The following is a 127,212-nucleotide window of genomic DNA, read 5'->3' as shown; positions in this document are numbered from 1 at the left end:
GAATTATTTCATGTGAAAAGATATCAATTTTTTGTCCAAAGCATGCATATAGGATTAAGTTTACTTATCCCAAGTAATCGTTCAACTTTGTAACCTCGCTGTGCCTAATTCTTGAGAAGATGGTTAACGATGAGAATCATTGATTCCCAAAAACTGAAAGACAAACTAGCATGAAGGATAAAGAAAATTGTCCAGAATGAGAGGTAATATCCCGAGAAGCATTGCTTATGTGCGATCCATATTGACGTTCGACAGGCGAGCAGTTTACTGTTCGGTAAAGCGCAACGAGCTCCGGGAACAGGGAGACAGAAATCTGTCAAAAAGGGACATCAACGGTCTGCAAGCTTGGACAAGCCATCGAAGAGTTTTTCTTTTTTCTTCCTAGCTTCTACGACAGCCAATCAGCATTTCCCAGGCGGATGATAGTAGAGAAGCAAGAAGCAAGACCAGGTGACGGACGACAGGCATTGTCAACAACGGTCAAACCGTCGATGGTTGTATATCGAGCTGAAAGGCGATAGCAAGCCGACATTGAAACGATGCGTGTTCATCTGGCTGACCAGTGACCAGTAGACGGAAGTGATCTGGCTCCGAGAGGCACGTAGCTGGTAAACCGAAGATTCCTTCCCTGCACGGACGGCATGGAGGAGATCCTGTTATAACGATGACGTCCGCGACCCTTTAGGACGTGCCAGTCGAGTGTTAGTAAGCTGCAGCATACAAGCCACAGCCTTGCCGAACAAAGAAAGTGAACGAGGATGACATATCAGGCTGCCTTCAAACGAATGTTCAGCGCAGGCATCCCAGTCGATGACGCTGGTATGTCTTATACGCTTGTCGTGGCTGCTACTCCTCTCGCGATAATTCAGATTCAGATGCAGGCTGCAAACGAAGAACAAGAACACAGATAAACAAGAAACCCCTTTTGATGATGACAGTTAGAATCAACGATGGCGACCCGGACCTTCCAGAAGAACGTGCCACTGTGCCAGACAAACCAAACGTCTCCTTTGTCTCCAGCAAATTTGACAAGTTATAATGACGGCAACGTGTCGAAAGTGAGAGTTTCTACTTCGGACACAATTTCCTGCTTTTTTGTAGAGCAATCCACACAAGTCTATTGTATGAATATTACTTATACTACTGATAAATTCTTCGTTGCTAGCTAAGTCTGTGTCCCTCATACATAGCTATTCTAACTTGCACGGCCGCTGTTGCAACCGTAAAATACTTAGTCGGATATGGTACCGTTGGCTACCCTGCACATTGCCCCAACTATACTCAACTTAAAACCTGAAAGCCTTCTAGCTGCCTCTCAGGCGTCCATTCCTCGCTTGCTTTGCTCGTTTGCAACACCTGAGTGGAATCTCATTGATAAGATTTAAATGATCGCACTGTAGAAGATCTCGCTTGTTTATAAGGACGTAGCTGCTTCCTCTCGGCCCACCACAACGCTTCAATTTGGAACGGTAAACAATAAATCGTGCAACTGAGCTCAGTTCGTGCAGGTCACGAATCGTAGACGTCAAGGTCTTCTCCAAATATGACCACGTAAACTGAAGATGGTTAAGTGGACAATTATACCACAGCGGTTCGAGTTCACTTGACTGTGGAGCGAGTGCTTGTGGGGAAGGTTCTAAGCCTAATATTTATTTATATTTGGTGCAACATGAAAATACAACTCCAATCCTGTGGTTGCCTCGTGTAGCAAAAAAAGAATGGATGTATCCCACAGATTATCCGAAATGTCGTTGCGTCGGATTCTGTCCAAGACCATCAAACCCGAAGTGATATCCGCTTTCCCCGTTTGACGCTTTCATACGCTCCACAAGTCTCTTTTGTCATTCTTTTTATCTGTCCACAAGGTTGCTTATAATTCCAACATAATGTTGGAAAAAACAAAAATATTTTCTGAGCATTTTTCGACCTCGGTCCTGTCAATAGCATCCTCTTCCCTGAAGAACGCTTCATTGCGAATTGAGTGTCTTTCCGTAGAATGAGATCTTGACATAACTGTTGGATTCTTCGAAATTGCGATTCACGATCTCTTCGACACCTGTGATCTAGTTTCATTCCTGATACAATAATAATGCCCTCAAAGAAATCGTCTAGTTTTTCTCGGAGTCTCTAAGGATTATTTCTAAACGTTCTTATAGTACGTTGCTCTTATTTTTGTTAAGGTAGTTTAAAATGCCGTGCACACACAATCGAACCCAGAAAAGCAATATCTATCTAACGTAGGCCAATAAATGTGGAGCTCGGCCCTAATGGGGGGCTGTTCCGGACTAGTTCTGTCAAAGTCTTATCATGTCTATATCTAGAAGGAACGACAGGCGACAAATGACTATTATATTCCTTATCACAATCAGTGCTCTGTTGTTTGAGCAGTTTGTGTGAAAAATATAATTGCAACTAAAGTTTAGCGATCGTCTCGGTATTATCCAACACGGCTGTATAACGTCGCTCCAAAAGCACTCAACTCTAATATAGTCTGTCGAGACTGGGTCCATCGGTTTGGGTAAACCTTCCGATCGCGTTTATTTCGATCCGAAGAAAGTTGTTGACGGAGTAGATCACAAGCAGCTATTTGAAACGGTAAGATATTTGGGTAAACATAATTACACTTCAAAATACCTAAAGTTTTGCATAAGCAATCAGACGTTGCAAATGAAGATTGGTACTGGTACCGTATGCTGTATTTGTCATAAATATACATAAATATATTTTGACGTAAACATACATGGATATATCATTAACGATCTAAAGAAAGCGGTAAATCTTCTGACTTGCTGGAGAAGGTATTGACCGGCAGCGTGATAGGGACGATACGCTGCTGTTGAAGCGAACATGTTGTCCTAAAAGTGATGCGTCAGACTGGAGTTATATTATTGTCGGTTCCTGTCTCTTATTATTATTATATATTATACGTTATTTGGGTATGCGGGTGGCGGCAGCTCAACTCAATTCCCATCACCACGTTATGCAGCTAGTTACAACCTGTACTACCTTAGTAAAAGCCATTCTAAAGTACTTTGCCATAGAAATAAACATATGTTCGTCCACGACAATTCCTGATTTTATACTGTCTTATGGCATCCCAGATTGATCGATAACGTCAAAAAACGTTTCGCAGAAGAATGCATTGGAGGTATTTATTTGAAAATTTTGACTCCTCTATCGTTGCATCATTGTAGTCTTTATACAAAAAAAAAAATCGAACCTTGTTAATTAATTCTGCGGCTTCAAACAATTTATGCAGCCCTTGTTTAGCCCACCCCCAAAGCTGTTGAGGCCTAGTGGACTTTTTTTTATCAATGCAGGCAAATGAAAGCAGTATAAATTTCCGATCTTTGTCTAATCTAAAATCTAAAAATGACATAATGTAAAGCGCATAATCTGTGAATAATATTTTCCTGTCATATGCTCATCATTTGGCCTGCGTTGTTAGCCTTTATGAACTATTCCTTGGCAGAAAAAAGGCGCTTTTAATAATTGAACCTCGAGTCTATTCGCGCCGTGAATATATATATATATATATATATATACAAACGCAAGTATTTCTTCAACTTTCTCGATACGTGAAATTAAGACCTTGTTACATCTTGACTAAACTAATACAGAGATAGGAAGATAGTGTAAGGTTTAATAAGGGTACAATAAACTCATAAGATTAGCCTGTACACTCATGTGTTTTTTAGTGTACCACTTTCAATCTCCCATTTGCGGTCCGGGGCCTGAAACGCATGTTGTTTATTCTCTCTTACTCGATTGCTAACTGTAGGGTGATGCCTGGCTTCTATGAAGATATGTAGCTATGTGTGATGAAGGAAGGGGGTTATGAAGACGAAAAGCGGGTAATCTGGCATCTCGGCTGTGCCTTTCTTCCTGTATCTGGCAAGCGTTTGCAGGACTGAGTCCATCTGCGTTTCGCGTCTACATCTATGTACAGGGCCTTCATCCGACTACTTACACAGTTTCCTATGAAAGCTGGCTAGCTCCCTAGCTTTCGTTGCTATCACCGTATGGTATCGCCATGCGTGCAGATATAGAACGACCGTAACGGCTTGTGCAAGCCGTGGGCAAAACAGAGGGTGTCAGCGGGTCGGACCGTGCGGACGTTCGACTGTATAGGTTTCACTACGATTTTGCTATGTAGCTATATCCACCTACAAGCTTGAGGGTGTGTGCAGACGGGACGAACGAGTGGGAGACGGTAAATCTATACGGTTGTCTGCATGTGTGTGCAGATCCGTCGACGTGGCGGGAGACGGCGGAAGTCATTAATTAGCCAGAGACTCAGTCACGTCCGTGTGTGGGAGCATCCTTAGACACTACCTACCCTGCTCCATTTCTTACTGGCCCTCGTTCAACAGCCTTGGGGACGATACCGCTCCAGGCCGACGCTGGTCTTCCACACCGCTTTCTTTCTCCCGCCCTGCGTGGTTGTCTTTCTGTCGTTGGCCGACAGCTGGCAAAACTATCCGCTAACTGTGATTCACTTTTCACTGTCTAGCCATTTTCGTATAAGAAGCACTGTAACGAATGGGGCAATGAATGAGGATGCCCCTCAGACAGGAAGATGTAATGATAGCGATGCGACGATTAGAACGAGAATGCGAGTTACCTTATTGCAAAAATAGTAGATACTGGTGGGCGTGTTTGCATTATCAACACAATAAATTAAGATGTCCTTTCAATAGCAGGTGTCAGTTCCTTGGCACTATATTATTCACAAAAGTTATCTTAGTCGTAACTTCGTTCAGTGTCGGCTAAAAAAATAAATATGCCTACTTGGTTTAACAAAGAAAGTCTTTCTGATTTTTTTTAAGATGTGAGCAACCACCGACATATGTATCTTCATTTTAACAATACATCTATATATACGATTATAGATTTCATATTTGAAGATCAGAGAAAGCGGCGACAGCGTGCTAAACGTGATTGAACGATGATACAGCATTATCGAATTATATTTTCGAGGATTGTCACTTTTCAGAGGTTTATATCGCATATTTTATATCATAGTGAACCTTGTTAAAGTCTATGTTTGTACTATGTGACTGAGTCAATAAATCAGTATCGCTGCCTAGAGGGAATAAATTCTATAAAGCTGAATGATTAGAAAACTTGCTATCCTTCGCCAGTTTTCATATCTCCATAGGGCTTTATATATTAGTTAGCAAAGTAAATTGCAATACGAAAGTAGAATCAAGTATAAACTGAGTCATTTGCAAGATTAAAAACGAATTCACATATGCATTGTCTATATGGTAAAACCAAAGCATGACAACCGAAAATTCACAGCGCATTTGTGTTATTCTTTAGGGCTTGGTGTCTCAAACTTTTGAAGAGTAATAGCATTATCGTATTCAGCTTGGAAACAGTATTTCCGTGTCCACGTCCTGCTGTTTTTCATTTTCCTTTTGGTTGGTGTGGTTGGGGCACCGGAAAAGGGAGGAGCTACTGGCCTTACCAATTAACCTCTTTAGACTTAAAAATACACAAAGTATCCGCGTCACGCCAAACATTCTATCGAATCACTTCGTTTAAACGCCTGCAACAAATTTGATTTATCATTCAGTAGCTTATAAACGGATCCCATGCGCTTAAAGGGTTCTTTATATAAAGAAGATATTTAATGGCGGCATCTCTGCAGATGCTGCGACAGGTTACTAATGCATGCGTGCCCATTATTTTTCCAGAACAATGTAACAAATCATCCACTAAAGACCGACTTGTCTAATTTTCTTTTGAGTATGGTCAACATCGATCAAATGTCTGCGCCTACTTATAGGAGCTATTAGCGATGCTCGAAAAAGGCTTTATATATTGTACATACATTAAGGTCAAAGTTGAAAGTACTTTTAGCTATGCGAGTTTAGCAAATTTTCAATCATCAGTCATAACTTAATAGTGCGGTGCATTAATGCGCGAGTTAATATATTTTCAGCACTTATATATAATGTTTGCGTCATGCTATATATCTAGAAATATAGGAAGTATAGAAGCATCCTTGATTTCAGCTTACTGTAGCCAGGAAAATGAAAAAGCGGCACCAACTTTGCACATAAGACACGTAGAAAAACTTTTATTCGAATTGTACCCTTCAGCATGAACGTATGATTTATGATTGCAGCCTTATGCCCTCTGAAAAAAGATCCAATGACTTTGTTCACACATAACAATACAATGGGATTCCACAGGTATGTTTCATTTACACGATGCTAACATTTGTATCATTATTTCGCCTTCTAGTATGTCCTATTCGAAATACATCCAACGTCTCCGATGTGTCGTTTTTTCCCGTATTGTTCTAATTATGGTTTGCCGATAGCTGACTCTCATGGTAAACAGTAAAAACGTGATAGAAAATGGATTTGATAATTCTATAATAGCAGATTAGTAAATAAGTACTGACCGGAAACTCAGTGGAAATCTGGGTATCTACTAAAATCGCGTCGCAATACACCGTTAAGCAGCGATTTGGAAGACTGATATAAAATGAGTCAGGACATCTAGTATCGCACAGATCAAGGACCACTAGTTTTTCGTGTTTATATTATAGAGAGAAGACTATGATAAGAGAACAGAAAGTGTGGGTCCTGCAAAGCTATTTTCCGTTAGGGGATGTTCAATTTTACCTAGGCTGGATGTAAATTTGTGGGTCGAATAATGCCTTCGCGCTGAAATGCCAGACCACGACATCGCTACGGACCAAAAGAGGTTATCTAAAAAAAAAAAACTACCACCTCTACCCAGGCGGCGATCTTTCCTTAGCCCCATTTACCCCCTATCGTACAAGATCGCGCTTTTGGCTGTTACTGCTGCTTGAGCTGTTCGGGGTTGGGTCGGATATCGATCGGCAAGTTGGGTAACCGTTTTCCATGATCTTCTGCGCTGGATATCGCCCTGTGCCATTCTGCGTAACTCGCTTCGCAATTTTGCTACCGACACAGACGACCCAACCGCTTTTTCTTCTCCGTAAAGCGTCGTGTAGCTTCTGCAATAGCGTCGCCTCTGCCTGGCAGAGCAAGCACGCGTTTAGAGGCCACGTAAATCGCTTGCTATTCCCAGCGCTTTAGTCTCCCAGCCGCAAATGTGATGGCGCAGAGGAAAAGAGAAGCGAGAGAGAGAGAGAGAGAGACGAAGGAAAGGACGAGATTTCTCATAAAGCGATGGCGTGGGTTGAGGTTATCAGCAAGCACGCCACGCAGCCATAATGCTGATGCCACTTCAACTACTTTTGAGATCGAATTTCGTTTCGCCGACAACTACAATTCGTAATAGCGAAAACCAGTAAGGACCAGCTACTATTCAACAATGAACGGAAGGATGTACGGACGGATACAGGAAAAAGACGAGAAGGAAAAGCAACGTAGGAACAAGACAACTTTAGCCACGCCAAATCGACCCTTCATTTTCTATCGGTTAAAATATTGTCCTCGGAAATCTTGGTACGTAAGCAGGAGAGCTTGTACGTCATACTAACAAGAAATGTGAGCGAAGTATTGGAAAATGGATCATCGTCGAGCCTTTGATGATAGAATTTGTGTGGATATTCGTACTGCTCAAACAGAATTTTCGTTTCGTCATTGCTTTTACCTGTACATGATACATTATCGACGACAGTTATGTTCAAGTACACCTATAACGGAAAACTGTGCGCATATCGCAAGAAAATAACTGTTAATTTGATTGAATGGAGTATAATAATTGTGATACAATAATCATGCTGCCGGACATTCTTCTCGTTTAGTTTATGCAGGCCTTCTCGTAGCGCTTCGCAGTACTACACAATTGTCGACCTGCTCTGGCCTATCGATTTTTCTAAAATGCCTTATAAGTCACCAGTTGTGCTACTGACGACGACTGCTGATCAGAATTTTCGGTTTCCTGACTTTTAGGCTTTGTGCATCCCTTTAGTCTTTCGAAATAGAAAGGAAATTAGGATATTTCTATACATAACACCAACCGTCTAAATCATTTAAACAATGACACCTGGGCTCACTCCATGTGCGATCGAACATTTTATAAGAAATCTAACAAAAAAAATCGTTTTTTGCGGCGCTTTTTTGTTAAACAGAAGAAAAGAGTATAAAATAAAATTTTATCGTCTTGTAGCATCATATAGTTGCCATGTTATCCACTTACTATGACAAGCCTTATTATTCCTTAATATGCTAGGTTTTGGCCTCATCTATAATTTAACACAGTTATTCGAAAGCTGAATTTAAAATGCCCATGAAGGTATCTGGTGCATAACAACCCCACACGCGCTAAAACCCTTCTTTTGTCGTCTCCACGCTTCAGTTTCAAGCTTCCAACAACTTGTAACACACGGAAAATACAGGGGATATTACTGTTTATAAACCGTACCGCTACCTTATTTTAAATTCATTATGCGCATCAACTTGTCCATAGTAGGAAAACTGCAATGAGAGTTTTCGTACTCGCGCGCAGTTGGTCCCGCTTATTTCGAAATCAATGCGTTAAAAATTGATTAGTTCAAGATAGATTCAACTGTGAATTTGTTAGAATTCTATCCTTTTGTACCGAAACCGACAAACAAATCTATCGGAAAATGGAACAGATTCCGATACATTTGTTGCTAAAAAGTCGATTTTATGGATAGAGTCTTTTTGTCCGATGCGTAACATCTTATATGAAAAAGTATCGCTTTAGTAGTAGTAGTAGTAGCGTATCCGCTAAGCAACCGTAACTAGTTCCGTAATTATTCCGCTACTTACATGACTGAATGTAACGAAGCTTATCTATTGCACCGTTGACTTGTAGTCCGCAAATCGAATGTTAATTTCTCGGGCATAGTCAGATAGCTCTCTTTAAGGGTTACGCGGTATATTAGACCGCCGTATAAACCTAAACCGCATCCTCTGCATCATCTCTATTTCTTAGCTTTTGGTTTCCCGTTCCCAAACCATAAAGACATTTGATTGGCTTTTCAAATAAAGGAATACCTATTCGAAGTAAAGCGGGTGCGCTGTTAGACATGATTACGTCTAATTAGCTCATCATCCATGGTATATTCGTGGTCATCTTGACAAAACACTTGTACGATACAATTCAGTGTAAAAACTACCATAGTGTCTTTAAGATATTGAGCAATAGCGGTTGATCATTCTAACATTTAATATTTTACAATAAGGGCAAAGGCCCTTAGAGATTATTTTCAAGTCCTTTCGAGGGGCACGTAGGGTGCAAACGGAGGCTGAGAAAGTGAATTCTTTGAAGATCATACTCAAATCTAGAAATCGATAATTAGTGATAATCGTTTCTGGTTTATTAGCACACTGGTGCTTTATCTTCTTACATGTACTTAAAAGTTTGTTTTTAATCTATACGCGACGTTACTAATGTACTAACAGAGTGCGTGAAACTTACATCAGTTACGGTTTTGTGGTAGTAAATGGATCAGGGCTTTTGATAAGTTCACCACATTCAAATTACCAAGAAACGATTTATTCGCTTAAAAAGCTCATCTACACTTTATGAATACTTATGAATGAAGTCAGTAACCAACTTCTTTCGCGATACCATACAGATTTTACAGATACAAGTTAGCTGAATAAAAATATCTATGCTTACCACTTATGTACGAAATAGTATATTGTATTGCAAGTACATTTTATGCGGAATGCACAGAACTATCAGACATTTCGATAAAAAATTGAATAATGGTCATTTGGGAGAGGATTAGTTCGTTGCACCATCTTTCAAGTTTGACCCAAGTTTTAAGGGTACGCCCTAATGGCAAATCGAATGGCCTGGCCTCAAAAAAATCGACTATCAGATCACAAAAAAATGTGATGATATTGCACAAAACATTGACTCATTTCCGTTGGTCACTGTATGTAGACACACAATAGCGAATAAGTACCACAAATTTTTACCTGCCAGTTTAAAAATATTGCCCCTTGTAAGATACCTTGCAAAGCCTCAGGAAAAATGCCAGATAAAAAGTAAGTAATAATTACCCAGCTTCGCTGCACGTGTCTCTATTGCTCACTTCAATAAATCCGTATGTGGGATCTGAGCTGAAATGTGCAAGTTTTTTTTACGGAAATCTAAACGGTTTGGTATTGACAGATAACCCTTTTAAATCTCTCTCTTCGTGTTGAAGGAGCCTACATAACGCGTAGCTTTTAAAAATCTTATTTAAAACTAATCTTTACAAAGTATATCACGAGAAGTGTGCATTTACAACAGTAATAACTCGGCTACATGCAGATATTAGCTATCTACAAATAAAACGAGTAGTTCGAATGTTTCGTTTGACAGATTCTCTTTCTTATACACGTTGTAAATCATAAAAAAAAACGAAAAGGAATATGTGTTATACACAAAGAGTGTACACTAGATGTTTTAAATGTAGAAAATAGCTAGATGATTATTTACTAAAATTGAAAAAAATGATTGGTTTAGTATAAAAAATAATTTTAGTTTTCTTTGATGAGGCGAAGTATTCTTAAAGCGAAAGTAACTAAAAAAATTAAGTTGGGTTTTCTGGCCAAGTTTGTAAATACCTGTTTTGCCAAACAAAACCCGCGCCTTGGCCAGTACCTTCAAAAAATTCTTAGAATAAAACTTTATATTTGGTGTACGCTCGAAAAGAAATGGTAAAATAGTTACATAATGTTATACCGGAGATATTTATACGATGGATATTTTCTGTAGTAGCCTTTTATATTGAAGCCTTTGACAAAACGTAACGCACATCAGTTCCCTGGAGCCGATCCGTTCGCTAGCCAACGGAGATGTACTGTAGGTGAATGTAAAGTACCACGGTCGTGTGTTGTTGTATATATTAAAATTAATCACACGCTTTTACTAATTCGCAGATCTAGCAAAAATTATAGCTCAGTTCAACTAATTTCTTGAGCACGCGGGTTCCAACCAAGTCTCTATCAAAAACGACTCTACTCTGAGCATAACCACATGTTATTTATACACGTATCGCATGTCAAATGGTATTTCACTTATCTTGCAAATGTCGCGTTCAACTCCGTCCACTTTTGGGTGCGACGGGAAATAATCGCACCGATCAACTTACGATCGTGCTTAGTCCCCGAGCATTCTTCTAAAATGTACGATCAATAACAACTCAACACTTTGATCTACACTTGGAACATGTAACAATCAATGTCGAAGAGGACCCGTGTATCATAATTCAACTCCCGCAAATCTCGCTAAATCACGACCCGCGAATATTCAAAAAAAGTCCACGCATGCGATAAATTGATGCCAAAACGAACGCAAGCCCTCGATATACAAGATGCGCTTTATAGGACTCGGCGGATCAATTATTATGAATACCTTTCATCACTCACTGAAGAAGGTAATCAAACGGTCTAATATGAGCTGTGTGAAGGGGATACGAGTTAAGAACACGATGCTTCGAAATCGATAGCGCGCTCAAAATGCTCTTCGTTTATGAAGTGATTCTAATAGTAATTACCGGGTGCAACATAGGCATCCGCTAAGTATAAGAGCATACAACAGAAGAACAGGTAACAGACTATTAATATCTGTTTCATCTATTAATATCTGCCTTAAATATATTAGAGGCCCCCTAAGCAGATACATTGTGCATCTTAAGTAATACAAAGCATGTTCTTCGGAAACCTGCTTAGCCCATCTACATGTCTAGAACTATTCGCAGTAAGATTTGTTGATATCTAAACTGATCCATAGAAGCAAATTTCATTTTGACTGCTCTAAAAATTATTCCGCCATTGTTAGAATCAAACAACTTTTAGTTAAGTCACACGTGGTGAGAGCAAGTTAAAGAAGTGCGAACCTTATATACCTTGCTCACCTTAATGAAGTTAATTAATATAGAGAGCTTGTAGATATCTTTTTTTAATAGAACATAAAATGCGATGAGAGCCTTATACGAATGCTCGTGCTAATATGGCAAATGGTAATAGCATCCAGTTATTACTAAGGGGCGTTTTTAATTATCTGCAATGCTAATAACAAAAAGCTATAACCAAAACCAGTTTTCAACTTATTCTTCGAAATCTACAACTGTGATTAGTAGTGAGTATGATGGTGGGCGAAATAAAAGTCGTTTTGCTAGTCATTTCTACTTAACGCGACCAAATTGCTAAGTTACTTTTTATTCGAAGTCATCTGCCAAAAGTAAAAGTAGGCTGTCTTCAACAGCTGCGTTTGTTGCCTTCGGCACTTTGGACTTTTTGATGGGCTTGGTCAACCGCCATCCACGTCACGGACAGTTGAGCCATCGAAGATCGGGTTAACAAAAGACACTCGTGTTAGGATTCTGACAACGGGCAGTACAAAAGTAGCTTGAGTAAGTTGAACTCCTTCCTCCATAAGGCAATCTGGAAGTACGCTGACACCGCCGGGGATGACGCGGGTATGAAAGGGCTCTTGCCAGGCGTAGCTAGGTCAGAGCAAAAGCGTGGCTGGTCTGTTACTTCTGCACCAGCCTTGCGGAACGTCTAAGAGAGAAACAAAGATGAGCGTCCAACGTCCGGCCTCAGTTTCGCTTCCCTCAGACAATGTCTGGTGTTATTGTGCTACAATGGGCAGCACTGGTCCACGTTTAGCTCAGCGAGCACCACTCAGTCAGTCACACTCAGCGCTGGTTCTTCGGCAAGCCGTTCGTCCGTCGTCATGTTGACACTGCTCTTGTACTCTCACACAGGGTCTGTTTGTTCGAACGTTCCCGCCTCAGCAGGCACCGGAAGCGCGTCCGGCAATTTTCCCCCATCTCATTCTCTATAATAGTAGGACCACTAGTCCTAGCTAGACCGTTCTGTCGCCCCTATTCCCAATTCTATTCTACCCGTTGCAACGCGGGAAAAACAAACAGAGCGACTTTACAGGAACAGCTACAGAAGCATTAGCGGCACAAGGGTACTACGAGTAAAAGTGGGAGCCATAGCAGCAATAGGTGCAACGATGGTGGATGGGGGTATGAGCTTACCCGGGTGGGTGTTACTCAAACATTGCCACTGCTGCTGCTGCTACTGAATAGCGCCATCAAAGACGATGAAGTAGAAGAAGTCGAGGCTTCTCTTAGTTCACTTGCACGGTTTGCCGCACGGACGAATGGCTCGTGTATCCTTCTTTTTTCTATAGCTTGTGTGCCTGTCTGTGTACGAGTATTAATACACTCATAAGAGTGCCTGCAAGTACGCACGTCCACGTTTTCGTATATGCTTCAATGGGGGTTGGACAACGTGCATATGAGACTCGCTCTCTCGCTTGACCGATCTAGATAAAACGACCACGCAGGCTGATTACACAAGATTTGGTTGGTTACATATCTATTTCCGTACATGCACTTAAATGCCCGGTTAAAATTCAAATACAGAAAGTAAAATAGCAGTCTTCAAGCGTAACGCGGCTATGGCTGAATAATTATGCCACATCAAACGTCAGATGCCAAGACTAATGTACCTTGCGTATTATTAAATGCGTATGGAAACACAGGACGAAAAATAGAGTTTATCTTAAATACAACTCACAGTATTTCGTCGTATGCACAGGCCGAATACACCATACAAGCTTGGCTTCTTCAAGCAAATGTAGATTTACCGATATAATCACCGTGAAAACCTTATCCTTTAAAATCTTATCTAATTGATGGAGAAACTACTGCGGAATTGAGGCCCAGTCTCTGATATATATAGAGATATATATGCGGAAGGACGAAAACATTATATTTAACAGGTTTGCGTTCGATTTTCAAGCTATCTTGTCATAATCTTCGTAGGAATTTGCAAATACTTCTTTAGACTATTATATGCAGAGTGGTACATATAAGTTCAGACCTTTACTTATGACGTGTCTTTAAGACTATATTTAGACAAAACGTATACTTCAAATTTGTTTGTGCTAAATATGCCATTTTTGACAATCATGCCCAGTCTATTTACCACAAGTACAACTTCAATTGAAAACCTAAACCACTAATTAATCATTATTAAAATGTTCTTTTCTAATATCCAATTAAACTTTTGTGCGTCAAGCAATGTTATTAGGTATGAACTTGATAAAGGATCGCTTAAATGCGCTACGTCCTAGCTAAAAATTCTAGCTGAATCTAATTCTGGATTGATAGTAGACCGAAAAGCCCAAAAATGAAAAAGCTCAGAAATTTGAAAGACGCAGGAAGGCGTAACAAGTTTTAGGAAAAGAGTAACCGTTGGAGTTCACATGGATGACCAAACTGACAATTGGGGTTCTTTTCTTTAAAAGCTGCTGTTGATTGCTGTGGAAAAAGAAAATTTAGGTTTATCAATAATGGCTTTTCGAGCCAGTTAATTTTCAATCGTTTTAAATCTAAACCGCCTCGGGTATATTCCGGTTTTCCTCGCGGAGGTCAACTTTGGATTAAAAAAAAAGGAAGTTTTTAATGTTGAGAAAAACACGTTTAGATTAAATAATGACTGATGTTTGTTAAAATTCCAAATTCTCCATGATGAGTTCGTTGTTTTATTGTAGGAAGGACTAGCTTTTTCCTGGTACTAAAAATAGCGGACGAACGTATGCCAGATACGACAAACAGCACACTAAAATGCCTTAGCGTTGTTTCTTCTTTTAGTCTATATATACAATAAGCAAAGGGCAGCATGGACTCAAACCTTTTTACTCCAATTCCCGCAATACACCTACATGATCAGCATTGCATGAACTAAACTGCATGAGCGGATGAACGCTTTTAATCCCTATTAGAAAAAAATCGTTTCATCTGTGATAAGCCACAGCGTCAATAGACAGGACAACGACTTGGCAAACCCCTCACGGCTTTATATGAGGGTGATGAGAAGTCAGCCACTAGAACATTTTACGAGGAGGCCTAAAGAAGGATACGTAAACTTACTATTTAGCTTAGTGTAGAATATTGTGTTTCAAGAACTTGTCAACTATATATGTGTATTAAGGATATGAAACGCATCGTATTTGGGAAATAATTTATAGCATTTGCTATAAATAAACGGAGACAGCAGGGGGAGCACGTTCTGTACTGAAAGTTTGCAACTATTAGTAGCGGAAAAATCGCCTTTCGTCGCAGGCATCAATCGGACTGAAACATGTGGCCGGTTGCGGCAGAAAGGCGTGGGGCAGTCGGTACGCTGTTAGTTTTACACAAATAACGAGGACGCGAAGCAAGTGCGAGTGGGAAAGAAGTCACTAGATGGAGAAGTTTTCGTTTAGTTCGACCATGATCAGTGGAACGGCGGTAATCTTATCGCTTCCAGACATGCGTTTTCTGGCACATGGTGCCGCGTCGAGCCATCCAAACAGCGGTCAGGTTGGCTAACGTGAGGAACCGCTTTCTCAGCCTACAATTGTTAGCTTTCTGGTAGCAAAAAAAAGAACTGGTATTTAGAGGTACCGGGTTTTGTCAATATATTGTACGCAGTAGTAGTAGTAGTAGTATAAGATTTAGCGTTTATGAAGGCATTGGAATGTGTTGCACAACGTGAAACAATGTTCAAACCTGCTGAGTCCTTCAAAGGCTTTAGGTTTCTATTTAGCAAGCCAAATTTTCAGTCGCACCTATTCGAAGTCTAATTCATCTTGGGTTCGGTGCACGAGCAGTATCATTTGTGTACAAAGCTTACTGCCCGTTTTTCTCCCAGCTGAGTCCTTGATCTGTACAGATTAACGAGTTAATTATTATGCTTTTATAGGGAAATAAAATAAGCGTATCTCTAATAGCCCTCTTACAACATTAACACATATTTTGGTTTGTACTTCCTTTCTGTACAATACCTGTATGGGTCTGAACGTATGCAGGTCGGTAGAAGCATCTTTAAATTGGACAATTGGACAGCGCCTAAATCGACTGACCGCTCTCTTTCGGCAGCAAGTACGCGCCCTATGAGGCGTAAAGGGGCAGGAGGCAACAGCAGTTGGACGCAAAATGAGCGCGCTAGTGGTAGAGCAGAACTCTCACTTCTTGCTATTGCTTCCTTATTGCAAACGGTCAAACCCCTCCGTCCCGCAAAGTCATCCCTGCTGGGTACACGAATGTGAAGCTCGGAGCATTACTAGCTATGCGAAGCCAATGAAAAGCTGGAACCAGGCTTGGGTAACGACTAGAAAGACATTATATGGAAAAACGCCGTGACAATAGCTGCTGGCCCTACGAAGAAAGCGCTGGTCGTGGTGGTATTATTAGTTTCTTGGTGGCATCAGATCAGTTTGTGGGTGGGAAAGCGTATGTGCGCGGCAAAACGGTCGCTTTCCGAGCATAGGATCAGGGCGAAGGCCAAGATATCATATGGCTTCGTCTTACCTTCGGTTGAGGTCTTCATCAGATATGGCGGAAGTGAGAATAAGCCTACGTGCATGAAAGGTTTAGTAAGATTTTGAATGAGGACTGGTCCAAAGCGATACGTTTAGCCGACTCACAAAAATGTACGCGTCAGACTTAGGCATCATTTCCAATACAGTTTTTCTGCAAGCTTTTCAGAAGTAAGATTTCTTCAATTCAGTTTAATTAATTCGATTTAATAGTTGTCATTGAAAAATCTCAATTTGAAATGTAGATACCATTTGTGCCATTCTCCCTTTAAGATTAAGATATTATCAATAAGATCTAGTATCTACGGAAAATAATTAAACAATAAAAGTTTTCTAACATTCTGATCGATAAACTGATGTAAGTACGTGTACCAGAAGGCTGAGACTTAGTAAGCGGCAGTGAATTAAACTGTTTCATTGCGGTACTTCGCTGTTAATAAAAGAGTATTACTGCCATTATAGCTTAAAACAAAAAAAAAAAAAGGATCCCGCAGATGCGATTACTTTATGCCTATGTATTTATCATTTAAAAAAACCATTAGCACAAATACCTATAGCTTGTACTAATACTAATTCGTGCGTCGCAGTCGTCCAATATTTAATTCATATTTATGTATAAGGTATATATAAAAAAAACAAATTACTGTTTTGTTTAAATGTTCCATTATCTATAGGTCTCTTTCCGTGATGTTTTAACATTTCTTAAGGTTTAATCTTGTCGCTAGGTAATGAGATTTATATGAAATTGGCTCATGTTGATGAGTTTTCAATGGATGCAAGAAAAACGAATTTGCCTTAGGTTTTATAATTCAAATAATAATTAGCGGAGAAAACTTATGTTTTTCTGCTTTAGTTTGCCATTGTGCAAAGCAGACTAGTAATTGCCTCAACGTCGAACCTCGGCGCCCCATTCGTTTTTCCGGGAACCCATGATATTGGAAAGAGCGTGTCGGACGTTTCAAGGTTCCGGCCAATGTAATTTTGGTGCGGGTGCTGCTCTGTTTTGCCGATCATGTTCTGCTGGCCTGCTGACCATCGAGGGCTACCTGACTAGCACCTCGATCTGAACCCACTGAGTGCCCCCTATACCCATTAAACGTTCGTATAGCTCATACAGAGGTCGCCACTCAGATAGCAACACACGACCCTTGCTGTAGTGGAAGGTTGAATTAGGGTTGGAAGTAAGAGGCGGCCGACAAAAATCGTAGCTGATTAGAACCTCTGGACTTTTGTATTTGTGGGGAATGTCGGCAACTCATAGATGACGTCAATTCAAACAAGACAATCTACGTAACGAACCGACGAGCTGGCGACATTGCAAACATTTATTTTATCACAACTCTTACCTCAATTGACAACATTTCAATACTGATAGGATCACCAAGGCCTTGTACCTCCTCCTTTGAATCAATATACACGAACCACTGAATAGTAAAAAAAAGATCCGGTCTAGCAAGCCTGCGAGTGTAACTTAAGGAACATTCGTTGTTCATCGTTAATGACAGCTCAGATTTTCCAGCCTTAAGGAGCAGGGTGGGCAACGTCTGTGTTCCCACGAGTTTACAGTAAAGGCATTTCCAGTGTACAGTAGCTTGGCTATTTGTTGGTACCCTCTTCCGTGTCCGCCTATGTAAATCGCACGCCTTTTGTAAAAAAGCCATCAAGTGACCGGAAGCGGTCGTTAGCACTACTCGAACGCCTGCTCCCCTGCCTGGTCCCAGGGCCTTTTCCGCCAACATGTGTTCTACCTAGTTGCCCCTAGTGTCGGAAGCAGCGTAGCCGAGCCGAGCAGGCCATTGACAGGCGAGTTTGAAAAGCGCGGAAATGAACCATCAAGCAAAGCCAAGAGCTAAGAACCAAGACCAAAGCCCACTGTTGCCCGCTGCTACCGAAAGCTGCGATGATGAAAAAGGGCAACCGGCTACTGGGCGAAACTGGATGATATGACAACGGTCGTGGGTCATATCTACCTTCATATCCCGTCCTCGTCAGCCTCTTAGCTCTGGAGCCTCCCGCTCTCCTATTAAGTGCAGTGACTTGAACTGAAGTTAGTCAACGGAACTGTCTCCCATAGCTCCCTCTTCTCGATTTGCTAGGTTCGTATAGCTTCCAAAGGTCTGACCGAGATCTCACCAAGGAGGCGCGCGGATCCACTCAAGCAAGAAGCGCTGCAAAATCTCGGGCAGAACTGGTAACTGAAGAGCAACTATGGCTTTAACTAACGTTAGCTCTCTTTTCTTGACTTCAAACCGGCCAACCGGCCATTCACTCCGCTCGACTACTCGGGCTGATGACCTATTACCAAGTTAGACGACAGACATAGTGATAGAATGAAGGACACAGATCAAATCTGCAGTGGTCTTGTTGAAAGTACAAGGGCCTCACTCACACACAAATACTAAGGCCGTGAACGCCGGGAGTAGCTAGTCAGTAACTGCTTTACTGGTACACCAACCGACAAGAGTTATATTGGGGTTATCACGCGACCCGGTGGCCTGAAAGGGGCAGCCATGATGGTTTCAGGCGCTAGGGTAAGTTCGTAGCGGAGAGATTACGCGGAGAGCAAAGGATGGAACCGTAGAAGTATGTCGGCCCGATAATGGCCGGCTCTTGTCAACAACATCAGAGCTTAATTGGACCAGCACGAACCAAACCAAGTGAAATGGGGGCCCACCTCTGTCTGAAGATTTCGGTTTAGCACCAATGTAATTCAATGGAGGTGGACCACACGAAGCCTCTGGTGGATGAACAAGAGTACACTGGCATGTATCTCTGTATCTTTTTAGTTTGTTTTTTCGTTCCTTCGGAAGAGAGTTTTACTGCAGACGACAACTTCTGTGTCCTTAGCACAAATAAGCGTCCAGTTCTCCGGCGTCCTGCCGTGAGTGCACGTCGAATCCTAAAAAAACTCATTATCTTGATAAGAGAACTCAATGAAAACGACGCAAAATAAAACTTGCCTACAAATCACGTAACAGGTAGACTTTGCCTGAAATCATAACCTGACCATTGCTACTCAAGAGACTAATAAAAAACATCCCTATAAAGTACTTTTTTCTTTACAGAACCGTGTCTTTCTATATTAATTATTTATGTTTAGAAAATCAACTAAATGGCTAAAGGAAATAAGTGTCAATTAAAGGTTATAAAATATACAAATTTGTCTTGCGCAACGGATGGGGCCGTTACCAGTCGTTAACTATATAATCATTTGTACATCAAAGAAAGAGTTCATATGCAGGTATGCAGGGCTCTAAGGGTTCGGCATTCATACTAACCGTAATAGTACGTAAGCCAGATGTGTGAGATGGATGTCCTGCAAGAATAACTATATCGTACACAGGAGCCTTATACACAGTTAGCCTATCGCTTCTAGAGCTTGCGCCCATGCTTTAGCTATTGAACTATAGTAGTATAAAGTCAACCTGCGGTATGTTTTCTCATTCCTACTATACGTATATTAAATATATTATCCTACAATTGTTGTGCAGACATAGCCCTAAAAATGGCTCATATCTAACAGTTTTTGTACCTAAACCCAAATATATAATCAATGTTTACATATTTGAATGGCTGTGTGATATCTAGTTCAATTGATTACAGTTTGCAAATAAACCTTTACCGCTACCTTAATCAAGGTCGACGGCACGCTGGATATTTGGTTGAATGTAAGTGAATTTTTCCATTGTGCTTGATCCTGTTCTAGTAATTAAGTAATACTCACGAACGAGTAATAAATAATAATAATGAAGTTTATACTGGAAGAATCAATTTATCAAATCCATTGCTATCACACACTGACAACTGAGAGTGAACCAGAAACAGGCCAATCTTATAATAGGTCACCTCTCATAGTAGCTAAGCTTTCTTTCTTTTTTTCTGCGTCGAAACAAGGTCAGATTCTCATATTGACAATATGGCAACATGTTGCTGTGCCATTACCTCCTCCATTAACGTAGCGGCTGGAGGGCTTATATTAATTAAATAGCTTTATCTTCATCGTAGGTACTCAGATGTCGTACAATGGTAATTCAATATCGAAGCCGCATGGTGCTTCAGGGCCTTTAGGCGCGAATTTATCGTGGCATCCCGGGCCAACTAGTCTCTACTTGTGTGTCTACGTAAGTATCCGTCGAAGAGAAGGGGAATTGAAGTTGCCACCACTAAAAACATTACACAGCTCCATCAACGTTAAGATGATTCGCTTAAATAAATAGCCGTATTCTTGTTACAACTTTTAATGAAACTACCGGTCACCTGACAGCCAGCTGACCTCTCAAACCTCTGAGGCTGCTCGAAATAAGGCTAGCCATATAACGACAGGACGTTACATTGCAAGCGTGCCCGATACTTGGCGTATCTTCAGAGTAATGGCCTTTGACTTCGTTCAAATGATGATATATCTTCATCTGCGGCACGCCGGTGTAAAACAAATATTCGGCATCATCAGGTCTAACGCGCTCGATATCGACGATTATTGTATGTTTTGATTATAGGAAAACTATTTTCTCGGTATTCTTACCAAGGTTAGGTTGGCATCTCCTTTGTATCTGAGCCTATATATATGCAGAATTAAACAATATTTTTCTGAAGATACCTTTTCACTTCGTTACTAAATACGTTGTAAGTTGCATTTGAAAAAATTATCGCTCTTAGTCGCCTTCTGTGTAACACATAACTTCAGTAGAAGTTGTTCGAAGGTAATTGTTAACAACTACACCGAGACTAGTAAAAATGCCAGCTGTTCGAAGTGATATCTACCCTTACATCGGTCATAACATTTTGGCTTTTTGACTCTAACTAAAGTACCGAAACTGAACATACGCTAAGGTAGAAAGGAAAAGTTGCTTATAAAGTCTTCGAGTTGTTGAAGTGTGTAGGAGAATTCTGTCGACCATCTCCAGTTGAGCATCTGCAACGCCCCAGCCTAGGTGGGAAGCGACAGTCGATTCCTCTAATATTTACGCTGGCACTCCAGCTTCTACCGTACACTGTACTAGATTCAAGAACGTTGCAAATCGTACCAACACCTCAGCGTATACTTCTAATATTGCTCACTGTTGTGCACACATACGTGCAACAACAGCTGGCTAATATCGGTTGGCAACATCCTCGTGCTGAAGCAGGAGGATGTTGCCAGGAAGGCAAAACTGCTTTTCCTTGTTGCCTTTTTCTCGCTAACGCCCACTTTTCTGCCTGTTGCTTGCGTTTGCTACGAAGATGGTGAACTCCTTTGTTGTGAGTCAGTTACTTACGATGACGTTTATGAGTGTGTGTATGGGTGGGTGGGTGGGGGGGCGGACGTTTATAAGGCAAGATCCACCCACAGATCGGTTGGTACGTCAATAGACGAGCCTGTCTGCTCTACGTACGTATGCAGTAACCGAATAGTTTCTCAACCGTAACGCAAACTAATATACAGCCGAAAAAGGAGATCACATGCTCTAATAAAGCAATAACTCCATTTATTCAAAATCCTAACCAACCGTACGTATTCCACATGACTGTACCAGAGATTCATCATGATTCACAACAAAATAGAAGTTACCAATGGATTTTTCCGACTCTATACTAAATATTTGTTGTCGCAAAGGATTTAGTCCGCGTATAGCCACTATCTTATGTTACGTTAGATTTTAAAAGTTTTTTTTTTTTTTTTGTGAGATATTCTTTCATTGTGCACTTTTGTTCAATGCCAAATCAATATTTTCTACTTGGTTTTACTATCAGCAGACTGTCTGGCGCAAGGCGCGTGTCTTATACGACCTAAAAAATAATAACGCTCTGGTGAGACATTCTTGCACAGTTTTCGATCATTGTAATTCTTTATATTAATCCTAGTTTAAAGCATCTGAATCTCCTTCAGCGTCTGCCGGTGGTATGCCTATTCAATAGGTAGCTAGGGTTCACTTAAGGAGAACGCTAGACAACAAGATCGTGTCGGTCTCAACGTTAATAAATGGAGCAGTGTTGACAGGCGACAAACAGAAGGGTATGAATATCAACTATGGTCTGTTTGTATTTTTTCATAGTTTTAAGATTTTATATTTTGTTTTTTTAGCACTATTCGAGATATCGTAATGTTTCTTAGTTACATTAGCTAAAAAGTTTCTTGATAGCTCCAATACCTCCCATATCGGCTTATTTATTAAAATACTTCTAACATTTTTATACAAATACACATATAATTGTGATTTACATCTGATCTTTCAACATACATCAAAGCTGTTTCAAAGCATACAAGGTAAAATCCAGTTGGTGTCAAAAGAATTTCCATAGGTTTACCAATCGAAAACAGTCAATATTTTTGACGAGATAGAAGTTTTACTTTGGTCGCATTTGGAGGTACACAAATCTTAGCAACTGAGTCAGCTCTGAAAACATCTGATATAGCGGCGAACGGCAAGTTACTGTTATTTAAGAAGCTTCTCCCCTGTTTATGATTGGGAAAAACACTTCGAAAAACGCCAATAAACTTGTGTACTGCTATGGAAATTGCAACGATAAAATAATAAACAAGAGAACGTGCTGGAGAGCCGACACGCGATATGAGTTTTTTCGCTTAATTTAAATACGAATTTGGTATGGAAAACTAACTTCATTCAGTAGGTAGCTCGTCCATTTTTTGTAGTGTCTTTGCTATTTGAATATTTATATTAAGGTATAGAGGCCTCCATTTCTGTATTATAGAGTTGTGCGGCTAAAATGTGTCCTGTATTCGGAAAGCGGCTCCATAATATCAAACTCATTTGTAAATTAAAACAGGTATCATTTTTTATTTACGTCTATAGTAGTAGTTGTTTTGATTATACAAGCATGCATACTTAAATCAAGTTTACGTCGGAACCTCTAGGGTGAAGGCATGTCCTAAAATTAGCTCTGTGCAGAAGTAGGCTTTTGTTTATAGGAGTTATTCTTGTTTAGTTGAATGCTTTTTCTGTGTGTCATTTACATAATCTTTTTGCAGACATTTAAGGAAAAAATTATGTCATTCAGCGCATTACTTCTGTGCCCGAACGTGTGCACTAATGTAACTTATACGTATCACTTCAAAAGGGCTATGCATTACTTGCTACGATTTACGTTTGTTAGTAGGAAAAAATAGGCACTGGTCGGTACAGCTAGGTAAAATCTGTGTACTTTGCTAAGTTGCTTCGAAGCGCCCTCTGTCTACGAAGTGGCCTCTTTGGCTGCAGGTAGAAGGGTCAGTTCCGGTCCTCCTCATACTTCGACTACCTGTCTTGCGAGGTGATAATCTGTTTATAGCCCACGTATTCGTGTCATTAATTGAACACCGATTGGAAGATATTGATAACAATTTCCGTCAAAACACTAATTCCGAGAGTCTCTATCGAATGGGTTTCTAGCTGTAAAATTGTTCATTATGCTCAATGACCGCGTGGCTCTAAGCTCTTGTTTATAACTTCCATTAGAAGTCCTTTTGGCGCAGATGTATTTTTTGAAAAAACAATATATCATTTTGTTCAGTATTTCTGTGTCATATAGCAAGTTAGACGACGGTATGTAGCCTTTTACGATTTGCCTTGTTTTTTTGATCCCTTTTCTGGACATACTTTATACCTCCGGTTTCGTGGAACAAAATGAAACGTATAAAGTGTATTTTAATAGGCTGTCTCCGTAATTACTGAACTCTACTAAACATACCATAAGGATAAGATTGTACTTAAGTGTAATTAAGTGGAAGCTGATGAAATCCGGTTCGTATCGTTAGAGCCATGCGTCTCCAGAGTAGTGGTCTTCTTATCAGTGATGCTCAAAGGTGATGCTTCCTATACTGCATATTGACGTATGTATTAATCGTATATAAAGTACACTCATTCTGGTAGCTTTGCCGCGCAATACAGATATCAAGTGATCCGTTTGAACCATCACATAGTATAAAATGTGCGGACTGAACAACAATAAAATGTTGCTACCCATGATGGCGCGCTAGAAAAAATACGTTGTAACAGCTGCGCGGCATACAGAGTAGAGTCTAGAAGAAGAATCATTAACTGAACTCGTAAATAGAAAGCCGAAGTTATACAGAGTTCCAGAAATTAATTAACATAATACCCTGATTTTCTCGTGGTTAAGTTATCAGCTACCTTTTACCACTGCCACATTAAATGTATGAATAAAGCATTTGTCGTAAATCTAAGGGCTTTAAACAGAGATGCAGTTTAAACATTTGTAGACTTCTACAAACCACTTGCTTCAAATGCAGCTCTTAAAATCCGCAGCCAAAAGGCCACTGTTCCCGCCCTTCGTACCGTTTCTGATCCATTCGTTTGTCCTGGTCAAATCATGAAAGTACAATAATCTATAACCTCCCACTGTCCTGCCTAGCACTCCATCTTCTTTTGTTTGGGGCGTAAAAAAGAGTAAAATAGTTGACAAATTCTGGATGACCCATCTATGGCTCACTAATAGTGGTCGCAACCCTATACGCAGAAACCCTGTTGCTTGACGTTTATCAAACTATAGTTCTATTGTCCTAGCTCTTTTTTTCCTTTGGATATTCTTTTTTACCTTTATTTACACACATTTCTTTTTTTTTAATCTCTTTTTTCTATCACAATTATTTAATTACATGTGTATGCCATACTATTATTTTTTACGACTTTCTTATTTCAAATCAAGGCTAATATGATTTCCAGTTAGATCTATGGCGTACAATTTATTGAACAACATATTTAACACAATCGTGAGCGTTGCTTTCGCGAAATTCAAAGCGAGCATTATAAAACAATATTCAATACAGAAATGCAAATTGGACAGGGAGTAACCGTGAAACGACTCAATTCTGGGCTCGTTAACACTGGTGCTGCGACATATGGAAGGCTGACACGCCCCATATGGTCATTGGGCACCACGCGCATCGGCATATTTGCGTTCAGTCTCGTAGAGCCTTACCAGCGATGCGAATTTCCGTAACTACAACGCCAGGGGGCTGTATGATTATATGCACTAACCCAATCAACCGCTAACTTTATCGTCAAACAGAAATTAGTAGAATGATTGGTTTGCTGTTACATCACGCACGTAATCACAATATATTTTGCTTTTAACTTAGCTCCTACGCATTCACAGACGTCGTCTCATTTTCGCACACTGTTGCGGACCCATAATAACGTCTAGAAGCGAGAGTAAACACCTCTGTAGATAAGTAGACAGGCATGGCCATTATGATATATGCGAACAGACTAGTCAATAACATTACGACAAATCTGCCCTTCATGTAAAACAAAAAAAAGTTTGCCGATATCGGTTCCCAGCTAGAAGAGTTGTTACGGTAGATACTTTCTCACCTCATTGGGCGTCGTGCACTTTTTTACTGCTAAAATACTATTAGCCCACTGACTAACTATTCTGTTTGGGCAACCTTTAATTTCGACCCCGAACACCTATAAAGACTCAAATGTATTCTGGGTCATAATCAGAATCTAAGTATGTCAGTGTTAGCCACAGCATTTAGTCCTGTCTATTCAACTTTGGCACCTAATAATGACACCATGGAGTGTTCGACATATAACTAGAAACAATTTATTAAGCTCAGAATTCTAACGAAGAAGAAAGTTACCTATTGAGCAGTGCCGCTAAAAGGCAATAGATCTAAAAAGAGACTAGAGCATTTAGTAAGATCCATGGGCTGGAGCATGGGCGTAAGTGGCTATAGGAGCGGGAGCAATAGGCTTCACAGCAACCGGGGCGGCGTGGTAGTGGGCAGCAGCAGGAGCCGAAGGAGCGGTTCCAGGCTCATTGGTCTTGATGCTGGCGCGGAAACCGAGTTTGTCGGCAACATACTCAACGTGACGGGCAATGCCGTGGGCATCACTGAACGAGTACGACCCTTTCTTGTTGTTGTCGCCATCGGAAACCTCGTGGCGGGACTGCTTGGTGCCATACTCATCAACGGACTCATAGCCAAACTGGTATGGCTGAGGGGGATAGTCGATAGCGGCCTTGGTTATAACAGGAGCGGCAGCCACCTTGGCGATGGGGGCAGCGGCTGCATAGGCCAAAGGCGCGGCGTGACCATATCCGTATGATGCAGCGGCGATATCATGTCCGCCGCCGTATCCGTAGGCGGGAGCAACTTGCCCTCCGACATGTCCAGTAGCTATAACTATCGAGGCGATAACTACCTGTAACGAGAGAAAATCACACAGCTGTAAATCGTTGTCTCGATCTGTCGTGCATTGAAAATTATTTCGTTGATATCCTTAAGAAACAGCAACACGGCATAAACGTAGGCACTGTATCCTTTGGCAAGCAAAGCAACTTCAACCGGACTCAATTATGTCTCAAAGTCTCCAGGTCACAGAGAACAGACGCAACGTAGGCTTCATTTACCTTAGCGAGCATGTTGAAACACTTCGGTGTACACTTGTCACTTGATGAGCCCACAGCGTTTTCGATCGGCTTTTATAGCTGGATTGTGTCAAGCAGAAAAAGCAGGCCCTATAGCTGCAGGGCGAGTGATCGTTGTCCACTAACCCGATCCTACAGCCATTGACTACGGCGTGGGTCCACATGCAGCTGTATTCTGGGTGCACAGAATTCACTCAAATTAGCACTGATGATTTTTACCAGTCATAACATGCCTGTAGCTTATAAGCAGGAATTGCCGGAAACAAAATAACCACTAATAGGAAGGTAGTTAATCACATCGGTCACGAGACTGCATACGTATTTACGCATTTGATTGCCTTTTTACATACCCCTTGTACCTGATCCTTATATGCCAACGCATTCTTAAATTAACTCATTTTCGTTTATTACCAGAACTTATTAAAAAGAACAGTTATTGTTGCACGTTATCATCATTATTATTATAATTATGAGGAATACATAGGTTGGCTTCCACCAAGCAGAAAAGCAATTACGTTATATTTACAGGGACATTGACTTCCAAAGGTCTGGGCCCTAGCGCGAACGTGAGCGAGTTGAGCTCTCCTAATTCGACAATAGATACAATGTAAACATACAGTACTTCGACCAGAAATTTCCACAGCCAACGCACAATTTCGAAAGAATTCGTCTACTTTAGGCGCGAAAATTAACAGCCGTCTTAGCGGTTCTAATTTAGATTATTCAGGTTTTTTTTTACTCAGATATAGTTTACATATGTAAATATAATGTTTATTAGGAAAAAATCTCTTAGATGGATACAAGGCCAGGTGCCTGTTCTTGTAAACATCCTAAACTTGTTAGCTGATACGCTGTACGCTTTTTATTATAGAAACGTGACATCGTACCATCACTTGGCCAGATGTAACACTTGTACACTAAGCACTGGCTGTTAATGAAATGATACTAGCTGATTTTGTATGTTAGAGGGGATCATTTTTGGGCACCATAACCGTCAGACTAATCAACACTTTCCTGGGCTCAAGAAGCTCCGAACGTAGCGTTGTATTGTGTTAAGTTAAAAGCCACTTCTATGGTAGAAACTTTGTTTCATTTAAAAATGGGCGTCTTTTAATGGTACGTTATGTGTGTGTAGCTAGCATTAGAGGAATATAACTGCATAAGGAACCGGCGTAAAATGTGTACATTTGGGCATCTTTATCATATTTGTTTTTATAGTTTTTATTCTCGATTGCAGTAAATATCGTTTTGCAGCTAGTGATTCTGTTCTAAGATCACTGAAATCTCTGCTGCCGATAGTATGAGAATGGTCTGGGTTGTATTTCGTTGTCCGCCTGCCAAAGTTCAAGTTTAAAGGTTATATGGCAATTTCCTTGGACCCCAAATATCGTCTAGTGTCACATTTTATTATATCAGAGTTATATCATGGGTCATTCATATCTGACTGGAACTGCCTCATGTAATCAGGTTTGACTCTATGAACAGCACAATGTTATACTTGTGTAATTATTAAGACGCCTTTCAGATTAGGCAAATCAATAGCTTAATAGCAGGTGTTAATAATGATAATAACATTAGTAATGAAAAACTTTTTTGAAATTTTCTTTAACGTATAATATTAACTTTAATTAATATTTAATATAATAACTAATGATCAGATTAATTGACTTCAAAGGGTCTCCATTTAGTAGAAAATAAATAAAGGTCACGGACGCAGATTGGTCTGTTTTTATCGACTCACTGAAATATTTTAGACTTTTTAATAAAACATATATTGTAAATGTACGAGATCTCTAATTATAAGCTAGGTATTCTACGTTCTTTTCTGCGTTACATGATCCCTATATGATAGACATATGCGTGATATAACCTATATCATATGCGTGTTACGTAAAGTCCCTAAAGGTATCTAACGACTTTTGAATACGATGGAGCCAAAAGTCACTGTTCTATCTGCAAAACTTTCCATTCTATAAAGAAGAACCTGTATATATATATGTATATATATAACAAGAGAAACAATTTATTGCATCACAGCATTCAGAACAGGAAGGAAAATAAATACAGACAGCCACCTCGCAACTTTACAGAAGATACAAACTAGAGCATCCTACAGTAATAGCTTAGTAGTGGCCGTAGGCAGGGGCATGGGCATAAGCGGCTACAGGGGCAGCAGCCACAGCTTTCACGATAGGGGCGGCAGCAACAGTCTTGACGGCGATTGGGGCAGCGTTGTAGAGGGCGGCAGCCGGAGCCGAAGGAGCAGTTCCAGGCTCGTTGGTCTTGATGGTAGCACGGAATCCGGCAGCATCAGCAACGTAGTCAACGTGACGGGCAATGCCGTGAGCATCAGTGAACGAGTACGAGCCCTTCTTATTATTGTAGGCATCTGAGACCTCGTGACGGGCCTGCTTGGTCCCGTACTCGTCGACGGACTCATAGCCGAACTGGTACGGCTGAGGGGGGTAGGCGATGGCAGCTTTAGCTACAATAGGAGCAGCAGCGACCTTGGCGATAGGGGCAGCGGCAGCATAGGCCAGAGGAGCGGCAGCGACCTTGGCGATGGGGGCAGCGGCAGCGTAGGCTAGAGGAGCAGCATGAGCCAGGGGAGCAGCATTGGCGTATCCATGGTAAGCGGGGGCAGCCAAAGCCGGAGCAGCGGCTAGGCCGTATCCATCGTAAGCGGGAGCAGCGATTGCTCCAGCGCGAACGGTGACGATGGCCACAGAAGCAATGATAACCTAAGATATAGTGATGTTGTACGTTAGAAAATTGCGCGTAAACGATAACTAAAGCAAACGAATAGAAGGTTCTTCAACGAAGTAAGGCAGATTTCGCATGTCGTTGGTGAGATATCACCGTATTCACGTTGGTGAGTCTGATCCCTTAGCGAGTAGTTGCGAAGTGGATGCAAAAATATATAATTATTTCGCTGGTTAACATCGACCTGGAAATAAAAATACTTTGAAATCACAAATATTTCGACACACAAGCATGTCGTAAGCGTGTCGAAACCATTTTTTCTGCGAATCCTATTTATCTTCGAGCTTAGTGGCTAAATGAATCCACGAGACGTTTTGTACTGTTCTCGGTAAACTCGGCGCATACTTGAAAAGCTTGAGTGCTATACCTTAGTAAACATGTTGCTGATTGGGCAGTAAGCTGTGACCCGACACAGCCGACGGGACAGCTTTATAGCGGGCGGTGGCGCAGAAAGGGCGTTTCTTCAGTGTCAAGGGAAGTCCACTACTCACCATATACAAACGCGGCGGATATAGCTACGGTCGTGTCTTCTTTACGGTGCCCCGCTGCTACAGTAGTCAACGTGTGCTGCACTATCCAGATCGCAAGCAGCACAACCAACTCTTCAAGTTGCCCCCTACCCCCCGCCCCCTTCCCGCCGATCCTCACTCTCCCTCAATCGTCTACCCTTCCCCTCGTACACTCACGCACAGGCGACGTCCACCATCATGTGCATCAACTGCCATAGCAGCTACAGCTACAGAATCGGCGACTCCTTCGCTGATCCGTGCTGGTGTCCAAATTGCCCCGTCTTTGAGGTACAGTAAATGCAAATCGTTTTTCTGACACCGAAATCGCGGCCGCGCTCTTGTAACGTTTTCCTAGCCCACCCATATAATACATAAACTTTTATTGTATCGGTTTGTTTTTCGTGATCGAAGAATGCCACTGTTTGTTTGCTTGCGTTTGTTTACACATCGCTGATTTTATATATAGAGACTCGTGGGGAAACATGCAACTATTGTTACCGAACGTAACTGGTTACGTCAGAAATTCGTCTGCTTAAGTTACGAAGGCAGCGCGATGCTATAGATTCGGTCTGGATGTTTTGACAGAAGATAGGGAGTGAAGTGAACACAAAATATCTATTCCTTTACTTTTCGAGACACCAGCGTTTTATTTTCATAGCATCAATTAACTTACAGCAATGACAGTGTGCACTGATACCTTTTAATAAATATCACTGCACTTCGAAGATGCTGATGATACGGTACATGGTAGTGCACAGCATGCTTTGAAAACACGGTTACCTCCTTGGCCTCCATCATTTTCTACAGCTTATCAACTAAGGTACTTCATAAATTAACATTAGCAGTACTATCCGTACTATATGAAATTGAATTATTTTTTTCTTGTATAATACAAAATATTGCTATCGTTGTCATTTATATGGTAACTTATGATCAATGGCCCATCATTTCGCTCCGACCTGCAGCTGTTTCTGTTCACTGTTCACCTCCAAATGGGTGTTGGTTTGGCAAACTTAGTCCACGCTGGGGCATAACTGTGCTCTTCCGTCTCAATAGTAGACGAGGACGGTGCCGTCTGGGTCTTCAGAGATTTTGTACTATTTAGGTTACGTCCTTCACGCTCAAAGGATCCGGCCTTTCGTCCATGCTGTAAATAGGAAATATAAATAAAAAGCTCGTTATTTTTCAGTTGCTAAAATAATATTGCGAAAAATTTATATCATCCATGTGTCATATGAATTCCGTTTTTGTAAACAAACGCCTCATGCTCCGCATGACATCATCCAACGAAGCGTATTTTCCCTCAGACATTTTTTGAGTATAGCTATTATCGTTACATATATGCACGAATAGGTCATACGCAGTCTGATTAACTTTCTAATTTTCGGAATTGTACCAACCTTTGCCGATAGTTCTGTCGCGTTGGCATTTACCATGGTCGTAGCATTATTACTGCTCGAGGTACTGTCAGTCTTTCCATTCTTGCCACTGATGAAGAGAGCCGTTTTGACGGTCTGTTCCTGCAAGCCTTTACGGAGGGTCAACGCCTCTGGCACCATGTTGGTCGAATTTTTACACCTCAGCTGACGATATTCCAGGTGGAAGCCACGGCCTTCTACATAGGCATCTGATTGTAGCATGATTTTAATCTCGGAATGACGGACCGATGGAAAATCGAAAATACCTCAAAAAAGATAAACGAATATTGTTATGGCTTCCCGGTATTGTTGTCCTGCCAACATATACCTATGCTCTGCGTGTCAGTTGTGTACAACGAATGAAATACGTCCATTGTTCTTGATGTCGACGTGTATCTATGTATCCATATGTAACTCAACTACGACGGGCTCTAATTGATAGAGGACTAAAGCTCAGATTTTCCTATATACGACCGTTACAAGCGACTCAACGTTACTGAATTGTATACTTAAAAGCAATTTTCATAATTTTTTCGACTTATACTTCATTCTAATGCAACATATTGAAATAAACAAGTATTTTATTAGAACGTACGCACGATTTATGCTGCCACAATGCTTCTTCGTTGCCTAAACAACACGAATAAATAGGGACGTGTGAATCTTACTTGATTTTTTCTTCAAGTCATTGGCGCAATAGTACGATCCATCAAGTGCAACCATATCTTTGTGACAAGCAGGCGAGCTTTCTAAATCGAAATCGTGCCAATATATTTCTACATGGCAATACCCATCCACTGGTTCTATTCGGTACGAACAACGCGCATTAGCTCCGTATGAACTCGGATAGTTGGGTGACGCAAACTGGCCATGCGTCTCACGTTGGCAATAATCGCACAATGGACTGGGGGGCAGTGGAGTCTCCTTTCCGACTAGAGTAGTTGGTAGAGTTTGCAACAAAAAAAAAGAAAGTGAAAGAATACAGTTTCTATATAGTAGCAAAATCTAACAAAACCTTGCACCGTTTATAGAACGTGAGAAAATACGTTTCGCCAGCACACGCATAGCAAACAACAAGATAGATAACCGACAAATAACCCAAAAGAATCACACATGTTAGTGTTAATTGTGTCCAATAAAATACCACCACAGAAGGAAATGATGAAGGAGAGCTGCTCCTATGAATGATTTTGAGGGCAAGTGATCTTGAATCGGTGCTGACAGGAAATAAAACCACCACGAACGAAACACGAACGGCTAAGCCGATGGAGTTGGATTTATCACCAGCAGACTTTGGGACTAAAGAAGTTGGGTATACAGGAAAGCGAGGGCGACGGGTTGGAGAAAAGTCAGGATGGCCTCAAGCAGTTCATAGATAGAAAAACTTACGTGAAATGTGGTCTGTCACAACGACTGACCCAGTGATGGCAACCTTGTATAGTGGAGCAGATCTGCTTGACCGATTCAAGACAGATCCGTCTAAGGTGATATTTTATTGTACATAACTAGCAAGCGGTCTGGAAACACACGCCTGCAAGGTGCTTATTAAACTTGCTGTACAACACGAACGGGAGGAGTCACCAAAAACTCGTGACCCCTAAGTGTTCAGCCTGTAATGCATTTGCTTGCGTTACGTGACCGTTAGATGTGCGCGTTTTTGCCTGAAAGCTACTTGAGGTAGACGAGTTCAGTGTAGTCACAGTACGAGTACATACACGGCCGATCCTGGACGGCGCAGTCGGTCACCTGGCGCACCCTTAACGAGAAGCCACGATTCGAAAGGGCGTTGCGATCCGCATGAAAGGTGAGAACCTTCTCATTTTGAGGTTCGTTAAAATTGATTTTCTGGATTTGGTTCACGGGCATATTACAGAAACGCTTCCCATCGATTTCCAGATATGCAGAATTACAACTGCCCGTTTGCTCTAGGTCCATGAGATCATAATACAGCTCAATTGCACACGTCGCCTTGTCGTATCGCCGAATTGTATACTTACAGTCACCACCTGGCGGCAGAAAAGTAAACCTTTTAGCAGCACACAAAGACTTTTCGCTACGAAAAGCGCCTTTAGTTCCCCATGAACTGACATTCTACGATTTAAAAAGTTAACACAAACCTGAATAAGGATTCGGAAACCCGGGTGACGTGATCTTGAACTCTAGACCCGAGAAGGTGGCATCGCAGTTGGGATGCCGCTGGCTAGGTGCATCAAGAGGCCTATTGTATGGTCGATCCTGTGGTCGATCATATGGGTGATCACCGGAGGGGCGATCTCCGGGACGGTCATATGGCCTGCCATACGGGCGGTCGTAAGGGCGGTTTTGAGGTCGGTTGTACGGCCTATCCTCGGGTCGATCATAAGGATGCTGTGCAGGACGATCGTACGGTCGTCCGGGATAATTAGGTCGCTGTGGATAGTATGGGTCTGTGCGATCCTCCGCATGACGTGTAGGAGTTCCGCCCGGCTGTTGAAATCCGGTCGAGTTTTCGTCACATGTACTTTGACGTCCGCGAATGATATAGTCACTTGCTTTAGCACCAGCCGATGAATGGAAATAGAGATAAAGGGGTCTCATAAAGTCATGAAATTTGTACTGTTTGACGGTGTTCGGGGGTATAGTTCCACATAACTGGTGATCATCGATCCTCATTTGATCAAATTCGCAATTTATTTCAAAGCGCAGGAAGAGGACCTCGAGGCACATATCGCTGTTGCGATTTTGTTGGTATATCGTGAATCTGGAAATTATTGAAAGACAAACATTTATTAAATGCTCTTTCCTTATGCTCAAACAGTCAAGTGCATTTTTTTCAAAATAGTCCCCAAACTGTATATTGGAGATCATTATCACCTCAAGAGCCACTCAATACTTGCCTACAGTCAATGTGATTGCCTACAAACTCGTTCGACTTAATCTCGAAGTATGGCTCATGCACCATTTGGTCGCACTGTCCTTTTCCGGGTGGAGTAGGGCCTGTCCCATGAGGCCCGTGAGGGCCGTGTCCAGTTGAACCGTGTTGGCCTACGCCACCCCCTTGAGGGTAGGAACCTGAGAAAGATTCAAATCTACATTTTCTGAATCGCTTTCTGCTACTCATTCAGCGCTAGATTATTTTGATATGTATTATGCCACATTTAAAAAATGAGTGTTTTTGTTGAACTGTATTATGCATCATACTACTAAATGCATTATTTGCCGTTCGTAACATGCTTCAAAAGTGATCCAGATGGTTTTACAGTACTTCTAATTTATACTTTTGATAGGCTAAATGTATTTAATGAACTGAGTATCCTAAATCTACCCTTTAAACATCGATGTACGCGATTAAGGCTAGCCCCAGAACGTACCATGAGCTTTAACCACATAACATGCTCATTAGTTTTTTTTACCTGGCTTAATTCACCAAGACTGTTTCCTGTAATCTGTTATTAGTAAAGAAATAAATTTGTTAAAACTAAATCAAGCATCAGATAGTTAAAGAGTCACAGTTCAGCTTGAAGGTTCGTTCACGCGCCACGTTCATGCATCAGCACCGATTGACTTCAACGATTAGTACTGCGGTAGCAAAACTCCAAGGCCGAATCAAACCACCCGGTATCGCTTAACTTACCGGGCCGCGTAGGCATTCCAGCCCCCGGATGATACCTGCCAGGGCTATACGATGGGCCATAGAAGTCAGTAGGCCCGCTTAGCGGTCGCATCGGCCCGTATCGTCCATAGCTACCCAAAGCTCCTCCGTACCCGCCGGAACCGGCGTAACCTCCTGATTATTTAAAGTATTACTATGTTAAATCTGTACCATTGCGGCTTAATTTTTCGTTAAAAAAAGGTGTAAAACCTACCTGATCCATGATGCACTTCGTGAGGTGGTGGGTAGGATGTACTGCCTCTATCCAGAGGTGGTAATGGGGGTCCCACATCAGTTCTTGTCAGAGTGGGTGGATCGTGCGGAAAGCTACCTCCATAAGGATGCTGAGGATACAACCCACCTCCGCCAAGTTGAGGATTACCTCCACACGGAACCTGACGGACATTTAAAATAAAACCCTGCCGACTACCTTGCGGAGCGCCCTGATTCGAATGGAACACAAATCCAGTTTGGAAATCCTTTAACGGTACCATGCGGATTGTCCCTGAAAAGGAATAGTGTCTCTGCTAATATTTCGTACCTAAATGCCTCTGTACCTGTTCATATCTATCATAGCTCGCCATGTCCACGAATATCCACGTTGAATCGAATTTCGATGGCATGACTGCATCGAACCCAATTTTTAGTCGTGGCTTTTTATTTTTGTATCTACGACAGTTTCTAACTTGAAAATAAACGTAAAACTGGACAAAAATTATTCAGTTCGAGTGATTGCTTCCCACTGCAGTAGAGGAGAGTGTTTTAGTAATTAACTACAGGATCCCGTCTGTCTACAAAAAAAAAGTAGAAATTTGTTCAGGTCCTTTATAACACTTTCACATGAATTTCCTCGTAAGGATCTCACCAGTATCGATGGCCACCAATTAACTACTTACAGTCCTACATTTTCGCTGCTTAATTAAACTTTTTCTTGCCTGTTCGAAATTTAAAGTCTATACTTGGATATTTACCTGGAGCTACATGTCCGCATATTTTCTCTCCGTCAATCTCGAGGTAATCGAAGAAGCAGCCTGGAGATTCGGCTAAGTTGAAGGTTTGGAAACTGACAGCCAACGAGCAGATGTCGGGCGATAGGCGCCGTACAAAGTATTTACAATCTAGTCCGCCTAAATACGGTCCTGGGTGTCCTGGTGATTCAACACTAAATTCTGCTAATGCGTACAGCCTGTCGCAAGATGGTTGACGCTTTTCGCCATGGTGGCCACCGCTGTCCGCCTGATGAGACCGAATGCTATCAGGTGATAGATCAGTGTGAATTACCGGTCTTCCAGGACCCGCACCAGGACCTCCTCGGCACGCCATTTGTCTATAGAATCCGAGGAAACCTTTTCCATGCGCTTCTTCATCTGTGAAAAACTTCATCTCCACGTGCGGAGGATGACCATCGAATTCCAGGGCCCCTGCAAAATTCCTCACATTATTACACTACCTCTAAAAGTGTAAAAATGTCCTCAAGACTAAAAATCGTTCAGGCCATCACTTACGAATCTGTCCTTCGAGCTGACGGTGACAGTATTTAATTCCATTTAGTTCCATGTAATCGTGATCGCATGTTTCTGATGGATGTATTGCGCCCATTTCGTCAAGTCGAAATTGTACAAAGTTCAATTCGACACTGCAGTGACCTGGCTTGGCGAATATTTTATATGTGCAGCTCATTCGATTCGGATACGGCCCAGGAAAGTTCTGCGAGTAGAACACTCCCGAGTGCTCGCTGAACTCGTATTTGCAAGGACTTGAACTGTGGTCTAGAACGTGGCTTCTGTAAGTAGTAGAGAAGGATTGGAAGGATGCCATAAGTTACCAAAAATGAAGCTGTCATTAAACAACACATTTAAGGAATTCGACCTACCCATCGCCATGATGTCCGGTACCCCTGTCAGCAGGTATGTGGGGGAAATCTGGGGTATCCTCTCGGTGGCCAGGTCGGTGATCCGTATGATCCGGTCGATTCCAATCGATTCCGTCAAAAGTCCAGTTGCTTCCTGGTCCATCGTTAGAGCCAGGCTTCCACGGCCGATTAAAATCAAAGCCGCTGCCGGTTTTGTCAGATACACTAGAAGGACATTCAACTTGCTTGACTTTTATATGAAATCCAGAACGCGTAGACACTGGATCCGTATGCAGTCGCACTATCTTCTGAGCGCTACGAAAGGGGATAACCTGTAATACCGTGCATGTTTGTGTTGTCTTAATAAACTGAATATTTGTGATCATTTTCTTTTTTCCAGTACGATAACAATTTTTCACGGAGTCGCCTTGCACGCTACCTCATTCATTAGCCCTTACGTGTCGAGTCTTCCGTCCGGTATCGTTGTTAGGCATTTTATCAGGCAGCTGGCCTTCAACACCGAATGAATTGTGTGTCTATGGCTGTATTCGTAGACTATCCAGCAAAATTGTTACACCCTAAGCGATTATGTAATCAGGCGGGATCCTGCTAATACTTTAGCCCGATCCCGCTTAACAAATTTATTCAGCATCTGACGGGAAATTGCGGATTTCGTCATTATCATCAATAAAATGTGTATCCTTTTAGATTTAAATAAAATTGAACTTTTTAATTCAAGTTTACCTTCTTAGTATCCGCAAGCAGGTTTCCGCAGAGACGTTCACCATCAATTTCAAGAAAGTCCGCTTCACAATTAGCTTCCATGTCAAAGTCAATAAATGTGAATTCAAGTCGACAGACATTGCTGTTGGCTTGGAAGATGATGTATTTACAGTCAAGATTGCCAGGGTATCCACTGGGATAGTCGACACTTCTTAAGTCGAACAGCTTCGACGTAAACACTTTATCGCACCTGCGAGGTACGACGCTGCTCACAGCCGGGGTATCTGTAAAGTCCTCTAGTCAAGAGGAGGTAACATGCGATGCAGCGACAAAATTCTAACTGAGAACCGACACCCAGAGTAGAAGCTAGAAAGTGGGCTGTTCAGCCCACAGAACGGGCTGATTGAGCCAGATAAAAGAAGTAGCGAAAAGGAAAAAGATGCTTGACTTGTAGTGTTGGTGTATATGTGCGACCCGCTCAGTGAAACCTACCAAAACCGCCTGATCCTTCCTCTTCCTGTCTACCGCAGTCGATCTGACGCATTTTGATCTGGAACCCAGGTCGTGAGTTGGCCGCATCGCTATGAAATTTAAGAGCCTTCTCAGGCTCATCGAACTCGTAGATACCACTCGTATTTTGAGTGAATACTCCGCACAGCTTCTCGGCACCAACTTGCAGGTAATCGTATTCGCAGTCGGTCGATGACTCGACATCGAACTTCTGGAAGACTAACTCAAGTCGACACACCGAAGCTGCGGCCTTTCGAATCGTGTAGCTGAAAATGATGGCACATCAACATGCCAATACGCAAACATAAAAACAAACGCGTAGATGCTCAATAATGAAATGGGACGTTGTAGATTCCGCTCGAACGCCTCAAGATTTCTGTTCCACTCGGGAAAAGCATTTGGAAAATGAGTCGAGTCTAGAAATTGGTCAGCGTCGTGACCACGGCAGTGTGTAGCCGATTCCTATAAAAATATTTATTGGAACATAAGCCAAGACAACAGATCTAGTCAGAGTCAATGAGAACTCGTAACTCACACGCAGTTGAGGTTGTTTTCATATGAGTTAGGATAGCCAACAGATGTGATGATGGCGTCGCGTGTTGCATAAACGCGGTCACATTGCACAGGTTCCCTAGTACTTGTCTTTTCGCCTGCCGCGTCCCGGGATTGGCTACACTCGACCTGCTTAATCAACAGTCGAAAGCCTCGATCGGTAGTCTTATCGTCTGAATGGAACTCAATCTTCTTGGTGTCCTCCTTCATGTCGAAAACACCTGCCGTTTACACCATGTGTAGTTATCTACGATTAACATCAACCTTCTCTGAACATCTGTGTCTAATATTTCCTTCCAGATCCAGACCGCCCGCTTGGTGCACAATGCTTCTACTATAATTTATTCAGGACACCTGTCGAAGGAGTTTCTTCATGAAGTGCGTACAGTTTACTGAAGTAAAAATATTCGATGGCAGTTCTGTTCTATGGTGCAGCACCATTCTGTTTCGATCAGGTTCATTCAAGTTTTCCCATAAACGCAATGGAGACCTTCATATTATGATATCTTTACTAAATCCACCGAACGAAAAAGTTCTACCTCCTGATACCTTTTCCAATATGCTCGGGCTTAAGTGTTTGTTGCATTGATGTGGTTTTGACATTATGACGTAGCTCAGATGGTCAGAGTTAAATCTAAGCATTTTATGGTGATGCCGAACTATGCCAGCCCTAATTAGAAGCGCATACGCAATGCATATAAAGCTAAGCAGCATTTGTACCCTAAAACTTTAATTTATTGTACCAGAAGCTATTGGGAAATGTTACTAACGATAAAATAGTTGTTTTATCGTATTTTAACTGCTATCAGCCGATTCACTCACGGATAGTGCCTGGCACGACAGCTCCGCACACGCGCAAATCGTCAACTGAGAGGTGGTCTCCCTGGCAGGTGTCAGAGGCAGGTAACGAAAAGTCCGCAAAAGTCACTTGAAGTCGGCAGACGTTTGGATTGTTTTTCTGGATAGTGAATACGCAGTCTTGAGAGTTTCCGTACGCCTCTGGATAACCGGGCGACTCAATTTCGAATGTGATCGCAATGAAGGGCGTTCCGTTGTTGCAAGCTGATCCATCAAGTTTTCGTCCTATTGGGCTTGTCCCGATACGGCGAGACCCGCATCCGAGCTGGCGGACTTGAATCGAGAACCCTTGATTTGGGCTGCCCTTATCGCCGCTGTGGAACCGAATGATCTTGCCGCCTTCGACGAAGGGTATTACATCTGCGAGGACAATAAAAAAGGATTCGGTTCTGGACAATTAAAATTGTCTGCAATCTAATTCTTGTCAATTTACAATCTAGTGCTTGTTAGCACAACAGGAGCGTCATCATCGCAACGTATCGTTCAACAGATAAAAACGGCGTATTGCTATTGGTTTATATAGTACAGCAAATTTGGATGAAATTGAATTGCACCCTTCAGCTATACAATTATTATTGCCTGCTATATTATTAAGAAAGATAATTGTTTTTATATCTAGATGTGCACTGATTTAATGCACAGGGCGCTATAATGTTGAACTAAATAAAGCTTCCTTTAAGCTCCTTATAGCGAAAACGAAAATTGCATTAACGAAATCAGCTTATACGCCGTTTACTTTATACTAATTGATCTAATACGAATGTACTGATTATTATTAAGGCGTATATTTTTCTATTGAAATGAATTAAACTACAGAAAATTACAGAGGCATTTTGTAAGGAACTAGATTCTAATCTAATGCAAAAAATACGCAAAAAATGGCACTGCATTGCTTTTATATACTGTGATACTTATAATTAAGATAAGTCGTTAATGAAAATTCACGCTTACGCATGTGGTCACTGGGCAAACTTCCGCAGTGTTTTTCTCCGCCAATTTCTAGGTAGTTTCTAGAACAGTCTATTGATTCTTCAAGATTAAACGAATCGTATGAAAGTTCCAAATAACAGATATCAGGACCGGCCCGAATCACCGTATATTTGCACTCGGAGTTGTCAGGGTGGCTTTGAGGGAATCCTACAAAGAAGATACATCCATGTTGAAATCGTTCCAAATCGGACGCAGCGCATTATGCGCTAACACGAAAATACCTTCATTTTTGATCGTGTTGTTATCTCCTGGATTCATTTCCATATCGAAGCCTACCTGGTGACTGTATGGTAAATTCCCTTGACATAAATGTCTGGGTGCACCGGTGCACTTTGGGCGTCGGTTGATTTGAGAGCGATGTGCACGCCAGCTGCTGGAAGCGTAGATGAAACCCCCTGCCAGAATTTTGCCCGTCTGAACGGAACACTAATTCGACATTGCCCTCGTTGTTATACTCGAGAACACCTAAAGACAGTATTTTTTTTACGGAACAAATGATGTTAATCGATTACCATGATCCTACTAGTATATACATCAATGGCTAGTACAGTTGACAAATCGAAATACCGCATTGAGAAATCAAGGTTTCGTAATTTAGTTTTTAGCGGAAGAGAACCAACATAACGTGGCGTGTGAAAATCGGGTACGCACGCCATTCTCGATTTTGATTCTGCTATGTAATAACGTTCTGCCCAAATAGGCGATTTTATCTCAATGAAATTTCTATCACGTTACAGGCAATAAGCCCAGTTAGTTTACTGTGGCAGAGGTGTTGATACAGAAATTGGGTCCTGATAAAAACAACAGTAGAACCGGACCGAATAGCAATCCTATCTTATTGTTACCTTCAATGTCGCCATTTAAGTATTTCGATAAAAAAGTATCATTAGCATAGTTCACATTAATTCTAAGTATAAACGTAAAATTAAGAGTTACGTCTATCGTTTAACGTAATATAGCCTACATGTATTAGGAAACAGTGGCATTAAGTTGTGCAAACTTGCGCTTACGTGATTGTCCATAAAGCTCGTTTCCACAATGGCGCTGATCTCCAATAAGTAGAAAGTCCTTGTCACACTTTAAACTTTCTTCAACATCAAAGTCCTTGAAGAACATCTTAACAGAACAAAACATGTTTGACGGCCTCGAGATCGTCACTTTACACAGCAGGTTGTTTCTGCAATTATTAAGCTCGTTAGCTTACAGGTTTTTCTGGTAATTCTTTACGGCGACATGGCATATCCTTTAGTGAACCAAGAAGATCAAACATTGTGAAATAAAAAAACCTTCAAGTGATCGAAAATTATGTTAACATGCTTGTTTTCTTCTGAGAATATATTGTCCAAACAAATCCTGACTGACGAGTGAAACTATCCTATGGAGAGCTCATCCATAAGCCATTTACCATTAAACGTTACCGTTTATTTACTACACATATAGCGTTTTAGTTAGAAGAATAAAGTTATACACATAGTATTCAAACAATATTTGAATCAATCTCAGATATTATAAAAGCTTTCACGGATTGAAATAAATCGAACAGTGCAATACCATAGACGACAAAAAGTTTATTTAGTTAGCGCTACATCACTGGGAGTATTTCATCGGCGTTAATCTTAGATGAAACAGGGAAAACTACTCACCGATAATACTGACTGACAGCATAGCCATACGAGGTGAGATCGTCAGAGATTCTTTCAGTGCAGATATCGCATAGGGGCGGTGGGGCGAGCGGGCAATCGTTGGTTTGCCGCACGCGAATTTTGCCTCGACCCGGATGCCCCTTCGTAGATAGCACCATCAAGTCACCATCAAAAGGTACCGTCTTTGAGTAACACAGTTTGTCGCGGCCGCCATCGATACTCAGATAGTCGTGGTCGCAGTTCATGCCAATATTTGCCACTCTGTAATGTAAGTAGAAATGTGTAAGGCTAAGTTTATGCTGCTAACGCAAGCTACGATGTCATTCCGCCGAAATATCGTAGCGAAGACCGATCACTTCTTTACACCGGCCAGCTAATTTTGTGCAACTTACCTAAACTGTATGCCACAGGCCCCGCTGTGAGGGGCTTTACGAATATAGTATGTGCAGTCATCGTCCGTCTGTATAGTGAACTCCTTGTTTCGGAAGACCTCTTCACACTCGTGCGGTTGAAAAGCTCTTCCGCCGGTGGCGCGACCATCGACGCACGACACTGGTTCAGCCTCAATCCAGAAACCTCGACCAGCGCCGCTGTTGTCTGTGACAAAATTAAGTCGGACCTCATCACGTTTCCAAAACTGAACTATTTCTGAAATCACAAATAGGGTTAGCGAAGCAGTGATTAATTATTGAAGCGGTGCGAAAATTGCTTCAAAACACTACATTAATTTCGCCGTAAGGAAATCAATCGATAATTGCGTTTTACTTTTACGTATCGGCCCCAGTCACGTGTGAGCTTTCAGAAGGAGAGACAGTTAGTCATATTTACTTAGAGTTCTACACGTTATATTATTACGGGGAGAACAGAGCTATCTGTGATAGATTGCAAGGTCACAGAAAATGAACAGATAGCCAACTTACTAGTATTGCCTTTCCAGGCATCGCCGCAATAGTTGACGCCGTCGACGATCAGCTTGTCTTTACGACATTGTGCAGAATGTTCGACATCGAAATCATGGAATGTAAGTCGAACCGCGCAGACATTCTTGTGTGCTTTTTTTATCCTGAATATGCAGTCATGATTGGCAGGATACTTAAGCGGATAGTTATTTGATGTCAGATTACCGCTTCCCTCCTCGAGGCAGTAGTCGCATACTCCCTGCGGAATAAACCGACTGGGCACTTCACAGAGAAACGCATCCGCGCAAAAACACAATTATACCGTTGTTTCTGTTTAACATTTTCTCGTCGAAGCTTTTATTAGATTAACGTAGTGTTCTTCGTTTTCGATTTGAGTTCAATAAAAACGTCTGTTGGCTTTGATAGCGAAAAGGGAAAATAATTCGTCGCCTCATAGTATTTCTATAGACATCGACTAGGTCCCGAATAGATCGGCGTCAACGATTCGAACGATACCATCTTGGTACGATGGTACGATTTTGTTCGGTGTGAGCACTGCGGGAGCAAATCTAGTGACTAACTGTAGCATTTTTCAGAACTTAGAAGCTAGTAATGGCAGAAACATCCACAATTCTAATTTTTACCTCTGCATTGTCGCACAATGTATGTGTATATCTAGGATGGCAAGACCATATGAAATGGGGGCTGTAGAGGCCAGTGCGATTTTTGTTCTAGCGAAAAAATGCACATTTTAAATTTTGCCCCCATTGAATTTTTCTAATTCTTTTCGATGCGCATGGAAATTCGTGTTACTGGATATTTTCATTAAATAAATTTCAAAAAGTAGGCCCATATGGAACAGCTGAGTATTTTTGCATTTGATCGAACTTTTGTTAGACGATAAAACAGCAGTTTGGTTTGCCGTCGCGATTCAGCCTGTTCTAAAATGATATTTTCTAGGGCAAACGAAAAAGTTATGTTTATTAGCAATCTATCCATTGGACCGTGGGGTGCAGGACAAGATGAAGCCATATACGTCATTACGTCTCACGCGTACTTAAAACAGAATATCGTCGATGCAAACTCGACAGAGAAATCCAACAAAGTGGCCACAGGGCTCAGCAAAAATCCGCGTACATATACAGATGATAAGTAAAATTAAGCGACCGTATCTCCGCCTTTGTTGAACTACGTATGAATGCTACGTATGAACGTACGCAACGGTATGAATGCTTTCCAACGCTGACGCCTTTATTGACATAAGGCAGCATTTGTATACTGCGAAACCATTGACATATGCACCACATTGCGCATAATCACCATCATCATGTATTAGGATTTACCATGGATAATTATTTGTATTAGGATCATACGTAACCATGATAGTTTTCCAGGCTTCAGTGGAGTTTTGCGAATGAAGCCCAGGTTGTTGCTATTTTTCTTCACTCTTCGTGTGAGTGGGGTGCGGCTCACGGCACTCATGGGCAGTATTTGGCCCATTCAAAATATGGCTTCACCCTGCGCAGAAGAACGTCATCAACAACAAATCACAATTTTCACGGCGTTATATATAGCCCCATCCTCCGATATAGGAGGCTGGAGCTATATGTTACTTTATACTACGTTTTTTAGATTAACGCAAGCACGCTATATATGCACTAACAAATCTGAACCGTCTCTTTTTGCTATAGATGAGATTAGGTGCTAAAATTAAGAAGAGTACCCACTGAGCTGATTTTTAATACACGTAACTTGGCAGTGGCCCTTTTCGCTATTTCGATATCCGCAAATCGATCAAAGCTAAGATCTCATAGTTTAACTGACGAATGGACTGCACATCTAGAGACGTCTAGCTGAGATAGAGAATTTTACATTAGACAAAATTGCTTTCAGACAAGTCAGGCCTATTAAATGAAATGCCAGACCTAAAGTCAGTGTCTCTCTATAATATTCATATACACTGTACATTGAATATAGGCTTTACTCGACGCTATTGTTGAGAACGACTGATACGGTCACGGGAGATAAAGAACATCTTAGTATGTTTGCTAAAGGAACCTAAACGGGCCCACTAGAACTGACGCATTTTCGAGAAAATACTGCTTGAACAGTCCTTCTTTGTTAGCGTCAGTACATGAAGTTATACGAGGCAAAGGTGAAGCTATACGGGTCGCTAATGATTCCGTACAAAAAGGTCAGTCATTTAACAAAGTTAAACAGAAAATGCTTTCTAGTTTTTTTTTCCGAGAAAGAGTTGTGATTATGGCTAAAAAGGACGGTGCTTCATAATCATATACTGCCAAGTTAAGGAGGTCAAAGATAATGGTTCGTCTGCCATAGGTTGAACAGCGTAGCGTGAAGCCACATCTACAAGTTGCATTGTGGAGAAGTGAAGAGGAAGAGTACCTGTCTTTTCAAGCCAGCTTCCCCACATTGAAGTTCATGGCTATGCATGATTCTGGTGTAAACAATTACTCATGGCAAATTCTGATTTATGATCGTGCTTATTTTTAATGAAATGCACATGTCAGCAGTATTGTTTTACCTGAGCGATATGTTATGCTACATAAGACCATCAAAATTTCCCTCAAAGAAAGGGGATAACGATCGCAAAGATAGGTGCGTTATTAATTCAACTTAACGTAGATCCCTATGGCCACTAAGCTAAGTTGTGGTATGAGATAACTTCGTTTTTTCAATCTCTATATAAAATTAGCATCGGCGGTATCTGATTGCAAAGGTAGCCTCTCATCATTTTGCCGCACACAGCCCCCAGCGTGCTCATGGGTGTCAATGTTTAATTTTTAAAAAATAAGCTGATTCTTATTAATTAAACTTCGATAAAGATAGCAGAAAAAAAGGTCAGTTGTAATTTCGTCAAACAAAGCCAAACATCAATACGAACTGCACCATGGAATTGGATTGTAAAAGTCAGTTATTCCTTGCTGACTTCTGTTAAGGATGCTACTAGTTGATGCGAGATGCCTGCTATCTACAATGTCCGTACTCGCTATAGTCTTGTTACGTCCCGTATGGTTCGCTATTCTACAACTGTATTAATATACGTGGCAAATTAAACTATAAGGCTAGTGATAGCGCTTGGTGAAACGTTGGGCTGCATTGGCCCACTGCGGGTTGCTGATAACTAGTCAGGATTGCCTTAACCCAGACTGGCCTGAATAACAGGTCATATATAGATGCATAGCGAAGCGTAGTACTACTACTACTACTACTACTACTACTACTACTACTACTACTACTACTACTACTACTACTACTACTACTACTACTACTACTACTACTACTACTACTACTACTACTACTACTACTACTACTACTACTACTACTACTACTACTACTACTACTACTACTACTACTACTACTACTACTACTACTACTACTACTACTACTACTACTACTACTACTACTACTACTACTACTACTACTACTACTACTACTACTACTACTACTACTACTACTACTACTACTACTACTACTACTACTACTACTACTACTACTACTACTACTACTACTACTACTACTACTACTACTACTACTACTACTACTACTACTACTACTACTACTACTACTACTACTACTACTACTACTACTACTACTACTACTACTACTACTACTACTACTACTACTACTACTACTACTACTACTACTACTACTACTACTACTACTACTACTACTACTACTACTACTACTACTACTACTACTACTACTACTACTACTACTACTACTACTACTACTACTACTACTACTACTACTACTACTACTACTACTACTACTACTACTACTACTACTACTACTACTACTACTACTACTACTACTACTACTACTACTACTACTACTACTACTACTACTACTACTACTACTACTACTACTACTACTACTACTACTACTACTACTACTACTACTACTACTACTACTACTACTACTACTACTACTACTACTACTACTACTACTACTACTACTACTACTACTACTACTACTACTACTACTACTACTACTACTACTACTACTACTACTACTACTACTACTACTACTACTACTACTACTACTACTACTACTACTACTACTACTACTACTACTACTACTACTACTACTACTACTACTACTACTACTACTACTACTACTACTACTACTACTACTACTACTACTACTACTACTACTACTACTACTACTACTATACTACTACTACTACTACTACTACTACTACTACTACTACTACTACTACTACTACTACTACTACTACTACTACTACTACTACTACTACTACTACTACTACTACTACTACTACTACTTACTACTACTACTACTACTACTACTACTACTACTACTACTACTACTACTACTACTACTACTACTACTACTACTACTACTACTACTACTACTACTACTACTACTACTACTATACTACTACTACTACTACTACTACTACTACTACTACTACTACTACTACTACTACTACTACTACTACTACTACTACTACTACTACTACTACTACTACTACTACTACTACTACTACTACTACTACTACTACTACTACTACTACTACTACTACTACTACTACTACTACTACTACTACTACTACTACTACTACTACTACTACTACTACTACTACTACTACTACTACTACTACTACTACTACTACTACTACTACTACTACTACTACTACTACTACTACTACTACTACTACTACTACTACTACTACTACTACTACTACTACTACTACTACTACTACTACTACTACTACTACTACTACTACTACTACTACTACTACTACTACTACTACTACTACTACTACTACTACTACTATACTACTACTACTACTACTACTACTACTACTACTACTACTACTACTACTACTACTACTACTACTACTACTACTACTACTACTACTACTACTACTACTACTACTACTACTACTACTACTACTACTACTACTACTACTACTACTACTACTACTACTACTACTACTACTACTACTACTACTACTACTACTACTACTACTACTACTACTACTACTACTACTACTACTACTACTACTACTACTACTACTACTACTACTACTACTACTACTACTACTACTACTACTACTACTACTACTACTACTACTACTACTACTACTACTACTACTACTACTACTACTACTACTACTATACTACTACTACTACTACTACTACTACTACTACTACTACTACTACTACTACTACTACTACTACTACTACTACTACTACTACTACTACTACTACTACTACTACTACTACTACTACTACTACTACTACTACTACTACTACTACTACTACTACTACTACTACTACTACTACTACTACTACTACTACTACTACTACTACTACTACTACTACTACTACTACTACTACTACTACTACTACTACTACTACTACTACTACTACTACTACTACTACTACTACTACTACTACTACTACTACTACTACTACTACTACTACTACTACTACTACTACTACTACTACTACTACTACTACTACTACTACTACTACTACTACTACTACTACTACTACTACTACTACTACTACTACTACTACTACTACTACTACTACTACTACTACTACTACTACTACTACTACTACTACTACTACTACTACTACTACTACTACTACTACTACTACTACTACTACTACTACTACTACTACTACTACTACTACTACTACTACTACTACTACTACTACTACTACTACTACTACTACTACTACTACTACTACTACTACTACTACTACTACTACTACTACTACTACTACTACTACTACTACTACTACTACTACTACTACTACTACTACTACTACTACTACTACTACTACTACTACTACTACTACTACTACTACTACTACTACTACTACTACTACTACTACTACTACTACTACTACTACTACTACTACTACTACTACTACTACTACTACTACTACTACTACTACTACTACTACTACTACTACTACTACTACTACTACTACTACTACTACTACTACTACTACTACTACTACTACTACTACTACTACTACTACTACTACTACTACTACTACTACTACTACTACTACTACTACTACTACTACTACTACTACTACTACTACTACTACTACTACTACTACTACTACTACTACTACTACTACTACTACTACTACTACTACTACTACTACTACTACTACTACTACTACTACTACTACTACTACTACTACTACTACTACTACTACTACTACTACTACTACTACTACTACTACTACTACTACTACTACTACTACTACTACTACTACTACTACTACTACTACTACTACTACTACTACTACTACTACGTCCGACCAGCCTACCCCTAGCGGCAAAACAAGTTCTGACACGGCTGCCAATCATCGAACCATTTCTAATTTCAACTATACCAGTACTTAGTTTTCAGGTGCCATTAAAATTAAGCAAACTCGTTTAGCTTTACGCGGTTATTCTGCGCTTATATAGCCGTAGGCATGTATCCATTCACACAACATTACATCTACGTGCTATAAACTATACAAACGAGCCAGTCTTACCTAACTTGTACATCTAATTCTGTTCATGATGTAATAGTACACAGTGCTTTGATTCGTACACAGGCAAATTGAGAAATACATAGATTAAAAACGCAATAGTATTTTTCCAAAAGAGTCAAACCTCTCACCGCCAGTATTTCCTCGGTACACGATCATACATGGCTTGTGGGGGTCACAAGCCTGCGCTAGTGATAATTTCGGCCCAAATAAAAAAAAAAATACTAGTATAGCACTTACCAAAATCAAAGACTGAATAAGAGGCAGCTAAAGCATCTTGAGAAGAAATATTTATTTCGTCCGGCTCTTTTTTTTTTTTTTTTTCACATAACTGTTAAACAAATGCATTATTTATTGAAAACAACATCTTCAAGTGTAAGATTTTGCAACTTTTTTGCCCAACTATTATAAGCAGACGAATTAGATGTCTTTGTTCTAGCAAACTTTTTCAAAAATAAGAAATCCCTTAATTTAGTTTAAGTTGCCAGAGTTCGTTCGCCACCCCATCATCTGCTGTTTAATAAATAACATAATTACATAAAAATCATCGCATTTTGCAATTTTAATGCGCCTAATTAGACAATCCTCTGTTCTCTCAGTTAAAGCGGGTTGTTGGACATTTCTACAATGCTACTGCCTTGTGATGTATAAGCGTTAAACGCAGCTCTCGTACAGAATTAGAGGAAAGCACAACGATGCCGGTCGGCATCACGTCACCGAAGCCAGGAAGCGCCGCAGCGATAAAAGAGTTCTATGTCCCGTCGACCGCCACGGTCATTCCATCCATTCTTTGATTTGTTAAGTGGCCAACTGTGGCTCGCCAGTGTTTTTTGTCGCCCTGTGGCAATGAATGCAGTCCGCTTAGCCCGCAAGAAGACAAGTAAATAAACAAACTGGAACTACATAGCGCTGACTGATAAATGTTCTATCTAAGTAATAGAAATAGTTGTTACTTTTTATTATCGTGCGTGACGCTCACAGTATACAGCATCAATGTAATTTTATAACATTAAACTGTTGCCAGCAAAGTAGACAAATTTTTACAGGACCGCTGAATGACTAAAGACTGGTGGGTCTACTTCAAAAGAAACAGGCTTAAGAAGGAAACACGTCCTTCAGTCTCGAAGAGCAAGGCTCAGTAGTTTCTTAGTAGTTCTTCGGAAATTACAGTGCTGTAGAAATCCGTCGAATAATGGTGAAAATAGGAGACAAAAAGGTTTTAAGCTGGTGCATAGCGCGTCAATGGTGCGAACGTTTCAAGAACGAAGACTGAAGTATTGAAGACCAGCGAGGGGATGGCCGAATGTTAAGATTCGAAGGACAAGAACGCACTGCTGCAATCGAAAAGGCTTTTCATGCAGAGCTTGAAGTCTAAAAACTGAAAATGTGAAACTTGTGTATAAGATGGATCCCTCGTTCATTGATCTAAGGCAGTTGCAAATGTGTCTGGTGTATTCCACGTACAATTTGCGGAACTTTAATTAGCAAACGACCTGTCTGGAGAGTACGGCCGCCATAGATCAAACAGGCTTCAATCTTTACTATCAGCCAGAGAGGTACCGGACTAGAGAAAGACGTTGCCCTGGAGAGAGATCGAGTTCGGTGGCAATATCGAGAAGGCTCGAACGTCAAGTGATGTTGGCACTCGAATTGTTAAAACATATTTGCTGAAAATTAAACAATGAAGTTCCAAGATCCACTTGGAACAGCCTTAATAATCTGAAGATATAATTGTTAATGTCTTAAAAGATTTTTGTTTATATGGCAAGATACTTTGAAGGATCGTATGGGTTAACCTCGGCCACAATGCAGATTATCTGTCTTTTGCAAATAGGTATTTTGGAATGACCTCAATGAAAACATAATAGTCTTTACAACAAACGCTAATGCTCTTCCAACAAAGTGGAATAGTTTATGCTCTTTAATCTTTATGTGCTCAGCTGGGTGAAGTCTTGCAAGTAAAAATATACTTTAAGTTCAAAATGAGCGGTAGACTGTTTATGAAGGCGCAAAAAGTTTAGTGGAATATCTATAGGTTTTTTAACATCAAACCTGTTGACTTTATTTGTATACCTATTCGTACTGTACTCGACCAGAATGATTGATCATTGAAAGAAGTTATTGTTTTTTTATGCTTAAACGTTGATCTTTGATGAGGTGATAGCTTGTATAGCCTTGTGAAGCCTTGTGTATAGCTTGTGAAGCTGTAAAAAAATTCAAACGGTGGAAAGTGACCGGTAGTAGTAGATTCAGTGTTAAATTTTTTCAGTTTAACTTCAACGAAACGTGAAATATTACAAAAGATATATATACGAGCAATATGTTTTTATAATAAATATATATCATAAAAAAATAGAAAAATAAATTAAGTGTCTGCGTGACAGGTGCCTGTTTATTAAAACATTAATTTGCGTTGTTTTAAGTTCCTCAATTAAATCTCTGGGCTTGGCAAACCTTCGAACCATTGCGGCGACAGTCACGTGCGAAATTTACATGACTAGTTTTTTTGTTGGCCTTCCTTCAACTTCCTCGTTGGCGCTTCCGGCATATATTGATTTGATGATCCTTTATCAGTGAGATAGATTACTGTTATTTAAAGCTAGGCAGTATTATATTAGCAAACAGAATACGTTTATCTAACATTTTCAAAAGTGTCCGCCTATCCTCTAACGTACGCCAAGAATTTCTTACGAAGAAATCTTGAACAACCCATTCAAGTATTCTCTGAGTCTGTCCGATCAAACAACGAGAAGGCCTGCCCTTTCTCTCTCGCGTTTTTCCGACTTGTTAGGCCGTGTCATTGCGGCTGCCGTTATTATTATTGTTGTTGTTGTTGTTGTTGTTACAAACGTAACGATAGTACACAAACCTAAATTTAAGTACAATTTCAGGTCGCGAAAGTTTTGAGCGGTGACCCGATCGTTGCACGCGCATTGTGAATGAACGCATTTCGTTTTATCTAGCTAACCAGACAGAATTGCCTTCGACGCTGGAGACATAGTTATTTACCAAACAACAATCTCTAGTTGCTCGAGTCGGCGCCCAAGGAATATTCTCTACTTCACAATATAACGATTAATTATATAGATGGATTGATTATAGAAGGATAGAAAGCAATCTTCATTTTCATTCACGGGCAAGTAAATATCGAGATCGCTCGACTGACGCTCTACGGCAGCATGTTCTTGGAGACGGCACTCGTCGTCTTCATGCCCGCAAGTCGTGGTCACATACAGCGCGACTGGTGCTTAGATAGGCCTAGAGCAAAAGGATCGCGCAGGATCCGGACCCAATAATCTAGTGATTATTTTCACTTTTGCAACAATTGTAATTATTCGAAGAATAACTTTAGGTACGTGTCGACGAGCCGAATCAGGGACACCGGCGGTTTGAGCCAGATTTCGTATGGCTTCTATTCAAGCAGTAGTATAGCTCTACAGCATTTGCTAATCTTAGTATGAGTAAATGTAACGATCTGTGGTTAATACACCTCTTCACTCCCTACCCAGAAGGTAACAAACACTAGTCGATACTTTGATCCGATACGCGTTCGTCGGTCACGCGATGACATTTCATCCTGCACAGCTTAACAGGGCCAAAACAGTCGGCCACAGCCTCGATTACACCGTTGTAGCTGATAGCATGAGATCAGCAAAAGACGAGAACGCGAGCGACCGAAAAACTAGCGCAGTATCCGTGTAAACAAACGCAGTAATTGTGTAAATCCAATGGTACTATAGAATTTTATTTTTTTTCCTAGTGCTACTATCAGTAGTTGCCGTGTCGGTAAAGGAGAAGTGAATCAGCAAGCTCAAGTTTGTTTCGCTCGTTGCGAGTTGTGTGTGTACTATACCGCGTAAACTGTACGCGTCCACCTCTGCCGCGGACCACAAAAGGATAAAAGAAGCAAAAGGCCAGAAAGCTAATAGAGATCTGAACCAATCCGATCCAACGAATTTTCGACTTTGCCCAGTTGTGTCCGGCTTTCTCACGGCGCGCTAAAATAAAGCAATGGTGACGCCGATAACAACACGTCAACTGCTGCTTGTGAGGAGCAGCGTCGCCGTGACGCGCGGTGTCATGTGTTGTCGACATTTTCTGTAAAGGTACTTTGGTAACGGCGGCAGCACTGGCGACAGGGCGCGTTCGGTACATTTGTTGGCGTTGTTGTTGGTTCGCAATGCCTTACTTATATATACATTAGTTTGTGCTAACGCTTGACCACTTCAGTAATAGCGCTTAACGCGTACGGGTGCTATTTCTAAAGTCCACTACTCCACCATCAGCGTCGCCACCTTCTTTCTAGAGAACAGAACAAAAGAGACGACAGAGCTAAATAAGATAAGAAGAATAAATGAATGAATGCTCAACGGTCATCCGACTCGAACGCTTACGATAGTTGTATAGACACATGTTCGCGTCGGGACGCAGAGGGATGGACGCGTCACGTCGAGGTGCTCTTTCCTCCATTGCTTGTGCTGTTATTGGTTGAGTGGTACAGATACAACAACAACAGACTTCAGATAAAGTAAAAGATCAACGATAGCAAACCTGTGGAAGAACGACGTCCAAAAGGTATTATATATAGATATATATGCATACGTAAAGGCTAGAGTATTAGATACGGCGAACTAATGGATAGTGCAGAAATGGCCAGCAGTAACTATGGGACAACCGCAGTAGCAGTTACTGCCGTAGCACGTTGCTTGAACTGTGCAAAACCTATAATGGTCCTTTTTAGCCAATGCGTAGCGAAAATGAGTATCATTTACATGCGACGTAGGCAAAAATGGCTAAGAAGCAAACCATTTTGAATTAGAAAGCTCGAAGCGCTGGCAGTATAACAATAATTGATTGTCTTTTCTCGAAACCGGTTGCAAAAGCAATGACGTTAAAAATCGACTAGCGAGATATAGAAATTGAGCACCGTTCAGAATTTAGTGGAGGCAACTTTTCATCAGCCGCATCGCTGTTCAGACTACTCCATAAGCCTTATACGAGAACTAACAATAACGTAAAACTTTCACAAATTGACCAGAAACCTAAGATATGATCTACGGTTGCATAGAGCTGTGCTCTCTGGTTAAGGAGATCTAACTGCTATGACAGCTACGGGAGTTACCGCAACCTTGGGGGGCGGAGGGGGCAGTAAGACATTCTTAAATGGGCCGTCGTTTGGTGGTCATTAAGGTATCGGACCATCTACCAGAAACCGATTTCATATTAAGTGACGAATAAACACGTCCATAAGCGTGCATAGGTATATACGATGTTTATATTTCGACAGAAAGCGAAGTGAATTCTGAGAAATGCTATTTAACGTACATTAGTGAACGTTAGATTCTATAGCGTTGGGCTTTGCGCGCTTACGCCTGCCCCAATTCCTTAGCTAAGTGAATGAAAATGGTTTTTTGAGCATATAAACCCATAAAGTTCAGTGGATGAATGGTTTTTTCTTTTATCTCGGGTATTCTATACGCCTGTTGACTGTTAGAGATCATTAAGACTCGGATCGTAAGGATCATTCCTCTGCTAGAGCTCGACGTGTAGCACTAAGCCCTGAAAACTTATAACAGTAGTTGATAAGTTATAGAGCAGTCATGCTATATTTTTTTTTTGAATTTCAGAATTCATTTTTGAAGCGAGAAAAATAGGGGGAGTCTAGTTGAGATTTTCCTCATCTCTGTGACTTTGTGTGCCTGTTTTCGTCACATGTCCCATACGCTTTTTATATACTGTCGACGTGTGAAGCTGTGTAATTGCCTTGTGACTATACAGGGAATTCAGATTCTGGAGCATGTTTCAACATTTGCTACACAGTGCTTTTATGCATGATTTATTTATGAGTGACAACTGTGATATCATACAAACAAGCGTTGTGATTTTTTCAGAACCTAACCCGTTTGTAACTTGATTGCATATAAAAGTTTGAATTTTGAAACATATGCATTTTGTCATACGGAGAGTAAATAAAGTTGTTTCAATCATAGTATCGTCTATTCACTTTTATTAACTGCAGTTGTAACTTGATCATAAATGCTATAATATAGTCATTGTTCACGTATCCTCTTCATTCGAACATCAGTCACAGTGATGGTTTTGCCGTCAAATGCTACCTTCGTAACACTCGCTGCTCTTTCTACAATGTCTTATCAGTATTCTTCTAACTGTATCTCTTTTAGTTTTAAAAATAGGAAAACATATTATCTTTAAGCCACGCCTTTTTCATGTTAGACTGACCCCTCGGCCCCCATAAGCTGTAACACCTTGTTGTCGCATACCCGGTTCTTCAGGTTTACAGGCATGGTTTGTAATGATAAATCTTGTCCTTGATGATCATAATCGAAAGTCCTCTTCCGGTCAAAAAAACCCTCATCAATTTGAGTGTAGTACTATATGCAAAGATTCACTCGCCACCAATGTATATAATTGTATGCCAAGACGCAACTGGCCATTTCCAAAAGGCGTTGCGTTTAAGCCTTTCACATCGTACTTTTCCGCGCTGCTAAAGAATTGCATAAGGCACACATGTATCGATCCTGAAGATTTCTGTATTGTATTTTCAAATGTTTGTTTAAAAACATTAACATAAAAACTGCAACGATCAGAAAGAACTCAATCAACTGCTTCCTAATTTAAGCGTTGGCATTCGTGTGAATGTATCATAGATCGAGGTACCCAGATACATCAATATTGGATTTACAAAGGTAGTTGAGTTAAGAATGTTATCCTTCACATATGCCGTAGCAAACATTAACATTACAGACCTGATATATATATATATATATATATATGGTTTGTTTGCTATAGTAAGTATAGTATGTAAGCGTCATATCTTATCATATATTCAGCTTGATTCTAACAGTAGTTGAATCATTTACATCAGATAAGCATTATTTGATTTCCGTCTATGTGTGAATCCCGTAAATTTGTACGACCTTTTGAATATTAGATTTTTACAGGCCTAGTACGCGACTGGGCAATTTTTACTTGTACTATTAATGAAAGCGACGTGAATTTAAAGGCGGCGTCTTTCGGGAGGCATAAATGACGATAGGGAATCATTTTTATATCACAAGTTTCTATCTATGAGTTTCCGTATCAAATCACACATACACGCACACAGAGAGGTAGTGGCTCAATGTGGTCATGAATATCTATCACGCAGAATGCTATATTTCAACCGACGCAAAATCGTCAAGGTAACAATTTATCTAACGTATTTTTTCCCGTGTTTTCTTCATTTTTTCTTTCTTCATTAAACGAAGCTCCTGAACATTCAATGAAGACATTCAAAATAATTCTGTAGGCCGATTAATGATGATATTAGGCTATATCTAACGGGTTGCGTTAGATAGCTTCATAATCGCGCGGTGGTAATAAGAAGTTTCGTCTTCTGAAGTCAGGGATACGTGAGGTAGTTTTAGTTTACAAGCTGGATATAGACGCACTCCAATTTGTGCTGGAGGCCACTCGTCTGAAGTCAATTTTTAACAGTAATACCACGCGTAGAACTTAAAAGGTTTATTATTTACAAATAATCTATCTACTGTTTTGAAACACTTAGAAATTCAAAAATAGATCTAGTTTGAAAAAACTTTGTTTATTTGAAAATTAATACCCGCTTATTTCAATAGAATAAGCAAAATTAGACGTACGGTACAATTTTAATATTTTCGCGTTTCCACTTAACTTGAAACATTAACTATTGCGGAAGTTCCTATTCTATCTACCCGCCCAAATTCATCATCGAATAATTTATAGATGCGCCTTAATCAGTATATTTGTTATAGGATGGTATTAATCCAATTATGTTGCGAGCCTAAAGGCAGATGAAATACGCTACTTCGTTTAGAAGTGTTTTTTTGTTTCATTAGGACACGCTTTACTTAGACTTCACCATAAGCTGTCTCCCCGCGCTTCGATCATTTGTAGGCCTTTATTATGTCCTCACGGCCAATATGGTGCTATCTTTGTGCAACTTACTATGGAGGGTTGCTAATAAGAAAAAAAAAAAGTTTGATTTTATAGCAGTAACTTTCGCAGCTCATTCGCTTACATGCTGACGAAAATACGTATCCAGCGGCATCCAGTTACCCATAGTATATTCATATTCTTATAGCATTTGAAATGATTGTTCTGTCCAATCTCGTTCCTGGTTCATCGTCCACATCCTAGACGTGAATGATTGAGTTACCCTACCACCGCTCTATTATCGATTACTATTATCGACACTCGCAACGTGTTTCTTTTAATGTGGAAAATCCGTAAATCAAACGATAAACGTATCCATGGGCTGTAGATAGTTTGGTAGACTGATCACCGACGAAACCTTTTTCGCAATTACGTGAGGGAAACCTCCCACGACGCTGAAAGTTAGCGGAATTGGCGCAGAATTAGAAAAGGACAAGAATTAGAAAAACCGAATAGATAAATGCTACGGAATTAAGTTTAAAAAAATAAGTAAAGATACATGAATAGCTGTTTCATGTATCTTTACATATATATATATATATATACAATATAATCCAGTGCTGAGATCGAGTAAGGGCAGCTACTCGAAACAACTCGTATTCTTTCTATTCTAGTAGAAATAGAAATGTCCAAGCTACTTTTTACTTATTTTGTTGCTTGCTAGCTTATCCAATCGTTGAAGTCCATGAAAGCGCACTTTTCCCAGTTGTACCTTATAACTAAGGTTCATTAACAAATCGTGGACTGGGAGCAGGTTGACTCGACGTGAAGAAAAGAATTCTCATAATAATGTAATTTTATATAACGTGACACATATAGAGTCAAACAACTAGTTCTAAATTACTATCGAGACTATTGTTAATTACATACATATACGGGTTGTGTAAGGATAATGGCCGTCACAATTACTCGGCTTATTTACCGATCGTTTATTCCCAATTGTTCCAAAGCGAGTGAGAGAGCTGTCTCCCGTTCCAGTCGCAATATATTCCGAGTTTCCCCCACCATCATTCTGTCAATTATGTAGCTGCCACAAGTCACTGCGTTTTCTTCCATATCTACTTGCTTTTGTATCTATTATACATGCGAGAATTAATGTTCATAGTAATGGCCAACAATTTAGATTGAGCGCAGAGATAATTGCCACTATATGCCATGAGACTAAGTTGGCATTACTTCGTCCTGTTTTTTCTTGGCTAATCGTGCCGATTGTGTAATACGAACAATGTGACCGCACTGTTTCTGGTAAAATAATTTTTGGCTGGGCAAGTGGGTGTCGTTTGACCACTTTGTATGATAAATAGAAGTATTAAACTTTACTGTGCACGCCAACAGGGGGCGCAACCGAACGGAGTGGGTGATGACACAGCCAACTGCTTGTGCCCTCATCTATGACTCTACATATACGTCAGCATTATAACTGTGCAGTAATGAATACGTTTCATATTGCGGTAAGCGAACGTACAAAAAAAACACTTTATATCAGGTTAAATACCAATTGCACCTACGTGCCTCTAAGCCTCTAAATTATTAGCGCCCAAAAACGAGCTAGCGAGTTGCATACATATTGGATTCTCTAAAGTAAATGAAGATCGTTTCAAAGCTCATTATGTGCGCGTTCATAATATAGAAATAAACTATGTTTGTTCAAACATACGGGCAAAATATTATACATGCCTAAAATTTCGTAATTGCGTTTCGTTGTTTTTTTTTTTTATGGAAATCGACGACCTTTGTAAAATAACAAAGCTTTCATTGTTTCCCTTAAATGACCGCCATATGCAACAAAGCTATTGGTTGAAAATCAGCTCTGAACTGTGAGTGGATGAGTGTACACAAATAGTAGATCAGTTTGGTACACTGATGTGGTCATTCAATATATGTACCGTTATGTCATTGCTTCTTTTTCGTCGTTTCGAACCCCCTTCTACAATGAGTTCACCTACATACCGGGCCGAAGTTCAAACATGTCTTAGTGACCAATGGCATGTGTTAATTGTTGTCAAACAATAAGAACCAAAAGGCTTCCCTAACAAATATTGAAATACGGCGCAGCACCTCATCCAGTAGGTCTTCATGTCAATGGAACCAAATACGTTCAAGACAAATAGCCCCATCAAAGCCAAAAAATATATATTTGTTTTTTTCTGCTTATTCCATTCAGGTGTGCTATGTAAATGGGGACACAAGCATATGTATGTACGTCATGATAAATAGCTTTTGACATTTTTTTAGCACTCGTTACAACAGCTGTCGGGGAATAAGAAGTTGCCGTCATTCGTAAGCAGCGGTAATCTTGTAATAGTGCAGCATTGACGTGAACGGTACTTGAACGGTACGCCGATGTCAATTCGATGCCTCTGCCAACCTAGCGTACGACGGATAGACACGCCACACGTTCGTACCGTTTCTCGCTGTTTTGGAGGGCAGCTGTGGGCGTTGGATAGCGACACCGACCGACAAGCCAGACAACAAAATAGACAAGTTCAGAACGCACGCAGTGCCAGACAACAACGGCTACAGGTAGCAGCAGCAGACGCTAGAGAGTCAGAGAGACGACGGACCGCAGATCGATGATGAGTTAGCAGCTGCCGCCAGCGCAATCTAACTAATCATCTAGTCGTGTCGTGACTGCTGTGAATAAGCACAGGGCAAAGGATAATGCCACCAAGGCTATCCCGCTAAAGGGCCATCCCGACGCCGGCGATGATCGCGGTCATTGTTGATAAACGGGTCCCTGTTACCGCTGGCAGTCATACGAATGATTGTTGTCCTGCTACATGGGACAGGGGCAGTAGCGGTCGTTAGTTGAGAGGGGGCATCGTGAAAACGACAGTAGTCAAAAGTCTATCGCCGTGCCTGTCTCTACCCCTCCTCAGCATGTCAAAACGGATTGGTCGCGGTCAGTACCTGGACGGCAGCGACACGAGCTAGCCGCCGATCAGAACAGCGGCGATAGACGCTACTAATTTGTATTTGGTCTACCGTGCCATCGCTTCGCTTTCGGCAGATGTTTCTGCGTTCACCTTTAGAGCGAATCGATAGACAACGATAGAGGAGCGTATCCTTGTTTCGATATAAAGAAACATTTTATTTCGGCGAATTGTTTCAGGGTCTAAAAATAAAATATTTAGAAAATAAGTGCCAATCAAAAAAGATACTGGCCAAACTCACTGAAACGGGATGTGTGAAGCGTATCACCATATCTGCGCCGTGTTTTGCTCACCTTCGGACAGTGCGTCGTTTTAGCTACTGCCGTAGGGGTATAACGGTAGCAGAGTAGGCACATTCTCTCCCTGAGCTTAAATGAACGGTAGAGGAGACTCACATAAACACCGAGTCGATAAGACGGTTTCGTCAGTTAGTCAAGTATTGCATCCTTAGACCGTAACAAGTTGTATCTGGACACTTTCTGTTTCATGTCTCTGGTTTACTTTTAGGCCGATATTCAATCCTGGGAAGTATTTGCGTATCAATTGGGAAGTATTTGCGTAAAGGTACTACAAGACACCTCGATACAAGCGATATAAGCATATAACGTAAGGTATTATATCACGCTTTTATCCTATTCCTCTCAGGACAGGGAATAGGCGGAATCACAGCGTAATCTGGGAAAAAGTTCTAGCCTCGCGTATGGCTATAGAAACCATGGACCTCAATAACGGTGGTTTGATTTTTAGCTGGAAGAGCTGCAATCACGGCAAATATATAATGGGCTCTTGATCGGGACAGACACACCTTGATGGAACGTAATTCAAGTTGTCTATTCATTGCAGTCGAAAAACAATAAGTGATAAATGCTAAAGGATAGGAAAGTTCTGACCCTGCTATTGGAAACTGACCCCAAAAATTCGCTAAATTTCTGATCAGCATTATTTTTATTCGCACAGTCTTTGAGACGTTCCTACGATCTGCGCTATTAACAACCTTGATGTTATAAATATATTCATAGAACAAAGGAAATGTATTCTGTCGCTTACCTTAATCAGATTAGCGGCTTCAAGAACACGGAGGAGGACCCACAATGCATTTCGACGTGAAAGCGGTATCGTCATGACCAGGGACTAAGTTGTTTCCTAAACGCGAGCCATAATGATGACACCCACCTGGCTGTATGATAATGACAGCCAAACCATCGGCTCAAAGTGGGTTTTCAAAAAAGTCAAGGCTTTTCCACTTTAGGGATGCTTAAATTGAGCCTGGTCATTTGGACTTAGTCACCAGTCACACCTGGCATGCTATTAAATGTCTATAGTGTATTTATAGTCTGCTAATATCATCTAAGAGCAAGATAGAAACCTACAATTTGGTAGACTATTAGCTATGAAGCAACCTCGGTCAGGTTTTTGGCTGACACATGTTTCACTAACAGATTCAAGAGAATTTTTAGTTAATCAAACGAAACGATATAGGAAGAAATAGGATGAATGTTGTCTCTAGTTATTTTAAAAGTTCTTTTAGCCCGTTTAGGTTTTACCTACTCAATAGCAGGTTAACGGTATTTGAAATATATGAGTTCTTATTACAACAATTGATTTAATAAGCCAGACTGCCAACTTTTGAATATATTGTGCATCACAGTCTCAAAGTCTGAAAAGCAATACAAGGTTTGAGAACTTACTTTTCTATGGCGGGTACAAATTTGAAGTAGAAGGCTATTATATCGGATATGGGCACTTAGTTTGGCAAAGCTATTCGATCACGCGTAGCTTAAATGTACCGTAATCTATCAGTACAAAGTGTACCTTGTCACAAGTGTCTACATTATGGTGTCTCAGCGTTGGCCGTACTTCGACATACATAAATGTACTAGGATACTGACTATTGCTAGGGTATTGATATAAACGCCAATTGATTCATTTTCAATTCAGACAAAACAGAAATATCCGGCCAATTTTTAGTCAGAGATTAATGTTAGATATTGCGTATTCTAGAGAGTCTAACTTATTTTCCTCGTTTAGTAACTCGGTAAAATAGCTTAATTAGCTTTTTTTTTTTTCTAATTATGCTGTTCGCTAAAGCCTTATTGGATCCGATGGACATGAGCTCTTTCCTTTGTAGCTCGTCGTGCATATTTACATGGTCCTGTTAATCGGTGTTTACCGGTCTACCGGTGGTTCCATTATAGTGGTGTGATTTAAATTCACTTCACACACAAATCTGTCACGCGTGATTGTTAGCGGTAGAGTATATCGTGGCTGGTAGAATCATCGCCTGCGGCATCTGAAAACACCCTACTGAAGCTGAACGGAAACAAGCTGTGAAGTCCGGACCCACAAGTAACAATGACACTGATGTTTTAATAGAATAAAAATGTGATCAAGTGTAGCTTGGCCAAGGTTGAAAACACGATTTGATCGAACTTCAATAGGTACGTACACTTGATGCGTATTGTTATTGAAACTGTATCATTTGTGCATGTATACTTGATAAATATAGGGTGCCATATAGCTCTTCGGAACATTGAATTTTCATTGTATCCTATAGGTGCCAATCGACGCTATACTGATTATTATTTTCATTCATCGTATTTGATCGGCTGACACGCTCATTCGACCCGTATTCGAATACCTCATGGAAGTGTATTATGTCAGCATCAAGTGATCTGACGCCAATCGCCTATTGATGACCTCCTTGAGTCTTTTCGCGCTGTTTTTAGAAATTTTTTTTCTAAAAAAAAAAAATTGCACTGGTCAAATGATGGCGTTTCGTCTATAGATTTTCAAGGTAACTGAAAAAAAAAAAAAAAAAAAAAAAAACACCTATATGCAGTCATGCATTTCCAATAAAGCAGTTTTATAATGTGATAAATCACACCGGTTTGGATACGATTTGTTTGAAGTATGTACTATTCGAAGACGAACGGCGATGCCTGCCATTATGTCTCGATATATGTCGTTTAGGTAAACGCCCTGGGGATTTTTTCGGGGAGACTCGAAACGGAACATAGCGTTCGGCATTACTAGTAAAACGTATTGCGAACTAAAATATGCCAAACTGTATTGCCCTCATTCTTCCCCTAATCCTAAAGGTTTCAGGCCTTCCCTTTAAACGAGCCTCACGCCGCGCGATATTAGATCGTAAAAGAACTCTCTCAAAAGTGTCGAACGTTTACCTATCTCGCAGTGTGTGAAATCGTTAAAGCTCAACTTCTCCAACCGTTCTGTCAAATGGCCTCTGATGCTACATGGCTGTAAAGCGGCTGTTTCAATATATAAGCTCGAAGTGAGAAAAATGTTCAATACGTATGACAAACTTGCTTTCGTGCAAGCTAATGATACGTACGTCCATAGTGTATGTTTGATTAATAGTATATTGAGAAACCTATTAGAATACTTCGAAAATTGCCAATCGAAAAAAAAAAAGCTATAGTAATGATGATTCGTTCTGAGCGGCACGGATACGGCCTCCATTGCCATCCGACTGCCCGCTCAGCCACTCTCGCTAGTGGTAATAACCAATCCGACAAACCCACACAGACGAAGACATTAAGTGGAGAGAAGAGCTCTTCGACGGATACACACAAATAGTGCAGTTCGAATGATAGTCAATAAAGAAGAAAAAAAGCGTCATGTTATTGTAAGCTGGCATATCTTCAGCCAAAAATGACTTCCTAGCCTATTCCATTGCATCAATCCTAGCGGGCGTCCGTCACCTGACACAACGACCCGACTACGTTGTAACGCCCGTTGGATGGCCACAACAAACCGGAGAAAATTCGCGATAGAGAAGTGACAGTATCACTGTAGGTAACAACAAGAATACGGTCTGTCAAAGTTACGATTGTTCGTGTACGTTTCGACACGTAGTTCAAGTTCAACTTAATCTGAGCACACTATATATATAAACATAAAATATCGATGGTATTGTATAGCAACAACAGTTCTATAAAGACCGTCGACGTCAAAAATTACAGTTTCGCTCTGAGATCACAAAATCGACCGTACATTAAGCATGTACGGTAATGCAGAAGCTGTACGTAAGTTTGAGAAAAAAAAATTAACGCTGTGGAATATACGTGTCAACGTAGCTATATGACTGAACTGCGCAGATATGGAATTTCCAGCGTAAAAAAACCCTATGTCTAAAGCAGTTGTTAACATTCTTAAATCGCCTACCGGTGGTTTGATGTGTGAGTCGTTAGGTCGACTTGTTGAGAATTGCTGAAACCATTCAAGATATACGAGCTTGCAGGTCCTCGCGAAGAAGCGGTTCATGTGTGGCAAGGTCCCAAAGTCTCGGCCTTGGCGTAGCTCTCAGGAGTCATTTCGACAGCATTTAAAGATCACGTTAAAATGTTGCCTATACGAAAGTATGCATGACGCTACCTAGGTAGAGATAATACCGGGACAATAAACCTTCAGCTGAGCAAGTTGGCGGTCGCTGGCTTAAACTCCACTAACGACATTTACTACAATCAAATAAAGACGTATCGAAAAATCAGAGCTTACCTACTGCAGAATATTATTTCAAGCAAAGGACTACAGCTAAGAATTTTTCAAAATCGTGGCTCCTGTGTGCACAAGATATAGGTTGCACATACGTCCTATCTCTCCTCTTTGGTGTAACGCGACACACATAAAGAGACGAAACGATCACCTGAGGTCAGGTCATTATTATAATTCGAGACAAAAAAAAAAAGCTCCATATAGATCGCCGGTCTTTGATGGAGTGGATACACCGTTTTCCATCAGTGAACTTGATCATTTTCAAAGCAGACCGGCTAAATAGACAGTGATCGGAGAAAATTCAGCGCCGCCTTTCGTAAACTGTAATTGTCTTGTGGGCTACATAATAGATTTTGATGGTGACAGACAGCTACTGCCGCCATTCCCAGGACAAAAAAGTTTATCTAATTAGAAGCTAATAGTAGCATGGTTGTCATACACGCACAGTAGATGTATGGCTCGTCTAAGGCCCCCTGTCTTTATTTTCTGCATTTCGGTCTTAGCGGTTTCGGTTTCTTCCCTCCGACTTCTACTCTTGTCAACTGACCATCGTTCGGGTCGCGTCGTCGTGTCAGTTAGCAACGGCCACAGCAGCACCTGTTGGCCTAGTCAGTCAGTCAGTCAGGCAGTCAGTCAGTCAGTGCGTGGTGTTGCGTGCTGACGCCCGGCGATCTGCGATAGTGGCGGCCTTCAGCGTCCGAACGACAAAATTGGAAGCGGTGAACGAAGCCCTGGCGCCGCTCGTTATTGCCGCTCCCTTCTAGAGTAAAATAGACCAATGAAGTAGCAGCTGCTGCAAATACGTCAAATCAAAGGAAGTGTATTTTCTCTTGACTCTGAGCGAAGTTGATTCGAGGCAAGGCGAGCGTGGTATGGCAGTGGAAGCAATAGGGATGCCGCTGCTGCTCGAGACAGAATTTAGCTATTGCCCCTGCCCCCCGTATTGCGCCGTTGCCGACAGCTCCGACCCTGGAGACGAAATCGCTATGTACAAATTCTCACTGTGACGGCTACACGTAACGAAGTGTGTGTTCGCGTTACATTGATAGCGTAATGGAGTAGCTTCATGTAAGCCTGCAGATACATTTATATATATTATTTCTAAAAGTGCATACGTCTATCAAATGAGAATATAATAGCCTGACAAAAATGAACAAGTAAATTTTTCAAATTTAGAACAAGTAAAAATCCTGTTAAGTCCTGTAGACGTGTGCAGGCCTATGAATATATACGTCTGTTCAATTGCTTGACGATTGTCAATCAAAGTATTTGGATCGATTCGTGGCCGACAGATAGTAATTCGTTGGTCTTTATGGCAGCCAGTTAACTTTTTCGTATATATATATATAACCTAACTATAAATGCTATTATCTGTTGATTACTTATCGATGTTAAGTTCAATTGAACGATTTGGCAGAGACGCCTCCAAATTCATTTATAAGTATCATTAGTTTTTCAAACAAGCGTTCGCCACTGAGCGTTTCATATGATTAGGTGATAAACACTATAATCTGAGTTGTTATTTACGTTAGGATAGGTAAGTAGACTTTTACTCGGGTGGTTCCTAGGAACAAATGTTAATATATTGGCGTGACGTAATCTACATGCGTCTACTCAGGAACAGTCTGGGAAATTGAATTTTTAGGTAGGCTCCTCGAAACGACAGGCTGATATAGGATAAACCTAGACGAGGGGTGACGATACTGAAATGTTCGCCCTGTTAACTATTGTAGATTTACATGGCTGAGCTTTGATCACAGAGCTGAATTCATTTGCTTCCATGATGTCCATCGATAGGCTCCGTATTGATGAGAAGCCGTGTTCGACACCCGGCTCAAACATGGCAAGAACAAAATTCGGTACGTATACATTATCTCGGTATAGATTATATATTCGATCCGGTGTAGTAATTCATATGCGTGGAATGGTCTGTTTCGAGCGTCGATAACTTTCGGTCATCTTAGATGGTCTGAACGTGGAAAGTCTATACAAATCTAAGTATGTACAGTGATCACAAGTTTGTTGTATTATACGTACACAGTTTCCAAACTTAACAACGGATCATATACTTCTATTTTATTATTGTGCAACGTGATATAGTTTCCCATCATCAAGGGGCGCATAACTTACGGTAGTTTCAAAGACTGTTTCGTTTCATTAGCAACAGGATGGGGTCGCACGAATCTAAGAAGGGGGGCGCTGCCACAAAAAAAGTAAAGCGGAACATTGATGGTCGAAAAGTATACGAATGAAACGTTGTAGTAGAGGCAAAAAGGTAAAATGCTGCCAGCGGCTAAATTCGACCCCTTGGGGGTTGTTCGGCTGCATTTATTCGAAAATCCGCTCGACCATGCTAAACTTCTTTGCTTCGTATTCGCGGACACGCGGCGTAATGACGAGGAAAAGTCAGAAGATACCAGTAATTGAAACTATGCTAAATCGTTGTGAACAAGCCGTTAACCCATTTCGTTGTTATCTGGACGGTAATTCATGATGTGCACTCCCATGGAGCTCCAAATAAATATACGTTGAGCAATTCAAGGAAGGCAAGCATAGGGAGATAACAGGTATCTCTTGAGAAAACAAAATGTTTATTCAGCCAGACGGCTTTTCCCATTGGCCAATCGTCGTGTGGCTTAGTCGGAAACTCTTCCAATGCAAAAAAAAAACTAATTAAACAGACAGAAAGCATCGTGAACATGGATTTACAACTAAAGCTTCAACAAATGGTCATTGAGGATAAACATGATTGGCCATGTTTCTGCGTCGTCCCCTTTATTTCTATCCTTTTATTAAAATGGTTGCTATAACTATTGCGCATACCCGACCGTTTTTTTTTTTTTTTTTTTTTTCAAAATAATCTAATTCATAGTTGGAATAATAAATAAAGTAAAACGATCAAATGTAATACATACATATAGAACACATGGGTGTACACACTGATTGCAAAGTCAATGTACATTTTAAGTAGAACGAATTTGTTTTGTTTCCGCACGTACGTGCGCGAGAAACTTAGAAGAGAGGAACGGCTTGCCATAACTGCACCTTAAAGATTTGCAAATGGTGCGACTCCAGCAATAGTAACGAGTTTGGCTGAGGGCAAACACCGATTGACTTGTTGTATAGTGATAACCGTATCGTTGTACGGTGTCGCTATTACTACTATTAAGTCTAGCCCCGTTGGAAAGGGAGCGGCTATTACATAATGTTTCTCTGCGATACAACTGCGCACAATACGTACGCCGCATAGGTGACGTCTTCTTATCTCTTGAATCTTCTACTGTTTCGTAATGGCTACAACGATAAGTACGAGCGACCAACTCAACTGATCTAGTTTACGTCTCGAATCGTTTGCCGCGTTACGTTGTCGATCTGCGCAAATCTCTGCTGGAAAACTTCAAGTGCCCACAACAGCTAGTAATATCTCCCATATAATCTTCGTTTCGATTTAGATCATTTTGGATCGCGCCATTCGAGTCAGCTTATCCTTATTTCACTTGTGTATGAACAACCCGATCTATTTTTAGATACATCTACTTATTTCGACCGTTCTGTTATTTGTGGCATTAAATTAAAAATGAAGATAAAACTATGTGATAATTTTTTAATAGGAAAACTAATTTATGCAAACTATTGAATTCCTAGAATTTAATCGTAGATGCTAGCAGCAGACTGAACGCTATGTGGCAAAATTGTTGCCCAGCATAGGAGAAAGCTGGGAAAACTTTCTTTACTTCTAAATGCGAGTTTCCTATCATACTAGCTATTTTATTTAGACTAAAACTTAGAACAAAGGAAAATGTTCCGGAAATAGAGGAAAAATTCACAGGATTGACCTGTCAAAAGTTAGCAGTTTTCACGACCGCTTTTAGCAAATGTTCGCTGAACAACGTGGTAAACTCTACTTAAAATTCAGAGGATATTAGTTGATCTTGCTAGCTTCGACAGTCACACAACTATCTCTGTTGTGTGACTATCGAACTCGAAATACAATCTCGGCCTCCTCGGATACGCTATTTATCGTCAGCATGTGTTTGACTTAAATAAGTTAAATACGTATTACGACGCATCTAGCGAACAAATAATAAAAGTAAAATATCCGAAAATACATTTTACACTTAGTCAATCCCCTAGATTTGTTTGTTGTTAGAAATGCACAATTATATACATAGCCCTAAAAGGCATCTATTCCAAGTAGGATACGTTGGTTTTAAAAGCTGTCATCGTACGAGTTAGATGTAGAAGCATGCATGTGTAATAAACGCCTTACTAAACCCGGAAGTTTTTCTTCACTAATGTTGAATCAACTGTCCCTTGACCAGTGCTTCAGATGAATTACTGAATTGAGGCTTCAGTGGCGCCATTAAGCAATCAGAGATTAGCTCGTTTTCAGGAATGAAAAATCCGAAGTATTTACCATCAAAAGTAGTTTCACCTTTTACATTCGTCTTCCTTCGGACCATTCAGGAAACACTTTAAAGAGATCCTCAATTACAAGAAATATGTTTCTTACCTATTATAAATGGCTTTCAATTCACTTGTATTTTATTATATAAGCTCTCTTCCTCAACGTGTCATTTGCCGACGGTCGAAGGCTATATAGCATTCTGTTCTCTACAAATATGCGGCTATTGTTATGAAGACAAAATACTTAAATTCAGGATTCAACAATAGGCGTCCTAGATCGCGATGGCAGTACACATAGCACGCCTGAAAGTCTTCATGCTTTGTAATTAATTAACAGAGAATATTTCAAGGTAAAAGGCCGAACGGATACATCATCGAAAATAAGCTCTGGCTAATAAGGCAGCCATATACGGCCGATAATATAAGTTAAAGATTAAAAAATAAATAAACAAGGCAAGGGGAAAAAGCTGCTGTCCAATGTCGAGACCTTATTTTTAAATCTAATAGTAATGATTTTATGGTGTTTATGCTATTGTTCCATGCTTTTTTTGCGATAGGCCACTATGCAACGATCGATATCGTCTCTCAGTCGTTACGAATCAATGCATGCGTTTCGTGACTTCTGCCGGGCACAGAATTATACACTAGACATTATAGAAATACTTATAGTTATGAGGCCAATTGACTGCAAGTATCTGACAAAGTTCCACAGATAAATCCGATGTTTTTGCTGAAACGTCTCCATTCTACCTTAATTTTTCGGGTTTTGTGTCCGGCAATCAGGTCGTTAGCTCCCAACACGATGTATAATATCTTAGGCTCGAACCCGAACCTATGCCACCACTTTGTTTGCCACCAATTTTAGCAGATAAATACGGTACCCACTGCCCTATTGCGGATATGTTTCTGTTCTCCTTAGGAGGCTGGAGCCAGTCGGTCCTGAGAGCGATATGTAACAAGATTCTAAATAAATAGCTTGCTAAGACTTCAGAAATATCAATACATCTGCAGAATCAAAGACGTACGATTTTCGTATGGTATTGTCTGCACAGACCATATAAGAAGTTAAGACGAGTTTACATTTTTCTCGATACATAGATGAAGTAAACTCGAAAAGGTGGTTTCCGATCGACACATTTAATTTCGAAACGTTACGTAATTGACTAAACCGAATTCAGTCAGATTTATCTGTCATTGACTTTCTACTCTGTTCGTTACAAGAAATGCCAACGAGTACTATAGTAGATGACACACGCGATCAGTTAGCTGACATCTAAGATAGTCATAGATGAATTTGCTCAACGAAATACACGCAGTAGCAATTTTTCAAAAGGCCAACCGCGTAGACATTAATCTTTATGAGTCCTTACATATGAACAATAATGTATGTATTACGACTGTGGTCTATTTTCCGGCAATAGGATTGCCATTTGGGACTGAAAGAACTGGCCATCTGTTTTGTCAACAATCAAATACGTTCATAAAGCTTGATGCGATCACTTCTCCCGTAGCTAGATCATCTACATCTCTATTGTGAGCCATTCCCTACATAAAGGCATTACAGAGACATGATTCCGTGCAACGACGTGCCTCTGATCAGCTGGTAACTGTCGCGGTGACTCTAGCAGCTATGCGCCATCGTTGACAACATTGGTAATAGATAGAAACGTGGTACCCAATGATAGTGGTAATCCGTTACTAGCCGCTAGCAAAACAGCAATAGGGATCTTCCGGCAGAACTCGGCGTTATCAGACACGCGTATCCGGGACGCTCGTTTTAGACGAGAATGGTAATAGTAATAATAATTTAAGCATACCATTGTTATAATCACGATATACACGTTTGGCTCGGCGCATGCGCGTCGTTCAATATATATTTAATATCCAATTGATGGATCTAGATGTGCATTGTGTGGTAATAGTGAATGATTCGATACTTGTTAGGATTATCTCTATTGTATTGTGAATTGCGATCTTCAATGCGGCCGTAGTCCATATCCAGTGATCTTTATATGCGTATTACTACATATGCCACTGGACAACAGAATATCCTTATAGCGGCCTAAAAAATTCGACTCAAGCTAATTAGATCAACTCTAAATAGATGATTTCTCAGAGCGTGTTTTGTGATCCGACTGTTGGCTGCTACATCCAAGAACATCTTAATGGACGCTGTTGAAATGAATGTTGTCAGGAAGTTGATAATGCAACGAGACTGTAAGACGGATCTTCAACCCCCCCCCCCCCCCCGCCGCATGTCTAGATGACACTTTTAAAGATATCGTTGGGCTTACGTACGTCAAAAATATCTGGAGGAAAGATCGTATAAAAAAGCGAAAATAGGAGGCAATCGTAGACCTGTCGTACATGTTAGTGGTGTTAGCGAGAGGGTTTAGATGACTTTTTCAGAGTTTTTTAGGTTCTCTTCGACAAAAAGGTTAATCAGATAAACTTTTAGCAGCACAACTGCATAATATCATAATTCCTATCAAGCAAACGTTAAGTTCAATCCAAGCATCAATTCTAAGTGGTTATTTCTTATAGCGACCAAAAGTTTTGATCTACCAAATAGATTGATTCATAAGATAAGTACCCGTATAGGTCACGTGTCCCGTAAATCAGTACGACGTTTTCTTGGCCGATTTTCCTACATATTTGGCCGAGTTATAGGGGTCGATTAACAAGGCAAAAGCATTCGTGGTCAGCCTCTGGCTGAAACAGGCTAAAAAATGGCCCAAATCGTCCCGTAGCCCGAAAAGCACGTTGTACGCTGTTCTCTATTCGGCCGTGCAAATCTTACGATAATTGAATACGAGAAACACATGCTGCCGCTACGTCAACTTTCTAAGGAACTGCACTAAATGAAGCGGCGAAGAAGTAGTACGAGTGCAGCACGATTTGGCTTTTCGACTTTTTTTCGGAACTTCGATGGCTTTTCTCTGTGACCCTCATTTTCGCTGTGATTTACTGAACCCTCTGTACTCAACAAACGCAGCATTGAGCATTGTAGGGCAACATTATCGCGATCAAACGTAAGTAAGAGCTGCTTATCGCTATTGGAAGCAGACGCCACACATGTACGTTATCCAGCACAACAAAGGTTATTCTACTTAATGAGAAAACAGTGAGATCGGTAAGGTTTCAAAACTATGGGGCATCTGATAGTACCATATAAATTTAAAAATAAATGCAACTTAAAATAATGATAGACGACAAAGATTATGTAGTTCTATGAGATATTTCACTGGACAGTGTTTTTGAAATTCGTATTACATAGCATTTCATTTTTAGTCCCAAAGCATCTGCTGATATAATCTTTGAGGACGCTGAATGTCTCCCGAGATTCTCTGAGCTACATTTAAGAGAATAGCTAGACTTAGGGGAAGCAATCATAAACGGCGTTCCGATTTTTGTTCATAAGCAAATATATTATAAGGTTACATGTATGGTCTAATATTAAAAACCGGTTTCCTCACAATAGGAGATGGAATAGAGAGAGAAAAAAAAAAAAAAAGTGGGCCTATGTAGTTTTGCTAAACTTGTCTTCTTCTTCTTCTTCTTCTTCTTCTCCTCCTCCTCCTGAAAGTATGACGTTACGTCATATTGTAAGGCAAAGTAGTTGCTGGTCATTAGTCCATCTTCGTCGAATTCATTAGTTTTGGCTGAATACGACGTCACCAAAAACTGCTCACGAATAAACAATCGTAACGATAAAAACCGGACGAGAGTTATTGTTAATAACAGTATTTTACCGTTCAAATAGTATCTAACACACACAGTAGAACGTGCTCAATACCTTATCGATACTTTCGCTACTGTGACTATTAATAGCGTTCGTGCATTGCTATCGTAGTCGCCTGTTGTCACGTGTATGATTTGATCGTACCGGCAAGTCACAAACATTCATATTTGGTCGCCATAGTTATATAGCCAAGGGCCTTGAAACGAAAATCGTAACATTCACTGCTAGTACTGGCATTCGTGTCTTTGTTTTACGACTGCTGGCGCCACCACACGCAAGGACCATAACCAACGAAATGATTTAGACACTTGTTCGTTCACTGCCGCTATATATATATATATATATATACGAGTATCGTACTATTAACAGTTGAACGCGAGATAGATACACACAAAATTAAAATGATGACTTTTTTTTTTTTGGTCGTTTCTGTTAGAGGTAACCTCTTTTACTGTTCGATTGTCCCAACGCTCCGGCGGCTTCTGAGTGAACCTTATATCTACTATTCGTATCCTTATACGTAGGTGCGTGTTGACGCTTCCTCGAAACAAACCTCGCTGTTGATCCCGAACATAAGTGAATTGAAACTAACATTGGATATTTTCCTGCCCAATCCAGGAAGTAATTGACGCATGGCGATAAGGTTCTGCATCGTCAGCAAATAGCTAGGCTGCATGCTTTTGATTGCTGCATCAGTGGTTCATGACAACCTAGGACAGCAGGTTTTTATTATTTCATTTTCGGCAAGTATACCATAGCAGCAGGTGTCCTTGATATCGATTCCAAGTGTTATCGGCGTTTTAGGTACAAGCATAGTTGACACTGCTACCGAACTCGATCTCTCTCCAGGCTAACGTTAGACGTTCCCCGTTTGGTTTTTTTTTTAGCTGGCAGCAGACATCGAAGCACGCCTCTTTTATGGCGACCGTATGCTTCCGGCGAGTTTTTTGTTGATCGGACTTGCGCGTATTGCACGTAATATTTTCCGCTGCATTTCCAATTGGCCCGGAGTCAATCCGCAGAAAACTCATTCTGTTACTCAGTGTTTACAACGTCAGTATTTAGGATATAATTACCTAACACGTTAAATGTAAAATGCAAGTTTTCACTGACAGAGCCTTTCGACCTCAAGTTCCGGTTTCGTACAAGGTCTCTTTGACTACAGCAGTCGAATCCCGACATCTAGTCCCCACCTCGATGAGTCATCAACACTGTTCTTCTCACGTGCTATACTTTCGCTCAAGCTCTCCTTGCCTAGGATCTTAATCTTCGATGAGCGCTCCAAGCTCTGAGGGACAAAAGCTTGACCATTGAACGTTGCTTGTTGAAACTAACAAATGTATTTTTTCTGAACGAATTTTTCCTGGAGGAAACTCAACCGATTTTCGCTCAAAAATTTCTAGAGGGCTAGGGCCTAGACCGTTATTCTAGGTTCGAATCCACGCATAGGCACACTTCGTCTCGTGGTGCGAGTGGAATGCTTCACGGCGAAGATAACTAGCCAAATTTCGTCTGCTACTGGGGGGCAGTTGATCAGTTTTAAAGTCCGTCAATTTCGCTTATGTTCCACTTTACCCAATAGTCCGTGCGTATTCCGAATTTCGCAAGAGGCAGAAGGTACAGACAAATCATTCACAGCTGACAATAGTTGTAGTGCTGCTATCGGAAAGGCACAATAGTGCAGAAAGCAATAGGTTCCGAATGATAATACTGAACAGATATATGCAGCAGTTCGATTAATCCTTTAGTAGATTACGGAGGTAGGCAACAATCGGAACAACGAAAACGCGAGCTCCCTCAATGCTTCAATTGATGCTATATTAAAATGAGTATACTTATAGCTGACACAACTGGGCGACAGCTGCCTGATGCAGTGTTTAACGCATTATTAGACGGACAGCTTGGAGTAGCGTTCTTGGTGTAGTTAAAACTGATTATTTGGTAGTACACTTGGATTCCTGCCGAAATTCTCATAATCCAGCTATACGATAAGCAAACAGCAATGACAAGGCCAAGTTGAGTAGCAATTGAGTATTGTAAATGAATTAATATCCTTTCCATAAACGTCTTTACGTATATAAATAATCGTACTCCTTTCTATATATATATATATATATATATATATATATATATATATATATATATATAAAACTGCCTTAACAAAAGGTATGTACCGCATCATTCATTAAAGCTCGCTGTTTTCCGTCTACTGCTTGTCTGTCCTATCACCAGATGTGGAAACGTACAAATTCAACAAAAAGAATCTAGAGGCTGGAAGCAGTGAAACTTTGACGCAGAAAAATAAAATGCCAAAAAGCCATCGATGGAAAACAACCAAGAGGGAAGCAGGGCTGTATCTGTAGGAGATCAAAAAATGACAAGTGGCGAAGGTTGTAGGAACATCTACACCGCCGGCGATAATGTTATGCCACCGTTGATACTTTCCGTGTACGATGTCTAGTAATACGACAATAGCTGCGCTTACTGCGACTACGGTTAAATGAGTAAACTTTCTTTAGAACACCTTTTCTCTGACTAAAAAAAAATAACTGATTTTTTCCTTTATTGCGTAATTTAAATTATTTGCAGTTGTTCATTGTCTTGCTAATGACTTTATGCTATTGTATGCAATGGAAGGGGACGCATATATGTTTTATTGTTTTGCCCCAACAGAAATTGTCGGGCAGAAAACGGACCGCTTTAAAATAAAAGCCATCGCATAGCAGGCCCACTGCTACTATTGTTTGTAAAACTAAATTTATCGTCAGTAACTGTATTACACTGTTTTAGTCCTGTGCGAACAAATCATATCGCCGTACGTGATGCGCTGCTTGTGCTGACAGCCGTAGCATACTCTTCCGCACAATCTACCGTTGTTACGAAAAATTCGTACTATTGCCGAAAACAGAAAGTACTGTGAACTGGGAGTTCCCAACCCCCTAGTCTCTGATACGTCAGTCACTTGTAAAAGCAAGTTCGCCGACGGAAAGAGCTCTAACTGGCTTTGAATCCCAATATAGTCACGTATATTCACAAACAATTTCATTGCGGCCCTTAGTCCGCTTTAGCAAATTAGTAATGTAATAAAGGTATGTTGCTAGTTTCTGCCATTCATGGATTTCAGCGATTACTAGCACTCAGCGTCTAAATATCACGCGCTGCTTAGGTGTATGTAAGTGGCTAGAAATACAATTTAAGAAACTCTGAGTAGCTTACCTGCCGGTAACTGTTTCGAATACAGAACTTGAAGTGATTTGGTTGTACCCTTAACAACCCCAGATGTAGATGACAAGCCACTGGGCCCGTGGGAACAAGCGCACAAAAAGGGCAGACGAACAGCACCTCTTATTATGCTTCAATTGCCAAACTATAATTATGTCTATTAATACCATTTGCAACATCTAGTCCTTCCCTATACGGAATTGCCCTTCACTATAATTGAAAGCCTACTTGACTTAAACAGATAGTAATCTAACTAGATGTTAGTTGTATTAAATAGGACTGCTATGTGGTGATTGATTGATTGATCCTAACCGCTTCGAACTGACGCGTCCTCGGGGCCTGTACATTTGAATGAAGCGAATTTTAATTGAATCGTATACAGCTAGTTTTTAGTATATTTCATTGTCTGGCTTGGGCATAGGAAATACGTGGCTTATAGACCCAGAGCTGGTCTGATTCACCTAGGTTTTCTAACTGGAACGTCATCATCGGACACACCACAAATGAGCCAGTGCCATATGGTCAGTTGAAGATGCGGTTGAAGAACGTAGAGAGATCGCCAAAACATCTTCTATCGGAGCTTTTGCTATCCACAAATGTCAGCAGATGTTTCCTAGACTCATTTCAATATGTGCATCATTCTCTTAATGTCGAATTTGCACAATATACTATACATGTTTTCTATTTTTTGGATAGGTAGATTGGCATGAGGTTCGCTCCAATCCAGCTTTGCAGTGTTCAGTATTATCATTATCAATAAGCTCACTACACAAAAGCGTGTTCAGTAACAATTAAGCGCGTTTTTCTGCGTCTTTGTCCGAACATAATCTACACACGCCAGTAAATATTTAAATCATTACCGCCCAACTGACATCAGTCAAAGGAGACGGTTTCGGTGGCAAGCAAATATACGTGTGCGTTTTGTCAACGGACTTCTGCAGATGTGCATTATATGCGTCTGTCCATCTATGAATACGTACATGTACACGCACGATCGTGTGTGCGTAGGTATATGGAGTCAGAAAATCTTTGCAGGCGGTTGACGATATCCCAAGCAAGCCACCCAACATGAAAGGTCCACTTGTCTCTAACATTAATTAAACTATGGGGACTCATCAGATTAGTCACTAATTACTGCGAATGGACATTTTCGATCTCCCCTAAGGCTACACTGGCCAACGGAAACAATTCACGTATTGGCTCAAATCCAGTTTACCAGCGAATCGGCCACGCCATATCGCACGCTTAGCCATTCTACAATGCGGAAGCGCAAGCAATTTCCCAAATGAACTCAATTGTTTAGCCCTCGTTGATGACCCAGCAACACCGATTTTTCAGGCCACGTTCGGTCTCTCCTGCCCACATACAACTCTGCCCCAGTCATCAAAAGGTTTTATGAATAAGTCGGCGTGATACTGCAGTATTATAAAATATCCCACTTTTTCTCTCCTCACAACACATCGTCTGTACTATACTAGCACGTATATATCTGTGCGTGTATATTATCTATGCGATAACCGCTAAAATTTTCGCCATAAGTAGCATGGGTTCGTTTTCTGAAATTGATTAAATTATCTAAACACGAATGGGAACTTATCGACAGCATGAGGTCTGTCAGAATGGCATCTGGACAGAATATGAACGCCGATCTGTTCATTGAATATCAAAGGAGGGTTAATTAACCGAAGTTCTGTTAGAAGGCTAATGAATTAAGGAAAAGGCCGTCAGTTACCGGAAAGTATCCGATTATTACTATTAATTAATAAACGTATATCTGAGGCGTTCGTGTAAACTGCAGAGTGAACTACCCTATCACCGTGGGGCGTCAGCCGCACTGTATTCGTACAGATACATATACCACTGCGATAGAAACGTTTGACTGTTGACGTGGCTAACGCGTAGCATACTTAGCGTACGGAACGACTATGTACCCGCGGAGATACTAGATTATACAATGGACACCGCGGCAAGCAAAGTTCTAAAGAATCTATGGCGGCCTCTAAAGCGCCTCACATTGATACGAAACGTTTACTCAAGCTTACGTAGATGCAGGAAATCTTTTATAGTTGCTAATGGAGCGTATGAATACATTCAGTTACGGAAAAGTTGAAATTGATTTGCATTAAGTTCAACCACATAATAATAATAGCACGTAAACGTGTGCGGACAACAAAAACGAAAAATACGGCTGACTGCTAATTTTTCATAGGTTGGATTCCACCCGCTTCATATGAGGACATAAACAGTATCGATTTGAAGCGTGGAACTGCTCCATTATTTCGAGTCTGTCATTAATTTAAATATACAATGAAAGCTCGCAATAGCCAAAGCTACTTTTACTATTTGTCTTGGCTTCTTAATTACGGGCGCTGCGGTTCGTCGCACGATGCTATGCTGTAGACATCTCGCTCCATATTAGTATAACGTGAAGCCGATTCCGCTAGACGGAGCACTTAATGTATGTAGTACTTCGTGAGCTACCTATTACTCAATAGTAGTCATTTGCAAACAATGGGTATACGTTTGTAGCACCGACGTTTTCAACTATTAGGGCCAGCTCAGAAAAGCTACTACAAATTGAAAATGTTACGTTACTTACGAGGACAATAATCGAAGCAATGTATTTAGTTCAAGGACCCGAATAGCTCTTACGAATTAATTTTTGCAGACCTGATCTAAATCACACTTGTTTCGTGGAAATTTTACCTTTACCAGGGCGATAGACGACGCTCATGCCAGTGCTTGGCCAGAGTTGTCAAAGTCCTCTGTCAAATCTGGCAACCTCAATTTCAGTACTAGGTGCCGTTTGCCTGTTAGTACAGTCATGACACGGAGGCGTAGAGTGCTCCAGTGAGGCTGAAAATACCCTTCAGCATTCGTCAGTTTTCACAGTGACACCCTGATGTCGGTTTGGAACTATGGGAAGCTTCACTAACACTATTCTGTGCCTATGCAGTTACTATTTGCATACTGAACTATGGCCTATTCATCACGAAGGCAAACATTCCATCGTTTAAAGTCATTTAATGATCATTCAGTCACTTTTAGGGCACAGATATGCACTGGTTCTTATAAGCTGCAAATACAGATATTTTACAACGTGCGTCTAGGCTGTTCCTTCTTCCTTTCCTCACAAAATAACAGGTACTCTCTGAGATTATTATGCTTTACTCTAAAATGACATAGATAGCCAAGAACTTTGAAATTTCCCTGCAAGAAATGTATTCTCATGGTGGCGTAATATATTTGTTTGTTTAAAAATTCATCGGGTATTCAGCATTGATTTGAAACCAGACGAAGACACGCTTTGCGTCGAGCTGAGAGATAACCGTCTGAAGCAATGCTCAACGGCGTTATCGGGCGTAAAACTGGGAGCATTTATTTAGAAATTTTATAAAGGAAAGCAACAATAGTTGTAGTTTCACTGGCTCTAAGAGACATTCCGAGTCCTAGCAAAGATACATCGAAATTAAGAAAACGGTAGAATCATTTAAAACTGAAAGTTTGAAAATCGTTTAAAAATTTACTCTGGCCCCTGTAATTTAAATGAATCATAAATTACCTCCAACAATGTTAATCAACGCACTAAATTACATTACAAAATGGCTAGCGTATCAATAAAGTACTCACCAAACCCAGCTTGTAAGGCAGCTTGAGTTTTGTTGTCGACTATATTTGTCGGAAAGGCGTGAGGTCGGCTAAAATCCGTCTGTAAACAACAGAAGATACCGAAAGGCATTATCATAACGCTATTCCGGAGGCTTTTCGCCCAGAGCAAAGATATTATACATAAACGACCTAGAATAGGTTACTAAGCCACTTCACTCCACTAGCTGCTATTCGTTAAACGTTTATTGTAATAGCATTCGTTTCTTAGAATGCGTCGCAAAATTACTCTTGATTTATAGATCTGTAGAAGAAACTGTAGACAACAAACATGCCAGTGTCCTACTCAGCGATTTCAGGACAAAAAGTCATTTAATTCTAAACGTACTTATGTGAACTAGTGGGAATTAGAAGAATTGCTATCGTACGTAAAACGTGCATGATTTTAGAGTCGTCTGATATGTAATACGGCGCTATAACATGTTTCCATAGTCGAGATGTTGAAGAGGCTAGGCGAATGAAAGCGCAAAGCGCCATCTGCACGTGTGTACCTGAGCATCGGTAGCTCATCGTGTACTTCAGCGTTCGCTCCTGCGGACAATATTAGTTCTGTTGGCTACATCTGCGAGACCAAGCGTCTGGGCATAGAGAGCTACTGTTAAGATGTCGACCTATAGATAAAATATATGGATGGCGGGAACAACATAACAAATGCCTATACAACACTTATTTACCTATGTACATCTCACGGTTTAACGGTGTGAAATACATGAGCTGTCCTCCAATATCTATTGGTAAAACAGCGATTCTGATCGGCGGAGCTAACTATGGGAAATCGGGCCGCGTTACCACTACCATCGCTGCTGTTGGCCTCGACATTACACAAGGGCTATTGAACGAAAACACAGTTACAATGCCCATCAGCGTCATCACGATGGATTATAGTAGACGGATGAAGGAGAGGCTGATCACTGTGACGCCTTTAACACCACCCAACAGACACAGGTACTCCTGACCACAAATATAGCTATATCACTGTTACCGTTGCCATTGGCGATGGCTAGAGGATCAACGACATCGTCACTCCAAACAATGGCGAACAGCGAGAGCGAGGATGTTCTACGAAATCGATTTTCTCTGAAATTGGTCGCACTGTTACGACTGAGTGGGTAGAGGCCCATTTTCAGAGATGCCGAAGTTTGCCGTAGCAACGTTTAGTTATAAGTTATGCTGCTGCTGTTGTCCTGTAAGTTACAAATAGCAGTTAGGAGGAGTTCGCCTAAAAATGCCCGCTATCAAAGCTAATACGGTTCTGATCTACTCGAAATTGGTCAGGCCATTCCTAACTATAACAGGAGGCCAGGCGAGTCACTTCTTGTATACGCGGCTGTGCAGAGATCGCCCTAATATAGTTCCTAGCATAGACACAATTTGATCGTAATGTTATTGCATCGAAAGAAAATTAAGGTCTGTTGCCATTACAGGCCATATGATAAAATGCGACGCGTGGACAAACTCTGAATCCGCGGGAATAGCCTACTTTGAACGAATTTCGCTCTTGCCTTCGATGTGCCGTTTACAAACGCTCGTAGCCGAAACCAGCATACGAGGAGAGAGGCTTAATACGTCAATGAATTGATATGAATATAAATATCGTATATGATAGGTACACATTCTGTACTTAATGATATAGAGAATAACTACAATACGTTCTAAAACGAACTATCGTGACGCAGTGTCGGTACAGAGTTAGGTTCGTAAAAAAATCTATCGAAAATACCGCGTTAATACAAAGCGTTTAGCAGAGATCGTTTGAAACGAAGACCATCATTTAAATAACTACTACTAAATAAAGTACTAACAATTTGTTGGTTCTGAGAAACCCGGTTCATCTACCTTGTATACTGGGCCAACACCAAAGAACGGTCATGACTTTGTAAAGTTGTCTCTACACAATTTACCCAAAAAATCCAGAGTCGGATGGTAATTGCGGCACGTTTGAATCCTTTGCTCAGAGCCAAGCTGATGATGATACGTTGTTGTGTATCCAAATGCTGGGATACTAACAATTGTTTTTATCACATTTTTAATAAACTCACTAAAATTGTTACGGCGAAAAATTAGATACTAAAAGCTAAATACGATAGTCGATACAGCGTTCGGCCTGCTATCACGTACGAAATTTGGCTATAGGCAAAAATCAAAAACGCAATCTCTACGTTTCCATTTGTTCTTTAGCTGGAAATCGAATGTTCTATTCCATTAATCGCCAACTTATGGAACGTCTAATGAAATAATGGCTGCAACGATCGTGGTCACTCTAAGATAACTGTTGTCACGCGTAGATTTACTGCGCGACACAAAGGGCATATTTTCGAATAGATCAACATCGTGTCCAGAACGGATTGTTTATATTGCGTAAAAAAATTCGACCGTATTTTACAGTCATCATTTTTCCGTCCGTCCAGTGTCTCGTACGGCTCAATACCATAGTGTACGGCGTTTAGTACGCGGTGTGTCAACTTATTACTGAGGTGACTTCTTCATTGTGATTAAATGTGTATATATGTTTTTACTCTTCTTGGGGTTTGTTAGTACCAACCGTCTTTCGCACTTGTCCTGCAGTCCATGCCACAGGCCACAGTACTCGAATAGAATAGCCTGCATTGATAAAGAGAACTTTTTTCCAAAAAAAAAACACAATTTTTGAATGAAATGTTTTTTCCATGCTGTCCGATCAGTGTAGTACTGTTAAATACGTAGAAGAGAGGCATACATTGAATTGTTCTTGAAGAGCGAAGACTAGGGTAAACATAAGTAGATCTACAGTTTGAAAATGAAGATACAATATTTTCACTACTACTGCTACTTCAACTAAAAGTCTATTTCTTCTTCAAAACTCTACCTGCCTTGTGTTCCTATAGAGTTTACAGCACACAAAGCTGGGAACACGGTACCAGCAATGTCAGCCACATTAAAATATTTGTCCTGTTCTGCTGGGTAAAAACTGAGTACAACTTTCGCAGTAGTATCTAAACGTATTTTTTGAGATTTTTCCAGCCTAAAGATTTGTCCTAAAATTCGAAAAAAACGGCTGGATAAATGAAAAGCAGCGTGCATCAGGATCATGACAAGTATTGATTCACCTTCATAGCGTGCTTATTGCTTCAGCTATATAGCGTTTCCGCTTCGAAAATCTCCTTTCATTCAGTTGTAAAACCACATAGTTCCAGAAAAACAACAGCTGGCGTTATGGTTTGGGACACAATGTATCGAGCAATTTACACTGTGAAAAAAAACTTAGCTTTTAACAAAAATTCTACTGGAATCTGCAGCTCTTTGAAGAACAAAGTACTGGCTCGAAGATCGTCAACAAAGATTAACGAAGTCAAGTATCTTCTAAATAAGCTTCAACAAACATACCCGATTATTGCAGCAACGTCGAGAGTTGCGGCCTGACCAGGGTGTAGCGCTCTTGCCGAAAAAAAATTCGTCGACCAGTGCTTCCTTAGACAGGGGACGGCTTACAAGCATACAGCCCATTTACCAAATTAGCATAGATCAATCGTAACATGAAGATCGCTAACAATTTATTAGGCCAATGAAACGCAGAAGCTGTGATCCTATAGCGCTTTATTAACAATGCATCGAAATAATTTTAACTGAACACTTACGCTTGTCTCATATATGTCTTAGAGATTAATAGGGTTCTATATGTGCATATATATCATTGCGCGTATATCTAGACTACCAATGACTGGCTGTGAGGGCTGGTAGCAACTTGTTCGACCTATGGGAAGAGAAATGTTCTCGCAGCAATCAACGGAAAACGTCACCTGTGGACGCACGCAGGGCTGCTGGGTTACGAGAACTTCAGATAAGAGCTTGATCTAATCTGAGACGTTTTTGACATTCTCGGCAAAACCTTCGAAGTAAAGGTCAACAAAAATTGGTTAGGAAAGATTGATTATGCCGACTAAAACCGCCGCTAACTTCACGAATGGTACTAGAAGCTAAATTCAACGTTGTTGGCTTCGTATTTGAAGGTACGCGTTTTGCTCCAACTGTTCATCATGTCCATTTTAACATATGAAACTAAGAAGAAACAAATTTTCCAATGCAATGATCCAACGAGCAAAATGGTAATCCAAAAAGAATAATTACTATCATGCATACGCTTAAGATAGCAATTGTTTATATAATATGGTGCCTATCCTCGTGATGCCACATTTAAACCCTATTTGCCCTATAAACGTCGCCACATGTATGATGGTCTAGATTAGAAACTGGGAATACACACACTTTGCTTTATAGGCGGGTCGCTATAATAACGACGAGATAGCGATTTTTACAACATCTATTCCAATACCATGTAACCGATAGGACGGTCGATATCTATGCAACATATGGTCGCCAACACAGACGCCGCGTTCAAGTCTTTGTTAAACAAACAGCATTAGCAAAACACTCGCAGATGATTGAATACGCATCGATTTTGGATATTCAATCACCACCGTTAAGTTAAATGTTCCATTCGTCTATTTAGTTGCAGTGGATATTTATGGCTATGTTCAATGTCACATATCCTGCAATGTTACGTCGTTTTTCTAATGCGTTTGCCACGCGCAGCTGCTCTAAGCCACAGTCTGTATTGCCTTTTTTTCTGAACTGTCTTATCTGACTTTGTATTCATGATATTCTTTCGTATTCCTGGCAGACACGCTCCGACGGATCTTTTGTCGCCTGATCAACACCGTGCGGCCCTGGAAGCAGTCAATACTCTATACGAAGCCAAAAGCGCCTAATGTTGGTTGAAGCGAAGCTTTTGTTGTGAACGCGCCGAAGTAACAGTGTTGCAGCTATTCTCGAACGTTTAATTAACAAGAGACAACTAAACGAGAGGAACTCATCCTGAAACAGTACTTTAACAATTAAATTTTTGTCATTACTAAGAATACAGTCTTACTGCCATATACATTTACAGTGTACTATAGACGCCTGTGAGCAACACCGGCACAACAATAACATATCAGCAAACGCTAGGGCAATTAAAACGTTTACCTTTATAGTAAAGCCATAATAACAATTACTATTTAGATTATGAAACTCGAAGATCTCTAGCAATATTATCGTTTTAGTATTTGTTGCCCGCTTCGGGCAAGCAAGCTCATCGTTTTCTATTAATTTCTGGTTATTACGCTTGGCAATTTGGCAACGGGGTATCAATGACCGTCATTGACAATAAAGTCAGGGCCATTTCGTTGCAGTTCAGAGATAATGCATAGTCAACTTAAGAAACTATCATAAGTATCTTGCCGAAATGTGGAAGCAGACGTCGGAGTGTTTTTTTTTTTCCTAACTTTATGATCTCTTGAAATTTAATTGTATTACCTTTTGGCGTTGAGCCTTGCGCGTAGTCCAACGGGTCACCTTAAGATTATCTCGAGTTATTGATCTTGAAAGAACTGCTGATGGACAGCATCTATCGCAACTGCTTTGCATTGCATTATGTCATATGATCAAATGCTTTTTTTTTTTTTGAAACATGCAAAATGGAATGGAAAACACGAACCTTGCGAATGGTGTTGCGGATGGCGAACAGTGTGTGTGTGTGTGTGTGTGTTTATACATAGATGCCCAGGTCATCAGGTACCACTAGCTACATCCCACTTACTATAAATGTTAAGTTACGCTTGCAGAATCACAAGCGGTGGGGCAAAATTGTGACATTTGTTTATTCACACACTGAAATTACTCGCTCTTAATTAAACTTTGATTTGCTGGCTTGCACTAAATAGAAAGCGGCAACATATAAAAGCCTTCCTTAATGAATATCATAGATTGTTATGAAACAATCGTCTTTTTTTTTCAATACATAATTATTTCTTATGAATACATCATGGAATTAGCGTGTGCCTTTTTATCAGTTTAATTTTTGCGCACAACTGTTCGTTGCACGGCGTTATTTACAGTGTTATTAAGCAGCTCCTCAATGCTCTATTTTCTGGGTTATAACTGCTTTCTGCATACCTACGCTTTCATGCAAATTATATTACCTTTATCATTTTTGTCTTCTGGAAGAATTGATAATTGCCAAAATTAATATGAACTATAAAGGGCGGGCATGACAACCGAGGTCCTGACAGCATATTGTCTGTCGTAGCACAATTTGCTGATTAACCACGTAGTCTGCAAAGACACGCCTTGGCATAAAGTAAAATAATAATAGCGCGCCACACTATTCCAGCATAGGAATCTTCGTACACCGTTTATCATCTTTGATGGCTACAGAAGTACGGCCTGCGTGTCATTCTTTGTGGTTACGTTCGTAGAGATATTTGCGGTTGAAGGCTACGTAAAACACCACGTATCCTGGATAGCCAACTATTGTCGAGAGATATCGATATCCTAAAGATTTGATACTGTCTAGCTCGGTTTCCTAAGTGTCAAAAGATTCGCTTTCACATCTAGGTGACTTCACAGTAAAATGTATTGGTCCCAACGATAGAAGCAGTCCGTTATCGCGTCAATTAAATGCTGCTTGCCTATACATTGCTCGTTTGTTCCTGGCGCATCCGGCCAGATCAGGTAGTGCTTGCTATAAAAAGTGCCATAGTGGGCCTGAACAGATATGTATGTTTAATGGAAATATAGTTTATAGAAAGTACGTTCTGTTTGTTCGCCAATGGGAAAGCCGTCTTCATTCTGGTAACTTTGTTACAGGTTAGATGGTATATCCTTTCGTTTAAGCTAAATGGCATTCGGACCCGCAGCGTGGAAGTCTATAGATTAAATCCAGTACGAAACTAGAGTGTGAGGACTCCTTTTTACCAAAATCAACTTCGTCTCATATAGAACATTGTCTAAACCGCTATTTTCCAATCGACTTTTGATATTGAAAAGCACCACCATGATAAGATCTGATATTTGTGGCGAGAAATAAGGAAAAATATTGCATCTGTTTTCAGTGAAGAAGCTTAGTTTAGATACTTGCTCACTGCGTGCGATTCAACTCTGAGCGTAAGTATTTGTTAGATTCATCCATGGCAACCTTATATTCATTTCTGCCACAAATCCGCGCGTATCTACGAATATTGTAGATCACGATAAAATTGTCTAACCGGGTTAAGGTGGATGATGACAATATACACTATACAATAAGTGTGATAAAATAAGGAAATAAAAAAAATGCATATGGACTTTGCACATATGGATAGCTTATCGAGGCCTTGATTATGCGGCATATTTCTAATCTAAACGCCCGTTTCAATCGTATGAATACAATTTAGAGTATAGATGCGTCTTCACGTCGCTTTGCAGTTAACCCACTAATGCCACTGCATCTAAATGTCATACATTCTCTTCTCATAAAAAAAACAAGAAGAGAAAACTATTTATTCATACCGTCTGCTGCGTTTGAAGATAATCCGCGTTCGCACGGCTTCTTCATAACAATGAACTGGAATTATGCAGCTACGGCCATTCCTACGATATTTTGCAAACTTCCCAGAATCATCTTGAAGAAGAGCGGACGGTGAAACAGCTGGCCGGTCGCTGCTATCGCCACTGCTGCTGCTGCAGCAGCAGCAGCTGTAACTGCCGATGTCCGGCCCCGATTTCGAACACAGTTAACAATAGTTGCTACGGCCTTTTTCTTATTTCAGAGCGTTCACCGGCCCCCGGCTGAAATTGACCTTGTTCATTGGCGATGCTGCATCACCTCTTCACCTAATTACCTCATGGAGACTAATAAGGCCACGTTATTAAACTTTGCTCATGAGGGCTAATCGCGTGGCGAACCTTTGTTTTCGTTCAATGTTTTTCAAAACGGCCATTTTCGTTGGCCGCCACCACCAACTTCAAATGGGTCTTCCATTTATCGAGCAATTCTATTTCAGCCTAGTGTCCTACAGAAGCTTACTATGCAACGCTGTTCGTGCAAAGATCTGGCGAAGATCTGTACATCCATATATATAACGAAATTTATCTGCGAATTTATTTGAGAGGTTATGCACAACAGTTCATCATATAAGTAACTTCCAAACAGAGCTATCATTGTCGAGCAGGCAGCTGACCGAAGCGAATTAATATTAATTATAATAACTTATTCTTGATAGTGCTGCGTTATTTTCTTTTCTAACCTTGAGGGATATGATCCCAAGTGACATTTAGTTCAATTTTACTGATTGAAGCCAGCTTTAAGCTTGAGCACAATTCATTATTGGATAATATATCTACAATTGAACCGTTAAGATGAAAGAAGGACACTGGAAAAACGTGACCCTCAAATAGCTGTTGCTGAAAATGTTATTTCTTAGCACATGCTTTTTTTATATAATCACACTTGTCGTGTAATTACTCGTAATTCTTTCTTTATTTTTGCGGCTTACGACCGCCATCGTCCGGTCTGACAGCCTCGGTCCTAACTTCGAAATTCTTTTCGCCGCTAACGGACCTAAGATACCGCTAGCCGTTTACTTTTATCAGTTTAGAGTTTCTTCCTTCCTGATCGTTCACACTCTTCTTATAAAGAAATTTTAAAGCATTCAAGTATGGAAGAAGGCTGCACACGTACCTGCTCGAAATAAGAACGGTGTCTGTATTACAAGCGCACAATATTTACGTAATGAAACGTCTTGTACAATATAACGTATCTTTTACCGTTGTTTTGACCAAAGCTTCAGGCTACAGCCCTGTGAGTGAAGCAAAGTTTAAACCGTACGGTATTTTACAGATAGATTTCAAAGTCTGATTGGACGTGAAGTTTCTTTAAAGTGTGCACTTTTGAATACGACGAATAGGGATATGCATGCACCGATATACAATTATTGCTATATATAATGTTGGGTACTAAGTTCCCGCGATTTTTTGCAAAAGCTTCAAGTCCACACACCCTATCACTTACGAACAACTTCTGGTGTGCCGTTCAAAAATACCTTTCGTTCTTGATCAGTGTGACGCAGCGATATTCTGTTTTACGTATGTTCAATTTCAACTCAAAAAAGCACTTCAAAGATAAACGTTTCAAATGGAATAGAGGTGCGTTCTCAACGTCTTCTTTACTGTGCATTTCGTCGTGGCTAAGACGATACCGGGACAGCCAGGACCTTTTTTTATCTCGTATATAATAACGGATTCGTCGCTAAAAGGTCTGCTCAAGACGAGTTTTCTTGCTTTGAAAAGAATATCCAGGGTCTAAATAAAGTTCGTCGCCTCAAGTCCCTTGAGTTCACACAAAAACTTGGATTTTGGGTACTTCATCACGTCTTTGAATTGTGTGACGGTTTCAAGCGGTATCGGGCATTACGTGACCATAACAATTGATTTTTGCGCAGAATTGTTGGCGATGATCAGAAATGGTGTTTGCGTTTCACCATGGATCAGATACCGAAATGAATAACTCCAAAGAAGAAGCCAAAGCCCCGAGTTCAATCAGATGTTCATCCTACATATATATATATATATACTGTAAGTCGTGTGTATAATGATGTTCACGCTGCCCAAGCATAACTTTGATTACTTGTACAGATGTCGTGCCATTTTATAGGTCTGTTAGAGAAATCCCAGACAAGCCCAGCAAGACCCGCGGAGACTACTCATGGTGAAAAGTCATTGATGCTACACTTATAAGAAGACTGTTCACACAGAAATCATAGCTGAGGATACCTCACTTAATAAGTATATATAATAGATAAAAAAACATAGTAACTGAAAAGTAGGCTTGAAGTAAAACCTAAAATAATTTAGATAACTTTTCTTCGAGCCAAACAGTTAAATGTTGTTAACCCACTTATGTCGAATAAATCAGATTATTCAAAAAAAAAAAAGGCCCGGTAGACGAAATCAGGACACATGTGGCGGATTATATTATCAGAGGTGTCCCATTAGACTTCGAATGGGAGATTTTGTCGCATCCTCCGTATTCGTCGGACATCGCCGATGGACCAATTTTCGCCTGTTCCGTTCACTAAGCAATTATTATTGTGGGTTTATCTTTGACACGAACTAACAACACGAAACGAAAGACGTGGACAATGACGGAAGTTACATAACAGGAATGATAGATGTCCTATTTCCTATTCATTACAATGATCACGGAAACTCATCATTCGATCTGATATAAGCTATATTTCTTCAATACTTTATTTGACCCTTAGGTATGCAGTCTTCGAGGTTAACCCAATTTTCCCTTGGGCTCTCATCTGCAATATGACATTACACAACACAGAAGGCATGCCTTAAAGTAGACACTGAATTTTTACTCGTGTGTTTGTTTAAGCTTTTGCTTTTTTGTCGATTGTCTGCTTGTTGTGAATTATGATTGCCTTTTCAATATGCTTCAACGGCATCGGTTGAACGAGCGCCGCCTGTCGTCACACGTCGACAGTCGAAAGGTAATTGCGCTGATAGCGCGATCCAACAAGTTGATAAACGGAAGAATTATTGCCATTTTTCTTACTAGAAACTATTTTTCTGCGCTAGGAAAATACCTCCTGTCGGCTCATTTCAACAAACTTAATTACTAAGTTACGAGTAAGTTATCCTCTCAGCTGGTTTCATTTTGGGCGAGGAGAAAAATAATGTTTTCTCATGTTGATGTTGCCTACTGGAACTAGTTAAAACCAATGAGCTCTAAGAGTTTGCTTCATTATAACGGTCACCCTTCATTAGACTGTCTGCAGTATTTTTATGTGAGAGATTATTAATATGGCTATTTGTTATCATTATTCTTCGGCTAAAATGTACTTCATCAAAGACATGCAGCTGGTGAGATTGAAGCCAGATGATCGAGGTAGAGTTCTTCGCCTAGAGTCGAAGTTCACACAAAGAAGCTGTGTGACATATAAGCGTTGCCTGGTCTGGCCTGTATGACCAGATAAATAAGATGATGGCTACGTAGCTATTATTGATTCGGTGTTTTCGTTATTAAGCAAACACAAACACTAGCCCTTGTGACTTGTGTTTAGATTTCTTTCTCAAAAGCCCACGGGTACGGTTCTTAACGATTAGCAGCGCCTTTCACCTTGAAAGTGTGATTCCATCAAAATTTATCGGGTACAAATAAAAACAGAGCTACAGTATCAACGGCTAAACGTATTGATAACGCTGAAAAAATTATGTAGCGTTCTTTATTTTAGATTCTCTGTAGTAATGCAGAACCACTGATTTAGCCAAAACTGGGAGTGGCTGATCCCGCGCAAAGCGAGCTGGCATATACAGACAGTAAGCAAAATATATTAGTATTCGTATGGTTGATACACATGTATAGTATATTCACATAATGATACGTACACTTATGTATATCTACGATATACTCAATACAGTATAGCCTCAAGCTTTCACAGATACGAAGTCAGTTACCGATCATTTGGTTTTTCGTGGGGGGCAACATGGACAGCACGGAGGGGCCATTACTACAACATCTTTTTGCGGTGACGCAGGGGTAGGTAGCATTTGTATTAGAAAAACCCAACATGATCAATAGAGAAAGAAGTAGCATAGCCGAACAAACCGCATTGTTCCTCTCTGTCGAAGCGGTTACCGGTGAAGATGACATTTAGTGATACGACCAATAATGGCACACGATGAAGCCGGACAGTAATGTCGGCCATTTTTATGCACGTTAAAATTGTACGTTTTAAATGTACGTTAAAATTGTTACCTTTAACGTGCATCTGCAACGCTAACATAGGTCACCCAGTCAGATTATTATTGTAACGCTATGTGGATCTATGAATTTCATAATGTAGAGCTGGCAAAGGCGATCAGAGATAGCATCACTTGTTTATTTCGGGATTTTGCACCAACATATTGCAAAGACACCTCGGCGGTCCAGGCTAGTCGTAGCTCTTCAAAAATACTTTTGGATCTGCGTTCACCTTGGACCCAATCACGAATACATCTTCGACGTACTCGTACTCTGACCCCGTTGCTTGTTTAGCTGTAAACAAATTTTTGCCTCCCTCTCTCTCTCTCTCGATACAGATACTTTTTTCTACTCTGACGAAAAAATTTCCAATCGTAATAAGAAAAACTGAGCACGAAATTGTTGACTGATTCTCATATGATGAGTCGGTAATAAGCGGTCGTAGATTCCTCTTAAATGTAATTTTACCTGAAAGCCGTATGTGGTTTTCATTGCGAACACTGGATGATGTGAACAGGCATCTTTTCTGTTAGACGATTTGAGTTGCAACGAGACGAGACTATCGCGCCTTTTTGCAACTTGTCGAGCGTTTGATGGTTTTCGCTTGAGTGAGTTGGCGCTGGCTCAGCTATAACAATTCGTTCGTCGCCCGTCTGTTTCCCAGCTCACCTCTATTCCCCGGCCAGCCCAATACGTCTGCGTAGATAGGGGCGCGCAGCGACCAAGGAAAGCTTCTCCAACTATAAAAAAAATTATGCTAATAACAGTGGCAAAACGCAGCCAGCGGATACATAGTGTTCCGTAAGCGATACCGCATCTATACGATTCTCGAGCCATTTGTCGAACCCTAAATGACAAGTTACCTTGGAGACTCCAACGTTGGAAAGGACGCGCGAACGAAGATCCTTTTATGAATATACTATGCTAATCATCCTTCCGCTCGTCTATCCGTATAGAAAACAATATAGAAGTGTGGCGTGTGTATGTTGCAAGTTTAGCGGCAGTATCAGCTCGTAGCAAGCAACTACCGCGTTAGCTGATTCAGTCCATTTACAACAATAACATATCGGGGGGCAGAAACTCGCCAGCCGCTTGTGCTCCTCGTGTGAACACGAGGTGTTGAACCTCGGAAAAATGACCCTATTTATATTGAACCGTAAGCGTTATTATCACATAAACAGGAATGAACGGTAGCAGTGGGCGCGACAGTTGGTTTCAATAGTAGCGCGTCAACGTAGTTCATCATCGTACTGACTTGAGAGGTCCTGTACATAGATTCAATTGTGTGCTAGAGAAGACATACATTGTATTCATACGTTGAATGTTTAGAGGTCAACGGAAGCTTTAGATAGGCTTGTTTTGAAATGAACGATCATTTCGTTTGATTCTCTAGCGCAAAACACTTGACTTCTTGGTTAAACTGATGATGCGTTGATAAACCACCGCAATACAGAAGAACAGATGAGCGTTTACTGTGTTAGTTACGAGTAGTCTGGCAGCTTACTCCGTATAGCGTAGCTATTCTATGCTATGAACATTCACATATACCTGCAGTAGGAGCTCATAGTTACGTCGTTTTTATACGTTATGCTGAACCGTGCCTTCTGAAGAGGCCATGTCGATATACCATTGACGTTCACGTATTGATTTGTATTTACTCACTAGGTTTTTAGAATACGGTTTCTCGCAGCGGGTCCCTGACGTTTTTGTCGCTACACTAATCATCGTTTAAATGGTCAAAGCGTTGCAAGCCCTTAGTAGTTCTGTTTTTTTCAGATCAGAATCCGAAGTAAAGTCTTTCAAATAAATTTGTCACAAAAGAGAATACTGAATCTTCGGTCCAACTAATGCTGATAATTTAAAAATAGCTTGAACTTCCATTAGCTTCATGTCATCAACCATTTCCTCTCATGTGATATTCGAAAATGTTTTTTAAAGATATGGACAGACAAACTGATTTATCTGCGTTGAACAGAAATTGAACATTATTAAGTTTGGCCGTGATGGATTCATAAATTAATGGAAAACTTTTCGATAGTGTTCAAAAGGGACGCTGTTTATGAGACAATAGATAGTCAAAATAAATATGACTGATATATAAAGCGCTTTGTCTAATGATTTCAAGTATGCATATTTGCGTGTAACCCGCTCCAAGGGCACAGGAAGGCATGTTTTTGTAAATATCTACAATATGCTCATATATGTGGTATAAGGAATGGCTAATCATCTGTGAGTCCATCTGGTTACAAGCGATTTATGCAGTATGTATGTTATATATAATACATATAATCAATTGTTTGCATCGGGTGAAAACGCGTACTGTCTACCACGGTATGGTGCCCCCACGCATAGCGAAAGCTGGCAGAGCAAATAAAATCACACGGTCTCGACCATTTTTCGATGTTACTCGTTGTTATTCTTCTTGCTGGAAGGTCGTTTACCAGCCTATTCGTATCTGTAGACGTATATGTATATAAATTCCTAAGCTAATTTGGTGGGGTAAATGCAATATTGCCAAACACGGTAAAGGCTTGGGACTGTTTGTCGTAGAGCATCAGTATGATATGTAGCAAATCCATTGATTAAGATTACCGGCGTCGTCTGAGTAAGAGGATTGTCCATTTTCATTTAGAGTAATTTATTCTGTTTGTGTTTTGTGCCATTTTTCTGTAGTGGTATTTAGTTGACTAGAATTTTCCGTTGAACTACGATAAACAAGTAGGATCTAATTGGAGCCTTTCCGTACTTTTCTGAATTGCTTCGATCCATTAAGTAATGTGGCAAGACTGTTCGGTGTATCTATTAAGTTCGTAACTATTTTTCGTAAGTTCCCATAGAACTTTTCAGCATTGACCCGCCGCCAACGGTCAGCTGCCTGCAGTTTCAAAGCCGCTATTTCGAACAGTGGCGGATTGGGCGTATAATTGTATTTATGCTGGGGATTAGAATTGATCCCCGACGATGATCAATTGTAATAACGCTTTATATATCTTACGTGAACGGAGCTTATAAACTTTATCAAACCTATTGTTACGAGAAGCTTCCAAATAGACGGGATAACATAGAGGTCACATGGAACATTCTGCTCGTTTGTCACAGCTGCCAACGGACTTTGTCTTTCTTACTGGTGATGACTTAACATAAGAACCGACGGCACTGAACTATTCATGATCCAGTTTGTGAGTCAATGCGTAAACACTGTTGCGCGTAAAAACGGCTGCTTGTCATTACATTCATTTAGTATTTTCAGTAGCAAAAAACAGCCAGTTTTATTTAGATAAAATTTACGATGCTTGATGGGGAACAGCGCTCCGTTTTCTGATTTACAACGAAAACGAACTCCTATCCAGCGCGACTCTTCTTCACAAGTGTCCTTTTTTGCACCAAATTGACTCCAATTTTTCTATGGCTAGTGAAAAATCCAAGGAAGATTTTCATTAGAAATCGCATCTAAAAATGCCCAAAACGCTATTTTTTATACATCTGGGTCTTTTACAGAGAAACTAACGACCGTTTTGAAAAACAGAGTATTTATTGTCATTGGATCATCCAGGTGAGCTCGAGACGTTCTTAAAGGTTATCGGCCGCTTAGAGCCCAAAGTTCCATTCTGCCTCAATTTTGTCCTCCGTTTGAACGACCCTTTCCTTACGCGTTCCCATACTTGTTGACACACCCTATTAAAAGATTATTTGGGTATTAAAGAATAAGTAGAGGGTCCTGAATTGAATATATAAGCGCAGTGAATTATCGTTATGTTGAAAGAAACGAGGAGTCGCTATTTCAAGTCAAGTCCTGCCGATGGCACATACTACACAACCTGTGCAAGCAGAGAAAGTTGTTAATCTTGTAATGGCTTTCTTAAGCAAACCCTAACCGTTAGCTTATGCGGAAAATTTCGATGAAATATATGTGGATACAATTTTAGAGGCAATTTGTAAGAATGAACCGTTCAATCTAGTACTCCATAGACGCCGATGCTGAAGCGTAATAATCATGCCACTTAATTATACCATACATAATTAACTATATTATCATCTAGTCGGCCATTAAGTCGCATTGGAAAGACTCCATCGTTCGATAATTTGAATTTACCACGATTGTCTTTGATAATTTTAATAGGCGGAAAAAAATGACAGCGTATAGTGCTCATATGCTAAATTATCTCATATTGAATAGATACCCATTGATTTCTATTGTATGTAGGGAAAACACCAAGTTCAAATGTATTACTCCATATATCATGACTATGGAAGCGATTGTATTCTTCTACTTTTTCGAAATGATTTTCAATCAAACTATTAGCTCCCTCTGAGGGAGGATAGGAACAAAGAGGACAGGCAAAATGATAGACATGGCCCTATTTTCTTATACAAAAGCCATTTCAAACCAACGTGGTGTCACCGGAAAAGCTCTCTTTCCAAGTTTCAGGCACAGCGCGTACACGCCCGCTCTATGTCTATTCGTTTCGTATACAATGGAAAAAAGATTTGTAGTAAATAAATATTTAGTTTGAATCTGCCTGAATAATAACAATCAAACACATATAAAATCCACAGATTGGCCAAACCGGGCAGAATCAACGCTACTCTATTTGTTTTCATAGTAGATTTGGTATTTGCCGGATACAAGCTTCAAGTGACTATATCATTTCAGCGATGAACGCACCGAGCAGCCTTTCAGTCTTGAACCTGTATGACTTGTTCAACATGCATAGAGAGGAGCTCTATGATCGATCCGCGTGTGATCGGTATAATACTTTGATTAAACTGAGTAATTCTATTGCATATGTTACCAAAGTATCTGTTCGAAGTACTAGCAATGAAATGGACAGAGAACCTATAGCAGTGGTAAAAATATTGGCATAAAGGGTCACAAGTTCTTTCTGTTGATTTACTTTTGTATAGAAATATATTGAAATTAACGGGTTCAGATCATAACGGTGCATTTTTGATCACATACAAGAAGCATGGAAAACCTAAACGTTCAACGTTCCTAAGGGGATTCACTGAAAACCACCTGACGTGTAACTTGTTAACTAGATGCTATTATAATGTACTAGTAAATTATTTATCGTTTGTTTTAATAACGATTTGCCCTGTAGGCGTTTCAAGTACAGCATAGTCGACACACCTCGCCCGTAGATGATGCTCTATTTATATAGATCGTTTGAGGAAGACAAAAGTTATTCGGATTACTTATTTCTTCTTTTCTTTTTAGCCTACAATCGCTGAATCTCTACTGTCGCGCTTGTACGCAAGTTAAAATGCCAACTATACCCAGAGCATCCTTCTGACACGGGTGACTGCTAAACAGAACAGTAATATATTCACATCGCCATTTTAGAACCCTGCTTTATTTTCTCAAGTTAATTTCAGGTTTTTGAAGCCCCAGACGCGATTTTCAAATGGTGTAGTCGATAACAAAAGATTCAGGAGACCCAGACGGACCAGCGCTGATTACGTAACAACTCTTCTTGGCCTTTCCCAAGAAATGTTACTGTTTTTATCAGCAGCTAGCTAGCCAGCCAGCCATTGTAAGCATTTATTGTTGTTGTTGTTGTTGTGCATGCGTAGCCTTCCTAATGCCATCGACTATTGGAACAATGTTGCCAGAGAAACTTCGTTAGTAAATTCATCTGTTTGCGCCTGAGCGTGTCCGTCCCATGTGTCTGTCTGTCTGTCTGTCTGTCAATGCGCCTGGGTTCATACCATATGTTTTTGGCGTCCATCTTCCTCTGTCCTATATGGAGCTAATGCAGCTTCACTATTCGCATTATGATCAGTATTGTTATATAGCAATTCTTACGAGCCTGTGTGCGACAGGGCACGCATGGTATTTGTGGGGGGATATCGTTCGCGGTCGCTTTCGCCTTCATCATTACCAGAGACATAACAACAACAAAAGGCGATAGTGCAGTGTAATGAATAAATGTTTGATCCTTGAGAAAGTCAACAACTATTCCAACCATTCCCTGATATATTTTCATTAGTGGAGCTTTCGCCAGGTGGGGCCGGCCCAAGGCTTACTTATATAGAGCGGAGGGCAATTTAAGAAGTTACGAAGCTTAACTATGTTTTCAAGAATTTACTAAACAGAAAATACCTAATCGTGCAATTCCATTGACATAGTACAAATGAGTATCCTAATCACAGTACTGTCAACACAAGGTTATGGTTAGCTTGTCCTTGCAAATAAATATATCTCTTTCAAGAAACCAAGATGTCCTCAGGACCGAGAGACGTCGCTGGCTTTCACGAACCACTGATGATATCAATGATCATAAATGATTAAACAGGTATCCTGTAAACTTAATAAGGTCGGGCGCAAAACGCGCCACACAATTATAATGAATACGACGAATCCGCCTTGCGTTTATCAAATGGAAATTTTAGGATGCTGTGACAGATTCTGGACATCACGGTTCATCATCTTGTTGAAGGATTAGAGGTCAATAGAGCATCACCATTCTATTTTGATGTAACTATGTAACGTTTTACCTATCTTCGGTATCATACCCTAACTGCGATAAATATATATCAGCTGTATTTTTCTTCAGTAGCTTTTCGTTGTCAACAAGGCGTTCTTCTGCAAGAAATTAACGAACGAGTAATCGGGGCCCAACGAGTGGTCCAAATGCCTGGAGCATGGCATGGTCGCCCTTGAAGTTGCCCAAGAACATTTTAAATACAGCGCCCAGCCGTCACTTCAATTTATTCAGTGGCCTCATCAGTGGCAGCAGCAGCAGCAGCAGCAGCAGCAGCAGCAGCAGCAGCAGCCCTAACGATCAAGGAATTCCAGTCGATGACAGCTACGAGGACTTTTTGAATTTTTTTGTTAATTTAACAGAGTACTTTTCCTCCTCTTTCCTGTTCTAGAGATATATGGACCGCCGCCTTATCCAGAATGAGGTTCTGTTTACACACGTGCGACAATTGAGCGTCACGCAAAATTATCATTAGTACAAATATGACACGTTAAACAGACAGAAGGAAGAAAAAATGAGCGACGAAACGAGCCAAGCCCGTAGCATTTTTTTAAACATGATTATCTCCAATGGTAGGATACGCCTTACGTATGCTTGATCGTGGTTATGCCGTTAAACCTATAAATGATCGCTTCGAGTCGCTGAACTCGGATGAAATCAATTAAAATCAATGGCCGGATTTCTACCTACATATACGATTTTTTTTAGCTGCCTGTAGGCGAGAAGTGATAAATGTGTGGAAAAATATGGCAATAACCGCTAGGACTGGTGGCGTTTTTGTTCTCTATGTGCCCTGACTAGTAGTGAATTAAAAATACTATTTTCACTGTTTTTCAACGGTCGAACGATATTACGCAGGATAGGAAACGTGTATTTATGAAAGGCTGTGTAAACAGCCGTTTCCTATATGAAACAGTTGCAATAATAGCTATTTCAGCTGTTGTCGTTTAGGTTCGCCCAAAGAAATAAACGACCCAAATGTATGTACGAGCGAAATCTTAGAGATGTTTTTATTCACTATCGCTGCGAATATTGCTAATGTTACAGTTACTTTCCTTGTTTATTTGCCCACCTTTTTTGAATACCTCAAGCCGTGCTTGCAGAATTCTAAGCCGTTCGTACTTAGGTAAGAAACACAAACCTGCAAACTAGTCGAAATAAGAAAAGCTCAATTTGTCCCTAACAGAACGAACTGATAGTTTGTACTTCTGCGTATTGATCCGTCTACGCAGTAAATCTTATATATTACGCCGTATGCCATGATAAAAATTGTTTCCAACTTGATTTTATTATTGGACTGTTCCCATCACTCATCCTCGTATAGAGTAAAGTATATGTTCAATGTGCATGTTCTTTAATTGGCCTATTACGTTAACATAATCAAATACGGTTCAAGGCTTTCTAGCGATTTTCATTTGCCACAAAGTGTCAAAGACATATTGAAAAAACAACAAAAAAAAAAAAATGTAAGGCCCTGCGTACTTGCGAACAAATGAAAGTTCGTCATCTAACAAATCAGGCGTTTAAAGAACAAGTACGTGTCTGGGAAAGCCAGTAATGGTAAATTGTGTTTTTTTTTTTTTTTTTTTTTTATTCATAAAATCAAAACGAGAAACGTAGAAGCTGTGAATTCGAACCGGTCCTGCTATATATAACTTCAGTTCACCGTATAATAGCTTTAACTTGCTTGATATTCCCTGTGCAAAAAGCTGCTTGGATCTCTTTCCCCGTAAGCATTAATTACGTATACGTCTGTTAACCTGTATGTACGCATACATTTGAACCGAAGATACATCCAACGCTATTCTTTATAGTTATATTGTATCTATGATCAATTTGTATAATTATCTGCTAAGTATAAGACCTGCAGGCGTGAAAATAGATGTTCGTATGGATAACTTGTAAATTACGAAACTGCAAAGCTAACAATAATAATTTGCGCATTCAAACGGATCCGTCTATTGGCGGACTACTGGAGTTATACCAGCCCGAAGTTAAATTCAAAAAAAACTGCAGATATTCTAAGTTGAGAGTTGTTAGCAAAAATCATGGGCTAATTGGAGCCATAGCTTTGCGATATTACAGAGAGAGAGAGAGAGAGAGAGAGAGAGAGAGAGACCTTTCTTTGCGTGTATTATGTCCGCTGTTCAGTTTCAATAAAAAGAAGTATCCTTCGCTCATCCAATCGTGTAGGAATGTGTAACTCCTGTCGACCAAATGGAAACGAATTGCGTTTTCCACGTTGAATGACTGGTGAAATAAAGCAATAATTAGTACCATTGTCACCAGCTTTTGATTTAAGATTCGCTATTAAAACTTTTCGTTACTACCTAACTTGACGCCAAACGGTTGCGTTGCCAGACAAAAGGGATCAGTAGACTAAAATTACACTGAATATTTGTTTAACCTGTGTCGTACGTTTGTCTAGTCGCGTTTGTGTCTGCCATTTGAGGAACTCTAATTACTACAAGATTATCAAGTAACCAGTTTTCGGCGAAGACTCACATAGGCCTCTGTTTGCTGGGCAGCTAGGCAGCGGAAGGCTGTAGTAAGTATAAGCAGTACACTGCAATTAGTTAGTGTATCACAAGAAGTCATTGTATGGGGCCAAAAATTTCCCTGAATCGATCCAACGGTTGCCGTACGCATCGTTATAGTAGTCCTTCGACGACGCTGATAGTCTAATAATGTGGTGATCATAGTTACACGGAACACTTACGTGCTGTTCATGCACTAAAAGAACGGGCACGTCACGGCGCGTGTGTCACAGTAATAATGGCTGCATAAGTCACATACGTCGTCGTACGGTATTATACCAAACTGAACACGTCTTCAGACTCATCGTACAACGGCCAAACCGTAACACGGAGAAAGATCGAAGAGAAGAGTGAAAACTACGAAGTATCAGATTTAGCGCTAAGAAGTGGCACGACACAGAGATCCCGACACCGCTAGCACGAGTTGGCAGTGATTAACAACGGTGACGCGAACCGTTCGCTGTCCAAACAGGCTGTGACGACAGCATCAGCGGCGATAGATGAGCCGAGAGCTCGGTGCAAATGCACCAGTAGGTAGCTAGCTAGGCAAGGGACAGCAGCAGATGATGACCACTGGCAAAACCGAAAGGATGTTCCATAATGCTGTTACTGCTACTAGGAGAGCGATGAACAGAACGTCGCAGGCGCGTTGGCGGCAGCTGTCGGCAGAGGGAGGCACAGCCAGGGGAAGACCCAGTGCCGGCCACACTGCTCCGGAGGAACAAAGGACCGCCATAACAAGGGATGCAACCAGGCGTAGAGATGAGTCGCACCAGCAGAAGCCGCAGCAGTAACAACAGAGCAACCGTGTTGTCGTTGTCGATGGTAACCACTATGGCGAAGTTGGCAATGCCGTTGCCGCTGCTGCTGCTGTTATCGTTGTTACTGATGATGCGTCATGCCGTCAGTGGATCCCTCCTTGACGATGAGGCAACGGCTACGGTCCGCGCCCCATCTCTCGCTGCGCAGATAAATGCTGGCATTCGAGAAAATGATCGGGTAGGGTGATGATGATAAAAACGAGGAGGATCAGGAAGATCGTCGTGATGGGGTTATAAAAGAAGACCCCCGGATAGCCCGACCCAACAGACAGAATGTGGTCAGATTAAAACAGTCGCCAGAGATAGCAGATGTATCCTTTCTGTCTCTGCGGAACAGAAACAAGAGAGCTTTTAGATACCCACCCACTTATTATATTGTTTTATTTTAGACGGTCTCTGGCGAACCAGCAGAGACGAAATAGGACAGACGTACTAAATGAAAGCAAAGTAGATTCATTGACCACGATAAGACGATCCGACCAGAAGGACTGATTACGGCGCACTTCTAATTTTGTTTAACAAAGTCAAGGACCTTTACGATAGCAACAGCCGTGTGTCGTGGACATCCTATTATTAAGCGTTTTGCATGGCCGATTTAGGAGAGCAGACTCGCGATATAGCAATGCAGGTGGACTTGCATCAATGATTCGCCTGCGCTGAAGGCGGCGCCTTCCAACAAATGGTAAGTAATCCGGTTGTGTCTGACTGAGGCAATGGACACAAAAAAGCATCGCAGCGACCGACAAGGACGTTAGTTCCTTTTGGAGGATGCCGATGTTACGATAGCACGTGACACAACGAAGGAAAGTACGTCTGTGTGTCGATGATCCATCCATCTGATTATTGGTTTGGCGAACGTACGTTCGCCCGTCTTCCCGGCCACTGATATCAGATGCCAGTATGTATTTGTCATTTTTTCCTACCGCCGTGTTCTACTAATTACGAACGTATCGACGAGCAGAATCAAACAGGCTGACTGCAAAAATATTAAGCGAAAATAAGCAAAACGGACGTTTTGCACACCAGATCTATGCGCGATTAGGGTAGTTGGCTGATCTTTGGTAGCACGTCTCGCATAGCATAGTATACCTTACGATAACGAACGACGAGAAAAGAAAGCATTTTTATTTCGTTCATGTTGCTATTCGTCTTTGGCCGTCATATCAACGGTAACACAGCCACTAGTCGTTCAGGCCCTAGCCACGTGTCGTCTGTGTCTTCAAGCTTATCCGTTTGTATGTATATAGACCTGTATGTGTATGTATTCGCGCATCTGATAGACTATAGACCACGCTGGCTGTGCCATTTTGTTACTCTCTGTCAAACGGTACATAAGAAAGTTCACGTGAGTACCTTTCAACGTTCGAAGTGGGTCTAAACTCAAGAGCTACACTTTTCCGTTGAAAAGTTTAATTGTGTAAGCAGAAAGCGAATGAGGAATGGTCTCAACCACTCTCTCTCTCTCTCTCTTTAGACGGCTGGCACTGCTGCTAAAGCAGCCCGTGTGCTACTTGCCGAAAACCGTAGAAACGACCCGCTCATTAGTTGGTGTCCGATGATAGAATTGGCGGGTAATCAACAATAAATTGACTAAATACCGATTAAGAAAGAGTCGTGTCCCAAGCCAAGCTAGCAGTAGCGGCAATAACGGACCGAGCCTCTACCGTAGCGGCGATTAAAGTAACGTGGCAGATTGAAAGAATCGCCTTTTCCCTCACCCGTCCGCCCGCTCTCCGAGCAAGTCCCATACATCGGCGGCCGATTTGTCGCTGAACCGCCGGTTTGCTTTTCATCTGGCAGCAGTAACAGCATTAACAGCACCCGAGGCGCTAGTGTGCCCCAGGCGACTTGTGAGCCCACCAGAAGCAGCTCTCCTAAGCTAAGATACCCTTGGGGTGTAGTTGATCATCACAGTCAAGGTCTAGCGGGCCAGCGAAATAGCTGTCCCCTAAAACGGCAACGGTTCCGAAAATAGATCGTCTGGGCTAGAACAGAAGATCAGAAGTTCGATCCGGCCAGTCGATACGAACGTGGAATTGAACGACCTCCCGCTTGCTGCCGCCCTCGTTACTATAGAGTACGAGGAAGTAGTTTGGTGTTGATGATCATGCCCCCGAGATTGATCCGACAACGACGGTGCTCGACGTTGCCGATATGGCTGCCGTACAAACAATACACTGCCGGATAACAGTAATCATTCGGATCAACGCCAAGTATTGCCAACAACAGCAGTAAGCGGGGTAAATGCAGATGCCTCCGCAATCTAGGCCTCAATTACTAATAGAGTGTACACTATGCGATCCAAGTTAATACGGTGGAAAACGATCCGCCGATGTAGGCTATATTAGGAATACTGGTTCCGATCGTATGTGGCTCTATTGACTAAGAGAAGAGCTCGGTCCGTTATTTCCCTAATTCAGTTACTCCGTACAAGCGAGATTATGAATGAGCGTACGTTATTGTTGCTCGCGGTACTATTCATGGGGTTCGCTGATGCAGCTTTGGCCGAACGTTCCACGTGGCTCTTTGAATTTTGTGTTTGTTTCACGTTTTAATATCTATATTAAAAAAAAAAAAAAAAAGAAAAAGAAAACTTTAGTGATATTCATTACTACAGCGACTCAATCTGAAATCATTGGTTACATTACACGCAGCTCAATGAATCACGTCCTCTTTTATGTTTAACGTCAAGACCTGTTTGCTCAAAGGGCAATTGCTCTTCGTTTTGATTTGAATGAATACAATTTTCGTAATCGTATATTTAACAAAAATTCGAGATTATGCGCCTTAGAAGCTGGAAAAGGCAATTCTTTTATACTTCGTGCATAGTAACTTCATCCAATGCGTGGAATGACCTCATCGTCTACCTAGACCATTGGTCAGATCATTCGACTGACTGTGTTATGAGCTACCCAGCGTCAACTTTTCTGACGGCCTGCGAATTTGAACTTGATCTGCTAACTGTTTTGTGAAACTGTGAATTTACGTAGCCTATATATAGTCAGATATTGGCCTATTTCTGTGAAAGGAAGTTTAATGTTCTCGATCTGTTAATGATGTATCGAATGAAAATGAGATTTTTGCATGTGACTGCAGTATTTTTAAACCAACATTAACCTCAAATTGATTTGCACATCAGATGCACACTCCAGCCAGTATACATTTTTTTTTTTTCGTCAATAAATTGAAAAATTTCTCCGAAAAGGCAAAGCGTCTCTAATAGGTCTAGTTGAGGCCCATCTCGATATTTGGGTTACATAGGGTGTGTTCCTCCTCTTTGCATATATGTAAAATAGAAAGCACTGCCGTTGTTGACCTTATTTCACTAAAATAGATCTGCTCGAAACCTTGAAATAATATCTACTTTCCTGTACGTCGTCGGTGCGTCGTTTTATGTTCAAATATTCTGAGATGGTTAATTTCCTTAGGCAACTAAATATAATGAACTAGCTTACATTTGTTCAACATTTAATGACTGCGTCCTATAGTTTCATAGCTACTAGGTTGAAAAATACCAACACCTGTGACCGTGGAAAGTTATCGTATTGAATTCCGCAGGAATTTTCTTTTGACCATTGTTGGGTGACTATGACTTTAAACATGGAAGTTTGCCCTGTATGGGCGGACAGATCATATTTTGCTCAACATTATGGTAAAACCCTTTGCAAATCGCCTCAGTTAGTTGTTTGAGGTTTTGACATATACCTATGTAGGCGCAAGCCAAATTTAGAACTATTGCTGATTAGTTTCACCATCACCTTCCAGCGCTGAACCAACGCCCAATCAACTCTGACTTCGTCAGAGTCGGACGGTCTGCCTCACGGGCGGACTGCACAGAATACCTGTCGGCGCTCCTACACGACTTCATTCACGAAAAACAGATGTCTCTTATTGGAATAGGAAATGCCAGTTGACTGCAATAGAAGCCTGCTGGTTGCGCGTGCTCCTCGCCCATAAACACTTTACGAGAAGTTTTGTCGCGCAATGGATTTTCCTAAAGTGCGTAGCGTCGTAGGAGGGTGATTTCGGCTAATTTCGTCTTAGCGGATGTCTTTCTGGACGGCTGTATTTTTGGGAGTGGTGAAAGGGGTTCGCCCCTTTTCAACGCTGTCGCTATAAAGTGTGTCCCGTTGTGCAACAGAAGCATAGTTTAGCTGAACGCACAATCAACATGTTTGCCAAGGTACGCCTTTCAACAACAAGTACAACACTTGTGCCTCGTTGTGGTTGAGCCGCCTTTGAGAACGGCAGTACTCAAAAAGACTCATTTCGAGATAGAGAAAAAAACATGTGTTCATCGCTGTGTTGATCGGAGTGCAGTGAGAACACTAGTAACCCAGGATACTATTGAGCCGGAATATTTGTGGATAGCGTTGTGACCTCTGATTTTCTGTCTTGTTTTTCTTTGTATTGCAGATCATCGTCGCCTCTGCGGCTGCGGCTGCTGCCTACGCCGGAGGCATCGCTGCTCCCGCTTACGGCCTTGCCGCCCCTGCTCTGGCTCACGGATACGCTTCCCCAGCTCTCACCGCTGGATACGCTGCGCCTCTGGCTTACGCTGCAGCCGCCCCCGTAGCTAAGATCGCTGCTGCCCCTGTAGTGGCTAAGGCAGACATCGCCTACCCTCCCCAGCCATACCAGTTCGGTTATGAGTCTGTCGATGAGTATGGCACTAAGCAGGCTCGCCATGAGGTCTCTGATGCCTACAACAACAAAAAGGGTTCGTACTCGTTCGTCGATGCTCGTGGCATTTCCCGTCGCGTTGACTACGTTGCTGATGTTGCTGGATTCCGAGCCACCATCCACACGAACGAGCCCGGAACTGCTCCTTCGGCTCCGGCTGCAGCTCTCTACAACTCCGCGCCTGTTGCAATTAAGGCCATTGGTGCCGCCCCCGTGGCGGTCAAGACCGTTGCTGCTGCCCCCGTTGCCGCCTACGCTAAGGCTCCTGTCACTGCTCTCGGCTATGGACCTTATTAGATTGCTCATTAGTTCTATACCTTTTTTCACCTCTGTGATATTCTCAGCTCTCGTCTCATCTCTATACATTTTCTGTTTGCGAAAAAAAGGCATTATCAGTGTATCAAACCCTGCTGCCATTCGGTACTGTTCTATTTGCAGGCGCATCACCCCTGTTAGGAGAATGAACTGATGTTAAATAATAAAAAATAGTTACATTCGGGTAATTGGCGGAGCTTATTACGGCCGCCAAGAGTCCCAGCAGATAGCTGGCCGCGTTCGAAGCAACTCCACGGTCCAAACAACGCGTTTGGACAAACGTGATGATTAAAGAGACTGCAAGTAGTTTCTAAATGAGTGTGCAAGCTAACTTGATGACCCGAACGATTCGTTGTATCACGTGCGATAGGCATACTGGGTAATAGGAACTTGGAGGATAAGTGAGACTCGTCGGTGTAAATTAAAATGAATAAATTTCATTCAAAGGAGTACGTGTATCAGTTATTTCGGAACGTAGACTTATTTAAATTTATTATCGTTGATGTTCATGAGATTTTATTAAGCTCAAAAAAGCACCGTGTTCTACGAAGATTAGATCAAAATAGAATAGACAAATACCTTCAAAATTTTCTCTGTCGTACATACACTCAGCGCCTATGAGTAAAAAAAAAATGCGACTAGCCTTGAGGTTAGGTTTCTTAAAACGTAACTGGGCCGAAAAATGGAGGTCCTAGCAAGTGAACAAACACGCCAAAGGGCCAATCGTGTGTTGACTAAATTATAGATCGAGAAAATCGTTATCGTAGCTCTAGGCCTATTTACCTTTCTTAAAGTTGATGACTTTCAGGTATATTAGAATCGTATAGCTTTCTGGAGAACCTGTTGAGTCTCTTTTGGCAGTGATGTTTTTCAATGCGGCACCTATTCAAGTAGGAACTAAATTACTATTATAATAAACAGATGGATCTTACAAATAAACGATCCTCCGTGATGTACGAGCACATAAGTGTCTTTCTAGGTGAGAAATAGCACTACGAGAATTTGCGCATACATATTAAATAATAATTAATGATAATTGTTGGCCTCAGTCTATTATTGCAATCGTGTTGTTATGTTGTACCGAAAAGCCTGAATAAAGTGGGTCGTATCATATGTATTCTTTCGTACCAGAAACCTGCACCTAATTGTAACCCAACTTAAGGGTTACGTTCGTTCACGAGATGCACAAATTCGACTAGTAATAATGAAACCAGAACTGTATGGGGCAAATAGCGACTTACTGTTTATAGGGAAATCACTGGGGCTTCCACTGAGACGATGATAGATTAAAATATCTTGTGAATTGAATGCTCTTACCTAGAGCCTGGCGTCGTTACCATGTTCAGCTTTGAATAAAAGTGATTCATCTACTAACAGCCTTTTTTTTTTTGAGTAACGATCTGGCCCTTTGGACAACGTTATATTCACTGCTATGTATTATTATCAGTGGCTAGATGGGTAAGCAACCGATTTAGGACAACGGTCACCTACTGATCTCTCATTCCCACAGAATTGCCCACAGGATCGCTATATCAGTCGCGCCTATTGTTACAAAAGTAATCGCACCTTTATCAATCCGCAATTACTTGTCCCATCAGCACGCTTCAGTGTTCCTGCAGCATTTGTCAGCAACCATTTACCATCTCCTCCACTGACGTACTGCACGATTTCGTGATCAACTGTGTATGATGGCTTTTGAAAACGGACTAAAACAGACCGAAGAGTAATTGTGCAGTGACTGCGGGTGTCGACTGGAAACAGAGTGGGGCACAAAAGCACAAGTGGTGTACCCATTTTTTTTAGACAATAAGCCAAAACTAAAACAGTGATTTGTGCATGAAAACAACGAACTAGAGTACAAAAATAGTTTACTGAAGATGAAACGTAGCAAAGGCACATAGTGACCCCGGACAAGCAAATCCGGAAATTCTACTCTGCAGTTTACCTTAAAGTTAGTGCCGACACGATTTCCGTGACCCTGAAGGGCAGATTAAAGACTATACTTATATATATATGTATATATAACAGCCACATTTTTTACTGCGTGTCGACGAAACAACTCATGGCAGGATTGATATGCTGGTGTTAGTCGTAACTCCGCCAGTAGTCAACAGTGATGTTTGACCTCCTGCGACGGATGCCGCTTGAGCTATCGACTACAAAACAAGTAACTCGATAATTGGATCAAACGTCGGACGTCGGAGACTGGTGCCGATAGCCGCTAAAACTGTAGCGTAATACGTGGCCCCCGAAACATTATCTACGCCGTTGCTGTTAAAGCACCGACGTGAAAGATTTCAAGTTTTCGTTGGTGCCTGCTCAACGATAATTATGGGCGTATCAGGATCGAGAAAAACATCGTAATGATATAAACAACAAACGTTTCAGCTGTGCTGCAGCTTCGAGCGACATTGAGGGCTCCGATCATTGCGAAATTATATAGGATGCCCGATAATGTTAAAACATCTATCGGAATCAAACAGCTACCTAACTTGATTCGAGATCCAGCATGTGATTCGCGCAATGCAGGATTGATTGGTTGCTTAACTGTCCACGCTCGCAACGTGTCCAAAGCCCCGTAGCTGGCACCCCAGATCATCATACGGCTGGGTCTACGCAAGGATGGTCGAGACGACAAAGGGGCGCACCTGAAAATTTCAGTTTCAGAAAGCAGCGAACTAATTTTTGTTGGCAAAGCAATCTATGCCGCTGGTGTGGCCCCCGCCACCTCCGTCGATACCGATGCCCCCTAACACTCTTACCGCCGCAACTTCTATACGACGTCTACGCAGTCCTGCCTTCGCATTGACCATATCCCTCAATTCACTGGTTTTCACTGGTACGGGAATCGCTGGACCAGCGACCTTGAGACAACTGCTACATAAAGCAGTCTGTTTTAAAAGCGCCGTTTGTTCGCTGTAATCGAGAGTACTTGCGGTAACTACGGTAGGTGAACATGAACCTTTACGGAACGCCGAAGATAACCAACTTAGTAACACCTGCGTGATCAATGACGGTAATCATTTAATGACAAAATAGAATCTTGTTTACGTTCGAGCGATTCGAAATAAAATTGCTAAATGGCCGTGTGTCGCATAGCGCGCGAAATTATGTCAAATTCGAAAATGTATTAATTTTACCTAATATTACAATCGTATTTTAATCTATGTCTACGGCCTGCACAAATTTTGCTTTGTTTACTTCTGCCAAATTGACTTACAAACCTTGATTAGTCAATGAAATGGACAAATTTAGGGTGACGAAATACGGTAAAGTAATGAGATATGGATAACTATAGATAACTATATGGATCTATTGCCTATAAAGTTGTCCTTAGACTGTGAGACTATAACGTATCCTTCCATCGAATGAAGAATTGTTCATCTTAATAACATTGCTATCTACCAGTACAGTAACTAGCATAATTGCTGGCTAAATAGTGAAGCTAAGTTGAAGTTGAGGAGCAGGCCCAATCATTCTAATTTACTGATAATCACTTACTTCCCCAGCAACTGTGAAACTAATTTGCCTAATAAGCTTGGTTAACTTATACGTAGTATATAAGCTTATATATATATATATATATATATAAGCTTGGTTATTTAAACGCATAATTTTATGACAAGTATATGTTAGATTTCTGTATCCAGTGAACATCCTTTACGACTGAAGATAATCGACGATGTCAGCTTCTTTTTTATTGTATTTTATATTTATAGAATACAAGCTTCAACGGCTCATTTACCTACGACATAATCATACGTCAATAATATGCAGCCTGACTGATTGATATGTTGACGCAATCAAAGACCAACTTGATTGACCCTTAATTTTGGAATACCGGAAGCCATTTGCCGGCTTCAATGATTTTCGAATATTTCTGTATTCCTTGTGGACCTTTAGCCACTAATTAGATAATTTTTACTATAATTACAAGTAATTTGATGTTATTTGTTGGTGATTGATGAGGCTCCTAAAAATGTGGGTGTATAGCATAATGTAACAACAAAGGATGGAGTTAATATGGGTCGAAATTCGTCTAACGTCCTGTTAACGACAACCGGAGAGCCATGAGAAGGAACAAAATAAACTGCTATGTTCGTCGAGGATTATTTGCCTTAAATAGGTTTACTAAAACGTATTATTTTTCAAGAAGAACATCAGTGAAGGATAGCTATGTCAGTGGTCCATGCAGATATAGAACGAGTATTGTAATTAGCGACTAACAATATGAGATAGATAATGCAAACCCACTAAAATAGTGAATTAATAGAAAAAAAAAAAAAAAAAAAAACCCAGTATGCTACGATACATAGAACGCGGAATCCATTTTATATGATCGGTCATATCCCGCTAGCACAGATCGACTACAAGAATTTTATAAAAAGTTCTTTCATCAGCTTATTGTGTAAATCGCCCCATCGGCATAAAATAGCGGCTGCTCTTGTTTATCGTCTCACTTTTCTAATGTTTCTAATGCCAATCACTAAATGTTAGGGAAAGATGGGGCTATATCGGCCATTCCATTTCTTTTTTTAATAGTTAGACTGTGTTTCTATGAAAGTTTCTGCTTTTTTTGAGGCTGAGAATTTCGCGCGCTTTATATTACCGGATTCTTTTCTCCGACTGAATTTAATGTGAAGTGTGTATTATCAAAGCTCTTATTTACTATATCGACAATTGGTTGAACAATAAAAGCGCAAAGTAGCGAGCTGGTATCTCTTTTCGCTTGGCAAACCGAAAGCAATCTATGTTTCATTGAACTTACTAAGTATTCGATGCTCCAATTTTTGGCTTAGACGGGCTAGGGTAACCAAGGCATATATGGGCCTCATGGTGAATGGCGTTGACGATAATTAAACACAAAAATTATAACAAAAAGACGATTTTAGGGTCTAACTCGATGCGAAAATGTCAGGTAAATGTATCGAATGTAGCACATAGCCCTACTGTCAACGATAATTTACGATTGTAATTATCTTTGAAATAATTTTAGTAAGCTTTATTGACATCGATTGAAAAATAGCAATATTGTCGATATGTGCGCCACATAGCGGATAAATTCGATTATAAATCTCAATTTATAATAGATGACTATTTATATGAAAATCATGCATAACTACTTTAGTCGTACGGGCTTCAGCGCCATCGACCCTAGCTCTTTTTCATTAAATCTCGAACTCGAAATGAAACTCGTAGAGGTACTACTACTCGGCTCATTCAAAACCAACATTCACACAGAACTCTTTGAGAACCTATAGTAGGCAAATGATCATTTTTAACCTGCACTTTTTTGACGGTATACGATTATGAAGCACTGTATTTTCTAGTCATAGTCGCAGTTTTTTTCTTGGAAGAAAAAGATATTCTCTTCTTAGAAGAATAACAGACTTCTTCGCACAAAATCATTAGTAGCCCACAAAGCCCGACCTCGAGAGACCATATGGGCTTAGGATTTGTTTGTCTGTGATGGATACTCCCTTGAAGGCGAGTGAACTATAATGCATTCATGAGGGACACAGTAAAAGGGTCCCTAATGAATATACAAGTATCATTTCTTCCTCTTCCGTAGCTCGATATCGCTAAAAAAGCGTTAGTCAATGAAGCCCCTTAGTTTTGAGCTGGAACATCGAAGATGGGCACGTCAGGTCCTAACAAAAGTCATTATTCGTCAGGTAACAAAGTTAAGGTGTGGCGTATAGACGATTCTGTAGCTTAAAACATTGCTTAGAAGTGGATTGCTACATTTAAACACGGCGTGTTCGATATGAAGGAGCCGCTGCATTTGGCTTCTCGAGTTTTGACGACCACTGTCGTGAACCTTTTTTAAACGGATGTAATTGTAGCCAACCGCATACCTTTTACCTATACGTCCGTATAGAACTTTCATCATCGTTTTAAAAATAATACACAGGCTCACTCCATGTAAAATTCATAAACTCAGAAGAAACGTGTTCGATTAGCATTATAGCTGTTTGACATCAGCAAACGATCGGCATCGCAATCTACGGTGTCTTCACTCCCGATACCTAGCTCCGCAATCCAAACTCGGAGTAGACTGTTCTTATTCTTATACTGACACTGTAGCAAGAAAAACGTAAACCATGAAAGGCCTATCTAACAAAAAATAGTAGGCTTGCGCACTAGCGACAAACTGCTTTCCTCCACCGCCATCTCTCGCCGAACCACCAGATATAACGCTAATAGATAACCTGTACTCAAGTTATACTTAACTTTTTATTTGCAAACGAGTGGCTATAATTAAAACAGAAAACCGCGGCGTACTTTTACCCTAGATAGTATGCAAGCTAAGCATTACAGTATAACATATACTAGGAATTGGCAATTAACTCTCTTTGGAATATGTAGTGTTATCCATTGTAGCAGTCAGCGGTGAAGGCTCAACGTTAGTTGCCAGTGTCGAAGAAGGCCCGTATAAATATGTTTACATCAAGCAAAGCAACTAGAATTACGTGTGCCTGATCGTATACACGACGTCGATCTATTACGTCAGCAATGATCGTTAAAGATCTATTTTTTGATCGATTTATTTATACTGTAACCAACAAGCATGTGGCAGGGGACGATATTCGTCGCCTGACGCAACTCCTTACTCCGAACCAGAATATATGTCCCGATCAAAATTACAGACCGCCGTTTCGGAGGAAGTCAGCTCAAAATTGTACAGGTAAACAACGATTGTTTGTGCTATAGCCCTGAAGGAAAGAGACAACATCTAAAAATTTCTATAAAACCAGTTACTTCTAAGCAAAGCACATGATTCGTATTGGTACGAGCTTTATGATTCTGTGGCCAGAGACTCATAATGATTTTTTACAGATAACGGGTGTATCATTAGCAGCTGAGCTCAGATAAAAAAAAAAAAAAAAAAAACACTATTCCGCTCGTTTTGTAGTCTAAAGGTAATAAAAACTATTCACTTTCCACAGAAGTAACTTCCCTATAGTTACAGAAACTTTGTAGGATAGACAGTTTTTCATGCTTGAAATCTTTGCTGCAAGCTGATTAGTAGAAAAGTCGAAGAGCGACTATAAATAAACTTGGTAAGACTCGGAAATGATTCCCTGCATTCACTATTTCGATGTGACTTAAATCTCAACACATTGTTACGTTATGATTCATACTTGAATGTGTTTCCTCTCTGGTAGATCGGAAATCTAAGCTAGTGACTAAAATAATAAATCAAATAATAACAAATTGTTATTTTTTGTCCTTTCTTCTTTTTTGTTACTGTAGCTCTTTTATTTAATATAGAAAATATTGGAAACGTATTTGACGTTTTCCGTTACTTACAGTTGCAATATCTGTTGGAAGTCCTACAATATAAATTTTGACGTTAGAAGCAGAACTGTTATGGAAGAAGAAGGCAAACCAGCAATCGCTGATGGCCTATGATCAGCGCTATAACTGTGTCTATATAGCGATTAATCTTAGGCTCCCTCTTTCACCGGCGTTGATGCGTCACGCAAGCTTTAAGACCCGGGCTACATTTGCGGGTTCGGTAAATACGTGCGAGTAACGTGCACGTAGGCGATCGCGCCCAAATCTGCCCGTACTAATATATGCTTTTTCTGGGAGGTTTAGCAATGCTTCAACTGGTGTCCCGTTAAATCGTTCCGTAGGACTAGAAAATCCTTCTTCTCACTAGAACGTACTTTATTTACCTAGGCACTAGGAAGAAACACAAAGTTGTGTAAATTGCAGTATCTTCCATCCCATCGCATCTTCTCCCAATCTTAACTGTTGGGTTATTAGTCCGTAAGCAAATACAGAATTAAGCAGTGCCGCCAGGACGTTTCGGATGCTTACCACAGCAAAGAGACTTCACACCCATTCAATAATATGCATATTATCCGCCGTATTATTATAGTATTATCCGTCACGTCGACCAAGTTGTCGTTGCCGTAGGATTGTATCCTATAGTATATACGAACGAACATCGAGCTGCTCTATCTGCTCCGGCCGATGCCCTCTGCAGTGCCGTTCATGTCGTTGTAAAGGCCGTTGTCGCCGCCCCTATGGCTGTCTTCGCTATGGAGCTTACTGATTTTTTAATTTCGCTATAAAAGGCTATGGACATACCGTAAAGCATATTATTTTTTATCAACGTATCTCTATTTTCATCTTGGATCACTGTTGTCCGTGAGTCTTTAAAGATCTTGGTTCTGTAATAAGATAAATAATTGCAGTCCCCGAGTCGTGCTTGGATGTTGTCCTCAATATTGGTGACATTGTAGATTGCTACGTTATGTACAAGGCGAGTGCGGAACGTCTCAGATAATCCCAGACTTTATGATGCATATACATTTACTTAAACTGATACTTAAGCGATTTTATATTTGGTTTGAAAATCAAACGAGAAGTTACGACTTGAAGTTATTGACAGGAATTCATTTGTGTATTCTTTTAACTAGGAAAATATAATTAATATCTGTAGCGGACTTTTCAAATTGTACTATAATTTTTACGAGCTATATATAACTCGGTCCGACAGCATCGGACGAGGCTAAAAAGAGCATTGAATTTTTCTGCGCGGAACACAACTTAAGGTTTAATGCGTCTATATTGCCTAATAGAATGTATGGTTGTGCAGATCTTTCAGAGCTCGTGGCTACGAAAATTGACCAGTGGCTTTCAGTCGCTGTGTCACGTTGGCAACCATTTTCTATTTTTTTTTCCAAATATAACTAAATTTATCATTATGCTTATAGCGAGCTATCTTGACCGCAAGCGAGCGTGTTTAATTATTTGTTTTTATTATTATTATTATTATTGATTTCCCTGTATTTGCTAGTTTTAGACATTTTACTGCAGGACTGACCGGTTCAGAATAGTCTCCTTTGAACCTGTTTCAAGGTAGTTTCCTCTTCATTCGGCAGCCTTTTTGAACGTAACTAGTTATTGGGAATCTCCTGCGGCATTGAGCAACACAACTGCGAGCAACGTTAATACGGTTCGTATCTATTTGTTGAATATTTGTTTTATTCGATTTTTTTTTATCTATTAAAATTTAGTCGTAGCTATATGTCAAATATAATGTTGTGGATAAAGTCGAATAAAAAAAAAAAGGATATAATTAATTGACTGGTCTAACAATTGGTAGTAGTGGCGAATAGTAGGCACCGAAATAAAGGCGTTTTGAGTGCGATTACCCAATTGCAAATCTTGAGACAGGCCAGAGAAACTATGAACCAGACGATAAGCTTTAATGGAGTACGGCTCAGTGTTTAACTTGTCTGATCGTACTAACACGTAATCGATGTGATGACAAATCGCCAAAGGTACAATGTAGCAATGGATCTTAGTAAAAATAATCTAGGACCCAAACAGGACGCGACCATGTTACAATGATAAAATGCTCTATAATTTTTACGTTCGGTAGCAGGTTCGATGTAGAGATCCGTACAGAAATTAATGAAAGGATGATCCACCCCGAATCTGAATTCAGAATAAGCTTCAGCTGTTCATCTTTGCTTACTTACAGCATACAAAAAATAAATCGATGTGTTTTCACGTAAACGTCACTTTTAGATGAAATTTCGAGTCTACTAATGGACAGAATCCAGTTTCAGGCCGGTCAGGGACATGTTCTCAGGCATCAGGTGTAATTTTCTCTAAATACAATTTTAGCTTAAAAGCAGAATATTTTATAGACATCCAAATTATGTATTTAAATAACGATTTCTTATTTCTTAGAAGCTTTGAACAGCCTACCTATTTGTAGGACACTAATATGGGTAAGACCTGCCTCGTAAGCCGACAAACATCTTTAAACGGTTTTATTTACTCATTAATATTACCCGTCTCACGACAACTTCCAGAGGTGATATTTCTAAGTTGCAATACAATAGACTCGAAAAAAATATATATATATGTATGTATATACATACCTAAAGGGGGTTCAGGCAATTTTCCCTGTCGTATACTTAGTATAAAAATCAAACTTTGGTGTCAGAATCGGCACGCTGGATTTTTCTAATTAAATTAATTAGAACATATGTATCACGCCTTCACAACCGTCTTGATATATAAAAGTTCCATTTATTAGACGACCAACCAATCTTGTGCGTACGAAAAAAAAACAACGATTCGATAAAAGCAGCAACAATATCGTACCTGATACGGTATGATTGAATAAAAGAGATTACCTTTTTTTTAATAAAACTATCATTTCCTTGTATTGGCCTGTATATTTCTGGCTGAATTGTTTTCGCTTAGCAACTCGGCCGTCCGTATCTTTGATGGCAGCAATTACATCCCTGTTGAAAAGATGTTGAATACTTTGCCATACATAAACGGAAAAGCAGGTCTTATCCACCTATTCTAGTGACTGTAGCAACCTGACCAAAACTATAGTTATCGCTTTGGGAAGCGTTCGTCCAGTACCAGGGCCAAGGGCAAACAAAGTGTCTTCTGAAGCCAAGTTACCAATTCGAAAGTCTGCATGCATATTTTGATTATAAAGTTAACTGGATAACATATGATTAATTTGTGCTTTTTAATGTTGTTTTATTTTCATCTTTTTTAAACTGTTTTACCTTCGGTCACATATCACACGTCGTACATCTAAACGTCTTTATCATCAAAAAGATGATAGCATTAGATAAAATTTGAGCATCGAACCAAGCAGTGCAGCCTAGCGCCGTAAGCCCATGGGTCGACTACACTAGGAACGATTAGCTACTGACACTTGTAAAGTTACGCCATACGGATAGCTTATCGGCTATACTTTTGAGGATGCGGCGAAACTGTTATTTCCAAAGATTTCGAAACCTAAATTGGAATGGGTATGTCTTGAAAATTTTCTACACGTTTGCTCTAACTTTCGGACATCGAATATGCCCTTTGACACGCTCTTTTATGTAAAGTAAAATAATTTTAAGGATGAACTATTTTTTTTGGAAAATTCTATCTCGACGATCGTACTTGGATGATATAACATCGTGTTTGTATTGGAAAATTAGCGGCTTAAAATAAATCTACTCTTTGTTAAGTGTGTATCTGTGATAACTTGTTTTGCTATCTCCTGTGTATAAGGTTTAATTAAAATATCGTGGCAAAATCATTTCACATTCATGGGACGTATCAATGGTCCGTAGAAGCTCGTAGCGTAACGCAAGTATCTTAAATCGTTTACGGTGCTCGCAGTACAATGGTAAATCCACTTTCCCGTGTATCCGCCGGTTGGATGTTCGCGGGCGTCGCAAATTTTTCTGGTCTTTTGTGGAGTGGCGGCTTGGACTCGCCCCTTTAAACGGCGCTATAAAGACTGCTTGGCCGTCTACCGAAAGCGTATTTCACCAATACATCGAAAAATACAACATGTTCACCAAGGTATGGACGTGCTCCACCTGTACTATTGCTTCATTGTTAGCCCTACAGTGATCTCGAAAACGTCGAGCTAATCAGGAGTTTCCGAAATGCACAGAAGTTGATGTGTCTTGCAGATCTGGCCAACGCCACACAACTCGAGTGACAACAAACGTTGGATAAATGACAGTGCGTAAATGTGAATTTTGGTGTACAATAGGAAATGTGACGACTATAGTCCTTTTGTTTCTCTTTGTATTGTAGATCGCCGTCGCCTCCGCGGTACTTGCCGCCGCCTATGCGCGGGACATCGCTGCTCCTGCTTACGGCCTCGCTGCGCCCGCTTTGGCCGCTCCTGCTTTGGCTGCTCCTGCTTTGGCTGCTCCTGCTTTGGCTGCCCCTGCTCTGACCGCCGGGTACGCTGCCCCTACTCTGGCCGCCGGATACGCTGCCCCTGCTTTGGCTGCTCCCGCGCTTGCACATGGATATGCCGCTCCCCTGGCCCATGCTGCCCCCCTGGCTCATCCTGCCCCCCTAGCCTATGCTGCAGCCGCACCCGTAGCTAAGATCGCTGCCGCCCCCGTTGTAGCTAAGGTTGCCGTCGTTTACCCTCCTCAACCATACCAGTTCGGCTATGAGTCTGTCGACGAGTACGGAACCAAGCAGGCCCGCCACGAAGTTTCGGATACTTACAACAACAAGAAGGGTTCATACTCGTTCACTGATGCTCGTGGTCTTGCCCGCCGCGTCGATTACGTTGCCGATGCCGCCGGTTTCCGCGCCACCGTCAACACCAATGAACCTGGAACCGCTTCATCTGCTCCAGCTGGTGCCCTCTACAATGCCGCGCCCCTTAAGGCTGTGGCTACCGCCCCTCTCGCTGTCAAGGCAGTAGCGGCCGCCCCTGTGGCCGTCGGCCCCATTGCCGCCCACGGTTATGGACACTACTAACCTATTTTCAAGCCGTTTTCTAGAATATTCTCTAGAACCCCATAGTTCTGTGATACTTACGTCTCAAACTTCTTAGGTCTGTTGAGGAAACACTTTCGTTTCATATTCAAATAAATCGTTGTCGATAATTGTTACAATCCTACAAATAGTGTGATATTTTATGTGTAATTAGTTTATAAGAATGAGTAAGTATAAGAGTAAATAAGAATGTTTCCATATTTTATTCATAACTGATAGCCTAACATAGGCTTTATAATCTAAAAATGTTTATATATTTAATGGTATTGTGCACCTTTCTTCATTGGACGACCCTTTAACCTTAGACCGATCTATAGACTACACAGATCCAACCTAATGCAGTATGGTAAGCGCTTACCCCTTCCTAGTTTCTGGGCTAAGGCTTCACTATCCACTGCCATGGGTATACTTATTACCAACTTTCTTGTATTTTTTTTTTTGCAATTTCATCTTAGATAATCAAAGTTTCGCTAACTTTTAGAAACGTTCGACCGTATATCGTCATACACTATGCTATAGCTGATACTACTATGATAAATAGTACACACAGCGGTCTATCCGTAATTAGGAAACTCATAACAAAAACCACTATCCGGAAGTTATAGCGCACAATTCATTAGCGCTGCCTTAATAATCGCGCAGTATTTTATGTTTATTCCACTACTACTGCGTACAAAAAGTTTGAAAAGCTCTTTCCCAACTTTAACTAAGCATCTTCATACAGACATTGTCGTTTTGATGCAGCTTGGAAGCTTGTATTTCACCATTCTTCGGTATTTTGCTTCACTTGGTAGACATTAACCAGCGTTAAAATCTGACTTGCTAAATACTGGAAGCTTGTTGGTGTTCTATACATGACATCATCTCGTAATATTTTCGGTAATCAATAAACATTTTTTACTTTTTAATTGTCAAATACTCCTTGCATAATGTGTTTCCACCTATCTTCACGATTTCATACCTTAATTATAGAAAAAAACGCATGAAATATTTCATAGAGCGTATTCCTGGTATCAACTTTTAGATCGCGTACCCTGAGCCAACTGAGTAGTTTTCAATGCATTGCTATTCCTTTCATTCGTTGGAATCTTGCGACATCGTTGTTACATCGCGCCTTCTGCCGCTCTTATAGATTATCGACTACTTCGTAGGTTATATACCATTTTCATTTAGTTTCTTTGGAACTTCATTCCACGTATTTCGGACATAGTGGTGTAACGTCCTCGCTCACTTCGTTCTTTCGCAGATCTGGCCTTACGTCTCCATATTAATATGTTGATATCATCTTAATCATGACATCTTCTATTCCGATGCTTCTGATCCTTGATGCCTTTTGTTTGATCGCCATCGGTACTTTTCGGACAACCTTTTATCCTCTCACACAAGCGATACATACCCGCTGAATGATCTGAAGTAATGATTCCGGACCCAAAAGAACGGCATGATAAACTCCTTAGCGAGGTTTCAGCTCGACTATACCTTTGTTGTAGTACAATATAAGGCTGACGATGCTGATGCCCTGACGCATTTAATAGGTTCGATATTGGATGTATGTCCAGCTAAGAGCTTTAGCCATGGTTTAGCTTGCCCAGTGAATCGAATTAACACTACTTTGACACAAGAGTGTAATAACGTGTCTGCTCGATAACAACTAAAAATTGAACGTTACGTCTTCTTAATCGTAACCTCGGCTTTTATACTTATTGCAGGTTGGGTCTTAAATTTATAAGCCTTCAACGCATATAAGCTCCATAGGGTTGAGCCGTTACACAACGGGGGCGTACGTTCCATTTCTGAATCGGAACAATTTGATCTTCGTCCTTTGTTTTATTCAGTTTTTATTTCGGGTCGACTATTTTTAAGAAACATAATAAAACACGGGCCACATCCTTCGTTCGAGCTTTACCGGCCTCATCTCAGCTTTCTTATTGTTAAATTTGAATATCGAATGTTAAAGGAACCTCATATGCTCAACGGCAGTACAGTTAGGTCCACAACGAGTCGCCTCCTCGTCTCTTGTCGCATCGAATCCGATACAAAACCCGTGCTCATCTGCTCTTTCAATCAATCTAGAATGAGATGCATAATTATACGTAATATCCAGCTCAAACAAAAGACTTATACGAGCATGAATGGATAGTCCAATCATTATCTACGGACGTATCTAGAGTTACACTAATATCCTATTATCTTGATTATAATAATGTAACTTTATTTGAGACGTATTGCTAAAAGTACATTCTAATTCAGATGAACGAAAATAGTCTCCAGATCGTTCTAGCTACTAGAGGATTTCGGGGCATATTTGTCCTCAGACCCAGGTCACCATCTTACCTTCGTTGCCTCTCGAGCAACTGAAGTATGCAATCCTGCATCCATCTAATCATATCGTTGTGTCGTTGCAATTTTTGGTTGAACGTTCGATGTTGTTCGACAAACAGCCTTCGCTGAGCCTCGTTTATACACTGTGGTAACTTGCCGAAGGTATCAAGCTGCTTTCGAAGTGTGATGGCCCTTTCTTCGTAAATTTGAGACCTTAGTACGCACGTTTTTATTTGATACTCAATCACCTGCAATCGTACCCACGGACACCTCTCTTTTTTCGGACAGAAGTAATTAGACGGGGATGCGATCATCTGATCAGTGGTGTCTGGCGACCAAACGTGGTCGCCCTGCCCATGGTCCATTTGTACCTTGATTTATTTGCGTTGGCTATCTGCTTGCATATACCATGTGGCTATACATCGGCTTTTGGCAAAACATAATATCAACCGCTTATTAAGAATGGCCGCTTCGTTTCCTTGCGTCAAGAGATATCGACCAACGGTAGGACGCAAAATCAGGATCCGACCTCACATTGTTACGGGAACGTTTACTCTTTTACACGAAGCAACTGTAATCTTCTATTTAGGTACAATGGTACCATGATGCGAAACATGGTTCTAAAGTTGGATATGTTTAGAGTGAAGGAGATTCTATGGTAAACCGTCGTTTCGACGAAAGCACTCGTGAGCTAAAGCTGCATGAAACACTCGCTGTAGAGGAATCCCGCAAACGGTTAGATTGGACACAAGGCTATTTTGGACCTAACCTTTTTCACTCAGTTCGGCTATCGTAAGCAGGAAACGGTTATTGCTACCTGTCACTTTCTATTTTAATAGAAAATTTTAGTAGTACATCCTTCATTCACAAATTTATATACATATATATGTGTGTGTGTGTGTGTATCTGCAAATAGATACATGTCTTGATTATATCTTTGTTTATGCAGTTTCAATATTATACACCTTGGAACACACACAAGTCGAAACTATAGCGTAGAGACTTTCCTCTATCAATATAATACTTTAAAAAGCCAAAAAACAACGACTAATAAATATTTTTACATTCTTAGTAATTCCGTTTATACATTTAGATATTTCTAGAACTCACACATCTGCGTATGTGTATGATATTTCACATGAGTATAAAATTTTTATATATGTTCATAGACGTCAATTTACTTGTTTTTTATTAATATACATAGCTGCTTTTTAAAAGAAGCCATTCGTTATGTTATGTTTTTAAAGGATATTTATTCATCACAAGCTTGATCATAACCATTAAGCCTTTTTTATCATTACAATAGATTATTTGAAGACTTTTTAAAACAGAATTTTGCCGGAAATCAGCGGAACAAAGTGTTCTGTGAACTTCCTCCAAACGCCTTCAAGAATATTTCTACTTTCAAAAGCTGTCTTTGCGTTTTCTGCTCAGCCATCCGATCGCGTCGACAAAATCAGTACCGTTTCTATGTGCGAAGTGTTCAGACAAATGAGCGAATCAGCAATGTATCAGACGGACTCTTCTGTTCCACTACGATGTTGATGCCCAACATGCGTTTGGGCAACGGGTCGACCGCAGAATATACCATACTCTAATCTAATGTTGTGTAGGTTGTTGGATAAAGGGCCGTTAAAGGACCTCGAGATCACATTCGTTCGTGTCCTACTCTGAGAATAGTGCTACGTCTGCAATCATTGAAAGGCAACATTTTCTAGCTTTACCCTTTTTTTTTTATTTAGCCCGATGCAAATGCTGACAACGGGAGGTGCATCAATAGTAGCATGTTGAAACGACAAAGCCAAATAAAGATAGCGCGAATGAAACGGGTTTTAATGTAGCTCTTCCTGCACATTAACTTACTGTTCTACCAGAAACATATAAAAACAGATGATTCGAGCATTATAACTCTTCGGCATCATATAGACTCAAAAATATGGTCTCGTCTTATAGATACGCTCTGAAATACGCCGAATAGTAACAAAGTTACCATAGAACGCATTCGAAGCGGAAGCGTTTGACGCCGCACCGTACCGAATAGATCATTTGCTCCCACGAACAGTTCCTAATGTAATGAATTGTACTTTATCCTGTGCACGTCAAAAGCCAGCTGAAAAAAGCGGCCCCACTTGGCACTTGAATGCATTGAATATGCGCTTTTAAGTTTATTCTGCGTGTAACTTGTGATAAACCAGCTTCCCTGCTTTAGGTACAGCGTTGATTGGTATATCATGAAATATATCAAGCGCCTTGTGCGGGGACCCTGGCCGTAAAGCACTTGCGGACGTGAATGTACGCTACAGATATTCTAATACCCTTGACGTGTGTCGTGCGTGGATTAAGAGAAGCGAATCTTTGCCGCGAAACACAGACGCAAGCCTTATGCCCCTAGACATCCGGAAATAAGAGTTTTCGCGATTTATTGACGAGTGTGTCACGGATTTTCTATCCGTAACATCACGGTCTATTCCTATGAACTTTGGCACACCTTATTCGATCGCCATTTTTGCATAGTTGCGCCACAGGGGTTACTTAAAAAATAATAATTATATATACTTACTATTTATAATTACGTTATATATATACAAAAGCCGTCTTTGTTGTGGTAGCTTTTAAGCTATACGATCTCTCGTAGCAAACCTATGTGAACATATCTGAGGCCTCTTAGTAGCCATAGTTCCACAAAGTGCAAATTACCTATCAGGCGGTAGGGATCACTTTGAAACCACGTCTGTGGCAAATTATCGGAATGCCATAGAGATGCCAGCGAAACTAGTAGAACCGCATGGCAGATGCTTAAAGGCATCTCACCAATGCCTGTGTATATTAAGAGTTATGTCACATGATTTCACTTAAAATTTCTCTATAATCGTGCACATAGATCGATCTCTTCCACGATCCGAACAAAGGGCTTTTTACTAAAGGAGCAAATGAAGGAGCCTCAGTCCAAATAATAAGGAAAAGAGATAGGCAGACTTGTGTAGATGTTTGCACATCTACAAATACGGTACCGTATCACAAAGTTGTAACTATATAAAGACATTATTCGACGTGTGCGCGACGTTTATACACCGACGAAATGTTATGTTGATTCTACGATTGGTTTTTATGTTTATTCAGGCTTCTTAGTAAAGTGATCTAGCTACGAACGATCGGCCTTTCAATGCGATGCGTCTTTGCCGTCTTGTTATACTCAGTTGCCAAATACTGAGACAATGGGACTGCCAAAGGTACCAAATAAAAACAATACACCTACCTACTGCTTTAATGCGTTGTTAGCAGAAATGAGCTAATTCGAAGCAGCGAAAAAGACTTCGTGTGTCACACTGTCAGCCCGTGATGTCGGTACAATGGCGGTCGGTGCTGTACTGGCAAGGAATAGAACTAGTTCAGTCTTAAACAAAGCGCCACAAGTAATTTTTCCTCGAGTTACTCTCTAACCTTGTCTGAACAACCGACGTTGTTGGAACCGGTTCGCTGGTCAGTAGACACCAACACTGAGCAAGGCTAGTAAAAGGACAGCATAGATCCTTGAAGGTATCTCGTGAACGCCTACGTACATTTGACAAAGGCAATGATCGTTGAGCTTGCTAAATTTGCCCACGTGCCAGAGGGTCCTTGTGGTCACGTTCGACCGTCGTCTCCATACATTACAGAATTGACGTTGCAGATACATGGAAAACCACGGCAAAAATAAGGCACAACACTCCAGCTATTTGGCTTCGCCCCGATTAACTAGTAGATATAGGAAACGAGATAGGTATTATAGCTCCAACGAGTTCCAGTTCTTGCAACGATTATGGCGATTCATCTAAGTCACGGAAAGGATCACACCCGATCTTCGCGTTGAATGCCATCGGCATGCTGTACACATTTGCCGCTTGATTACAGATTCACAAATACGTTCCACAGTCCCATAATTTTGCCCCATCTTGCAGCTGGCAGCACGAAAGACACAATATGAAGCTTTTTTCGCTACTAACATGAGTGACTTGAATATAAGGAATAATCTTAGCAGTTGTTAATAGAAGAGTAGGAAGCCAGATACAAAACGCTATGAAAGGCAAAGTAATGTCTGGCATTTACTTGGCATTCGGTGGTCGGAGTGATTTAGAAAGGCGAATTCAGTCCGGCCGCATCCAAACGGCCACAGGTCTTCGGCCGTTACCATTAATAGGAACGCGAAATCAATCGGACACTAAACCTCGATTCGAATCTGAGTTCGATGAGTGAAAGGTACATCTTGGCAAAAAACTTTCCAACTATAGATACGCTATACTTTCATTACAAACGGAAGATGCAGCCCTAAATCGGACAAGGCTAGTACCTCGCCGATCGAATGGCGCGACTGAGCTTAAGCGGGCTACATAATATGTTACCTTTGGTTACGCCTGATGTTACTATAATTGTTTTTGTTATCCATTGCCAGCGATCCCTTGCGATCGCCAAGCCCCCTTCTGTGCTCCACCGAGAACTAGCTTTATGCACAATCCTATGTGCTAGTAATTCGAAGAGAGGCTCATACAACATTGTGCCATAAATCATCCGTTTGATAATAGGTTAAGAAATTTATTTGTACAAGCTTGACGTACATTCGGATTGTGTACGGCATTTTCCGATATGTGGCAAAGCATCTATTGCATTATTGAGTAAACGCTAGAAACTTCGGTGCATAACAGGCCAAAGGGCAACAGTTTCTGTTATCGTTACAGGGTTAGTGGAAACAACCAAAATGATTTCGCCCGTTTTGGGCTTATTTCAAAATTTGTATTTACGTCGGGTCCCGATAGGTGCGTTTTCCTGTGATTATAGCACATAATACTGGGACTCAGAAAGGGGTTCTAACACCGGGTGACACTCCAATATAAATAAATTTCTTTATTTAGATTTTTCGGCACAGAGTACCGTGCCTGAATCGTATTTTTTGCTCAGGCCTTGCCGCTAAGATTGTGTCCGAATAAACGTAAATATGTCAATGATCTTTTTTTTTTTTTACTAGTGCTAGAACTGTCATTTCTGGTGGTTATCTTCTTCGTTATTTAATGCAATTATCATCCACTACAATTGCATTTCTGAACCCTTCAGATCTAACACCCATTTAGAATCATCCGGTTTGCCTTATGAAAGCCGTATAGAGATCGAAAATACATTGCGTAAATAAACGTTTTTGATCTTTGTGAGCGTTTGACTAGATTGGACAATAGTTCATTTTTGCTCAACTTGCGAACTCAGCTTACTCTGACGATTTCGCTTTCTCGTTTCCTACGACATCGAGCGGGTGTTCTTGCAATACCAAAAACCATGGGGGAACGTATGCCCGTCACGATAAACATCTCGCTAAAATTTGTTGTAATTTCACCGCCATACCCTATATTCTTTTCCTGTATAGACAATAAAGGGTGCAGTAGTGTATTAGATATTTTGATTTTCAACCAATGTCCTGCAATAAATCCTATGTTGACACTTCGTAAGCCTATTTAGTACTGATATTAAATGGAAAGCTTCAAAAGTGACACTATCACTAAATAATATATTTCTCAAAGGATCTAACCCGACTAATTCAGATCACTTTGCTTGGTAATTGAAATCTTTGCTAATTCTAACTTTATGCGTTGGATGGAAAATTAATCGCTTATGGTTCCATCAGATTCGAGCAAAATTTAAAGATTGAAATGTTCATTGAATTTGTTTATGCTCTTTTTTCCGGTAGTAAATTTATAAACCTTCTAGCACTTTTAGTCGGCGAATACTTCAGCGTCCATGTTTATTTATAATTACTCGTTTTACTACATTTCTAGATACTTGTCGGTTGTAGGATCTGAAGTGAGGTCCTCTCTGATGCTATGAAGTAAAAATGTTCTATACGCATTGTTAATGGAAATAATCTTAACATGCTTACTAATAATCAATAAATTCTAGTAACAGACTGACCTCAAACAAAAAATATAATACTTACTAATTAATTTTAGCACCAAAATAAGTGTTCTGCTCCATAATCCATGCCATCGACTAAGCTAGAAAAAGCTAAGCATTTTGAAAGACACCACCCGCCTAGTAAAAATAGATTATTAAGGGTCATAGTTCCAGAACTATGGCAGTGGTCGAAGTCTGGACTGAGCATC

The 127,212-nt window shown here is 40.6% G+C and overlaps 6 protein-coding genes and 2 long non-coding RNA genes across 17 annotated transcripts; 4 read left to right on the top strand and 4 right to left on the bottom strand.

The window, feature by feature from the left end:
* Nucleotides 1–25,823: 25,823 nt before the first annotated feature.
* Nucleotides 25,824–27,621, bottom strand: LOC147759045 (cuticle protein 10.9-like). The gene is made up of 3 exons (XM_086977819.1): nt 27,203–27,621; nt 26,659–26,851; nt 25,824–26,450 (listed from the first exon to the last, which is right to left on the bottom strand). The coding sequence occupies exons 2-3, from the start codon at nt 26,668–26,670 to the stop codon at nt 25,938–25,940; spliced, it is 525 nt and encodes a 174-aa protein (XP_086833945.1). The 5' UTR covers nt 26,671–26,851; nt 27,203–27,621; the 3' UTR covers nt 25,824–25,937.
* A 1,048-nt stretch (nt 27,622–28,669) lies between these two features.
* Nucleotides 28,670–29,961, bottom strand: LOC111245681 (uncharacterized). Its single transcript, XM_022794376.2, has 2 exons — nt 29,807–29,961; nt 28,670–29,417 (listed from the first exon to the last, which is right to left on the bottom strand). The coding sequence occupies exons 1-2, from the start codon at nt 29,816–29,818 to the stop codon at nt 28,800–28,802; spliced, it is 630 nt and encodes a 209-aa protein (XP_022650111.2). The 5' UTR covers nt 29,819–29,961; the 3' UTR covers nt 28,670–28,799.
* Nucleotides 29,962–30,564: 603 nt separating this feature from the next.
* Nucleotides 30,565–101,255, bottom strand: LOC111243112 (cubilin-like). Of its 10 annotated transcripts, none has more exons than XM_086977780.1 (24): nt 100,618–101,252; nt 80,005–80,083; nt 79,081–79,230; nt 43,046–43,306; nt 42,518–42,773; nt 42,126–42,386; nt 41,493–41,659; nt 40,759–40,947; nt 40,444–40,629; nt 39,457–39,852; nt 38,618–38,855; nt 38,065–38,348; nt 37,594–37,868; nt 36,871–37,181; nt 36,503–36,780; nt 35,969–36,418; nt 35,212–35,502; nt 34,980–35,132; nt 34,243–34,417; nt 33,484–34,106; nt 33,082–33,372; nt 32,035–32,298; nt 31,349–31,632; nt 30,565–31,095 (listed from the first exon to the last, which is right to left on the bottom strand). In XM_086977780.1, the coding sequence occupies exons 3-24, from the start codon at nt 79,106–79,108 to the stop codon at nt 30,931–30,933; spliced, it is 5,826 nt and encodes a 1,941-aa protein (XP_086833906.1). In that variant the 5' UTR covers nt 79,109–79,230; nt 80,005–80,083; nt 100,618–101,252; the 3' UTR covers nt 30,565–30,930. The 10 variants fall into 10 exon arrangements, 9 of the variants coding, with proteins under 9 accessions (XP_086833906.1, XP_086833915.1, XP_086833907.1 ...); XM_086977789.1 differs by lacking the exon at nt 100,618–101,252 and adding an exon at nt 80,715–80,953 and having other exon boundaries at nt 79,081–79,241; XM_086977781.1 differs by lacking the exon at nt 100,618–101,252 and adding an exon at nt 80,715–80,953.
* On the top strand, nt 52,549–55,570 carry LOC147759044 (uncharacterized). Its single transcript, XR_015319415.1, has 2 exons — nt 52,549–54,156; nt 55,209–55,570. It is a non-coding gene; the product is annotated as an uncharacterized LOC147759044 (long non-coding RNA).
* Nucleotides 65,950–67,863, top strand: LOC111243117 (uncharacterized). The gene is made up of 3 exons (XR_002670311.2): nt 65,950–66,071; nt 66,737–66,862; nt 67,165–67,863. It is a non-coding gene; the product is annotated as an uncharacterized LOC111243117 (long non-coding RNA).
* A 4,239-nt stretch (nt 101,256–105,494) lies between the features above and the next one.
* Nucleotides 105,495–106,917, top strand: LOC147759043 (uncharacterized). Its single transcript, XM_086977815.1, has 2 exons — nt 105,495–105,653; nt 105,887–106,917. The coding sequence occupies exons 1-2, from the start codon at nt 105,642–105,644 to the stop codon at nt 106,448–106,450; spliced, it is 576 nt and encodes a 191-aa protein (XP_086833941.1). The 5' UTR covers nt 105,495–105,641; the 3' UTR covers nt 106,451–106,917.
* Nucleotides 106,918–117,696: 10,779 nt separating this feature from the next.
* On the top strand, nt 117,697–118,896 carry LOC111245618 (uncharacterized). Its single transcript, XM_022794251.2, has 2 exons — nt 117,697–117,823; nt 118,064–118,896. The coding sequence occupies exons 1-2, from the start codon at nt 117,812–117,814 to the stop codon at nt 118,748–118,750; spliced, it is 699 nt and encodes a 232-aa protein (XP_022649986.2). The 5' UTR covers nt 117,697–117,811; the 3' UTR covers nt 118,751–118,896.
* A 71-nt stretch (nt 118,897–118,967) lies between these two features.
* LOC111243115 (uncharacterized) lies at nt 118,968–121,913 on the bottom strand. Its single transcript, XM_022788211.2, has 2 exons — nt 121,103–121,913; nt 118,968–120,837 (listed from the first exon to the last, which is right to left on the bottom strand). The coding sequence occupies exons 1-2, from the start codon at nt 121,453–121,455 to the stop codon at nt 120,720–120,722; spliced, it is 471 nt and encodes a 156-aa protein (XP_022643946.1). The 5' UTR covers nt 121,456–121,913; the 3' UTR covers nt 118,968–120,719.
* Between the last annotated feature and the right edge of the window lie 5,299 nt (nt 121,914–127,212).

Source organism: Varroa destructor, unplaced genomic scaffold, assembly GCF_002443255.2.
Source record: "Varroa destructor unplaced genomic scaffold, Vdes_3.0 BEIS01000001.1, whole genome shotgun sequence".
NCBI classification, from domain to species: Eukaryota; Metazoa; Arthropoda; class Arachnida; order Mesostigmata; family Varroidae; genus Varroa; species Varroa destructor.
The sequence above is the reverse complement of the archived record's forward strand: the minus strand, read 5'-3'. Positions and strand labels throughout refer to the sequence as shown.

Coding starts and splice junctions, on each gene's coding strand:
- LOC111243115 (XM_022788211.2), bottom strand. CDS start 121,455: ATGGACCATGGGCAGGGCGACCACGTTTGGTCGCCAGACACCACTGAT. Junction 120,838..121,102: donor TTGCTCGAGAGGCAACGAAG/GTAAGATGGTGA, acceptor ATCTCATTCTAG/ATTGATTGAAAGAGCAGATG.
- LOC111243112 (XM_022788199.2), bottom strand. CDS start 100,812: ATGATCACCACATTATTAGACTATCAGCGTCGTCGAAGGACTACTATA. Junction 42,774..43,045: donor TGCCTGGAAAGGCAATACTA/GTAAGTTGGCTA, acceptor TTGTGATTTCAG/AAATAGTTCAGTTTTGGAAA. Junction 36,781..36,870: donor ACCGGACATCATGGCGATGG/GTAGGTCGAATT, acceptor TACTACTTACAG/AAGCCACGTTCTAGACCACA.